This window comes from Acomys russatus, chromosome 19, assembly GCF_903995435.1.
Source record: "Acomys russatus chromosome 19, mAcoRus1.1, whole genome shotgun sequence".
In the NCBI taxonomy this organism is placed as follows: Eukaryota; Metazoa; Chordata; class Mammalia; order Rodentia; family Muridae; genus Acomys; species Acomys russatus.
The window spans coordinates 37,030,222-37,164,511 of record NC_067155.1 but is presented as its reverse complement, the minus strand read 5'-3'; the positions used below and the strand labels follow the sequence as shown (position 1 = coordinate 37,164,511).

The 134,290-nt window shown below is 52.9% G+C and overlaps 4 protein-coding genes across 8 annotated transcripts; 1 reads left to right on the top strand and 3 right to left on the bottom strand.

The window, feature by feature from the left end:
• Positions 1-14,390: 14,390 nt before the first annotated feature.
• Positions 14,391-39,050, bottom strand: Ints1 (integrator complex subunit 1). Its single transcript, XM_051161120.1, has 47 exons — positions 38,708-39,050; positions 37,801-38,091; positions 37,017-37,213; positions 36,795-36,932; positions 36,450-36,609; positions 36,233-36,338; positions 35,953-36,139; positions 35,658-35,803; positions 35,416-35,557; positions 34,251-34,427; positions 33,489-33,597; positions 33,075-33,195; positions 32,696-32,773; positions 31,953-32,110; positions 31,383-31,479; positions 29,979-30,070; positions 29,802-29,862; positions 28,575-28,772; positions 28,208-28,337; positions 27,784-27,963; positions 27,561-27,710; positions 26,345-26,524; positions 26,147-26,251; positions 25,833-26,000; positions 25,519-25,630; positions 24,442-24,603; positions 23,788-23,934; positions 23,240-23,338; positions 22,866-22,990; positions 22,080-22,334; positions 21,338-21,497; positions 21,011-21,151; positions 20,692-20,878; positions 20,489-20,612; positions 19,894-20,024; positions 19,263-19,350; positions 18,959-19,185; positions 18,710-18,833; positions 18,091-18,224; positions 17,804-17,996; positions 16,886-17,013; positions 16,579-16,691; positions 15,709-15,822; positions 15,210-15,280; positions 14,930-15,021; positions 14,660-14,769; positions 14,391-14,577 (listed from the first exon to the last, which is right to left on the bottom strand). Exons 1-47 carry the CDS (start codon positions 38,844-38,846, stop codon positions 14,462-14,464), a joined length of 6,663 nt encoding a protein of 2,220 aa, XP_051017077.1. The 5' UTR covers positions 38,847-39,050; the 3' UTR covers positions 14,391-14,461.
• Positions 39,051-55,568: 16,518 nt separating this feature from the next.
• Mafk (MAF bZIP transcription factor K) lies at positions 55,569-66,868 on the top strand. Of its 4 annotated transcripts, none has more exons than XM_051161150.1 (3): positions 55,569-55,738; positions 64,861-64,940; positions 65,799-66,868. In XM_051161150.1, exons 2-3 carry the CDS (start codon positions 64,905-64,907, stop codon positions 66,231-66,233), a joined length of 471 nt encoding a protein of 156 aa, XP_051017107.1. In that variant the 5' UTR covers positions 55,569-55,738; positions 64,861-64,904; the 3' UTR covers positions 66,234-66,868. The 4 variants fall into 4 exon arrangements, with proteins under 4 accessions (XP_051017107.1, XP_051017105.1, XP_051017106.1 ...); XM_051161148.1 differs by lacking the exon at positions 55,569-55,738 and adding an exon at positions 59,619-59,844; XM_051161149.1 differs by lacking the exon at positions 55,569-55,738 and adding an exon at positions 63,025-63,046.
• Positions 66,869-71,694: 4,826 nt separating this feature from the next.
• Positions 71,695-80,772, bottom strand: Tmem184a (transmembrane protein 184A). Its single transcript, XM_051161166.1, has 9 exons — positions 80,482-80,772; positions 79,401-79,628; positions 74,832-74,997; positions 74,430-74,520; positions 74,247-74,322; positions 74,068-74,159; positions 73,348-73,517; positions 72,513-72,707; positions 71,695-72,036 (listed from the first exon to the last, which is right to left on the bottom strand). Exons 1-9 carry the CDS (start codon positions 80,551-80,553, stop codon positions 71,777-71,779), a joined length of 1,350 nt encoding a protein of 449 aa, XP_051017123.1. The 5' UTR covers positions 80,554-80,772; the 3' UTR covers positions 71,695-71,776.
• A 10,704-nt stretch (positions 80,773-91,476) lies between these two features.
• On the bottom strand, positions 91,477-94,389 carry Psmg3 (proteasome assembly chaperone 3). 2 transcript variants are annotated; one of them, XM_051161153.1, is made up of 3 exons: positions 94,223-94,389; positions 93,619-93,855; positions 91,477-91,641 (listed from the first exon to the last, which is right to left on the bottom strand). In XM_051161153.1, the coding sequence occupies exons 2-3, from the start codon at positions 93,832-93,834 to the stop codon at positions 91,489-91,491; spliced, it is 369 nt and encodes a 122-aa protein (XP_051017110.1). In that variant the 5' UTR covers positions 93,835-93,855; positions 94,223-94,389; the 3' UTR covers positions 91,477-91,488. The 2 variants fall into 2 exon arrangements, with proteins under 2 accessions (XP_051017110.1, XP_051017111.1); XM_051161154.1 differs by having other exon boundaries at positions 94,195-94,374.
• Positions 94,390-134,290: the final 39,901 nt, after the last annotated feature.

The following is a 134,290-nucleotide window of genomic DNA, read 5'->3' as shown; positions in this document are numbered from 1 at the left end:
TGTTCCTGCAACCCCGCCCCAATTTGGTTAGGCCACACCCACGTCCCACAAAAGACACGCCCATACAAGACCACGCCCCCTCTTTCCTCCGACTGGGAGAATAGAGGCCCGATACTTTGGGCGGCGACTCCCGCCTTGGCCAACAGCCATGACTCCCAGCAGAGGCGTCGGGGGTTTTCTTTTTTTTGTTTTCCTGGAGAGGGGGACGTCTGTAGCTCAGACTGGCCTCTAACTTATTATATAATCAAAGATGACCTTGCGCTCTGGTTTCCCCTGCCTCCACCTCCAAGCCTGCTTGGATTATAGGCTTGTGCACCACACCACGCCTGGTTTACGTTGTGCTGGGGACGGAACCCAGGGCTTCCTACATGCCAGGCAAGCACACCACCAGCTGAGTGAGCTACATCCCCAGCCATAGTTTTCTTTCTTTTTCTTTTTAACCTCGAATTCTTTTTTATGTGTATGGGACTTTCCCTGCACGTGTATCTGTGCACCATTTGTGTGCCTGCTACCCCACTTGTGGGTGATGAAAATTAAACCTCAGGTCCTCTGGAAGAGCAGCAAGTGCTCTTAAACCACTGACCCATCTCTCCAGCCAAAACCCACGACAGTTTTCTTTTATTAAAAAAAAAAGAAAGAAAGAAAGAAAGAAAAAGAAGCTGGGTATAGTGGCACACGCCTTTAATCCCGGCAGATGCAGGAGGATCTCTGTGAGTTCGAAGCCAGCCTGGTCTACAAAGTGAGACTGGACAGCCAGGCTGTTACACAGAGAAACCTGTCTTTAAAAAGAGAGAGAGAAGCTGGGCGTGGTGGCACACGCCTTTAATCCCAGCACTCGGGAGGCAGAGGCAGGCGGATCGCTGTGAGTTCGAGGCCAGCCTGGTCTACAGAGCGAATCCAGGACAGCCAAGGCTACATAGAGAAACCCTGTCTCGAAGAGAGAGAGAGAGAGAGAGAGAGAGAGAGAGAGAGAGAGAAGCCGTGGTAGTGGTGGCACACACCTTTAGTCCTAGCACTTAGGAGGTAGATGCAGACAGATGAGTTCAAAGCCAGCCTGGTCTACAAAGTGAGTTCCAGGACAGCTAAGGATACCCAGAGAAACCCTGTCTCACAAATCGAATAAATAAACAAATAAATAGGCGGGGCGGGGGGGGCAGGGGGAGGAAAAGGATTCTATTAATCCTTGAAGCTGCCACAGCTGGTCTTGAACTAACTGTTGAACTGCCATCCCCTTGGTTCAGCCTCTGGACTTAACAAGTGGGAAGGCAGAGACTAGAAACCTCGAACAAGGAGAGTCCTTGTCCCAGGGTGTACACAGCTGTCTGATTTGAGGCTGGGGTTCAGCTTGGTGCACAGAGTGCTTTCCCACCATACACACATGCATACAACTGTGCATGGCAGCACATGCCTGGAACCCCAGCACTCAGCAGGGGAGAGGCAGAAGATCTAAACTGCAAGCTCATCCTTGGATACATACCAAGTTCAAGGCTGACGTGGGCCACCTGAGATCCTGACTCACACATTAATAAACTGTCTGGTTTCCCTCCATCCTCAGGGGTGCCAAGCCGACCAGAAGAACTCCTCTACATCCACAGAGGAGGAAACTGAGGCTGTGGGAGACTCTCTAAAGCTCTGGTGTGGAGAGACAGGAGAGTCTTAGCTTCCTGCCTCTGTGTGTGTGTGTGTGTGTTGCCTACATGTACGTATGTATGTGCAATAGTGTCAGATTTCAACATTACAGACAGTAGTAAGATGCCATGTGGTTGCTGGGAATTGAACCCAGGACCTCTGGAAGAGCAGTCAGTGCTCTTAACCTCTGAGCCATCTCTCTAGCCCCAGATTTCTGCTTTTTTGTTGGGGGTCTGTTTTCTTCTTCAAGCCTCTGTGGAAGCCAGGGGTGATTAAGAAAAGTATGTCTCCCAGGTCCTCAGTTAGAGCCAGGTGGCTGCCCTCTATGTTTTGGTTGTTGCTTTATTTGTTTCTGAGACAGGGTTTCTCTGTGTAGCCTTGGCTGCCCCGGACTCGCTATATAGACCAGGCTGGCCTCGAACTCACAGAGATCCACCTGCCTCTGCCTCCCAAGTGCTGAGATTAAAAGCGTGCGCTGGCACCACCACCACTACCTGGCTATGGTTCCCCTCATCAGGAATCTGTATGTCACCAGACAAGCAGCTATAATGCCAGCAGTGTGAGATGACACCCCCGAGCTGGGCCCCAGGGCTTGCCTAGGAAGGACCTTTAGGAAGGTAGGTGTTTTCCCAAAAGTGGCATCTGGCTTGGAGCCAGGTGGCTTCCTTATACCCTCCACAAGGAATGAAAACAGGTTTTCCATGCCCGAGCTGTGGGCTGGCCTCAAGGAGGCACCTGGGTGCAGGCAGCAGGTAGGGGCCTGTGAGTGGGCAGCAAGCGCTTTGTCTGAAAGAGAACCCAAGCCTGTGGCCCGGGGTTATAGGCCCAATCCTTCCCCAGTGGAAGCAGCTGTCCTGCCTGAGGGTTCTCATCAAAGGGACAAAGTGCAACATCACACCCAGTTCAATCAGAGCCTGCTCCCGGAACCAGGTTTTCCTGACCCTTGGGGCAGCAGTTACAAGAACCAGCAAAGCTGGTAAGTAAGGCAACTGCCAAGAAGTGGAGAGAAAGGGTGATCAGAAGGCAGAGAGGCCATGCCAGGGTCTGAGTTCTAAGATCATCTCCAGGGTCACCACGTGACCAGCCTCTGTACACTCCCTATCCCCAGCTCCGGCCACCACAGTAGCTTGAGGACAGCATTTGTGACAGTCTCATGGGGCCACCAATGGTGCCACCACCGGAACCTCACAGAACCTGCCTTTCCAGAGTCCCCCGAGCCAGAACACCCCCATCTCTCCACCACTGTCAGCCTTCCCATGTCTCCCCCCAAAATGGCACCAGTGCTTTAGTCCACCCTAGTTCACCTTGCAGAACCCCTTAAACGTCCCAGAAGCCTCTCCTGCCAACTTTCCTCTAAGTAAAGTCCAGGAAGCTTATCAGCCAGGAGAACCTGCCAGCCCTGCTTATCTCGCCTCTGCAAGCCACACCCTGCCGTGTTCCCTTTAGCCCTTGGTCCCCAGCTGACCACACAGAGCATTCTCCAAGAACCCACTGTGCAGCTCCCCGGGGCCACCGAAGTCATTGGCTGTTCCTTTCTGCTCCCCCCTGCCTCTTCAGCCCTCATTCTCCCACTATTGCTTGTGATTCTCCCCTCCTGCCTCCCCCAATCTAACTGGAAGCCTCCACCATCAGTGCAAATTCTGGCCCAGTCTGAAAATCCTTTCCCCACCCTGTCACCTCTGCCCTGGTGGTACCCAGCCCTAGAGTTCACCAAGATAGCGTTCATCAGTGATGGCCACCATCTTGGGTAACAGACTATTGACCTGCCCTGGGAGGCCAGGAAAATGGGTATCAAACCCACTTCCTTCCCAACCACCTTCAGCCTCAGTTTCTCCTACTGCAAAGGAAAGCATCGCTTTTCCCCACAAGGGAGCATGCACACAGTAGACTCTCAATGAATGCAGAGTCATGGGCTCACACTGGTCCCCTGGGTGGTAGTGGGGTATCTGGACCCTTTAGGATACTTGCTGATTCCAATCTGAGAAGGACAGAGAGGGACACAGAGAGGCAGAAACAGTGAGAGAGAGAAAGGCAGAGACACAGGAAAGAGAGTGATACAGAGACCAGAGAGACAGGGACAAAGTGCAGAGGGCTGATCAATTTCCGGGAAAAAGTTAAGAACTTCCACAGGACAGCGATTAAAGCTAAGAGCACTGGGTGTTCCTGCAGAGGACCCAGGTTATGTGTGCAACATCCACATGGTGGCTCACAGCTGCCTGTAACTCCAGTTTCAGGGGATTTGACTTTTTAAGTGTGTAAACTAACAGGAGCTAGACGGATGGCTCAGTGGTTAAGAGCACTTCCAGAACACTTGGGTTTGTTTCCCAGCACCCACGTGGTGGCTCACAATTATCTGTAACTCCAGGCCCAGAGGAGCCAATGTCCTCTTCCGGCATCAGTGTGCATTTGTTGTGTGACAAGATTTCATGGGTAGACATAACACATGTGCAGGGAGCCCACAACAGACCAAAGTATGGATACCACCAAAGTCCAATTTGGTAAACAGATGAGGTTTATTGGGGTTAGTTGCAGGATATGAGTGAGGAGTTACAGGAGCAGAAATGACTCAAAGATAGTCGCATCACCAAAGCACACTTTGGCGTGGGGCATGGGTCACCAACTCTGAGGACCTGCAGCACAGTGCACAACCAGCAGGCAGCCCAACGGGCTGAAGAGTGTCCTTTTCAAGTTGACTCAGTTGGCCAACACCTCTTCTAGACAGCTGGTCTAATCTGAGAATCATCTTTGCAGTTGAGCTTGTCTCAGGAAGATGGAGGTGGGAGGGGGGCAGGGGGGGGTGCCTGAGTGAATCTGATCAGTTTCAGGAACTTCTGGAAGCTGCTTAGAGTGCTTTCACCTTCTGTCTTAAGGAATTTCCTTGCAGGATGGGATGTTTCAGTCTTGGAAGAAACAACTACACAGCAACACTGTATGTACACATACATACATGTAGGAAAAACACACAAACACTTCCTTTAAAGGGATAGAAGTGTCCTCCAATGCCACTGCATCAATGTCCAAGGTGAGTGCCCCACATCCTCGGGGACTCTTGGACCCTGTGCTCATGTTACCATTTTTGCAGGATTTATATCTTGGTGGCCTTTTTCTAAGGATTGGGAGAATGGGCAGGCACACCTGTGAGTGAGTAGGCTGAGTCCGGAGAGCCTTGGGGAAGCAGTCAGAGATGAGTCATGGGAACATGTTTGGAGGTGCACATAGGATCAGCCACATGGCTGTCTCTGGAGATATGCAGTGTACAGCCTCTGTGTGTGTGTGTGTGTGTGCATGCGTGTGCATGTGCGTGTGTGCGTGTGCGTGTGTGTGTGCGCGTGCGTGCGCGCGTGCGTGCGCGTGTGCGTGTGTGTGCGCGTGTGTGCGCGTGTGTGTGTGTGTGTGTGCGTGTGTGTGTCATACCACTACATTGTAGGTGTCATTACACTCAGAAATTGGGAATCTCTGGAGGACCCCTCAGGGACTTCCTGCCTTGTCCTCTTGTCCCAGCACAAATCTATGGGCTCTGCTTGTCACCTGCGACCACCTTGGGCTCTGAGGCCTCCTCTCTAACCAGGCCCTTCTAAGTAGCTCACTCCCTTCACCCTCACAGATCTGCGGCTTCTCTCATCTCCACACAGTAGGTAAGCTCCCTCCCCTCCTTGCTCCCTCCATAGCAAGACAAAGAGCATTGGACCACACTGTCCCTGTCCCTGCTCCGTGTGCCCAGGGACCTGCTACCTGAGGTTACCGTCCCACCACTTCCACAGTCACTCAGGTGAGGCCATCCTGCTACAGAGGACAGGCTACAGCCAGATCCTGAGGCCATTGGTTGCACCCTGGAGTCCTTTCTATCCCAACCCTGGTTGCCTTCCCTCTCTCGCTCTTGGTGAAATTCACGACACGTCTTTTCGTTGGTTTTTGTATGTTTGAGTCAAGGTCTCGCTGGGTAGCCCATGCTAGTCTCAAACTCCTGGCTCAGCCTCCTCAGTACTAGAAAGACAGGTGTGCACCCACCAGCAGCTCTAGTTGGACACTTTGGTTTTGTTATTTTTGCTGCTGGGTTGTTGTTGTTGTTGGTTTTGACATTTTTGTTGTTGTTGTTTTGACATTTTGTTGTTGCTGTTTTGTTTTGTTTTTCCGAGACAGGGTTTCTCTGTGTAGCCTTGGTTGTCCTGGACTCACTTTGTAGACCAGGCTGGCCTCGAACTCACAGGGATCCACCTGCCTCTGCCTCCCAAATGCTGGGATTAAAGACATGCACCACCACGCCCAGCTTGACACTTATTTTTTACAGCTGGGCATAATGGCACACACCTTGGGAGGCAGAGGCAAGCAGATCTTGGTGAGTTTGAGGCCAGCCTGGCCGACAAAAGTGAGTCCAAGATAGCCAGGGTTGCACATAGAAACCCTGTCTCAAAAAACAAAACAAAACAAAAAAACAAAAAGAAAACAAATTACGTGTTTGTCCATGTGTGAGTTTGTGCACACAGATGCTAGGGGCAGTGCAGCCCCTGGAGCAGTGGTCACGAACCTTGGTTGTGAGCCGCCTGACTTGATGTTGGGGACCAAACTGCAGTCCTCCACAAGAGCAGGAAGTGCTCCTCTGTTTGTTTGTTTTGTTTTGTTTTTCAAGACAGGGTTCCTCTGTGTAGCCTTGGCTGCCCTGGACTCGCTTTGTAGACCAGGCTGGCCTCAAACTCACAGCAATCTGCCTGCCTCTGCCTCCTGAGTGCTTGGATCAAAGGATGTCCGCCACCACATCCGGCACTTAGGAAGTGCTCATAACTACCAAGCAGTCTTCTCTGGCTCCCTAAACTCACATTCTTGCTGATGAATCCCAGGCATCTGCCTCTGGCCTGAGCCCAACATCCCAGATGGCTCTAGGCCCCCCCAAGTTCAGTGTTGCTCAAACTCAAAGCCTAATTCTCTGGTCCAGAAACACCCATACATAGCTGAGGCCACCACTCTGGTCAGCTGCTTGAATGACAGACAGGCTGGCTCTTGGCCTCTTCTCCTCTTCACCTCTTTGAGTTTGGCCTTCAGCACTGGCCCTAATCTCCCTGCTGCATGCCCTCCCACCATGGCTCCCCTAGTCCTCACCTGGGTTTCTATGGAAACTGCAGAGTGAAGGAGGCTTTTTGTGCCTCTCTCTCTTGGGACACACCATCTCTGGTCCCATCCCTGTTCCCGGGAGTCCCCACCCACCTCACTCACATCAGAGCACTGGGGCTCTGTCCCAGTCCCTTCACCATCCCCACACCCCCTCTGCAGCTGAGCCTGGGATGCAGCCCCGCTTTCCTGCCTCAGGACCTTCAGGACCTTTGCCCTGGATGTCCGGCTTGATTTGGCCCCGCCTCCTGTTGGCTGTTTGTTCAAATAGTACCTTCTTTCTGAGAGCCCACCACCACCCCTGCTTAGCACTGAACCCCAAGTGCCCCTCACTGTTTTCCATCCAGTCTGTTGTAACAGCAGCCCCTTGTGGCCGGGGAAAGCTGTCTGTGGGTTCCCTGCTGTGTCGCCAACCGCCAGGCTAGTGACTGAATCCTCACCAAGAGAATGGGTGGGCTTTGGTGAAACCACCCCCTCTGCTTGGCTCCCTTAGGAAAAGTTAAGCCCTTGCTACTAGCACACGTCAATAACACAGTGGCACCATCCATGCATGTGTGTGTGTGAGCATGTGTGTATGAGATGTACTGTGGTGTAGGGTGTATGTGTGTGTGTGTGGTGTATGTGTGGTGTGGTGTGTTTGTATGTGTATGTATGTGTGTGTGGTGTGTGTGTATGTGTGTATAGTGTGTGGTATGCAAGTGTGTGTGTGTGTGTGTGTGTGTGTGTGTGTGTGTGTGTTATGTGTGTGAGTGGGTATGGAATGATTCCACAGGGCCAGATAGCAAAGGCTTCTGGGGACAAAGTGGCTGGGACTGCAGCCGGACCTGTGTCACAAGAGGCACACGAGCGGACGTGTAATCAGGACAAGGGTCCAGAATGCTGGAAGACGTCTCCAGGGAGAGGATATCAGCACTGAGCCCTGAAGGATGTGTGCATCAGCCTCACTTCAGGAGGAGGAAGAGCCAGAGAGCCAGACATGCAAAGGCCCTGGGGAGGGAAGCAGAGGGCCATTTGGGAGAGTGCTAGGGAGGACAGCAGGCCTGCCCTGGCTATCCAGCCATCCTCACACCCCATTTTTTTTTCCCACTCTGGCTGAAGAAAACAAGGTTCCAAGACCAACCCTGCCTCATTCTCAGTGTGAGAAAGGGTTTGGAGATCTGGTCAGTCTAGCCGGTGCCTTGTTTTGAGTGGCCTCCCTGGCCTGAGGCAGAACTTCCAGGTCAGCCCTCAGTTTCCCTGCTTCCTGCTTCCACCTGTGTTACATGGGTTTGTTGTTGATTTTTGTTTTTTGTTTTTGTTTTGTTTATGTTTTTGTTTTTGAAGACAAGGTTTCTCTGGGTAACCTTGGCTGTCCTGGACTCGCTCTGTAGACCAGGCTGGCCTCGAACTCACAGCGATCCACCTGCCTCTGCCTCCCAAGTGCTGAGATTAAAGGCTTGCGCCACCACACCCAGCATGTTACATTTTTACATTCTCTTAAGGGAGCAGAGGCAGAGCTGGGGACCCAAGAGGGACAGAGAAGGAAGTATCTTTCACGTGACTTCAAAAGCAAGCAGGAAGGTTGGAGAGAAGACTCCACTGCGGAGTGCCTGTTACTCTCACAGAGGACCCACGTTTGGTGGCTTACAACCACCTGGGACTCCCACTCCAGAGTGTCTGGCGCCCTCTTCTGGCCTCTGAGGGTAACCTCACATGGTGGGGCCTGTAGACCTAAAACAGGCAGCTGTGCCCCTAAAATGGTAGTGGTTGGCACGGCGCTCGTGGGGGCAGGGCTGGGGGTGGGGTTACACCAGGATGGTAGAAACTGAGCAGCTCCGAGGGAAACAGACCCGCAAGGCTCAGAGCTGGCTCCTGCAGGAAACTGTCCCAACCCTTAACACCAGGATGCTGCCCAGAGGCTCCCAATGTGACTCTGCTGAATCTGTGTCACAAGAGGCACACCAACTAGCACGTGCGTGCGTTCTCAGGATGAGGGTCCGGAATGCTGGAAGACTTCCTCAGGGAGAGGATATGGGGAGGGAGGTATCACACTTGATCTCATGCAGAGTGTCCACAGGGCATCTTCTTTCCCAACCCCCAAGGCCACTGTCCCTATGGCTGCAGGATGGAGAGGAGAACAGGCTGTGTGAATCCTGTTTGAAGTCCCACTAGCTAATTAATTAGGTCCTATGGAAGAGTGCTGGCCACTGTAGGTCCATTAATAGCTTTGAGTGGCCTTATGGACATTCCTTGTCACTTTTTTTTTTTTTTTTTGCCTCCGGGAGATAGGAGACAACTGGCCACAGCCTAAGCTTTGGCCATGGGCTGCTTCCAACAGCCAAATTTTACATTTCATTATAAATGGCTTTGCCGGGCATGCCGTAACTTTTACATTTCCATTCACTTTATTATTAATGGTTTTCCTGAACTGTTGCAGGCCAGCGTCGTACACGATGCGTTATAAATATTTGATCCCGCATCTAGAGTCAGCCCATTTATCATTTATAACGGGTTACAAAAACATTATAAAACATTTACCGCACATTTATAGATCATTCTCAGCTACCACAACGATGCGCTATAAATACATTATTAATCCTCTTCATACCATTGATATGGAACCCCTTGTAATTGGGCCCGGCCCTCCACACTCCCAGCAAACAGTACTTCGGTGCTGAGGGCACCGTGGATGGAGGGAACCGGCCCGTGCTGTTGGCTGTGTGGCCCAATCATTTCATATTCCCTCTCTGGTCACACAGCACCAGGAGCTGGTGTCCAACACACGGGCTCCCCGCAGCTCAAAAATGAGCCCGAGGGCCCAGCCGGGGGGAGAGCAAAGCCAACCTGGCCAACAACCACCAAGGTCACCCACCCTCCTAGGTGACTCTTCAGCTCCCAGAGGGGCACACACCAGGAGTCTTCGCAAAAGCCCTCCAGTCTCATGCTGGACCGCCACCAGGGATGAAAAGACCAGAGACCCAAACACTGTTTCCCCAGAACCTCCCAGGATTTGTGGCCCATGTGGGAGCTGAGTGCAGAGCTGCTGATGACAGCTAGAGGCCCCTCTACTGAGGGTTTGGTGCCTTGAGCCAGCCCCACTCTCTGGGGTGGCCATGACTCTGGGTGAGCAGGGCTGAGTCTTGCTGAACGACATCTTTCTATATCAAGAAAGGTGTGTTTCCTAGCTGATCTTCTCCCCTGGGGCCTGGTCTCCCTCCCTGGAACTACAGGAATCAGAATGCTCTGGGTGCAAATGCCCAACAGGGTCAGCGAGAGGCCTATGTTCCCAGCAGAAAATCAATGCATCGGAGAACTTGCCTGGAAAAAAAACTCCTCTTCGCTGGGCAGGCATGGTGGCGCACACCTTTATTCCCAGCACTCGGGAGGCAGAGGCAGGCGGATCTTTGTGAGTTTGAAGCCAGCCTGGTCTATGCAGCAAGTCCAGGACAGCCAAGGCTACATAGAGAAACTGTCTCGAAAAACCAAAAGCCAAAAAACAAAACCAAAAAGCTCGTCTTTGTCCCTTAAGGTCCCTTCCACAGGCTGCTTCCTCGGGCTTTCTGGGAAGCCGCTGAGCCGGTGAGCCTAAGCAGACCCAGAGCTGAGAACTTGATCTTTCCTGTCTATGGCTGGGTCTACAGGGCTGTACAGGGCTGAAAAGAGCTGGGACTTCTCCCTGAGCCTGCCTGTCCTCCTACGCATCTAGCAGATCCTCACGCAGGACAGAAGAGGCCGCAGCTCTGGGAGTCCTCCAGGCATGGCCTCACTTTTAGATACTTGGCATGACTGTAGCCTACCTGGTCAGGCTAACTGGGATAGAGTCTGTGGCTGCCCTCAGGAAGAAATGGGGAGGGGCACGAGTCCCCAGACCCTCCCCAACCTTGAGCTCCCATGGGCCTCCATGCCTCGGTCTAGGGTGCTTATGGGGTGACCCTGAGGGTGAGACTGTAACTCTCTCCCCACGGGAAGGTCACAGCCGTCCAGAGCTGAAAGTGAAACCTGAAGGCTTTTTCTTTTGTGAATAAGGAGGAAGCAGGTGTGTTTATCACCATGACAACACCACACCCCCAAGTCTAGGCACCAGCCAGCAGCCACAGGGAAGCAGATGGGCTTGGAACACTGGCCTCTAACCACCTCCCCTTCCTCCTTAGAATGATAGAGGCTGGGGGGGGGGGCAAGCTTGGGGTCTCCTGGGGGGACCTACTGCTGCTCCAATGCAGGGCACTGACCCAATTCTCCACCCCAGAATAGACCTGTCCTGTAGTCCATCAAGTGCCCTCAAAACACTGGAATTTTGATGGTGGGGAGGAGGCAAAGCCAGGAGCTGGGGCACTGGCCCTGGTGTCTTCTGCATCCGTGTGCACCTGTCCTCGGCTGGCCTGGTTGCCGTCTCATACTATACAGACCCTAATCCCACCAAACATCCCCTCATGGCCAGGGGCTCTGCAGCCACCCCACCACAGACCAGTCCCAGCAAGTCTGTCCTTCCATCTCAGCCAGGTCACACTGTGGCCCCCTTTGAACTGGGGAACACACTGGGCTTTCTGTCCTCCAGGAACTGTGGTCGTCATCAGCCTGGTGCACACAGAGCCAGGTTGGGCCCTGGCCTCAGCAGCCTGGCTACCTGGGACATGGCATCCTTATACACTGGGCATGTCGAGCAGAGCACCCTTCACCTGGCCCCACTCCTCCCCCACTGTGTCATGGATACAGCTGCTCTGCTCAATCCTGTGGCCTTGTGGGAAAGCCTGAGCTTTGTGTCCTTCACAATGGGGGGGGGGAACTGAGGCCAGAGAGGGGCCTAGAGATGACCTTAGCTGAGCATCGGCAGTCCCTCTGGGCTCAGGTTCAAGGCCGCGATGGACTGTTGGACCCCTTCCAGAAGCCAGGTTTACATCCCATCCCCAAGCTGGGTCTCGTTCCCCCTCCTTGGGTTGGGGCTTGCGTAAGCCATCCAGTCGGACACTGGCCATCTCCCAGCCCTGTGCTGAGCAAGGGAGAGCATGGAACCCGAGGCTGCCTGCAAAGGAAGCTGCACTGGAGTGTGCAACACAGACACCTTCCTGGAGGAAAAGTTTGGAGTTTGGAGACACAGCTGAGCGCAGAAGCAATGAACTGGAAACTGGAAAGATTCTGCGAAGGTGGGCCCTTCTAGTACACCCTAGGCATTCTGGGTACCTCTCTTTGGTTTCTAGCCCCAGGTTCAGCCCAGTGGAGACTACAGCGTAGCTTGCTGCGGATTCCAGACTGACATCAAACTAAACTTTCAGGCTTCTCTCCTGAGGCCAAACAAGCCTGGAGACACACCAGCCCCTCTACCCTACCCCCGGCCCCCTGTGGCCTTGGTGACACTGCACACCCACATCCAGGACCTGGAGTTGCCCACGACCCTGTCTGTCTTGTGAGTCGAGTCGCAGCCCTGGGTGGGGACAAACCCCTGCCCTCGGCACAAGCTACCAGGCTGGGAGCCCTGCTGCCTCTAGTTTCTGTCTCCCTACACTAGGAGCACCCTGCACTTGCCCCCTAGCTCTTATGTATGACGGATGGTAGAAGCGAGGATGGGCACCCAGCTATTGGATGCAGCAGAAAACGCTTCCCAGGCACCTATTTCCGGTGAGCTGAACCCACATAGGCCCTTGATGTCCCCGAGACCTGGGTCCCTGCTGCACTAAGAGTGTGCTGTGCAGCCAGGTGGTGGTGGCACACATCTTTAACCCCAGCACTTGGGAAGCAGAGGCAGCCAGATCTCTGAGTTTGAGGCCAGTCCGGATTACAGAACTACAAGTTCCAAGACAGCCAGGGGCTACATGGAGAAACCCTTGTCTCCAGGTGGGAGGATGGGGAAGAGTGCGGCGTGTGTGTTAGGAGCCCAAGCCACAACCCATGACTCAGAAGACCAGGCTGTCAAGCCCAAGGCCTTGGCGGGGTAGGCACATGGGAAGTGCCCAGGATTCCTGCACCTGTCCCCGGTGCCAGCCACTTGCTATTCAGTGGGCATCGCCCTATACACTGTGGCATGCAGAGTGGCAGATGCCAGCACTGGTATGATGACGCAGCCACAAGATCCAGTCTCAACTCTGCCATCATAGAGTTCTCATTATTTTCCCAAGCTTTTGGGGCATAAGGTGTCGCTTGGCCTGCCGGGTCACTTAGGTCTGAGGGGAGGTGACAGTGACCCAAGCCTGGGTTCAAGGATAGTGGGCAAGGAGATCGGATGCAAGTGGTGCCCTGTGCTCCTTCCTGGATGCCCCTAGGCAGGGGAGGAGGTATGCTGTACAGTGGCCCACACTGGGGGGCCAGTGGCCTCCATGCTGTGTGGTTTGGGCAACCTTCCAGACTCTGGTGCTGGGTGGGACTGAAGAACAGTCACCTTGCCCCTGTGGTTCTATTCAAGGGTCCCCCAGGGCAGAGCACAGGTGCCACAGATGGGCCTGGGGCTTCTCAAGAGATGTGTGTACGGGACTCAATTTGAGGGGAGATGGCCCTGGAACAGAAGCCAGAAGGCTGGGGAGCAGTGAAGTGAGTGTTGGGGTTGGAAGCAAGACACACAGGACCCTCCGTGTCTAGGTGTCCCCAGCCACTCAGGAGGGCCATCACTGCCACCCTACCCATCTGCACTGAGACCAACTCCTACACATGGGCCTGCTGCTTTGAAGGAGTGTATGGAGGCCTGGTGAGGACCTGGCTAGCTGAAGTTGGCTCTTGCCCCTCATTCTTTACCTGGTCCAAATCACCCCAAGAACCCTCCCGAGGACAAGGCCAGCCTTGGCCCACTGGGATCCCCAGTCATCAGGTCCACATTGCTGCAGAAGACTCAAGGAAGGGAGGCAAGCACAGCAACAGCAGCCAGAGAGTGCATTTTGGAAAGGCATGTGGGGCAGGCAGACCTAGCTCAGCAGCTGGGACAGGACTGGGGTGGTGGGTCTGGGACTGTGTAGTACAGGTCATCGCCGGAGACAATCAATATGATGGGGGGGGGGGGGGTGCTTACGTGGGGTTGGAGCTGGTTTTCAAGGTAACAGTGCCCCCTGGTGGCTATGAACAGAACAGCCAACACCTGGGATAATCCTGTTGGGACAGTCTAGGGAGGAAGACTGCTGCAGGCAGAGGAAAAGTCCCTGGCCACCCTGATAGTGGCCCCGATCCTACTCTGGATGGCAGGAGCCCATTAGTGACAAATGCCCACCACATAACACTTTGCACCAGCTGCCATCTCCCCTTGGGCACCATGCTGTCCACATGGTGGCTTGGAAACTGGTGGTTCACTTCTGGGTTCACTAGGGCTGTTTCTGCCTGTACCCCGGGACTCTTCCGTCCTGAGAATACTGCCTGCCTGATCGTGGGGTACAGAGGCCAGGGCCAAGCAGGCCAGAGCACTGGAGCCAGCCAGCCAGTGTGACACCATCAGGGATGCCTCAGGTTCTGCTTCCCAATCATCTGCTCAACCCCTTGGAAGTCTTTGCACCAAGAACAGGAAGTCAGGCCACACTGGCCAGGGACAACACAGGACACCAGGCAGCAAACAGGAACTCGAAATTTCATTTAAAGTGGCTTTGCTGGCAGAACAGCCTTTCCTCCTCATCTCTCTGGTGACTCAAAAGGATGCTGAGGATTGAGAGAACTTCCAGCCCCAGTCGAGGGCTGGAGGACGCTGTTCTCAGCCCCCTGCCCAGCTTCAAGGGGCTCAGGGACGAGACGACCACAGAGTAGGCTTGCTAGTGTGGCTTGGGATTCCGGTGACCTCAGTGGTTCACATCACAGCCTCCATGTGCAAGATCTTCAGGGCCTCCGAGATCTGGGCACTGGTGTCCATCTGGCCGTACATGCCCACCAGGAAGGCTCGGTGCAGCAGCACAGGCGCGTGCTCTATGGAAGAGTTGGGGTCAGACAGCTCTGGGCCAGCGGTGCCTCCCGGGGTCAGTGGGTGGGTGCTGGGTGGATAGCTCACCTTGGCAGAGCAGAGTGTACTCTGGCAGGTTCCTGAGGGCTGTCTGTACTACCTCAAAGTCCCGGCTGCCCAGGCAGTACATGAAGGTGGGCAGGAAGTCAGCAGCAATGCTGTTAAGAGACGTGTGCTCAAGTGGGTACCGCCCTATGGCCTAGGTGGTCAGGCCAGGCCAGGCCCCAGGCTCCCCAGTATGCATTGGCCTCCCATTGCCTGGCTCAGCTAGCTGGGGGGGTGGGGGTTGGCAGTGTCCTGGGTTGGGGCTTTACTTACCTCGGGTTGTGCTGGATGGAGCGCAGCGCTAGGCTGAAGGCCAGGTTGCGGCAAGACTCCTCCGCCGAGCTCATCAGCCGCTGCAAGTTGGTCTGGTCAGGTGGGAGAGGAGTACAACCAGGTAACCATGGAGACTCAGCCTAATGGGCAACTGCAGAACCAGTTCCCAAGGTGCCACAGGGCAGCGGGACAGCCTGCTTCAGTTTGGGGCAGTGTGGCACACACAGCAGGATGAGTGCCACCCTCTAGATCCCAACCTCCTCCCCCCAGCCTCACTCACCGAGAAGAAACCCAGGACCTCAGGTCTCCGCCGTGACATCTCATCTATGTCGCTCAGAGTCTCGAGCACATCTGAGGGCAAAGGGCCAAGTTGCGGAGTCTAGGAGGACCTAGGGGGACCTCCTTCCTACCCCAAGCAACCCAGAGACATGAAGGGACCAGGCATCCTGGTCCTCCAGAGCCTCCCCAAGATGCACCGGACACTGTGTGCCAGGCTCACTGGTTATCCTGTCACTGTGTCCTCCTCACCATTTGGCCTCACACTGGTCTCCTGGGAGGACTGGACCAGTGGCTCACCCTGGGAAATGGACACTTGGAGCAAACCCTTCTACTTAAGCCCTAGTCCTTCTTTGAAGACTGACAGTCATACCAGCCAATCCTGTTGGGTCTTCCTTAAGCACCACAATGGTTTTTTTGGGGGGAGGGGTGCAGTCTGTTGTGCTATCCAAGCAAACAGCCCAGTGCAACCAGGGTGGTTGAGGAGCAGCTGGCTCACTCACCCTCAACAGCCTGGCCCCGGGAGAGCCTCTTCACGTGTGGAGCCACATCAGCTACAGTCAGCGGGGTGCAGAGGGAGACACTGACCAGGGGTAGAGAGCCGGCTGAACGGTCATCTGTGAACAGTTAGTCAGGATCAGGTGATGGCTGGACACCACGGGCCCAGCCAGACCTGCAGTTTCCATGGAAAAACTATGCCCATCCCAGAGGCACACTGGCTACTACCCAGAATGCAACACAGTGCTTGGTACGTGTGGTGATCACGAGGTAGCAGAGGTGTCATGTGGAGGGTGACGTTCAGGATGCTGGGCTGCCCTGGGAGGCATGGCACATGTTTTCCTTACACCACTTACAGCCAGCCTAGGAGAGCATTCCCCTGCCTCTGTCCTCAAGGTGCCACTCTACATGACAGACTGGTGTCTGTACACAGTGTGTCCTCTATGGTGTACCTTCTATGTGCATTCAGACAGCCCAAGGCCACAGTCAGCCTGGCCAAGATGGGCAGCAGAGGCTAGCTGTAACCAGCTAGGAGCCTCCAGTCATCCTTGGCTCAATGGGTCATCACCCATCGGCCAGTGACTATGCCAGCAAAGGACAGAGCCCTGCCTGTGGAGCACGTGCCACCATCAGGTATACAAGCTGCAAGACCTTCACCTAAGGACCAGCCTGCCTGGGAGCACACATCAAACATCCAGAAGGGTAATGCCTGGCAGGGAAGCAGAAGCCGACAGTCCCACGGGTCGGTTTCGTTCACTCAGCTTGGACGTGGCACCACCCATGCACATGGGTGAGACGGGTGAAGTGTCAGGGCTGGGCTAGACCCAGCAGGACCCCACCCTGCACTCCACCGGAGAGCTACCTGTCCCCTTTACCTTCGCCTTCCTCATCCAGGCCTTGGTCAGTTCTCCCATCCCGGCTGGGCAGGCTGAGCCCTGCCAGTAAAGACTTCAGCATCACCAGGTCACTGTTGTCAAAGGACAGGTCACTGTGGAGAGAGCACGGGTCCGCTATAGAGGAGGGCAGGCGAGGAAAAGGAAGGGCCTGGGGTGAGGTCAGTGGACAGGGAAGAGGCCGGGAGGACGGGCGAGATACAAAGGGGCCGTGGGCTGCGGTTCAGACCGGACCATTCCCTGTGTGCACCGTCCCTCCTGGCCAGGCTCGGCAGCTGCGGGGACTCACTGCAGGGGTTCTGCGTTCTTCTGTAGGAAGGCCACGGCGGCGGCTGCGCTGCAAGCCACGTACTTGTGGACGAACTGCACGAACTTGCTGATGAAGGGGGCCAGGTGGCGGGAGGACTTTCGGTAGTTCTGTAGAGAAGGCAGAGCCACCAGGGGCTTATTCAGACACCCTATAGGACACGTGATCCCTCCATGATGGCCACGGGCCCAGAGCCAAGCTGATCAGGGCCTGGCGCTTTGGTTTTCATTGCATGAGTGTTTTGTCGGAATGTCTGTCTGTATGTCTGTGCACTGTATGAGCATCTGGTGTTGAGTTCAGAAGAGGGTGTCAGGTCCCCTGGAATTGGAGTTTCAAATGCTTGTGAGCCACTATGTGGGGGTGGGGGAAGCAAACCAGGGTCCCTTGCAAAAGCAGCCAGTGCTCTCTAATCTCTAAGCTCTCCTTCCAGCCCCCGGGCCTTCCTTCCTTTCTTCTTTTGAGATGGCCTGACCTATATTGCCTCCCAATATTACAGACAAGGCTAGTCAAGAACTTGCAATCCTCCTGCCTCAGCTACCCAAGTGCTAGGATTGTAAGTGTGTGCCGTTACAACACCTGGCTGGCTTGGCTTTTGCCTTTGTTATATCACAGCAAAAATGTCGGCATCCGACACCAACAAATAGCACCCAGTGGGGCTTGGCACCAGGTCTAGAATGTGGGGTTCCTCAGGCAGGGGATGCTGGGGCTTAGGAGCCTCAGTAGTAGAGAGCTGGTCTCTCTCCAGATAGTGGAGGCAGAAGCTACTGGAAGGGTGGCCTGGCTTTGGCTCTGGCTCCAGGCTCTCCTGTGGGAGCAGACGGTAGTCAAGCAATGACAGAAGGGGGCATGGGAGGATGTATGGGCTGAGGAATGTGGGGGGACAACCTGCCAGGCACCCACCAGGAGCAGGCCAATAAAGGATCGCAGACAGTCCCACAGCGCCCCCTGGTGTTCGCTCTGGAAGACGCGCGGCTGCAGTAGCTCCAAGATGCCCAGCACATGCAGGAAGAAGGCCAGGTGGTTCTGCTGCCGGAACTCCTGGAAGTTCAGGTGTGTGCGGCCGTGCAGGAGGGCTGCGATCATGGGTAGGTGCCTGGGGGGGTGGACAACAGAAGGATGCCCCTGGTCACATCTTCCCACGGGGCACCCTGACCCCACAGTGTACCCGCTGCTGTGACAGCAAGCACCTCAGCAGCAGGATGGGGTGGGCCACAGCCAGCTTCCGACAGGCCATGTTGGCATCAGCCACTCTGCTCTCGGAAGACCGGGAGTCGCTGGTGTCTGCCAGGAGCGTGATGAAGCGATGGATGAGGCCATCCAGCTGCGGGGAGGGGAGACATGAGGGAGAGCACCTGCCTATATACCATCCCAATCAGGGCCCTGGACACCACACAGCAGCAGTGTGCTCAGCATGGTCGTTCTCGAGATCACACTGCAGGCACGAGCTCATATGGCCAAGCTGATCCACACTGCTGAGGCTCAGTGGAGCTGACCACAATGGGTAGAGGCAGGAAGGCTCGGGAATACTCTGGGATATTCCCTTCTTAATGGAGGCCATAGCCCCAGTGCCCACATGTTATGTAACACATGTGCCAACTCCTGTCTGCCCACTACCTGAGCACACAGTGGCGGGGAGTGACAGTGGAAAGCATCCCTATGCACCCAGGCTGTATCCAGGGGAACAGCCTACCACAGCAAGCCTCAAGGTTCCAAGCGAGGTGAGGTTGGGATGATGGCACAGCCTGCCCTCCCTCCCTCTGCTCAGGGTCTGTGGGTGACAGGGCTACTGCAGGTTGTGTCCCTCACCTTGCAGATACTGCTGGTGGTGGCACCTTCACTTTGTAGCAGGACCTCGGGCACTGGTACCCGGACCTCTGGCCGCTGTAAGTATAGCTGCAACAGCAGGTCTCGGCAGCGCTGGCCTAGCACGCTGGAGAGGGCAGAGGGACTGGGTCACTGGGGTGATGTGGCCAGGGGAGGGCCGTGTGCTGAAGGAGCCGCTCCCAAGTGAGAGCCATCACCTACAGCAAAGGGACATGGTGGGGACTTAGGTACCTGTCCCCCCACTGCTGGATGCAGCTGGTCAAGTGCTCTGTCACTTTCCCAATGCTCTCATCACTGCTACGGCAGCAGCTAAGCAGCAGGGGCAGTCGGGTCTGGATGAGGGTGCGTGCGGCGCTATCCCCATCCTGGCTTCTGGTCTCTGCCTCGGACAGGATCAGTTCCACCAGGCTGAGCAGCTCAGGGCCGTGAACACGAAGCACCAGCTCCTCCCGCCGCTTCTGCAACGGGGAGGCTGAAGGTCAGCCCCAGGAAGTGAGGCCACCACCCACGGGACTGGGCCAACCTCGGGACCTACCTGTGGAGTGCGCTGGTCCCGGCCCTGCCAGATCCGGGGAACATGGATGCAGGCCCAGAGGAAGTCGAGGGAGGCTGAGGGGTCGAGCCTGGGGGGAAGCAAGCAGTCCTCTGAACACTGGAGCCAGGGCCAAAGTCTTAGAAAAGAGGTCTCTCTGTAGAGGGCTACCACTGTCCTTCCGAGGAGTCCAGCCCACTGGCTGGACTGGACTAACTCAGGGGTCTCCCTGACCCACACACTCCCAGGTCCTAGGTTTGTGCGCTGGGCACCTCAGGGTTTCCATGATACTGTGGGCCTGTCACAGCCAAGGGACCACCAGGCTGGATGGGCAGCTTCTCACAGCCCCTCTGCCTCCTGTACCATGGCATCGACAGAAGCCAAATTCTCCACAGATGAAAATGGACCAGGAGGATGAGAGGGGCTAGATTGTCTACCCCTTGGTGAGGGGCCAGGCGCCAAAAGTAGGACACTGCAGTTGAGGGCACGCAGGTGTCCCAAGGCACTAAAGCATATAGGAACACCCTCAGGAGGTGCTTGCTGCCCTGAAGCAAGGTATGGGGACACAATTCATAGCTCACAGAGAGCTGTATCTAGGCCCAGAGTCTCCCATGGGGGTTCGGGTTGGCCTCACCTCTGCTCCCGGCTCTTGGCCAGAAGGACACGGATGCAGCGGTGCAGTGTGGACCAGCTGGCCTGGTGTGTGAGGAGGGCCAGTAGGTAGGGGCGGAAAGACAGCACCTGGGCACTTACATGGCCTTTGCCCTGGAGAGGAAAAAGGCCGAGAGGGTCTCAAGTGGGTCAGGGGACACTCTGTTCTGATGGGTCATGTCAGCTCACCATGTGCTGGTGGTGCCATCTAGGTAATAGCAGCAAAGAGCCCGGCCTGGCACCATCTCATCTCTTCCAGGCAGGGCAGGGCCCCAGGGCTGCCCACTTTCTCTGTCTTCCCCTGGGCCAGTGCTGGGTTTAAATGACACTGTACACCAATACGCTCCCACCTTCTTACTCTCTTCACACCTCTGGGGAGATTTAGGTTCCTCAGACTTTAGGGTCTGGTGGGCCTGGCTAACCCTCACCCCCTTTCCAGCCCCAGTCCCAGAGGTGGCTGCCAATGTTGACCCAAAGAGACATACAATACCACCTGGGACAGGAAGCCCAGGTCTTGCTAACCCCGCCCCCTGGAGGCTAAGAGACACACGGAGGGTACCAGGCCATGTCCCCGTCACCTTTCTTCGTGAGAAGAGCAGCTTCCGCTGAAGATCAGGGCAACTACAGACCACTTCGGGGTCCAGTGTCTCCAGCCAGTCCACAAGCAGCCCAGATGCTGGTCCCAGGCGCGTGGCCTCCTTGCTGCAGGGCGGAAGGGTCAGAGTAGAGCCTGGCTGCAGAGCCACGCCCCCTCTCACCCACTGGCCACACCCTTAGTTACCTGGCACCCTCCGCATCCTGCTTGCTGGGGCCCGGGGGCTCCTCCTTGTCCTGCAGCAGCAAGGAGCTCACCACCACAATGGGCCCAGAGGCTGGGCTCAGGCAGGAGGCCTCTGCAGTGGCTGAGAAAAGCGCCATCAGCAGTTCTTCCAAGTGGGGGGAGCGCACCTCGATGAGGCCCCGGAGGACTGTGGGAGAGGAGGCTGGCTGAGCAGAGTAGGCCAACAACCTGGAGCTCCCCAAAGCAGACACACACAAACATCCTGCCCCCATCCTCAAGAGGCTCCACAGGGGCAGGCACAATGGAGAGGGGACAGTACCTTTGCTGATGAGCTCTGGCTCCACGGTGCACTTCTCCCCGGACCTCAGGGTGGCAATGATGGCCCGTACGGTGGAGTTGGCCACCTCCAGGTCACGGTGGAAGCTTAGGGCCTCAGCCAGGTGCAGGAGCCCACTGCGCACTGCGGGCAGTGGGACGAACCATGTGACCAACATCATGGCTCTGGTTTGCATGCACACACAAAGCCTGTCTTCTCTGGCCAGGATACCTTGTCTTCAGGAGGCCCACATGGTTCTCTGAATGCTTGTCCGCCCCCTCCCTCCAACACCAGCAGTCCCCGCCCACCTGCTGCCCCCAGCATGCTCACCATCGCTGATCCTGCGTCTTGCTGAGTAGCGGGTAGCAAATAGCTTGAGTTGGGCCTGCAAGGGCCCATCCTCCACAGCAGGGCTGTCCAGCCACTGCAGAATCTGCATGAGCACTTTAAGGAAGAGCGAGGAGAAGCCAGTGTCCTGAGGGACAGCACGCTGTGGGGACAGCCAGCCATATGTGAGCATGCTGGCACAGGACTCTAACAGCCCTGCCTGGGGGACAGTCTGCAACCCAGTACTGGAGGCTGAGAGCCAGGGACGGGACCCAACAGCATTCCACTCGCCACTCAAAAGCATGTCTCTTAAATGCCAGGATGACTGTGAAGGGCTTTAAAGACCAGCCCTTTGGGGATGTACCTTCACCAACAACTCATATAGCGGAGAAGAAACACAGGTGCACACACACATACACAGCACACAGATGCACTCAAGTGCACATGCAGTCAGGGCAGATGCAGACCACACAGCCTGCAGACAGAGACAACAAAGGTCTCACTGGTTCACCCTCTACTATGGGGTCCCTGGCCCCACCCTTACCCCAAGGTAGTTGGCATTTTGCACTTAAGGACAGGGAGTCTAGGCCTGCTAAGGGAAGCCTCAGGCATGCTGAGGACAGCATCAGGCCTGAGGGTGAGTTGGGGAAAGACCCAAGGCTTTCTGTACTAGGCGGAGCCATGCATTCTGGGCCACCAGTCTCCCCCTGCCCTTTCCCTCCTGCCAGGGCGCGTGCCAGGGTACCTGGTATTGGTAGAGCTGGCGCATCAGTGGGCAGGAAAGGAAGTGGCTGTGGTGCATAGCCAGAGCTAGGGTACCACCGTGCGGGGAGCTCAGCAGAGTGGCCATGGCCTGCAGCAGGCGAACTGTGATGCCTGGCACCTCAGGGTTCCCCTGGCGGACGCGAGCCAATTCTTGGCCCAGGGCTTGCTGCAGTGCCAGGGCCAGGGGGCGTGGGCTGGAGCTCTGCCACCGTGGATCAGGGGTCAGTGGGAAGATCTGGAAATCAGAAGGCGTGAGAAGTGCAGAAGGCCCGTATCCCTGTGGCTCCCGTGTGTACCCTTCCTCGGGTCCATCTGTTTGGGGCTCAAGTAACGGACTTGAGACCTGTGCTGGAAGAGTGGCAAGGGACCCTAATACCCCAGGAGTTGCTGTCAAGGACAGAGGTACCTAGAGCCCACAGGGACTGGCTGGGAACATAGAACCAGACTTCATACTGAGAGCACGGGGAGCGAGCACAAGATAAGAATGTAGAGGTGGGGGCTGGAGAGATGGCTCAGTGGTTAAGAGCGCCGTCTGCTCCTCCAGAGGTCCTGAGTTCAATTCCCAGCAACCACATGGTGGCTCACAACCATGCATAATGTGATCTGACGCCCTCTTTGGCAGATAAAGCACTTATATACAAATAAAGTTAACAACAACAACAAAAAAGAACATAGAGGTGGCTAGACACACATGCCACGTGTGACAGGGGCAACACACATGTGCAGGGGTGCTGTTGTGGGGCCCCTTACATGGTAGCCCTTGTACCTGTAGGAAGATGCCAGCTAAGTCATCCTCAGGGCTGAGCACCGGGATCTGTGTCCCCGCCCGAGTCCTGCCCTGGCCTGCGGGGGGCTCAGGGCTGCTTTCTGGCTTAGGGACCTCTGTGCTGTCTGCAGAGAAAACAGGAAGCAAGTGACCTCAAAACTTTCTGACCAGCTCCTGGCTCTGTTCTCCCAGCGACTGTGACCAGAAAGCAGAGCTGGACCTTGGGCCCACAAGGAGGGTAGACTCAAAACAGGAGCCCTACTGTCTATAGGCTGGACCAGCCAAGGAACAGCACAGAGGTCTAAAACAGTACAGGCTGGACAGTAACACGAGGGCAGTGAAGGCGGGGAGGGGGAGGGGGAGAGGGCTTGTACCTCGTCGGGGTGGCAGGGAAGCTGTGAGTAGCGAGTGGAACGTCTGGCCTCCAGAAGCGCCTCTCTCGTGCTGGACCTCAACCAGGTGAGCCATGTAATCTGCAAAACAGCAGCCAGCCAGGGAACCACTGGGGGTGGGTGAAGCCAGCCTGTTTTCTCACAGAACACAGGGCTGGGGGCTGGTACACCATGCCCAGCAAGCTCTTCTAAGGCTGCAGGAGCTAGCTGGGCAGCGGTGGCACACGCCCTTAGCTCCAGCACTTGGGAGGCAGAGGCAGGCAGATCTCTGAGTTTGAGGCCGACCTGGCCTACAGAGTGAGTTCCAGCACAGCCAGGGCTACACAGGGAAACCCTGTCTCAACAAAACAAAGACTGCAGGAACTGAGCTACGGAATTCTCAGCAGAGGACCCAGGGTCCCCTCTGGCCTCAAAGTCAGTCACGATGGGGGCAGTACAGAGTCAGAGATCCGGGGGCCTGTCACAGGGATAGGTGTCCACCCCTCAGGGCCTGGGTGGGCCACAGGGGGGCTGCTAGCCTCGTGGCTTACTCTTGTCCATGATGTTTTGCTCCAGGGTCTGGGGATCCTGGGCCACCGCCTGGTCCAGGTACAGCAGCAGCTTGCTCATGCTGGACACGGGGATACCGAAGGACTGCACAAAGAGCAGCAGCTGCTGGGGCTCCAGATCCTGCAGGGCTGCAGGCAAGAGATGCTCAGATGACCACGGGGGCCGGTCCAGGTCTGTCCTCATCCCTAGCCAGCCTTAGCCTGCTGTCAGATGCACCACCACAGGGCCTGGCTCTGCCAACCTCTACTACACGCTGTGCCCCTGTGGCTAGTTGGAAGCAATGATGTCATCAATGCCCCTATGGCCCACTGGAGTTATGTCCTTCACTGGGCTTCCCAAGTCCACCCGGTCACTCATTAAACTTTCCTTTCCTGGCCGGAGCCAGACTGAAAGACCCTGCTGGGACCATCCTCTGCTTAGTGCAGCTTGCCTATGGTCCACATGCCCTCCAAAAACTAACCCACAGGCCCTGACACTATCTCTTGTGCCTCTGAAGGCCGGGTCTTTTATAGCCATTTCTTCCTCAGGCCTGGTTTCTGGGCCCTCAGAGTTCCTGGAAGGAGGAATGGAAGACGGTTCGGGGTCCTCAGAAGGCAGAGGTGTGAGGCCAGGCCCCTCCCCCAGCCCCGCCATACCAGCATCCACTAGCCGGGGAACCTCAGAGCGGATCATGCGCAGCTTCAGCCAGTCGGGCAGCAGCAGGGCTTCCTCAGAGGTGTCCACCAGGAAGGCCGTAGGCAGCGGCTTCTTCTCCGGGAACCAGATGTCCAGCAACTCATGGAACTCGCTGTCACCGGCTTTAGGGAGGACACGGGGGACAGCTCTGTCATTTGAGGAGCCAGGAAGAAGGATCACAGGCTACCAGGGGCTGTACTTCTCGCAGTGGGGAAACTGAGGTTTTAGGGGAAGAGAGAAGGCTCAAATGATGCTGCAGATGAGGACTAATGGGGCAGAGGGCACATTACTCATGTCACCCTGTTTGCTGTATGGTGGCCCATGGCATCCTGGGTTTGGGGGTGAAACATGGCTTCTTGCCCAAGGCTACCATGTGCAGACTTATGTGAGCGCGAGGACCTCAGCACAAGCTGCCTGCTGTCATAGCGCCTTCAGCTTTCAGCTCCATAGAGCCCAGGGGACCCAACAAGATGAGACAACATGACGTCAGCCTTCCCCTGACCTGTTCCCTCAGGGCAACACAGTGGACAAACACCACCCTGTAGATGACCACCTTTCCCTCAGGATGGTAGCGGAGCCCACCTACACGCCTCATAGCCAGGACATCCTGTACTCTCCCATCCCCTACCCCCTACCCTCCCATCCCCCCCACTTTTGGTTTTTCAAGACAAGGCTTCTCTGTGCAGTCTTGGCTGTCCTGGACCTGCTTTGTAGACCAGGCTAGCTTCAAACTCAGAGCAATCCATCTGCCTCTGCCTCCCTGAGTGCTGGGATTAAAGGCCTGTGCCACCATGCCCGGGGTAACTAGGCTCTGGACTTGGCCACTGAGTCCCCAGGTCAACCTACCGGACTATGGGGATGATGGGAGTTCAGCTGTGCACAAGGCACTGAGAGAGTGAGTAGGGAGGGCACACTTACACGACACTCGGCAGCTGTGGTGTGGTGAGCAAAAGCACACCCATGCTACGCCAGAGGGTTCTTCTCAGGCCATCCTGACTGGAAGCTGAGTTGAGAAAAGCGCAGGACAGGTTGCTTACCATGAGGAGGGCCCAGCGTCAGCAGGATGACCATGGCGTGGACCACAAGGATGTGCATGGTGGCCGTCTCCCCACTGGTCCAGCGCAAGAACACTTGGTCCTGAGATTCTGACTGTGAGAAATGGCAGTGAATCGGCACCAGGTGGGATGGACATGGTGCGCCAGTGTCCCCGCCCTGTGTCCTGATGTGGCATCACCCACTACGGAGCTTCTACCCTAGCTAAGGACCGCCTCAGTCCACTTCAGACCTTCCTCACTCCCCAGCTCTGAATGGTCTGTCCACTGGCTGGGTTGCTGACCCACTCGGCCCTCACCCAGCTGTAGACTTCTTCGCCCTCCTTGCTCTTGCGCATGCGCCGCACATAGCGGGAAAACACGGACAGCAGGGCAGTGAGGACGGCGTCCGAGGCAGTGCGGCAGGAGGGCTTGGAGAACAGGTGCGCCATGATGGTGGAGCGCTCCACGACCAGCCGGGCCACATCCTGAGTGGGGACAAGGCCTATCAGAGACTCCAAGAGTTCTGGTCAAGTGTGGCCCAACCCCCCTGCCCCCCGAGACTCCCTGTTCACCAGCCCAACAGCCAGCCATCTGGTGACACAGCCATCTGGCCCCGCTAGATTTCCCTCACCAGGGCCAGGTCGCTGTGTGGTCCCTGCTCCTCAACTGGTGTGTGCTGGGACAGGTAGATCAAGTAGGCGCTGATGGTCTGGGGGTCAGTCTCCATGTGAATGGCCTAGGGAAGGCAGGCAGATGTCTGAGGCAGATCCTGGGGTAGTGTGCAACAACCGCTTCCTCCCAGGATTGGCCTGGCCCATTCCACACACACCTGTTGTAGAGCCAAGGCGGTGGTGGTCCTCACGCTGTCAAACAGGGGCAGCCTGGGCAGGTCCCGCAGCAGCCACTGATAGCCCTGCAGTGCGTCTGCCTCCCCCACATCCTCCTCCATAGGGGGATCTTTCTCCTCCTTGTCACGAAGGCCACCCTCTGACAACACCAGTGACAAGCCCTGCAGGTACACACATATATGGAGCTAAGCCTACCTGCCCTGGTATGCGGTGGGCCCAACTTCCTCTCAAAAGCAAGCCTGTCCCCTTGACCACCCCCAACCCACACAGAACACATCAGCTCCTGGGTGAGGAAATTCTCTGGCTCTTGGCTGTCACTATAACTGACAGGAGACAAGTAACATGAACTGAGTTCTTTAAACTCCTTGCTTGTTTTGAAGATGGGTCTTCCTCTGTAGACCAAGCTGGTCTCAAACTCACTCTGGAGTTGACTGGCCTGGAAACACCTGCCTCAGCACCTTGAATGCTAGAAGTACTAAGCTGCCCACCACACCTGGCTTAAACTATTTCCTCAAAGCTTTGTTGTTTGGTACTAGGGACAGAATGGAGAGCCTGAGCCACAGCCCAGTGTTCTACGCACCCTTTCTAGGTATGGTAAGCGTAGTCTGTCCAACCACTTCTCATAGTGTTGTCACTGCCCAGGGAAGGCACCACAAGAGACAAAGGGCTCCAGTCCTTGGAGACTGGACTAGCGGCATTCACCCCTCTGTCCTTGCAAATTAAAAAAAAAAAAAAGTCTGGGAGAGCTAAGTGACTATCCAACACATACACAGAAGGCCTGGCTGTGGCTCAGCGGTAGAACACCTGCCTAGAATCCCCCAGTGAGGGGCTGAGGTGTGGCTCAGTGGTAGAGCACCTGCCTAGAATCCTCCAGTGAGAGAATGGAGTGTGGCTCAGTGGTAGAGCACCTGCCTAGAATCCCCCAGTGAGAGGCTGGGGTGTGGCTCAGTGGTAGAGCACCTGCCTAGAATCCCCCAGTGAGAGGCTGGGGTGTGGCTCAGTGGTAGAGCACCTGCCTAGAATCCCCCAGTGAGGGACTAGAGGCAAAGCTTAATGGTAAGAGCACTTAACTAGGAAGTGTGAGGTTCTGTTAATCTTCCAGGAAACACACACACACACACCCTCCTCCAGCTACAGCAAGTCTTGACACACACACACACTCCCTCCCTCCTCCAGCCACAGCCTTGCCACACTTACCTTCATGGCCAACACCCGGGAGGCCACCTGTGAGGAGCCCAAACGCCGGAGGAAGTAGTCCAGCACTTCGCACGTGGTCTGCTCATCTGCTTTGGGGCCCAGCAGCAGATCCTGCAGGCGGCCCAGCAGCTGCCGCTGCTTCTGCTGCCTCTGTGGACCAAGAAGAACTGTCAGGGCCACTGCGGGGGTAGACCTGGCAGGGAGGACAGAGGGCATCTCATACCTGTCGCTTCTTGGCCTTCTGCTCCCGGCTTTCGCCCTCATCCTCCTCCTCCCCCGAGGCAGTGGCGTCAGCAGCGTCGTGCAGCAGGAATTCGCACAGGCATTGCACAGGCAGCACATCCAGCGAGCCTTCGCTGGACTGCACCAGATCTGCGAGCCATGGCATGGACTGTGAAGAGGCCTGTGAGGGCAGCAAGGGAGACTGAGCGTGTCCACAGAGGCCCCACACTATGCCCCAAATCCTCTGGGCTGCACATGCTCAAGTGTAGCCTCTGTGGAGCAAGTGGCCACCTGCAACAGTCAGTGCACATCTGAACCCATGGTGTCTATGCACCATTGGTGTGCAAGGACACAGTGCTCGCTCTGCATCCTCTGGAACTTTCCTGGCCTGTGGCCCCCTCCACCATGCCCAGGGCATGACGCACCTGGCGCTGGATGATGTGCAAGAGGAAGTCCGGGTTACGGCTGCGGCATAACAGGTGCCCAAGGCGCAAGGACTGGTTGAGGGCCTTCACCTGGTCCAGGATGTGAGGGGGTGGCCTCCGGGGAGGGCCTCTGTGTGTCATAGGGGACAAGAGAGTCAGGAGGCCACTCATGTAACCCTAAATACAAGTACCAGAAAGCTACACTGTCCCAGCCCTACTGCCAAGGGGCGGACAGCTCAGCTAACCCCAGCACGTTAAGGCCAAATCCCGGAGATCCACACCATGCTGGGGCAGAGTGGACAACTCCAAGTCAGCTCTGTCTGCTCCTCATCTCCCTCCCACCAGCTGGGGCAGGGAGGTGACATACTGAGGGTCCAGGCTGGTGAGCTGGGACAGGAGGAGACTGCTGCTTTCGGTGATGGTCTGTTTGGTGGAGGCAGCAGCCAGGTGACCCTCGAAGGCCAAGATCTCCTGCTTCTCCCGCTGGGAGATCTGGAGCTCGCGGTTAATCATCTCGGTCCGTGTCTCCTCATCCGTCAGCGTGCACGGTGGGTAGGAGTAGTTACTGGAGACCAAAACAGGCAGACCCTGGTACCCACCCCTGCAGACAGGTGCCTAGCAGGGTCAGGTTTAGGGCCAGGCACACAAGGCTGCTGTTGCAGGAGGGGCACAGCCTGAGCACTGGGCCAGCAATAATGCTATCCAGTTAAGGCCTGGTGGCTGCAGGCTCCAGGAACCCAGTGCAGCCACCTCACAGATGACAGCTACCTTCAGCACGGAAACTAGCTAGTTATCAGCCTTCCTGCGTCCAGGACACCAGCTCTGCCACACTGTGCAACACCACATCACCCCTCACGGGACCTTTGTTCGTTATGACAGCTCCACAGAGACACAGTTTTCTGTGAGGCATGAACATTCCCCTTTATTTAACATGCTCAAACACTTGTCACCTTCCACAAGGTCCCATGTCCCATTGTCTCCCAGGCATAAACCATACACCCAGTATTCTATGCCACAGCCACGCATCTGTTCCCCAATGCCATGGCTGTACACAAAACCAGTTGCCAATGTCACAGTCTCACACCTGGTCCTCAATATCATGGTCACACACAAGCCTGACCCCTACAATGTCATGTCCTTAGGCTGTAACCTAAGGCCACTGCTCTCTGCGTTGTGCCAGCCTGGCCAGCTGGACCTGTTGGAGCAGTGTTACTCACTCTAATCCACACGGGCTTCAGTGCGAGAACCAAGAGGCTCTGTCAGCTGTGGTAACCATTGAGCAGGTCACCATGGCTGTGGACCTCCTGCGTACACCGCGGGCCAGGCCCACATCCATGCTGCCCCCACTGCCTGCCTGGTTTGTCCTCTGCTGAGTCTAGTCAGTGTACGAGCTGCCCAACATGTGCACACAGGCCCTATTACCCTGCCCGTGGGACCCCATGGTGACGGCTAGAACCAAACTGCCCAGCCCCAGGGAAGGAGCTGAGACCAGTTGAGTGACAACTTTAGCTCTGGAAACTGCTCACAGGGAGGCGGCACAGACAGTGCTCCTCTGTGCAGCCCCTCCCTGGGCTGAAGGATGCGCATCACTTACTTGGTCATCACCATCTCCATGAGCATCTTCAGGGTGGGATACTCCTCCCACGCAGCCAGACCTAGGGAAGGAAAACAGGAAGTTGCCTGCAGCATTCTCACCGGCCTCCCTCGTGCCGTAGCTGGTGCCCCACTAGCCTCTGGCCTGAGACCTGTCTCCATGGCCAGGACAGCTCACCGATGTTCTCTGGGTTGAAGGCGGCGACAACCAGCAGTAGGGGCCAGGCCTTCCAGTAGAGGGTGGAGATGGCAAGGTTTGGGGGCTGATACCTGGAAGGCAGAGGCAGCGACAGTGTGAGCTCAGTGCCCTGAGCTCAGGCCAGGTCAGTTCTAGTTCCTAGAACCCAAGTAAAAAAGCCAGACGTGGTTGTACATGCTTGGAATCCTAGTGCTAAGGTGTGGAGATAGAAGGGGCCCTGGGGCCCACTGGCCAGCCAAACTGATGGACTCCAAGTAGAAAAGGAAGAGACCTTGGCTCAAAAAACAGGTGACCAAGATGGCTCAGTTGGTGCCATCAAGACTGAGGGCTTGGGCTGGAGAGAGGGCTTAGAGGTTAAGAGCACTGTCTGCTCTTCCAGAGGTCCTGAGTTCAATTCCCAGCAACCACATGGTGACTCACAACCATCTATAATGTGATCTGATGCCCTCTTCTGGTGTGCAGGTATACATGCAGGCAGAACACTGTATACACAATTTAAAAAAACAAACAAAAAAACAACGGGCCGTGGCGGGGCACGCCTATAATCTCAGCACTTGGGAGGCAGACGGATCGCTGTGATTTCAAGGCCAGCCTGGTCTACACAGTGAGTCCAAGACAGCCAAGGCTACACAGAGAAACCCTGTCTCAAAAAACAAAAACAAAAACAAACAAACAAAAAACAAAAACAACAAAACAAAAACAAAAACTGAGGACCTGAGTTAGATCCCCAGGACTCAAATGGTGGAAGGAAAGAACCGCGATTCCCACAAATTGTCCTCTGATTTCCATAAACAGTCTGTGGCACACGTACTTACGCTTGTGCATGTATAGCACATGCACACACACACACAAGCATACATGTATGCACATACACCCGCATGGACACACAAGCAAACACCCACCTACTAAGTAAAACAAAACAAAAATTTTAAGTAAAAAAAAAAAAAGAAGAAGGTTGGGAAGATCGCTCAGTGGCAGTGTTTACCTAGTACACACACAAAACCCTGGGTTCAACTGCTAGCACTGGGGAAAAAAGAATAATTTAAAGAAGCCAGGCATGGAGGTGCATGCTACCATTAGTCCCAGCATTCATGAAGCTGAGGCAGGTGGATTGGATTTTGAGGAGTAGAGCTACACAGCAGGGGGGGCCAACTGAAAGAAGAGATAAGCAAAAGGAAAGAGAAGCCCCCCAAAGTCAGAGACACACCCCAAAAATAAGCTACTGGAGAAGGAAGCGCGCGCGTGCGCACACACACACACACACACACACACACACACACACACACAGGAACGGTGGGAAGCAGCTGTGGGGCTGAGTGCCGGCTCTGCCTCGGCCTTGCCGATGGGCAGGCCGACCTGCCGGAAGCCGGGCTGCAGCCTTACCCCGGCGGCAGCTGGATATTCTCAGGGTGGTGGTAGGTGCACAGATTCAGAACCGCGTCAATCAGCTGGATCCGCTCCACCTTCAGAACTTCCACGTCTGCAACCCAAAGGCACCTGGGTTCCAGTCTGGCCCAGCCCCCTCCGTGGGCAGCAAAGGGTAAGTGGGAAGAGACCCAGACTGCTTCCAGTGGGGTGGGGTGGGGTGGGGTGGGGTGGGGTAGGGTGGGGTGTGTGTGTGTTCGTACCAATGATAGGCTAAACCAGGGACAGGCAAGGCACTGGCCTTGTAGGTGGCAGGACCCCTGAGAGCATCCCACCCTGGGCTGTGAGAAACCAGAACTGGAAGCACCGTGCTTAGGATCAGTCTACCTGCCCCAAAAGGAGAGGACAGATAAGTCCCTGTTGGGATCCACCTTGTGGGAACATGAGTGAACTGCAGAGCCTTAAAGGGCACAGGGGGAACCCTAGGTCCTCAATGTGGGTCCCCAAGCCGCCTCCCCAGAGAACAGTCACAGATGCACAGAGGGTGTGAGAGGACTGGCGGCACCTCCCGCTTTGCTGGGACGTTACCATCAGCCTGCACAGCCGCAGCTCGCTTTACAAGGTGGTCGGCCAGTTCCATGGCATCCGCGGGGCCAAGAGGCAGCTCTCGGGACAGTCCGATGACCAGGATCCGCATCAGGGTGTCCTCTAGGATGGGGACCTCTGAACAGAGGCGTAGGAAGAAACTGCGAGTGATGTTGGAAGACAAGGGTGGTGAGGGGCCACTGGCGTCTCCTGTGGCCAGTGGCCGGACTCCAATCCACCTTTCCACGGGTATAATCTTTAGTCCGGTGGCCCACGCAGGGAATGTACACTAGCTCCTGGCCTTTAATAGGTAGGGAGAGAGTGGGAGGCCACTGCCTCCTTTACCCCACGGTCACTCAGGAGTGGATGGACAGGCTGCACACAACCCCTGGCAAGCAGCTGGAAAATGTAGCAGCCAAGGTAGGCAGAGAGCTTGGGGTACAACAGGACAGCAGTGTCTACTAGCTAGACTAGATAGCAGGATTTGGGGGCAGGGCGGGGTGGGGTGTCCCAGAACATGGAGGTGACCAGTGGGTTGGAAGGGATGGCAGGTCAGCCAAGAAAGAGCAGAGTGGGTGTGGGGAAGAGTCACCCCGGCGATGTGGCCAGGGCACAGGGTAGAGGCAGGTGCCACTGCAGGTGAAGACCAGCGCAGGGATTGCAGGGTAGGCCCACCTGCCCACCATCTGCTAAACAGGTGGCCAGACGCTTCACCCTCTGGCTGCCCCGCCCACCCTGGCACTCACTTGCGGTCGCTCTCGGGTGGCCAGTTGTCCCACTTATAGTAGGTCTCAGGCTGCTCGGTGAAGAGCACCTTGTGGAGGCTGCAGGGATGGAGCAAGTCTCAGTCAGGAAGTGGCTGTGCAGGGAAGTCTCCACCCCAACAGTGCCATCCACAGGGACAACTCAGGCAAAAGCTGGCCATTGGAAAAGTGCTTGGTGCTCCTGAGCCACCTGCCCGCAGGGGCCAGTAGTGATCCAGGGGTGGGGAGCTCTTACGCTCAGGACCGGTGTGTTGTCTTGACCAGTGTGGGGGCTCTAAGGGTGTGTAGCCAGTGCCTGCATCAGAAGGAACAGCCTTCCAACCAGGTGGTACCATGAGGCCGAAGGTGGCCCCATTCTTACCAATGCACATAGTCCTTGGGGGCAAGTTTGCTGATGGAGGGGACGACGCTGTGAAGCCACCACACCGCGTCCCGCTGGATGGCCGCAATCTGGTTCTGGAATGTGCGGAGCACCTCGAGGTCTAGAGGGGTGAGCAGGCTCATGGGTACCCTGCAGCCATGGACTCAAGCAGGCCAAGCCACTACGGAGACCACCCCAGCTCCCTGTTAGGGACCTCCCACCTGACTTTGGGCCTCAAAAACTAACACGATGCCTGCAGCGAGCAGGCTTCCAAGCACAGATGGTCCTCTCAGCCAGACGGCATGCCCCTCCGCCTCCTCCAGGCGTGCCAAGGAATACCCCACCCCGACCCCTGGTTCTTACATCGTCGTCTGAGGAGACCACTCCCCACGCCCCAGCCCAGCAGGGACTTACTTCTCTTCTCTCCTTTGTCCCAGGCGACTCCAGCCTCTTTCACCTGGGCTGTAATGCCCAACATCATAGACACGGCCAGCACATCCGTGATGTGAACCACAAACCGCTCCTACAGCCATAGAGAGTGTCGAGGCTGATGTGACCAAGGGGCCCTTCCAAGGATCCCAAGTGGCATAGGAACATGTGTGCAGGGACACAAAGCAACTTGGAGAGAAAGCCGGCACGTGCCCAAATCTAGAGACCACCATGTGGTCCAGGAGGCAGCCAGGCTGAACCAGGTCCTGGTCAGGTTCCTGGGAGGGGACTAACCAACAGAGATAGACAAAACCCTCCCCCCAGCAGACTGCCACCATGGTGGATCACCATCCTGCCCGCCCCAGCCCCGCCCAGGGCCTTGGAGCTCACCCAGCTTCTCCGCTTCATTCTGCTTGGCAACACCCCCTCCCACCTCTTGCTCTGCACCCCTAGTCAATCAGACCTCTTACTCAGGTGCCCTGTCCATCCTCCCAGTCGCTCCACAGCCCCGCCAGCTGCAATGTTCACATCCATGCTAGGGTCACCAGCTCCCCAGCCTGGTCTGCATCACCCCATCCTTAGGATGGATGGAACAACACTGCTGAGTCGACTTTACACTTGGATGCGGGGACCCCTGAGCCCATGTCTGCACATGAGCCTGTCACGTGGCCATCGCTTTAACAAGGTAAACCTGTCAGGGCCAGGAAACGGCAAAGCGGGAGGTGGCGAGCAGGGGTCCCAAGGCACCTTAAATTCCATTTCCAGGTACTGTGGCTCCTTGCGCTCCTGCATGAGGCCCAGGCAGAAAGCTTGGAAGTTGATCTCATGCTTTGTCTGCTTGATGATTTCACGCAGCAGGGCCCTTGAGGCTCGGAGGTAGTCATCCTTATTGGTGAGCAGATCCTGGAACACCATGGCTAGGAACTGAGGCGGAGAGAAGCCGCAGGGACCTGGGGTCAATGGTCAGCCAGGTACACGCCTTTGCCGCACACCCCATCCACCTGCCAGGACCTAGGCGGGACCTGCAGAAAGCCTTCCCCAGGAGAACAACACTCCCTGCCCCTGCCAGACAACTAAGCAGCTAACGTGGTGGTAGGACTGTGCCAGGTCCCGCAGCAGCACATCTTGGGATGCCTGTCCTGAGAGGAGGGGCTGGCCTCCCCTTCGTGGATGTCAGTTCTTTTTGTTTGTTTTTGTTTTTCAAGACAGGGTTTCTCTGTGTAGCCTTGGCTATCCTGGAACTCTCTTTGTAGACCAGGCTGGCCTCAAACTCACAGAGATTCACCTGCTTCTGCCTCCTGAGTGCTGGGATTAAAGGCGTGCGCCACCATGCCTGGCTGGATGTGAACCCTTAAGAGGGGATCCATGCTACATTTCACTCTTCTGACAGTTGGCCAGAGGAGAGCTGGTCCTCCGGGATGGGGATGCAGACAATGATGCTCAGATACCTCAACCCCACCCACCTGGGCTCGGAGAACACTAAACACCAAAGATGCCCTCCCAGGTCCACAACTGCCCGATTAATTCTCTTAAAACACTGAGCTGAGAAGGCAACCATCAGGCGTGGCCAGAAGCTAGCACAGAGCCTAACAGGGTGCTTCTTGGATCTGGAGAGGTGCCAGGCCTGGGACCCACAAGCCAGGACTCTAAGGCCAGGGCCAGAAGAACGTGGAGATGCTTGCTTGGTTTAGAAAAACCCCTAACCAAGGAGGCTGCACCATGCTGGAGCTGGGACAGTAGAGGGGCTCACTCACCACCCTGCTCCACAGTGTTACCTCACAAGGACATTTTAGAAACTGGGAACTAACCGGTCTTCCCACCCTGAGCCAGGACTTTCTCCCTGGGCATCTCCACAAAGCCCCAGCCTCATCTCGACACAAGCCCCAGCTGGTCCCTCGCTAAGTGTCCCCACCTTGGGCGCCAGCTCGGAGCTGTGCTGCAGCACAGTGTACAGGATCTGCATGTTGTTGGGGTTGCGAGCGTTGGACAGCTCGTTGAAGATCACAAACTTGATGGTGGTACCCAGGTTGTCCTTGTGTGCGTTCAGCAGCTCCCTGGATGCATGGGTCAGGCAGGTGACGGAGGGAGGATGGAAGGGGGTGGGGACGCTGGCCTGTCTCCCAACCCCGATGCCCCAGCTGGCCACATACGTACCTGACGCAGAGCATATAGTGGTTAAGGAGCACCTTGGGCTTAAGGCGGATCTTGATCAGGTGAGAGATGGCATCCATGTCTTCCGGTCCGTGCGAGTTGCAGTTCATACACACAGACATCAGCAGGTCCTGGGCTGGCCTGGTCAACTGCAAGAGAGAGGCCAGGGAGAGACCACTGAGCACTGTGACCAAGACTGCCCAGGGGGCCCCCCCAGGGAGAGTTCCACCCCTCACCCTCACCTGCCCCACCCCTCCCACTCCCCCTCATGAACTCTGGCTTCACCAACACAGCGCACCTTGGGGTTCTGCAGCCACATCTCTAGCCGCTGCACAGCCAGCAGCCGCACCTCCTTGTAGCCGCAGGTGGCTGTGAGCAGCCGCAGGAGGTTCCTGGACACGTTGTCGATGGGCTGGCGCCGGTTCAGCTGGTCGCGAAGCATATCCAGGACATACTCTTCCACGCTCTCTGTGAGTTCATCGTACCTAGGCCAGAGGGGGGGAAGGAGGCCAGGAAGGATGCCAGCTCCGGGTGCCCTGTCTCTGGACTCCTGGGACTGGGGCTATCCGCCCACCTACCTTGGCATGAGCTGCCCCTCCTGCTCGGGACTCAGCTTCTCCTCGGCTATTAGCAGCTCCGTCTGACTGTCCTCCTCTTCCGTGAGCGAGGGGTGGGGGCTGCTGCCTGCAGGAACCACGGGAGCCAAAGGTATGTGCCTTGTCCCCCGAGGATATGGGGGTGGGGGGTAGGAGCGGTGCTCTTAGCCCCAACCCAACACCTTTGGCATCTCTTTACCTGCACCCAGGTCCCCTCCGCTGCGCGCCCCCTCCCCCTGCAGCAGTACGCTTTTTGGTGGCATCTTGGTGTTGAAGGCTGTCTGGATGTTATCCACGAAGGTGCGGCAGTGAGGGCTGTCCACCCAGATGCGCTCACCCAGTGAATCCTCAATGTATACCTGCAGTGAGTCATGTGTGGACCCTGCCGGATGCTGGCCAGGTACCCAGAGTGGGCAGCATCCAAGAGGCCCTCGTCAGTACCCATGGAGGAGGGATGGCACATTGGAGCCTCCATTTGCCCCTCTGTCCCGCACCCTCCCTTCCACAGAGCTCTACCCCCTGAGGCCCCGGAGAGCTGACCCACCTTCACGAAAATCTCAGGCCAGTTCTCATCTTCCTCGTATGCGGCCATGAGCAGATTGCAGGCCAGTACAGACACCAGGCTGTTCCCTTTGGCCTTGAAGTTGACAGAGGCATCCCTGCGCAAGAGGCTGCACAGGGCCTGAAAGGCAGGTGAAGTGATAGTTGTCACAAGATGCCCCACGCCAGACGGGCGACAGCGGAAGGGTCCGGGCGGGGGTCTCACCTCGATGACACCCTCCGTGGCGAAGATGTTGGGTTTGATCTTGGCCAGGTACATGAGGCTGAGGTAGAGCGTGCTGTCCGGCTTGGCCCGCGTCACCTTCAGCTGCTTCACGGCGCCGCACAGCACTCCCTCTATCCTGTCGTCATTGCCCTCCAGCTCGGCGGCTTCGATCTCGTCCAGCAGCACTGTGGGCAGAACTGAGCCCGTGGGAGATTCACGTTAGGGCAGGCGCCAGAGCAGAGGGGTCACATCCAGAGCCACAAGGAGCAGCGGCCAACTAGAGGCAACATGGGATGGGTCTCACCAGCACCTGGAGGCTCTGAGCTCCCATCCCAGAATCCTTTTGCCACCCCCCCCCAACTTTTGTGCTTTATTTACAACCGAGCCTGCAAAAATGCCCCCCCAAAATGCTCCCCGTCCTTAAGGGAGAAACAGTGTGTTAAAGGGTCTCTTCCCACTTGAGGACCAGGCTAGGACCACTCGGGTGGCAGCACCGTTGGTACACCTCCCCGCAACAGGGGCTCAGGACAGTACTGTCACAAAAGGGCCAGGCCGCAGACATGCCAGAGAAGTGAATGAAATTATGAGCTCAGAACAGTGCGGGGACACGGAAGGCGCATCTGTGCGCAAGGTCAGGGAGCAAGCCCACGGGGAGATACCCATTACTGCAGAAAGACCCTGCTGTGCTAACGGAAGGAACCAGCCTGGAAGCGGCCCCGATGGGCACTGGGGATGATGGACAAGATGAGGGAAGTTCTCTGGAAAAGTCAGCAGTCTGACTTACCTTCAATAGGCACCACGGATGGTTCTTTAATGGAGGGAGAGATGGCTCTTTTTTCTGCAACTGCGGCCTCAGCCAGACGACCCAGGGCGCTCAGTGGGGGTGTGGAGGACAGCTTGGGGCGCTTAGTGAGGCCGGTCAGGGCGGAGGCCCCAGACAAAGAAGCTGGAGCATCTCTCTTGCGCTCTGGAGGTAGCCCAGAAGGGGCTGGCTTCAGCAGGGTAGACGTTGTCTTTGATTCATTGGCCTGACCCTTGGACCCTAGAGCAATAAAGTCCCCAGGAGGAGGATGCCCTGCAGAAGAAAAGGACACCCACATCTGTGATACCCACCCTCTGAGAGGATAAACAAGACTCCCCCCTCCCCTGCCTCCCCCAGAGGATGAAAGTAGAGCCTGAGGTTATCCAACAAGACCCCCGGCAGAGGCAGTGATGGCTGATGGTGACCCAGGGCTGACTAGAAACTAAACCAATCTCTAACTCACAAGGACTTCTACTTAATTCTCAGTGAGTTTCTTCAAAAGGAGTCGAATCCTCAGTTTACAAATGAAGAGACACCGATGTTAGGTAAAAGTGCCCACGACTCCAGCTTAGATCCACCGGCCTCAGGGTCTTTGATTCTGGTCCCAGATGTTTTAGCAAGGCTTGATGGCTTTGTCTTTTCAGGAGCCGCCCCCACCGCACCCCCTCACCCCACACCCCAGGGTAGCTTAGTATGCAGAAACTCTGGATTGGGTGATTACGTCCTGAAGCGCTGCTGTTGGATGTTTCACGACTATGCCTTTCAGTACTCCCAAGTTAACTATGTCCCGCAGGAGCCCCTTCAGCGGCCGTACCCTGCAGGACCCGCACACCCCCCCAGCCCCCTTCACTGACTGTGTCCCGGGAGAGCCACGCGCGCTGGGACACACCTGAGGGCTTGGCGGCCGCACTGGGCCTCCGTACGGTGGTAGGCTTGGCTCGATTCATCCTACCCCCGGCTCTGGCGCCCCTGGTCGAAGCGCCGTCACCTGGGAGGAGGCGGCGGGATTCACTCGCTCGCTCAGTCATTCATCCCTCGCGCCGTGGCCACTGGGCTGAGTGCCCAGGGCCGCCCTCTGGGGTCAGAGAACAGGGCCAAGTGCAGCGCACACGAGGCCGGTCGCGGAGACGGACGTCACCGCAACGAGCAGAGCTCACTAGGGTGCGAGGACCTCTCACCTCAGGTGCATCACCCAGCAGCCCTGCAGCACGGACGCCCCCGGAAATGGAAACTAATCTGCGATCGCTGCCAGAGCTGAGTTTCCCACATAACCGGAAGTAAAACAAACCCTACCGCGAGGAAGAGAAAAGAGAGGCCCGGAGAGCGTGCGCAGTGTTTGCAACGCCCTCTGGCGGCAGGAGGCTGGATGGACAGTTCCCGCGCCGGTCTCAAAGTTTCTCTTGTTCTCTTTTTATTTTTGGAAATGAAGCTGATCCTAGCTCAAGAAGTCAGAATCCTACCTCCCCAGTGATCCATCAGTGACGTGTGTTATGTGTTTAAGAATAGCCGTACACTGACCACTCGAACACCAGACTCAGATTGATGAAAGTTTATTGAACGCTGAACAAAAACTAACCACTCAGGGACATAATCTGGGTTCAGTAGTGAGGCTATGATTCCTGTCCGTTTCTAAGGCAGTTTTTTTTTTTTTTTTTTTACAAGAAAAACCATAACCAGGTAACCTGGTTGGAAGCAAGGGAGAGGGCAGCATTACATCATTTTGATTAGCTAAACACAATGTATCCAGGTAGCAGGTTAAGGACTTTTCAGTTTCCCATGGTTCCGGGAGAAAGGAACATAGCAGGGCGTTGTGGTTTTGTTTAAGTAGAGGATAAATTATTAATTCAAGCAGAATGTTCAACAAGTATTGAATTGTAAGTAAAAGGCTACTCAAGCTCCCAGGCAGGTAGAGGCTGAGAACCAGAACTTAATCCTACTTTATGATCAAAATGGAGACTGGGAGGCAAGATGATTTCTGATATCAAAAGCAACAACAGGTGTTCACAGAGGAGCCACCTTTATGCTAGCAACTAAAGTGAGTATCAAAGGAAGGGCTCTAGAGTTTAAGCAGATTAAGAAGGTTACAACAACATGCTCTGAAGTCAGGGATGCTAATGTGTAGAGGAATTTTAATTATATGGCCACTCTGGCAAGATTTCTTTTTTTCTTTTTTTTTTTTTTAATTTTTTATTTATTATTATGAATACAATGCTCTGTGTGTACACCCGCAAGTCAGAAGAGGGCATCAGATCACATTACAATGGTTGTGAGCCACCATGTGGTTGCTGGGAATTGAACTCAGGACCTCAGGAAGAACAGTCAGTGCTCTTAACCTCTGAGCCATCTCTCCAGCCCTCTGGCAAGATTTCAAATCCAAAGACTTTCTAGGTCTGTGTGATCCAGCTGGAATACAGGCAGCACCTTTTTTCCCAGGAGACAGAGGCAAGCAGATATCTGAGTTCAAGGACAGCCTGGTATAGAATAAGTTTCAGGTAAAGAAAAGCTTAGGTTGGGCTGGAGAGATGGCTCAGAGGTTAAGAACACTGCCTGTTCTTCCAAAGGTCCTGAGTTCAATTCCCAACAACCACATGGTGACTCACCACCATCTATACTGAGATCTGGTGCCCTCTTCTGGTGTGCAGGTGTACACGCAGGCAAAACACTGTATACTTAATAAATACATAAGTCTTTAAAGAAAAAAAAGAAAGAAAGAAAAGAAAAGCTTAGGTCTAGGTGTGGTGGCATATGCCTTTAAGCCCAGCCCTCAGGAAACAGGCATGCAGATCTCTGTGTTCTAGTCAATTCTGTCCAGGAGTTCAGTCGAGTCAGTGAGTTGAGAGGCAGTGCAGCAGAGTTGCGTTTATGGCAGTTCAGTTCGGGGAATTCAGAGGCAGCTTTTACTGGGAGAGTTTTACAGAGAGAGGTTGAAGAGTTAGTCACTGTGAAGTTAGTCACAAGTGAAGACAGAATGAGCCAGAGAATGAGAAGGGGCCAGAAGGAGCTAGAACAGATTGCTAGAATCAGTTTGAGGCCAAGCAGAGCAATTCAGTCAGAAGCTGAGTGAAGCCAGATGGAATCAGTCAGCTTGGAGAGGCATTTGAGCCAGAACAGCGGAGTTGAACCAGCCAGACTTTAGAAAGAGCCAGGTGGTGGTGGCACACTCCTTTAATCTTAGCACTTGGGAGGCAGAGGCAGGTGGATCTCTGTGAGTTTGAGGCCAGTCTGGTCTACAAAGTGGGTCCAGGACAGCCAGGGCTACACAGAGAAACCCTGTCTCAAAAAACAAACAAAGACAAAAACAAACAAAAAACAGTCCAGAAAGAACTAGAAAGGGTGAGCTGACTCAACAGTAAGTCTCAGAGGCTGAAAACATTCTAGGCCTTGATAAATTGTACAGAAGCTAGAAGCTTCCAGGATTAAGCCTAGGTTAGTAAGCCTCCAAGATGACAATTATATCAGGTGATAAAAGCTGCCTTTACCCTGAAGGCCTCCTGCAACGGCTTTTGGGTTTGACCTGATTTGGGCACCTCCATCTGCATAGAAACCAGAGGCCAAAGTCTCCCTCAGGATAGATCCTGTCTGTCTTCTACCTCCATGGAAGTCCCATGATCTTTTTTCTTCTTCCTAGTGATGAGTACTTGGGCAGGCTGCCCAACTGCTGGGACAAGGACAAAATTCCAGAGCTTTCTTTAGGATCAACATGGAACAGAGACCATGTGTCTGTGAGTGTGAGTGTATGTACATGTATGTATACATATATGTGTGTGTGTGCATGTCTGAGAGAACGTATGTATACACACATATAGATAGGTACATAGATATTCTGAGGAAGTAGGGTTAGGACTGGAAGCCCAAGACCAGGCCCACTCACTAGATTGTCCCCATGGTAACCAGCCTCCCTGGTACCAGAAAGCCCAGAGTTGTAATAGTAAACATCTGTGGGCCGAGTGAAGGATGTGTGTGAACGTCCTGGCACAGAGGGAGCTCCAGAAAGAGACCTGGTCTTCAGCATCAAAAACACACCTTCTGATGCCTGCCAACGCCCACAGTTTGGGGTCTTTCTTATTGTAACCCCAATACCATTCAAAGGTCAAGGCCAGCAAGGTAGTGAAAGAGCTTGCACAGCAAGCCTAGTGACCCGAGGCTAATCCCCAGACACACATGGAAACAGAAGGAGAGATCCGAGTCCACAAAGCTGTTCTCTGACCTACACGTGTGCTGTGGCATGCATGCCCATGCAGTCACACCATGCACACGCATACACACAATAACAATAAATAAAATTTAGACTGGAAAAAAAAAAGATGAGCCAGTGTGGTGGTGCACACCTTTAACTCCAGTACTCAGGGAGGCAGAGGCAGGTGGATCTCTGTGAGTTCGAGGCCAGCCTGGTCTAGAGAATTCGAGGACAGCTGGAGCCACATAGAGAGACTCTGATTCAAAACAAAAACAAACAAGTGATGAAAGGTCTGTTTACTCCCCTGAATTCTAACCTAGTGACAATGAGGCCCAGCTCAGCCTGAGCTCTGCTGAGGACCTTAAGAAAGGTTGGACAGAGAAGCCTCCAGAGCCTAGGTGGGGGAAACAACCCCCAAAAGACCTGCAGCTGCTGTGGTCTAACTGCCCCAGTGGCAGGAAGCAGGTGTCCCCATCTGCCAGCCTGAGCCTCACACTGCTGGGTCTGGTGGTAGACAGTGTCCCATGGGCTCTGTGGCTCCCTGCATGGGTCTGCTGCCCCCAGATCAGTCAGTTCAGCCTGCATCACTTACAGGGTCTCTCTCTCTCTCTCTCTCTCTCTCTCTCTCTCTCTCTCTCTCTCTCTCTCTGTGTGTGTGTGTGTGTTATGTTACCAGCTTCAGGCCGTGCAAAGCCATCCTCTCCCTGTCCCCTCCCTGCCCCCATCCCCATAGAACTCCTCACCACGGGCAGATCCATATGGAATACCAAGATGGGCCCCGTCAGATGTCCTCATAGCAGGGTCAGTGTAATGATTAAAAACGAGATGCCAGGCAACAGATGTGATGTGGAGAAGTTTGTTTGTAGAAGCATGGGAGAGCAGGAAAGAGGGAGGGGCACCCCAAGCGGAGAAAGGGACCAAGAGAGAGAGAGAGGAGCAGAGAGAGAGAGAGAGAGAGAGAGAGAGAGAGAGAGAGAGGTATTTGCCCTTTTTATCCTGGGCCGTTGGCCTGTCTAGTGACAGGCAGGTAGTGATGTCATAGGTTGCTAGGCAGACTGCGGGCAGTACGCTAAGAGCCAGAGCACCCAGGAAGCTCTGGTAGGTAAAGAGCAGATGTCTGTCTGCCCTAGCATCTGTTTGCAGACATGAGACGTGGAGACACCCAAGGAAGAGGAAGGAAACCAGGAAGTTCAGACTTACAAGACATTTTGTTTGGTTGGTTGTGGGTTTTTTGTTTGTTGTGGGGTTTTTTTTGTGTGTGTGTGTTTTTAAATTTATTTATTTATTATTATGCATACAGTGCTCTGTCTGCATGTACACCTGCAGGCCAGAAGAGGGCATCAGATCACACTATAGATGGTTGTGAGCCACCATGTGGTTGCTGGGAATTGAACTCAGGACCTCTGGAAGAGCAGTCAGTGCTTTTAACCACTGAGCCATCTCTCCAGCCTCCTTGTTTTTTGTTTTTGTTTGTTTGTTTGTTTTGAGACAGGGTTTCTCTTTGTAGCCATGGCTGTTCTGGAACTTCCTCTGCAGACCAGGCTGGCCTTGCATTCACAGAGATCCTCCTGTCTCTGCCTCCCATGTGCTAGGATTAAAGGATGCTGAATGACGACATTTTAAAGAGACTTGTAGCTCTCCTTCGGACTGTCAGACTATTAAAGCAATAGGCTCCAAGAAGTTGGAGCCTCCCCAGGAATATCAGAAGAAGAAAAAAATCTGGCACCCTGGTGCCAGCTAGAGTGGGCTCTCGTCTCCCAAGAAGTAGATGTCACACACGTCTGACAGTTTATCTGGCCACCTGGCAGAGGAAACTAGAGATGAGACAATGGTGAGTCTGTGATGGGCGGGGACTGTGCTGCCATCAGGACTGCTTAGCTACACACCTCTCAGGCCTCGGTTTACAGCTACACCTCAGGGCTCAGGAGATGGGCCAACCAGTAAAATACCTACAGGGCAAGCATGGGGACCTGAGCTCAGATCCCCCAGCAACCTGGGTAAAAGCTAGCACGAGAGCTGGGAACGCGGAGCACGTCTTTAATCCTAGCACTCGGGAGCACCGGCTGCTCTAATAGAAGACCAGGGGTTCGATTCCCAGCAACCACAGGGTGGCTCACAACCATATGTAAATCCAGTTCCAGGGGGTCTGACATCATCTTCTGACTTCTGCAGGCAGCGGACATACATGTGCCCATATATACATCCAGGCAAAAACTCATACAAGGAACATAAAATAAATAAATCTTAGGAAAATAAAATTGTATTCTGTTCGCCACACACATGTTGCAGCACATACATGCCTATACACAACCATACATACATAATAAATAAATTGAAACTAGATAAACAAATAAATAGAAAAACGTAGACAGGCTGGAGAGCTGGCTTGGTGGTTAAGAACACTAGCTTCTCTTCTAGAGGACCCGGGTTTGATTCTCAGCACCCTCATGGCCGCTCACAACTGTCTGTGACTCCACTTCCAGGGGGTCTAACACCCTGTTTTAGCTCCAAACAGGTGCCAGGCATGGATGTGTTACATAGACATACATGCAGGCAAAACACCCATACACATTTAAAAAAAAAAAAAGAGAGAGAGAGAAGTAGGTCTGGAGAGATAAATTAATGGTTAATTTGCATACGCTGCTCTTTCAGAGGAACAGGGTTCAATCCCCAGAGCCTACATTAGGTGGCTCTCGGTTGCCTGTAATTCCAGCGCCAGAGGCATCCAACACTGTGGGCCTTAGTTAGCCTTTGCACTCATGTGTACATGCCCACACAGATGGAAATGTGTGTGTGTGTGTGTGTGTGTGTGTGTGTGTGTGTGTAAAATAATTCTTGTTTCTTCAAGACAGTTTCTCTGTGTATCCTTGGCTGTCCTGGAACTCACGATGTACACCAGGCTGGCCTCGAACTCAGAGATCCTCCTGCCTCTGCTTCCTGAGTGCTGAGATTAAAGGTGTGCACCACCACCACTATCTGGCTAAAAAAAGCAAAAACAAATTTTAAAGGTAGATGAGCCAGGTCTGGTGGCACATATCTTTAATCCTAGCACTCTGGAGGAAGAGTCAGGAGGATCTCTGAGTTCAAGGCCAGCCTGGTCTACGTAGAAGTTCTGGGACAGCCAAGATCAAGTAGAGAGAGCCTGTCTTGGAAAAAAAAAAAAAAGAAGAAAAGAAAAGAGTGAGCAGCTGGATGCTGCTTTCTGTCCACCCCCACCTTGCACAGACACATGCACCCACACCTACTTGTGCCTGTACTTTTATCCACTGAGTCATTTCTCTAGATCCTATATATTTGTTTTTGGGATAGGATCTCAAACTTAGAGTTCTTCTCCCTCAGCTTCCAAGGACTGGTGTGACACAAGTGCGCCACCACAACTAGTTTAAAACAATCATTTTATGACTACTATTTCCACGCACCCCATGTGATGGGTTTTCAACTTGACTACATCTGGAATTAACTGAAACCTCAGTGGCAGTGGCTTGGGAACACTAGTGAGGGATTTTCTTTTTTCATTCAAAATGGGAAGAGTCAGTTTTAATCCAGATCTTTGTTTGTTTGTTTGGTTGTTGGTTGGTTTTGTTTTGTTTTTTGAGACAAGGTTTCTCTGTGTAGCCCTGGATCTCCTGGAACTAGCTCTGTAGACCAGCCAGGCCTGGAACTCAGAGATCCGCCTGCTTCTGCCTCCTGAGTGCTGGGATTAAAGGAGTGCGTCACCAACGCTGGGCTTAATCCATTTCTTCTGCAGTGGGATGATCCACCTTTAATCTGGGCCACGGGTTCTACTGGCAGTCTACATAAAGGACTGTTGTTCTTACTCTGTCTGGCAAGTTTACTCCTTCAGTAGCATTAGAGCCAACTTCTCCAGGCGTACACTAAAGACCACCTGAGACAGCCAGCCTTGTGGACTGAACCACTACTAGGTCCTTGGACCTTCCGTTGGTAGACAGCCATTGTTGGACTAACTGGACCACAGCCTGTAAGCCACTATAATAAATCCCTTTATATCTATCATTTTAGAAATATATATATACATATATATTATACACACATAATTTATATATACTTATATTTTATACATATAATATTTATATATAACTTATATAAATATAAGGAGTAATTCTTTCCATCTTGTTACTCCCAAGAACTCTTGACTAATACAGTTAGGTATCCAGTTACTTGCAGAAGGTGACATCTGGGGCCAGGATGGCAATTGGAATAACCTGGAGGCTGCCTGGAGCTTCCTCTCCTCTAGTGTCTCCACGTGGCCATGCCCAATGCCACTAACCTTCCCAGGAGGAGGCCTGGCTCTTGAGGGGCTCATGCCAGGTAGCGACAAGGCACAGGATGTCCAGTGTTGAAGTGGAGCTCACCAGTTACTGGATGTGTAGTATTACACAAGTTTCGCCTCTGGCCTCAGTTTCCTTGCCTGTCAAATGGATACTCAGGGGTGCTGCTGCGAGGTCCGGGGAGAAGCTTCATAGTGGTAAGGCCTGGAATAGAGCCCTGGATGCCCTGGATGCCCTGGACAAGCTGTTCCTTCCCCAACCTCTCCACCCACTAAATTTAGAATCAGTTTCTCCATCTAGGAAGCCCCCTGCTGATTGCGTATCGAGCTATAAGCCAGCAACAAGTCTGTGTCTGCCGGGAGAACAGCTTGGTGCCCATCTGTAGTCCAGGATATCCTCTGTGGAAGAATGTTCCTAACTGAGGGCTCAAGGTAGGCTAATTAAATTCCCTATTGTAAAGCTGCAGCAGCAACAGCAGCTTCAGGACGTCCACAAGGCAGGCTGGGTCATGTACCCTGTAATCTCAGCACTGAGTGGGGTAAGGAAGGAAGATCTTGAGTTCTGGGCAAGCCTGGGCTACATACAAAGCAGGACCCTGTCTCAAAAATCCAAGTGTAAAGTGTTTGTTATGGTCTCAAGGGTCACATTTTTTTCAAAGTATTTGTTAAATGATGAATATGTTGCTAGTTTTCAATGATTTTAAAAGTAGAGGAGGCTAAGCCGGGCATGGTGGCGCACGCCTTTAATCCCAGCACTTGGGAGGCAGAGGCCAGCGGATTGCTATGCGTTTGAGGCCAGTCTGGTCTACAAAGCAAGTCTAGGACAGCCAGGGCTACACAGAGAAACCCTGTCTCGAAAAACCAAAAATAAATAAATAAATGTAGAAAAGGCTGGGATGTGGCTCAGTGGTAGAGCACCTGCCTAGAATTCTCCAGTGAGGGGCTGGGGTTGTGGCTCAGTGGTAGAAACACCTGCCTAGAATCCCCCAGTGAGGGGCTGGGGGTATGGTTCAGTGGTAGAACACTTGTCTAGAATCCTCCAGTGAGGGGGAAAGAGAGAGAGAGAGAGAGACAGAGACAGAGACAGAGACAGACAGACAGAGAGACAGAGAGAGAGAGAAAGAGAGAGAGGAGGTACCTGGGTATGAAAATCATCCGCTTACAGGGTCCTCAAATTACCCCTAGATGAAATCTACTACATGTTGGCATAATGTTCTTATGAACTCTGTACAGTTTACCCTTGTACATTCAAATGATGATTTCTCTACCCCACTGTCTAGGTTTCAATCTAGACATTGCATAGTGGTGTTTATTCTAAGTATCGCCTGTCCCAAGTTTGAGTAAACATGTCACCATTTGTTCTCTGTGTTGCCAATAAAAGCCAACTAGCCAATGCTGAGCAATAACAGAGACTAGGGTGGGACATCCTGGTCTAGTGAGGGGATGAGAAAGAGAGGGGAAAAAAAGGAAGGACCCATGTAAGAGCACTGTAAACATCAGGAGAAATGAACCAGACCTAGGAGAGGAGTAAAAAGCAAGTATAATGTGGGAAATCCAAATAGGAGGAAGCTACACTATCTTGGAGGTTTAGGATGGAGTAATTATTGCTCAGTACTGTGATCTAGGCTAGTTAAATATATCCTAGTCTCTCTGTGTGGTTATTTGGGTATAAAGCTGGTTAAGGAGTAACTGATGATTATACTAAAATAATAATTCAAGGGCTGGAGAGATGGCTCAGAGGTTAAGAGCACTGACTGTTCTTCCAGAGGTCCTGAGTTCAATTCCCAGCAACCACATGGTGGCTCACTGCCATCTACAATGTGATCTGACACCTTCTTCTGGCAGAGCACTGTATACATAAATAAATCTTTTAAAAAAGAATATATTGTATAATTCAATATTAAATATTAACAATCATCCAACAACAACACTAGAAATCTCTAGATCTTTGACCCTTTGTCGTGTGATCAGCATTGGTGGCTTTCTGCGTCACCTAGGTAATGGGAGTGTCCCTCACTGACAGGTACCCACTTTGGGGTTGCTGCTGAGATACCCAAGTGTAGGGATGGGGTCTCACAGTTGTGACCACCTTTGGCCCACTTCCTTTGTGACTCACGAGGTTTGGGCCACAGGTCCTTGTAGTAATGAATTTGGGCACTTTAGCTTCAGCCACTGGGGAGCTGGTGGTCCAGAATAAGTGACTTTACCACTAAGATACTGAGACAGGGCTGGCACTGGGAAGCGCTTGCCTAGCACGCATGAAGCCCTAGGATCCATGTCCAGCAACCCATAAGCCCAACATGATGGCTCACACCCGTAGTTCCAGCACTGGGAGGTAGAGGCAGGAGGATCAGAAGTTCAAGGTCATCCCTGGCTATGCAGAAATTCCAGGCCAGGCCTACAACAGATCAAAGTAAGGATGGCACCAAAGCCCAACTTGGCAAGCAAATTAGTTTTTAGTGGGTTTACTAATGGAAATGTGGGGGAAGGATTATTTCTATGGAGCAGGGATGACCCCAAAGTGTTTGCATCACTGAAAAGTCCACCCCAACACGGGAGGACACTCAGAGAAGGTGCAACCCTGGGGCTATCTCCAAGGAGCACAGGCAGGGGACAGCCTGAGAATCTGTCCTCTCTGTAGGTCAATTGGTCAGGTTACCTCCCCGAGAGTTACCTATTTCTTTTATAAAAAGCCGGGGATGGTGGCTGGAGAGATGGCTCAGAGGTTAAGAGCACTGTCTGTTCTTACGGGGGGTGGGCGTGGGGGGGGGTCCAGAGTTCAATTCCCAGCAACCACATGGTGGCTCAGACCATTTATAATGAGATCTGGTGCCCTCTTCTGGCCTGCAGCATACGTGTAGGCAGAATACTGTACACATAATAAATAAATAAATCACATGCAGGCAGAGCACTGTATACATAATAATAAATAAATAATTTTTTTTTTAAATCTTAAAAAAAAAAAAAAGCCAGGCATGGGTCTTCGAGAGTCATCAAAATTTCACTTTTCCAGATGCTATGATTTTTTTTGTTTGTTTTTTTGTCTTTTGACAAAGGGTCTCTCTGTGTAGCCTTGGTTAGCCTAGACTCACTTTGTAGACCAGGCTGGCCTCGAACTCACAGTGATCTGCCTGCCTCTGCCTCCCGAGTGCTGGGATTAAAGGCATGCACCATCACGCCCGGCTGCAGTGGTCTTTTGTTCACCTCCATGAGTCTCTTGGAGGAGATTCTCTCATTCCAAGGAAGCTGCCGTACACTAGGTGCAGTGGCGGCTCCCTCTCAGGAGGCAGAGGCAGGAGGATTACCTGGAGTTCTGGGCCAGGCTGGGCTACAGAGGGGACATGAAACATAAAACATGAAAACAAATCAAGGGCTGGCAAGATGACTCAGAGGGTAAAGGCCCTTGCACCAAACCTGATGAAGTGACTTCTTCAGTCCTCAAGACCAACATGGTAGAAAGAGAGAACTGATTCCTGAAACTTGTCCTCCGACTTCCACACATGTGCAGTGACACACACACACACACAAATACACATGCACACATGCATACACGCATACACACACAGACATAAACACACCACACCATAGACAGATATATATGCATGTACACATACCACAACACATATGTACACATGTGCAGTGACACACACACACACACACACACACACAAATACACATGCACACATGCATACACGCATACACACACAGACATAAACACACCACACACCATAGACAGATATATATGCACGCCCACATACCACAACACATATGTACACATGTGCAGTGACACACACACACACACACACACACACACACACAAATACACATGCACACATGCACACATGCATACACGCATACACACACAGACATAAACACACCACACCATAGACAGATATATATGCACGCCCACATACCACAACACATATGTACACATGTGCAGTGACACACACATGCACATATACACATACATACACGTACACACAATGCGTCACACACAAGAAACTATTAAAACAAACAAACAAGCCCCCCCCCCCCCCGCTGCTGCCGCCCTCCCCCCCCCCCCCCCGCAAACCCAAACGGGAAAAAGCCAACCTAAATCTTCACTTGGGATGTCTTAGTGACTGGTGGTCATGGCTTTTGAGCAGGGATTGTCCTGAAAGTCTTGGAGCTCCCATCTCCATTCTGTGATCAGCAACAGGGAAATAGGACCATGGCCTGATGTGCAGAGAGAGGACACTGCGGCTGTAAGCACGGTGACAGGTGATGTGTGTGTGTGTGTGTGTGTGTGTGTGTGTGTGTGTGTGTGTGTGTGTGTGTGTCCATGAGTGCTGACACAGACACATGTGCATGTGTGTGGAAGCCAGAAGTCAAACTTAGGTACCATTCCTTAGGGGCCATCCACAGGCCTCTCACTGAGGCTCACTGGTCACTGGTTCAGGTAGGCTGACTAGTAAGCCCCAGGAATTCTCCGGTCTCTGTCTTCGGGATTGCTGCACCTGGCTTCTCCTGTGAGTGCTGGGGACCGGAACTCAGGTCTTTGTGTTGGTGCGGCACAGACCTGACCCACGGAGGCATCCGTCTCTGCAGCTCCTCCTTAGGAATTTCGCTAGAGTTGCTGCTTTCAACTTGATTCTTTGACAAACGCAGCTGTAGGTCGTTTTGTTTTTTCTGAGACGGGGTCTTATGTGGCCCAGGCTGGCCACAAACTCACTAGGTAGACAAAGATGACCTTTTGTTTCTGATCCCCCTGCCTCTGCCGGCCGAGTGCTGGGGTTACAGGTGTGCGCTCTCACGCCTGGTTTGTGTGATGCTGGTGATGGAAGCCAGGGTTTCCTGTAAACTGGGCACTTCACCAACTGAACCACATCCCTACTCTGGAAGCCCCTGTTATCTACTCACCGCTTAAATCGATGTCATTGTCATCCTAAAGTGGAGGACATGGGCACAGAGATGATGACTATGTGCCCAAGGGAACAAAGCTGGACAAAGACCGAGGAGTTTTTGAGAAACTAAACTTTGCACCATCCCCTTCAGGCCTGCTATGCCCCCTTTTCTCTCTCTTTTTTTTTTTTTTTTTTTTTTGAGACAGGGTTTCTCTGCATAGCCCTGGCTATCCTGGACTCTCTTTGTAGACCAGGCTGGCCTCAAACTCACAGCGATCCCCCTGCCTCTGCCTCCCGAGTGCTGGGATTAAAGGAGTGCGTCACCATCGCCCGGCTCCCTTTTCTTTTCTATCCATCCCTAAGACCGCCCCCCCTTCCAGGAGCTATGGCCCATTCACTTGCATTACCTCAGAGCCATTACGGATACCTGTAGTTCAACCCCCAGCTCTCATGGAGAGGCACGGTTGGGGCCCTCACGACCCCTACTGTCCTTGGGAGGGAGCTGGACCCAGCAAAACATCCCTGAGGGCATTAGCTGTGGTTGGACAAGTGTGCGGTCTTTCTTTATCCCCATCATGAGGTGGGAGGCACTTCTGACTAAACACAACATCTGTCATTCAAAAGGGAAGCAGCCGTGGCACCGGCATAAACTTCCACCTGCCATGCCATCCATCTCACAGGCCTGGGAGGCCGGCACTGACCCATCAGCTCTCGGAGGGCCATGCTCCAATATTAAGGGGACACCATAGAACATCACGGAGTCTCGACTCTCCAAGGATCTAGTCTCTGTTTTCAGGGGTCTGAGTTCCCGAGGAAAGGGTGTTTAGGGGGAACTGATGGGCGCTAGCCCTCTCCCATCTGTAGCCTTATTGCTTAATGATCTATGTTGCTAGGCTCGGTTTGCCTCCATTTGTCCAGCTTTGCCAGGGCCATCTGACTTCTTCTTCAGGCCTCCCATCTCCTGCTCTCTGGAGAAAGGAGGGTGGGAGGGCGCTTAATCCCCTCAGGATGCCCAGCTTCCCTGTGAAGGAGGATTGCCCTCCCCCAAGGACCACCTAGGACAGCAGGGATGAGGGGCAAGTCTTGCTCTAGCCCCAGGCACTGGCAGTTATGTGACCCCTCCCAGGGCAGCAAGGGACAGATTATCAGGGTGGAGCCAACATCATCTCTGCTATAAAAGCCATTATAAAAGGCAGTGTGTGTCTGGGCAAGCCAAGCCACTGCCACAGGTCTCCACAGCCACTCAGCAACTGAACCCACACAAACTGGGTTGGGTGGGGTACCTGTCCATAATCCCAGCACTCAGGAGGTGGAGACCTGGAGTCTCAAGTTCCAAGGTTTTTTGTTTGTTTTGTTTTGTTTGTTTGTTTTTTGAGACAGGGTTTCTCTGTGTAGCCTTGACTGTCCTGGACTCACTTTTGTAGAACAGGCTGGTCTTGAACTCACAGTGATCCGCTTGCCTCTGCCTCCCAAGTGCTGGGATTAAAGGCATGCGCCACTGCTGCCTGGCAAGTTCCAAGGTCTTGACACATATAGTTCAGCTTGTTAAACTCACCACCCTCCTGCCTCAGCATCCCAGGTCCAGCTATGACTCTCTCTCTCTCTCTCTCTCTGTGTGTGTGTGTGTGTGTGTGTATGCTTGTGTGCACACACATTCTCACACACATCTCTTTGAGGCCAGAGGGAAAGCTCATCTGTAGTTTCTTTCTTTCTTTTTTTTTTTTTTTTGGTTTTTCGAGACAGGGTTTCTCTGTGTAGCCTTGGCCATCCTGGACTCACTTTGTAGACCAGGCTGGCCTCGAACTCACAGCAATCCGCCTGCCTCTGCCTCCCGAGTGCTGGGATTAAAGGCGTGTGCCACCACGCCCGGCTTCATCTGTAGTTTCTTTGGTGCTACCCACTTTAAAGCCTCTTACTGTGACCCTATGCCAGGGCAGAGAGATGTGCACCACCCCGGTTTTTTTTTTTTCTTTCAATTTTTTTCTGTGTACAGTATTTTGCCTTCATATATGTTTGTGTACCATGTGTGCCCAATGCCCTCAGAGGCCAGAAAAGGATGTAGGATACCCTAGACCTGGAGTTACAGATAGTTAGCATACTGCCCCCAGTCTGCCTAGCAACCTATGATGTCATTACCTTACTGCCACTGGGTGTGCCAGCCCCCCAGGATATAAAAAGGGCAAACCCACCTCATCTCTCTCTCTCTCTCTCCTCTCTCTCTCTCGTTTCTCTGTGTAGCCGTGGCTGTCCTGGACTCGCTTTGTAGACCAGGCTGGCCTCGAACTCACAGAGATTTGCCTGTTTGTGCCTCCCGAGTGCTGGGATTAAAGGCATGCGCCACCATGTCTGGTGACCTCTTTCTCTCTTCCTCTGTCTCTTTCTCTGTCCCCCTGGGGCACACTCCTTTCCTTCCTTTTCCATGCTTATACAATAAAACATACCACGTATACTGTGTGGCTCACATTTCAAATTTAACAGTTAACAGCTGTCAGGTGAGTCCTGGGAACCGAACGCAAGTCCTTTACAAAAACAGCAACTGCTCTTAGCCATGGAGTCATCTTTCCAACACTCCACCGTTTTACCTGGGTTCTGGGGTCAAACCCAAGTTCGTGTGCTTGCCCTGCTCCTATTTTCCTGGATTTTTATTTTTGAAGCCGGGTGGGGTGGGGTGAGGGCGGCGGGGGGGGGGGGGGGGGGTGTCTCTATGTGTTGCCCTGACTGTCCTGGAGCTCACTGTGTAGACCAGGTTAACCCTGAACTCACAGAGATTCACTTCTGCCTTTGCATTCTCAATGCTGGGGTTAAAGATACAAGCCAGCACTCTTGGCCTTTCTGGATCTCTTGCTTGAAGGAACTAAGGAAGAATAAAAGCCCAACAAAAACTTAAAAGAATAGACTCATGGAGTCAGGAAAAAAAAAAATCACACAAAAGCTACCTGACCCCTGCGAGAGAGTTCCTCAGAGAGGACCAACTGGGACAGGTCCAGCTGTGCATGTGGAAGCATCCTTCAGATCTTGGGGAATAGCTCTGAAAACATCCTGGTGATGGGCGTTGTTGTCACCTCTGTTGTTTATTGGCGGAGGTCATAGCTGACACAGGCAGTCCTGGATGGCTCCCCCTGGTGGCCAGCGTCAGAAGACCATTTAGGAGCAAGAACAGACAGTAGGTCATAGTGCCTGCAGCATACTGGGCTACAGCGTGGAACTGACCACACAGAAAGCCACGGGATTCCGGGTACTTGGGCCTGTTGTTCCCCAACATATTTCCAGAGTGCCTCATAGATTCACTCCAGAAAGTCCTGAGAAGGCCCAGTGTGTGGCCACTGTTACTAGGGCTGGGGTGTGCCTCCTGCTCATCCGGTTCTCAGCCCTGGGCATGACTTAGGTCTGAAAGAAGGATGTTAAGCTGCCTTCTGAGTATTGTCTCCCATCCAAGGGTCCCAGGGCCATCATCTTCCAGCTCTCCCTTTCCTCTGGAGCAGGAAAAGGAAGATGGCTCCCGTCTAAGGATGGCTCAGTGGGTAAAGGTTCCTGCTCCCAGGCCCGATGACCTGAGTTAGATAGATCTCCGGAATCCATATGGTGAAAAGAACCGACTCCCTAAAGTTGCCCTCTGACTTTCACACATGCGTGGTAGCATGATCATGCCAACACACGCACACACACACACACACACGTAAGTATAAATTAAAAGCATTATAAGCGTTCCAGGCCAGTCTGAACTCACAGTGAGACGGATAGATCAAAAGGTGAGGGTGGGGGTCAAAAGAGGACGCTAGGGCACCCAGCAGACAATGCGGTGTAACTGACCCACTTCCAGGCGCCCAGCTCACTTCGCCACCTTGACGTGGATTTGGTGTTACGTCCAGGGCATATGGTCAACAGCCAGCTGGCCTCCACTCCCTCTGCCAAGGCCCCGGGAGGCTCCAGCAGCTGCGGTCTCAGGACTACAGTGGTTAGCACAGATGACAGTCGGTGGCATAGAGACATAATATCCAAGCCAAAAGTTCTGGCAGACGTGAGGAGCAGACACCCCTGGGTGTGCATCACACTCGCCTGCCATCCCTCACCTTGGGAAAGTAGCATTGACCCTATACTGGGTGTGTTGGAGATGGACAGGGCCACGGGCGTCGGGGGGCGGGGGCTGGGGGGTTCAGCATCGAGACAATTGCACGTGGAAAGATCTAGGTGGAGCCAGTGACTGGGGCAGCGAGGGGCGTGGCCACCAGGGTTGTGGCGCCGACGGGCGTCCAGAGAAGGCGTGGTTGTAGCTAGCGAAGAGGCGTGAGTAACAGGGGCGTGATCAGATAAGGGGCGTGGTCATCGCGGGGGCGGGGCGGTGACGCGCCTCGACGCGCGATCCCGGAAGCGGTGTCAGTACTGGGGAGCCGGTGGCGGGTGGCGGGCGGCGGGCGGCGGGCGGCGAGGACTTGTTGTTCTTCGCCGAGTCGGAGCGTGGAGTCCGGAGCGCGCAGGCGGAGGCGGCGACTGCGGGAAGCGTGAGAGCAGAAGCGCGCGTGGAGAGTGCGAGTCCACGAGGAGCCGCCGCGCCCGGCCTCGCGCGCGACCCGGGTGAGTTGAGGGGCTTCGGATACTGGATGGGGAACTCCGAGTTCGCGCACCTGCGGGAGGCGCACCCCGAAGGCCGCGGGCCCAGCCTGGGCCTCGAGCACGTGCCACGCGGGACCTGGCTCAGGGCCCAAGCGGGGCCAGCCACGTGCGGGAGAGGCACCCGGGAGCCGTGCGCACCTGGCCACTTCCGTCGGCCTAGGACCCCCCCCCCAATCTCCCAGCCGCGACCCCGCAAGGGCCTAGGTAACTGGTGTCACTTTTTAATCAGCTGACCGGCAGCGGTGCCGGATGTGGAAGCTGTGGGTGGGGACCGAGGCAGGTGACCGTCCTGGCCAGCCTATTGCTTCCGCCACTTTCTTCAGGTGTGGTCGGGGTCCAAGGTCTCTTCCAACTCCGAAGTGTGAGGTTCCCTTGTAGGGTGAGCGCATAGGTCTGTTAAGAGTGTGAGGCGCGAAATCTAGCAAATTACAGGTGGAGAAAGCCTCCTAGGTCCTAGGTGCCTGATTTAAGTAAGGTCCCTTTGGGAGAGAGAGACTCCTCTTCTGGCATCCTTACACCCGGAGATGGCAGTCATTCCAGCCTCCAGAACTTGCCCTGTTCACATGCAGTCGGTATTTGGGAGGCCAGGCAGCTTGGTGCTCTTGTTTCTTTTGTGAAGTTACGCAGTGCCTTGCTTTTCACACAGCCCTTACAGCTAACACAGATGCGCTTTATCAATTCAGGACCAATTGTCAGACAGGCAGTCAGCCTTCTCTTGTCCCCAAAACCTATTGAATGGCACAGCTGGTTGTTAGTTCAGCCTTTCCCTTTCTGTGGAATCATCAAAATCAGCTTTGGGACCCCCACCCTACCCCCCACTCCCCGGGTTTGGCCCTGCTGAGGTCTTACTGTGACCATGTTTCCTAAAGGTAGGTGGTGGCATGCACATGGGTACTGTGATGCCTCAAACTGGTATTTTCAAGTCTGGTGGTGTAGCACCAAGGAGCTTCTTTAAAAGGTGTTGATCTAAAGCTGTTATGTTATGGTAGTGCGTGCCCGTAATCCCAGCACTCTGAGGTCTTGAGTTCGAGGTCATCCGGGACCACATAGCTAGTTCAAGACCAACCTCAGTTACATAGCGAGACACAGTCACAAAAACCCACACCAAAACAAAAAAAGTATGAATCTAAGCGTGTGGACAGAGTCAGGAAAGCTGTGGATAAGGTAGGACACACCTATAGCCCGTCGTCAGCACCCACTGATGACGACAGAAGCCTTCCTCTCTACTTAGATAAATCAACAGGAGAAATGTTGAGTTTGACCTTGGTAAAGGAAATGAATCTAATGTTTTAACTTAAAAAACTAAATTCCTTGTGACTCCAAAATAAAACATTTATTAGAGGGGAAAAAACAAAACAAAACAAAAAACACACCAGACTTGGCTGGAGTGCGCTCCTGTCTTGTTCTTGAGCTGAGCTGGGCTTGCAAGGCCGAGTTCCAAGTTCAGGGTTGTGTACTTTCCAGGTAGTTGTTAAAAATGGGAGTTGGACAGAGGGTCCTGGGAAGCCGTGCTCCTCAGAGAGTTGGCTCTTTCTGTGCCCCAGCCCTTTCTCTAGCACCCTGAAGGCTTCTGGTGAGTCTTTTCCGGTCATTCTGTCCCTGGGACCCTCAGTTTTGAGTCCCGGGCTCTGCCGGCCCAGGATTTGTTTACCGTCTCCGGCAACTCTTTTTTTCTAGCAGTCTAGACCAAGAAGTTGTGTCTGCTTCTGCCCTGGCTGTTCCGAGTCTAAAGGTTTTTTGGAGCCAGTTCTCTGGATCCCGGGTCTAGTCCACACGGGAAATGGAAATCAGGCCAGCTGGGAGGATTCTCTGTGTGGCTGATCTCTGGAGCTATAAACAGTGACTCATTCTCCCGCCCCACCCTCCCTGTCCCCCGTTCCTCCGGGAAGATGCCTGGTCACTCCGTATTTACTTTTGCTTTTTATAAGTCACACATGTGTTATGTTTCCTCTTTCCTTGCAGTTGCAGGGAACTGAAAGTGTTATCTGGAAATCCATAGAATTTCACAGAGGTAGACCTGAACCCCAGGGATTGTGCACCACACTACCTGGTGGGGGTGGGGGTGCCAGGGATACTACAGCCTATGTTGCTTGATGGCTTGGCCTGAGGTCAGAGGTCAAGGTTAGAGGCTAGGTGTGTCTTTCCCCCCACTCCCCACCCATGTCTGATGACACACCTGCCAGCTCTTCCTAGAGGCCATCTAGTATGGCTTCCATTCCTGTCTGAGTCCCTGCCTCAGTCTGTAAAGCAGACCCTTTTTAGTGTCTTCATACCCTGAGGGAGCTGGTGTTTGAAACACAAGTTCTCTGCCTGACAGGAGCTTGTTGTGCAGCGAAGCTGCTGAAAGAAAATTCTAGAGCCAGGTCTAGGCCCAGGGAAAATGCCGGCTCCCCGAAGAGAGCAGTTAGGAGGGATTTGTGGAGGAAGTGGAAGTCGAGGGTGGGGTAGAGACCCCTCCCCCCACATCCACCACAGCCAGGAGCACTCATCAGCCAGAGAAGGAAGCTCAGAAGGGAACCCCAAGATCTGTGCTAGCTGTAGCTCTAAATTTGAGACACCAAGATCAGAGTTGGCTATCTGTTACACCAAGGCTACAGCCCAGAGAGAAGCTAGACCATGCTTGAGACTGGGTAGGTCAAGAGCTGGTTCTGTAATTCCAGCACTTGGGAGGTTGAGGCAGGAGAAGGTCAGTTCTAAGCTAGCCTGGGCTATGTGAGACCCCGTTTTAAACAAACTAGCAGGTCTGGAGAGATAACTCAATGATGCGCTTGCTTGAGCCCACACAAACAGGTTAGATGTTATCCCACTGTTGGTGAGGTAGAGGCACGAGGATCATTGAGGCCTTCTGGTCAGCTAGCCTAACCTTTGTGGTTGGTTCCAGGCCACTGAGGGACCCTGTTTCAAACAAGTAAAGTATGACCAGTGAGATGGCTCAGGTGATAAAGGTGCTTGCCATCAAGCCTGAGGACCCAAGTTCAAATCCCCAAAACCTTTATCTTGGAAGGGGAAAACTGACTCCCACAAATTATCCTCTGACCTTCTCATCCACTTTGGCAAGTGTGCACCTGCACTCTCACACCTTTCTCTCCCTCTTTCCCTCTCTCCTTCTTTCTCTTTTTCTCCTTACAGAAACTAGGCTGGCCTCAAACTCCTAGAGATCAACCTGTCTCTGGGACCCAAATGCTGATATTAATGTTGTGCGTCACTATCTCCAGCAAATACATGTAATTTTTAAAAGTTAAAAGGGGTTGGAGGGGGGCGAGGAGAAGGGCTGGAGAGATGGCTCAGATGTTAAGAGCACTGGCTGTTCTTCCAAAGGTCCTGAGTTCAATTCCCAGCAACCACATGGTGGCTCACCACTATCTATAATGAGATCTGATGCCTTCTTCTGGCGTGCAGGTGTACATGCAGGCAGAGCACTGTATACATAAAAAAAGAAAAAGAAAAAAAGCTAGATGGGAGGTGGTGCCGCACTCCTTTAATCCCAGCACTGGGGAGGCAGAGGCAGGCAGATCTCTGAGTTTGAGTCCAGCCTGGTCTAGAGAGTGAGTTCCAGGACAGCCAGGGCTACACAAAGAAACCCTGTTTCAAAAACAAACAAACAAACAACCCACAAAACAACAACCAAACCCCCAAAACACAAGGTAAACAACCTGAGAAAAGACAAACACACACACACACACACACACACATCCAGGCGTAGCTGTTTCCAGGGGACATCCCCAGTGAGACTTGAAGGTTAAAAGGTGGCTGAACCCCTAGGACCACCTGGTGGCAGAGAGGACCACTAAGCCCAGCAGGCGGGGTGGGGGGTTGGGGATGGGGGAGAGGTCTGAGTTAGAGGCAGAAGGAGGGCAGCCACATGCAGCCTCGAAGCTGCTTGAATCACCTCTGCGTGGAACTGGGATGACGCAGCTTCCCGAGATTGCAAACGCAAGGTGACCAGACGTCCTCTAGGCCAGGCAGACAGTTGTGGCTTATGGGAGGGCAGCCAGCCAGCCAGAGCTGGGCGGAGGTGCCCAGCGCTGTGAGAGGACAGCGTGGTGAAATCTTAGTGGTCCACAGAGGTAGGAGCTCATTTGACCAACTGTGGTGTGGTTCTTCAGCATGTGCCCACTGGGTGCTGGGGGCGTGTCAGCCCCATGGATCCTCGGGGTCCTGGAAAGGGTACTTGGCTCCGTGGACTTGTGAGAGGCTCTCAAGCAGAGGTCACCTCATCGTTAGTGGCTTTAGGCTCTGTGGCTCACAGCCGTCAGCGTGCCACTTGCTCTCTGGGAGCTTGAACCTGTTGCCTTGGACAGAATGGGTTTCTCATCATCCTCATCACCCACCCTGCTCCCTTTCCCCATTTTGGGGGACCAGGAACCTGAAGAGCACACATCCTTGTCAGCTGGATTGAGGGGTGCAGGAGCCGCAGCTGCCATCACCCTGTGGGACAGGGGTGTCATTCCGAAGCCTCAGGTTGTTGTCACAGTTGCCCCAGAGAATGAGATGGGTGGTCCGGGTTACATGTTCCCTCAGGGAGCATGGAGACTTGGAGACTGTGGGACCTTCCCTTTTGACCCGTCAAAGGCCTGGCAGCAAGGTCCCCAGGGTTCCCTGTCGACTTCTCCTTTGGCCCTGGACATGGTCCTTCTTGCTATGTGCTGGGATGCCAGGAAGGGGTGCAGGGAGGCAGGCCTGAGGCTGTAAATGTCCCCAGTAGTGCACTCAGGGTAGCAGGGGGCTGAAGGACAGCTACTGGAGTGTGAAAGTAAGATGGGAGATGCTATGCCTGGCTTGCTTTCTCTCTGAGAAGGACAGTCTACTAGTGCCCAGACTACCTGCTATCCCTGCGTAGCAGGCTCTGTAGTGTGCCTCCTCGCTCTTTATGCCTCTTCTACCCCAGTCCATCCTCAAATAGAAGGGCTGGCCGCCCTGTCCCCTGCTGGCTGTGTTTATCAAAGGACCTGGGCCAGGTCTTCCTGGGTAGATGTGCCCAGCTTGGATTGGTGACTTCTGAACTGCCACCCAGGACCCCTGCCTTGACTCGCACTTTTAAATCTCTTGGTGGCTTTTCAAGTTGTAAAAGGCAACAGGAAATCTGCTTGTTGGTTGAATGACGGGAAGGGGTAAAAGCAGCTTTTCTGGTGGGTTCCTGTGGCTCAGCAAGGAGGCCCCAGGCTCCCCTGAGAGTTCACGGCTTACAGCAGCCATTAAGAGTAGTTGACTTGCTGTGCGGTGGTGGCGCAGGCCTTTAATCCCAGTACTCGGGAGGCAGAGGCAGACGGATCTCTCTGTGAGTTTGAGGCCGGCCTGGTCTACAAAGTGAGTGCAGGACAGCCAAGGCTACGTAGAGAAACCCTGTCTCGAAAAAAGCAAAAAGCAAACAAAAAAGAGTGGTTGATTTGCTGGGCGATGGTGGCCCATGCCTTTAATCCCAGCACCCGGGAGGCAGAGGCAGGTGGATCTCTGAGTTCCAGGCCAGCCTGGTCTACAGAGTGAGTTCTAGGACAGCCAGGGACACACAGAAGAAGCCTTGTTTGGAGGAAGGAAAAAAGAGTAGTTGATTTGTTTTTGTTTAGAGACAGGTTATCTAGTAGCCCAGTCAGACCACAGATGACCTTGAACTCCTGATCGATCATCCTGCCTCTACCTCCCCAGTGCGGTGATGACAGGCGTGGCTGCTTTAACAACAACAACAATAACTGCCATAATAACAATAGTTATATTTTATATTAATATAAGATAATATTAATATATCATTATTCTTGTTGTTCAGACAGGATTTCCCCATGTAGCCCAGGCTGCCTTTGACCTTGCAGCGAGTCTCTTGCCCTAGTCCCAAGCTCAATGAACCACGCGGTTCAGTGTTCTGAGATCACATTTGCCTTAACAGAAATCTGTCACAAATTCAGGGCTCTGGTGCTGGGGCAAGCCTCGGTACCAGAAATTTAGATTGTTCTAAGTCCTAGGGTTTAGTCTGCCCCTAGCACCACAGGAGACCCCCAAACAACACAGTCCCCCCTTCACAGTCCTTGCTTTTTCTTTTAATGGTTCTGTGGGTGGATGCATACAGTAGGTGCATACTCTGCTCTTGAACTACATTCCTGCTTTTTACTTTGAGGCAGTGTTGTTCTGGCTGACCTTGAATGCACTCTGTAACTCAGGCCAGCCTTGAACTTGTGATCCTTCAGGCCCAACTTGACCTTTGATGGGTAGGTTGGGACTGTACCCATGTGCTTGGTGTATTTGGGGCAGAGATGCTATCCTAGCCACACACTGAGTTGCTGAAAATCTCTGTCCCTGGATCGTCCCCCATGATTAACACCGGGCAGAAGGGCACACCTCTGACCCAGGGTCAACGTGGGCTTCACCTTTCACCTGGACAGACTTGTACAATGTTGGCCGTGCAGGATGGGTCTGAGTTATCCTGACAGACTGGAGGTCCAGGTGGCCCTGCTGAGCATGGTCCCAGGAGCAGGCGCCTAGCTGGGGCAAGGTAGGCGTAGGTAAACACATTTAGCTCAGTATGTGTGTACCCAGGACTCCTGAGTTGGGGCTTCTCAGCCAATATCACCTGCCATCTCTGGGGCCTTTCTCCTATCCTCTTTTTCTGAGGAAGTGACCCTGAACATTGAGAAGGGTTGGCATCTGTCCATGGCTCCTCAGCCTCACATGGTGTCATCTTTAAGCCAGCTGAGAACTGAACTCAGACCCCAGCAGGAGCCCATGAAATGGGTATTCATGGAAAGAGCCGGGAAGGGACCCTTCCTGCTGGCTAAGTGGCCTCCATCCGGGGTCATGGGATCACCTGGGGGCGAGCCCCTGCCCCTGTGCACATCCTGGCCACCTGGGTGTCGCAGCACCACCATCACGGGAGTGGAAAGAGTCCTGCCCCAAGCTGGGCCCTGGCCCGCATATCTCTCTCCGCACGCCATGGGATCTAAGTTGAGTCCCCTTTCTTCCCCGGCACCTTCCTTTTCCGCTGGCAGTGGCCCCTGGGGCCGTGAGCATGCGGGTGGGAGGGGTGTCCTTGTGTGGGAATGTGAGCCGGCTCTGTAAACAGCCTGTGACTCACCACATAGCTATGTCACTGACGCTGGGGTTGCAAGTTGGAAGAGATGCCCAGCCCCTCCTCCCTCCCTAGCAGGGAAAACTTTCTCAGGGCCCCCGAGGCTCCTAGGCGCCTGACTCCCGAGAGTTCAGTTCGCAATGGAGCTACAGGAGCCTGCGGACTTCTCTTGTGGCATTGTAACCCAGCTAGGGCTGGAGGTGATGTGTGGATGCGTACGTACATTGACCAGATCCCCATGTGATCTCTTATCACCATTAGATCACCCCCACCGCCTCTAGTCCAGCTCAGGGACTGTGTCAGACCCATGGTGCTTTACCCGAGCCTCCTGGCCCTGCCCCTGCCCTGCTCTACCTACTGCCATTGCCCCTGAGAGTGACCAGTGATGTCACCAGGGTGCCGGGTGTCTACTGCCAGAATCAATGCCTTGTGTCTCGCTGATGGCTTCCTGGCAGTAAGGGTGGTGGGCAATGGAGACAGGACCCCCTCCCCCCTGCATCAGAGGTAGAGAGATGGTCCCTGAAGGTCTCATATCTGTGAGGGGAGGGGACAGTGGAGGTTACCCACTGTCTTGTTCGTGCCAGTCCTCCATACCTTCCTTTGTATGATTCCCCTGATGTCCCTTGTTCTGTGCCCATCTTTGCTTTGAAATAGAAGAGGTGGGGTTATGTCCCACCAAAAGCCGTCCCTGTCCCTCTTGCCCCTTCCCCAGTTGTCAGGGAATGAATGGGTTTTTGTTTACTGCCTGAACACCTCGTGTTGTCTTTCCATACAGGCTTGACCCACAAGTCCCGAATGCTTTTGGGCTTCTCTGTTGCCATGGCGACTGTGGGGGGTTGGCTACATCCCAAGGTCGCCATGGCAACTATCAGAGGGGAATCATGCTTGGGATGCTTTGGCTGGCTTTTTCATGAATGATGAGGGTGTGTGACACAATGCAGACTGGAGAATGAGAAGGGCGGGCAAGGGGGCCGGCGGGCTGGCCACGGGGACAAGTCCTGCCAGACAGCCCGGTAGCTCTGCCAGGTGGCTGTAGGTCTCTGGCTGGATCCTGTGAGCCTGTTTATCCACCCGTAGCCCCCACCCCACCCATAGGGGCCTTGGCTTCACTGTGAGGGGCTGGGGTGGCCTGGGAGGACTGGTGATGTCACAGCTGCAGTGTCCTTCACAGCGGTAGGTGTCCCATGGGTGGCAGGAGGGCGGGGCTGGGGAGGAGTGGCAGGTGTTCTGTACCCCCTCTGTCTTTGAGGGGTGAATGAGGTTTCGGGAAAGGGCCTTCCTTCTCCCTGGTGACTCAGGCTGAGACTGGAACACAGGAGCTCTTGCTTGTCCCAAGGCTGTCCCAAGGCTGTTCCAAGGCCCTCCTTCAGAGCTGGGTATTGCTGCTTATAGAGCTGACTCTGTGGCTGGCAGGTCCCTCTGGTCTTGAGGATGCATGCAGCACCTGGTATCCCACGGCTGCTAATGTCTTGTCTGTGGTAAGGGGGCCATCTAGAGCAGGAAGCAACGTTGCTCATGATGGGCAGTTTACTCCACGGGGCTGATGGCTTCAGTGTGAGCTGGATCAGGGACAGGATGGCAGCCCCCAGTGACCTAGGGGGTCCTATCTGAGGCTGATGCTGGATCACGGGGAGTGGTTGGGTCTCACTTGCCCTGCTAGGCAGAGGCAGGCTGGCCAGGGTACCTGCTCCAGATCGCTTAGGGCGGTGATTCTCAACCTGTGGGTTGCGACTCCCTGGGGAGGGGGTCAAACGACCCTTTCATTGGGCCGGGCAGGGGGGGTGTCACCTAAGACCATCAGAAAACATATTACGACTCATTATAGTAGCAAAATTACAGTTATAAAGTAGCAATGAAAATAATTTTGTGGTTGGGGTCACCACAACACGAGGAGCTATATTAAAGAGTCATAGCATTAGGAAGGTTGTGAAGCCCTGGCTTAAGGACAGGCCTACCCAGTTCCCAGTACTCGGAGGCAATGCCCTTAGGTCGCTAGGTCCTAACCCAGGCTGTTCCTGTGTCTTTCCAGCTACGATTTCCTGGTGGTTCCGTCCTGGTGACAGGGCCCGGGTTATGACGACTAATCCCAAGCCGAACAAAGCATTGAAGGTAAGGCGGGCTGAGCCAGCATGGGCTGTGACCGGCACTGTCCTGGCATGGCACAGGGACAACTGCCCTGGCAAACCCCTCTTTCACAGCACTGCCATAGAAAATGAGGTCAGCTTTGTCCTCAGGAATTGGAGAAGGAGAGGTGGGACAGTGACCCAGAAGAGCCGGGCCTGATACCCAGGGAGGTAGCTTACAGGTAGAGGGCGGCAGGGCAGGTGTGGAACAGATGCTAGCTACCCAGGGCTGTATCCACAGGCACTTCCTCTGCCCAGAATTGTCCCCCCATGCCAGGTGGGCTGAGTGGCATCCTTTCTACCAGCCTTCCCTACCTGCTGGGTCTTCTTACCCTCTATCCCCGGAGGTGCTTCTTAGTCAGCTTCCTTGCCTCAGAGGCTCCTGAGTGCTGTGTGCTGGGCCCCTCGTGTGAGCCCTGACCAGCCAAATTCATGTTTTTGTCCCAGCAGGTGGGTGTCAGGGAAGGGCAGGCCACCGTGTCATCCTGTCCTTCACTTAGAAGCGCTTGGCCAGAGCATCTGAAGGGCAGGATCCCAGTACCACAGGTCGCTAGAAGGCTTTAGAAGTCGACAAAGACCTTATTTCTCCGGGGGAATGGCTGTCTGGGTTCTCCCTGTTCAAAGAGGGGTCATAGCAACAGCAGTGAGGCTGTTTGTGGGTACCCTGCCATGAGCGTAATCCTGCATCCCACGCTGTCACCATGGCGCAGAATAGGAATACAGGGCAGGTGAGAGGCACTTCTGGGCCCTTGTTGTACCAGACCCCAGCCTTTGGTGACTGTGTGCCAGTCCCATGAGCCCCCGTGTGCCCCCTGTGCTGACCACTGCTCATGTGGTTCCTCAGGTCAAGAAGGAGGCGGGCGAGAACGCCCCTGTGCTTAGCGATGATGAGCTGGTGTCCATGTCCGTGCGGGAGCTGAACCAGCACCTGCGGGGGCTCACCAAGGAGGAGGTGACTCGGCTGAAGCAGCGGCGGCGGACACTCAAGAACCGGGGCTACGCGGCCAGCTGCCGCATCAAGCGCGTGACCCAGAAGGAGGAGCTGGAGCGCCAGCGTGTAGAGTTACAGCAGGAAGTAGAGAAGCTGGCCCGCGAGAACAGCAGCATGCGCCTGGAGCTGGATGCCCTGCGCTCCAAGTACGAGGCTCTGCAGACCTTCGCGCGCACCGTGGCCCGGGGGCCTGTCACACCCACCAAGGTGGCCACCACCAGTGTCATCACCATCGTCAAATCTGCTGAGCTCTCCTCCACCTCTGTGCCTTTCTCAGCTGCCTCCTAGGGTCTGCTGGGGCCGGGCGGGGCGCGGGCAGTGGCACAGCCCTCACGCCTATCCTGGGCTCCCTGGCACAGATTCCTCATGCCCACCTGCCTACTGTGGACCCTGCGGGGCTGAGGGCAGGGACAGCAGGGGACAGGCAGATACAGGATAAAAGGGAGGCTCTCGTGAGCCAGTGCCACAGGCAATGCCCACTCACATCGCTCCTTCCCCTGGGTTGTGTTTTTAGGAGCTGACAGGAACCACGTGGGCCAGGATGAACAACTCCAGGCCCCTGTGGTAGGGTGTGAGGACTCATCTTCCACCTTTCTGGTGCCTGCCTGTCAGCGCCTTCAATGCCGTCCCTTCTACGGGCCTCCAGCTGGGGTGGAAACCATACTGACCCTCTCCGGGTTCTGGCCTTCTTGTCTTTGTCAGAATGTGCTAGAGCCACACCCATGTCCTGGGAAACAGTTCACCTGCAGGGGCTAGTGCATGTGTTCCTGTGTCCACAGACTACAGACTGCCATCACAGCCTGTGAAGACAGGAAGCCACTGGCCAGGCGGCCACACAGGAGAGCCTGTCCAGTATGTGTGCTGAGGGTGGCGTGGAGGTCGTGGTATGTCCCTGGAAGGGGGGTGGGAGGTCTGTTAGGTAAAGAGGCTGCCCACTGTGGTCCAGGGGCCCCCTGTCCACAGAGCCAGCAAACAGCTGGGCTCGGGCTCTCTGGGGCTTGGCAGAGGGGAGCAGGGAAGCCTAAGAGACGTTGAGGGATAGGGACGTGGCCGTTAAGATGTACCTTGGTGCCGGGGGTGAAGTGGGGGGGGGGCGAGGTGGAGAAGGATGAGGTGGAGTCCTGGCAACCCAGGCCCAGGGGATGTGGAAGAGGCTGGAGGAAGGGACAAAGGGTGCATCTAGAGGGCCTTGTGGACACATCCCTGTGGGCAGGTCAGCTGGGGCCCAGGACGGACTGTAGGCACAGATGCTCTGCAACTTTGGTGCCCAGTTGTTACCTGCCTATTCTTCCTTCATAGAGCTCTGGGCCACTGGCCATCTGTGCTTTCTAATGAAGGGACTGATTGTGTCATCCGGGCCCTGAGAAGTATGGTAGGCAGGGAGTGGGACAGGCTGAGCCACAGCTAGTCACACAGTAAGCGCTGTCGGAACCATAGCCTTGGTAGGTAATCCATATTGGATATCAATAAGGACCATGGGATATTTAAAGAGAGAAAAGATAGATATATATAATTATATACACATTTTATCGTACAGATTTTTCATAACAATTTTCTTTTCCAGTTTGATACTGTAGATCTTTATTAATGCAGAGTGGGTTGGACAATGGGGCGGGGAACGGAGGCCCAGGGTGCCAACAGCTTACCCCGGCCTTTCTGTGGTGGCGCTAGGCATGCTGGGTCACTGGTAAAGCCAGGTATCACGCTAGGTGAGTGGTTACAGAGTGGGCTACAGTGGTAGGCAGGTGATCACTGTGTGGATGGCTGTCCAGTCCTGGCCTATGGTGGTCTCCTGGGCCAAAGCTCGGTACTCTTGGCCTCCAGGATAGGCAGGGCTCTCAATGCTACCTGGAGCACCTGTGCAGGGCACCTGCCTGGAGGGGGCTGGGAAGGGTGTGAGTGTGCCCCGTGGCTTTGTGTCACTGAAGTTTTCGTTGTCACAATTTAATATATGGATGTTTTTATTTAAGATAAAAGTGAGCTTTCTGTCTTGTTCCTCCGACTTCTCAAAGCAAGCTTTACTTTTTCAAAAGGCAACAGGGACATGCGCTGACCGCGCAGAGGCCTGGTGTCCTCAGCCACCTGCCACTTGGCAGTTTCATTTCAATATTTATTTTCCTAAGCTTTCTCCCCCACGTCATAAATTATTGAGACGAGATCACAGACTGTTGGCTCCCTGCCTGCGCCCCGCCTCATGGCCACCACCTAATTTATTGCTGTACATGTCGCAGTGACTGCTTTTGTATCTTTGCAATAAAGAATTTCCTGTTTGAGATGCTTCCGGTGTATGGATGGTGATGTTGTTGGGAAGCCGGCATCCTGCCCCGCAGCCTGGGCTGGCCCTCCCCTGATGAGGCCTAGCTTTCTACTAGGCACACCTGGGCCCTCCCCTGGCTGTGTCGGGTCAGAATCCCAGCCTGGTCTCCTGAGATGCAGGATCTACCACAAAGTGACACCTTCCGGCTGTACTCCTGGCTCACCCACAGATACATCCTTGAGTGTCCAGGTTATGCTGGCCAGAGGCCTCTGATGGCCAGTGCAACTTCTGCCTTATAGTTGGGAGCCTCAGGGACATGACCCATCCCTTCCTTGTAGGGTGGGCCATATCACCTGCTTGCTCCCCACCCCCGCCCCTGAGCAATGTTGGGAGGAATGTAGGATGAACACGCAGGACACTGCAGGAGAGGCAGGATCTAAGTGGGGCACAGAGCAATACTCAGTGAAGCTAACAATGTTCTAAGAAGTCTGACTACAGCTGGGGATAGCTCAGGTGGTTTGGTAAAGTACTTGCTTTGCAAGCCCAGGGACCTGGGTTCAATCCCTAGAAACCACACAAGAGCCAGGTGCGTATTTCTAATTCCAGTGTTAGAGAGGCAGAGAAAAGTAGATCTCTGGGGCTCATGGGCCAGTCATCCCATTCTACTTGATGAGTTTCAAGACAGAAACCATCTCTTGCCAGGCTAGATTTCTCTACATCAGACCCCGGAATCTCCTGGCCCCAGTCTATAGCCTACCTCTCTCGTCCCTAATTGGCAACCAGCCTCTGGACAGACAGGCTATAAAAAGAAGCCCTGTCCACTCAGTTGCATAGCCACACGAGGTCCACTCCATGGCCCTCAGCACAGTGTAGACCACTTCAGGTTTTACTTGGGCCACCCCACACATGGTGACCCGAGGTTAGGACAAGTTCAAAATGGCAGAGGCCATTCAGGGTGGCTTATACCTGGTAAGTCCCAGTAGTTAGGAGGATGAGGTGTGTGTCTAGATCATTCCAAGTTTGTGGTCAGCCTTGGCTACATAGTTCCAGGCCAGCCTAAGCTACAAAGTTAAGACTCTCAAGGAGTGGGGGCTAGTGTGGTAACTCAGTTGAAGTGCCTACCATGTAAACTCGAAGACCTGAGTTCAGGTTCCCCAACACTGACATAAAGAACTGTGGCGCCGGGCGTAGTGGCGCACGCCTTTAATCCCAGCACTCGGGAGGCAGAGGCAGGCGGATCGCTGTGAGTTCGAGGCCAGCCTGGTCTACAAAGTGAGTCCAGGATGGCCAAGGCTACACAGAGAAATCCTGTCTCAAGAAACAAAGGCCAGGAGTGGTGACGGCACACCTTTAATCCCAGCACTCAGGAGGCAGAAGCAGGTGGATCGATGTGAGTTTGAGGCCAGCCTGGTCAACAAAGCGAGTCCAGAACAGCCAAGGCTACACAGAGAAACCCTGTCTCAAAAAAAAAAAAAAAAAAAAAGTGGAAAATAAGGAAGGCACCCAGCACTGACCGCTGGCCTCCTTATGAATGTGCACACACAAGCATGCACACCTGCGCATGAGATGGCAGCAGGTTGTGCCAGGACAAACCCCGGGTACTGCCTGGCAAGCAGCCCCCTCCTCGGGTCCAACGGGCTGGGCTTGCAATAGGTCCTTTCAGCGGTGATGAGACCAGAGTCATACACCCCTCCTCCCTGGTAATTTAACCACTCTCTATCGTTTTTTCAAGCAGCCTGGCCTGGCCAGATCCTTCTGCGTCAGTCTGTAGCCACCAGAGCCCTGGGTGCCACGTTATTCCTGGCCCGGCTTTGCTTTGTGTCGAAGCAAGTCTGAATGCAGGTGGGGGGGGGGGGGAGGGGAGGGAAGCAATGCACAGTGACCCCTACTGGCTCAGTAACCTTGGACAACTTGTTTAATTTCTTCTTCTGCACACCTTCCCCGGTGTCAGGGTACGGAGATCTCTGGTGCATGTGTGGGTGTTACGTGATGTCAGTTTTGCCTTACCTATAAAGTGCAGACCCCGGATACTGTCCAGAGCCCAGGAGCGTACTTTGTATCTGGGCTCATGGGACAAGCTAGCTTGTCCGAAGGCATGTGGCCTCTCCAAGGGCACAGAGCAGCCCCCTGCTGGCCAAGCCCTAAGCCTTCTCCCATATTTGAAGGCCAATACAGAGCCTGGCACAGCCTCTGGAGTGTAAGGGTCCCGCCTGGGCCTGCTGACTGTGTGGGCTTCAGGGCCACCCTGTGTGTCTGCCAGTCCCAGAAGGCAGATAAGTAAATGTGGGTGGCTTTTTACAGCCAGGTGCAGGGAGGGATAGAGTTTATCTTATCAGCCCAGAAGGGGCAGGGAGAAGCCAATGGCCTTGACTCCTCTTGTCTCTGGGCCCAGAGAATAAGAAAGCAGGGAAGTGTATTACCCCACCCCCACCCCCCTCACACAGCACGTCTGATACTTTGAGCTATGGGAACTGACAACAGGGCAAGTGTTGGCAAGTGATGCTGTTTCTGGGTGGTGCCCAGTGGGCATTTCTGTCTGGTTGCCTGCCTAGCCAGCTGGGCACTGGGTCCCTCCCTCTGCTGCCTTTGTCCCCCCCCGTTTCCAAGACCAGTCTAGCTGGGGACACTGAGCCTATCACAGATCCCCTTGGCACTGGACTTGGTACACAGAAAGAGAAACGAGAGAAGGTGGGCTCCCAAACCTGGGTCCTCCCCCCCCCACCCCATTCAGGGCATGCTAGGCTGTGCCACAGGCCTCATCTACCACCTTAGGGTGGGGCCAACCTGAGGTTCAAAAGGAGGTGCCTTGCCCCAGCTCCCGTCATGGCACAGAGCTGGCCATCTGGTGGCAAAGTCCACACTCTTTGCCCTGTACTGCTCTGAGCCACATCACGATGTGTGTCTTGGCTGTTGCTGACACCAAAGCCTCACTCCAAAGGCCCCAGTGAAATAGCATTTAGTGACCCATCACTCAGAAGACAAGCCTGGGCAAGAACAGAAAACACAACAAACTCTAGAAAATGCAAGGTGTTTATCTATAAATAAGCAGCTAACAGCTGGCGTGCTGGTGCACTGGCAACCCTACTGTGCTAAGTAGGCTAGGCTGTCCCTGGGAGGGCCTCACCAAGTGTCTGTGCTAGAATGCGGGGCAAAGGGCCTTCTTCACGCGCCCAAGAGAGCCACAGCCAGGTCCAGGCTATGTGGCTCCCCAGCCCTGGGTAACTGGATTCAATTCTCCCTGGCCATCCCTCTCTGTAGCTGCTCAGCCTGGGACTTAACCATCTGTCTCTTCTGCCCATGGAAGGGATGGCCAACTCTAAGCTCCACCTGCAGGCTGTGACTAAGACATCCATCCCACTGGGTCCTTGAGTTTGTCCAATTCACCGGGGTGGCTGCACTCTGGGGGCTCTACACGGAATAGAAGAGGCCCCATGAGCCCCACAGCGAGGCTCTCAGAAGAGGCGGGGCCTCTGTCAAGAGATGCTGGAGATGCTGGTAGGTGGGGGACCCCTGTTAGCACCCCAGAAACCCAGGCAAGCTGGATCCCCAGCTAGGCTCCACACACCCCACGCCACTACAGGTCCTCTGAGGGAATCAGCATACGTTTCTCTATGTTGCGGCTCCTCTTACCCACTCCTGAGCCACTGGCTGGGCCAGGGTGGGTGCTGGGTGATGGGTGCCCACCCTGGCCAGGCCCAGGAGCTTCGTGTGTAGATTGCTGTGTGTACTGCTGGTAGGTTGGCGAGAAGTTATGGATGGCATCCTGGACAATGTCTTGAGGGCTGATGGTCTCCTTTAAGCCACTGGATATGCTTTGCATAGGCGCTGGTGGGGCTGGAGGGTACAGCGTGTGGGCCTGAGGCACAGGTTTCCCTGGTCCACAGCACCCTACTTCATCTACCCAGTCCCTTAGCCCTGTCTCTCGCAGGCCACCTTGGGCTGTCTTCGATCTGGGGATCCTGCATATCCAGGCCCTGCCATCGGCTAGCAGACGACCTCAGACACCCAAGATCTGGGTCAGCTCCCCCATCTCAGCATTGGTCTTAGGGCCTGTCCTTGAAGGGCCCAGAGAAAGCTCTCCACCTTGAGCAGGTGGGAACCAATATGGTATTACACACACTAGGGTAGCTAGCCCAGCCCCTCTCGACACCTTCCCCAAGCACCAAGGAGACCTAAGAGAGTGGCTGCCTCCACCCACATCTTTCAGAGCTTACAATCCCCCCTTGTCTGCCTGGCTCAGATACCCATGGGGACGTCCCCCTGATCATCATGGCTGAGCTGTGGCAGGTGCCCTTCGGGGCCCAGCTCACCTGGTGAGTCCTTCTTTTCTGAATACACTTGGCTGGGGAAGGCATAGCGCAGTGCAAACGAGGCAAATAGCATCTCAATACAGATGAGGAAGTTCTGGTAGCCAGCGGCCAGGGTGCCGGCCCCCACCCTGGTGCCATCCACGGCCTGGACCTCGGGGATGACCCCACACCTCTCCAAGATGGCCAGCAGCATTCCTAGGGATAGTGACAACCACTCAGGCCCCACCTTTGGATGAGAGTTGAGCTCTGCCACAGTTCCTACTGAGACCCAGGGCATGCAGGGGAAAAGGCTGGCCTGATCCCAGAGCATCTTTGATCCTGACCACATTGGTGGATGGGGGAACCACAAAGTCAGGGCTCCCAGGTGCTCTCCCTGACATATCCAACTTGAGCCTGAGGACCCCTTTTCGTATGGTGCTGGCCATCATCCACAGTGGGGCACTGAATTTTTGTTTTTTGGAGACAGGGTTTCTGTGTAGCTTTGGCTGTCCTGGACTCACTTTGTAGACCAGGCTGGCCTCAAACTCACATCGATCCACCTGCCTCTGCCTCCTGAGTGCTGGGATTAAAGGCATGTGCTACCATGCCCAGCGGAACTGAGTTCTTACGGCCTGCTGGTGGCTGGGCAGGGCCCAGGGCTCAGGAAACTGAGGCATAGCCCCCATCCCCTGACAGACCTCACCGTGCCCCCACACACCCACCCACACTCCAGGCTCTACCAGCTCTAAGCTAAGCAGCGTAGTCACTGACTTTTGGTGAGGTTAGGGAAGATTTGAACCCAGGTTCCAAGGGTGCCACTCTTGGCCCCACGCCCTCGCCCAGCCAGCTCACACACCCTGCCAGAAGGAGAGGAAGATGATGGCTTTGATGGTGAGGAACTTGAGCACTGGCTCGAAGGGTCTCAGGAGGTCCCGGGTAGCAAAGTAGAAAAGGAACAGAGCGTAGAGAGCCAGGCTAACCGAGGCGTTGTACACGAGGGTCACATACAGGTACCCGCTGTGGATGCTGAGCCAGAAGAAGTGTTGGTTAGAGTGGTCCCTGCCTTTCGTACACATTCTCTTTAGTCTGTCCACTTTCTGGCCGGGCACCGCAACCACAGGACAGCTCTACCTATGCCCTCCCTCCCTCCAGGGCCTCAGTATCAAAGGGAGCAATGGTTGGGGGCCTGGAGTCCCCCCTGAGGAGTAGGGCATGCCTCAGGTCCCTCTCCTGTCTTGGGCACTCCCACAAACTTAGCAATGTCTTTTTTTTCTTTTCTTTTCTTTTTTTTTTTTTTTGAGTCTTTCCTCATGTAGCCCAGGCTGGCCTCAAACTTGTTACATAGACTAGGATAACCTCCAACTTTTAATGTTCCTACATCTACCTCCCAAGTGTTGGGATGACAGGTATGCATCACCACACCTGGTTTATATGAAGTTGAGGGTGGAACCCAGAGACTTATATATGCTAGATAAATGTTCCACTAACTGAGCTACAGCCAGGGATGGGGATGGGCTACTTGAGGAAGGACACGTGGGGAGCCCTGCCTCCCATGGCCCCCAGTAAGGCCCCTTACTTGAAATCCCCATCATGGTATTTGTCAAAAGCCTGGAGGATGATGGTGATCAACGCCATGACAGGTTTCACGATGCAGAACTGTAGGGTGGCCTAGGAGGGGGGGCGGGAAGTGAGTGAGGCTGAGGTGGGGTGGGGCAAGGGCATCGGGGTGGGGGTGGGGTGGGTAGGCCCCCTCACCTGTTTGCAGAAGCGTAGGAAGGTGATGGAGTAGGACATGCCACGGAGGCAGCAGGTCCCATAGAAGCAGCTGGACCTGGGTGTAAGGAGGAAGTCATTAAAGGGCTACCAGGAAGACAATTGAGCGTTCTCAGTGCGGCCTGGTGGGGTCCCGGCCAGAGCGGAGCCTGGGGGTGGGTTTACCTGATAGGTTTGCCTCGGATCTCAGCCATGATGGCGCTCTCGCCCCCCAGATATTGGAAGCACAAGGTTAGGAAACTGTAGATGACAAATGCTGCAGGGGGGTGGGGGTGGGGGGGACAAAGGAGTGACAGTGAGGGTCAGTCATGGAACCCCTCTGCATACAGGCTCCATGAGATACACTCAGCATACCCGGAGAGGGGGAGGAGGGGGAGAGGGGGTGTTACTCAGACTATGAACCCCAAGCCTTGAGGTTGCACACAGTACAACCCCTGAAACAGGGGATGAGACAGGGGAATGGGGCACCTTGCGGAAGACAGGGGAAGTGTGTGCAGGGTGTGTGTATGTAGCTGAGGTTCCCCCCCCCCCGCCCCAGCTCCCCTCCCCCACCCTGCTCAGCATCACCTTCGTAGCAGTCTCGCACAGAGTCGAAGTAGACGTAGTAAGGATGGCCCCCGAGGAGGAGGAGGCTGAGCCATGAGTCGAAGGCGTAGATGGGTACAATGAAGAGGAGGCGGATGACGAAGCGCTGCTCTCGCGGGACGGTGTAGGAACGTAGGTGGGAGTAGATCTGTGGCAGAAGTGTTCTTAGTGGCACCTCTGTCCCCCACTGTCCACCACATGGGTGCCAAGCAAATGTAAGAGGCCCTACAGCCAGAGGGAGCTCCAGGCTGCCGTCTCTCTCCCGCACTGCCTAATGTTCTTTCGAGCACAAGAGGAGGACGAGTACAGAGGTGATGTAGTGTACAGTGTTAGGGGAAGGGTCAGACCTGCTTATGACAAGAACATCGTGGGTGGGTGTAAGGCCAACTTAGCATCCCCGTCTCCAACTAGGAAGTGGGACTGGGGATGTGGCTCCATTGGTAAAATGCTTGCTTTGCAAGCCTATGGAGCTGAGTTCAAATCCCCATCCCTCATGGACAAAACTTGGTGTAATTGCTGGGCAGCGGCGCACACCTTTAATCCTGGCACTCAGGAGGCAGAGGCAGGCGGATCGCTGTGAGTTCAAGGCCAGCCTGGTCTACAAAGTGAGGCCAGGCCAGCCACGGATACACAGAGAAATCTTGTCTTGAAACAAACAAATATATATACATACACACACATATATATTAAGTATGTATTCTTTCTTTTCTTTTGAGACAAGAGTAGCCTGTCTCACTATGTAGCCCTGGCAGACCTGGAACCATGTAGACCAGGCTAGTCTTGAATTAATTGAGATCTGCTGGCCTCTGCTTCTCTAGTACTGGGATTAAAGGTGTGAGCCACCACAGCCAGCCTTTATTGTTTAATTTAACCCGAAGTTTTTCACAGGCTAAGTAAGTGGTTTCTCATCTTTGGCTGCTTACAATGTTATCTGTGGGCCAGGGGGTGTGGCTTACTGGGAGAGCATTTGCCTAGAATGTGTAAAGCCCCAAGCAGATCTCTGTGAGTTCGAGGCCAACTGAGCCTACAAAGCAAGTCAAGGACGGCTAAGGCTACACAGAAGAAACCTTGTCTTGAAAAACCAAAATAAATAAATAAATAAAAAGTTATGCGCTGGAGAGAGGGCTCAGAGGTTAAGAGCACACGGTCTGCTCTTCCAGAGGTCCTGAGTTCAATTTCCAGCAACCACATGGTGGCTCACAACCGTCTATGATGTCATCTGATGCCCTCTTCTGGCTGCAAGTGTACATGCAAGCAGAGCACTGTATTCATAATAATAAATAAATCTTTTAAAAACTGTTCTGCATTGATGGCTGCATCTGTGTGAGTATATCCCATACGAGTGTGGGTGCCTGCCTATAGAGGCCAAAAGAGGGCAGCAGTTCCCCTGCAGCTGGTTCCCTGCAGCTCTGAGCAACCCAAACGTGGATGCTGGGTCCTCTGCAAGTGCTCTTAACTGCTGAGCCAACTCTCCAGGCCCTCCTGGGGGGTTTGTAGGCCTATTCTCTACCGCTAGGCCACATCTAGTCTTCTTTTTTTTTTTACTCTTGGGAGGATGGACAGAGGTCCTCCTCCAATGTCATCCCTCAGGCACCACCCTCATAGTTTCCTGAGACAAGCTCTCTCACGGAACCTGGAGCCATTGGTCTGGCTAAACTTATAGTGTTTCAGGGGTCTGATTGGCCACCCCTCCTTGGAATTACAGATGTGTCCCACTGAGCCTAGATTTTTTTTTTTTTTTTCGAGACAGGGTTTCTCTGTGTAGCCCTGGATGTCTTAGGCTCACTTTGTTGATCAGGCTGGCCTTGAACTCACAGAGATCTGCCTGCCTCCCAAGTGCTGGGATTAAAGGTATGTGCCACCACGCCTGGCTTGGATTTTTTTTTTTTTTTTTTGGTGGGTGCGTGGCAGGCATTCTACTAGCTGAGCCATGCCCTGTTTTAATACATACATAGAAGGCTGAGACCAGCCAACCTCATGTCCTCACTTGTTTCTGTGACATGGTATAAAATCTTTAAAAATAAGTGGGGGGGGGGGGGCGGAAGATGGCTGTTGTTGCTTTAGAGATAGGGACTCACAATGTAGCCCAGAGGTTCTCAACCTGAGGGTCGTGACCCTTTGGGGTCTCATATCAGAAATCCTGCCTGCCAGGGATCTACATTATGATTCATAACAGTAGCAAAATGACAGTTATGAAGCAGCAACAAAATAATTTTATGGCTGGGGGGCACCACAACATGAGGAACTGTGTTAAAGGGTCACAGAGTTAGGGAGGTTGAGGACCACTGATGTAGGCCAAGCTGGCCTTGAATGTATGATCCTTGCTGCAAGCCTAGAATTCATTCCTTCAGTGTCTTAAAGCCTGTGGGGCCATCTTGAAGAACATTCTGGAAGTTGGGATATTCAGTCATTGACTGCTAAGTGTCAGAGCGGGGTAAGGAGGCCTGAGAGGTCCCCTGTAGCACAGGTAGGCTCTCAACATGGAGACTGCGGGAGGCCTTGTGCTCTTTGACCCCTCCTAGTAATCTGTCCCTGGAGTACATCTATCCAGAAATAAAGAGGAAAGAAATTGAGCACAGAGAGGCTCATCATGGTGAAATACAAGAACAAATGCCGGGGCTACGCTCACCATGGGAAGCCAGACTGGTTACACCATAGAGCCTGTGTGTAAAGGAACACTATATAGTCAGTAAAAATGATGCTTAGACGCACAGCTCTGTGGGAAGTCCTCCGATAGGATGAGGTACCTGAGATCAGAGTAGGAAACCAAGCAGGATGTCAAGTGTCACATGATCACGACAAAAAATGGAAGGAAAGGTTTGAGGGTGTGGTGAGTGCCTACCTAGCATGCAGAAAGGCCCTGAGCTTCGTCCCCAGCCCCTTATAAACAGGGTGGAGTGGTGCGCACCTGTAATCTCAGCACTTGGGAAATGGAAGCAGGAAGATCAGGAGTTCAAGGTTATCCTCTGCTACAAAGGGAGTTTGAGGCCATCCTGGGCTATAAGATGCTGTCACAACAACAACAATAACAACAAACAAACCAAAGCCAATCCAGGATGGGGATTGTACTGTTCACTTTAAAGCTGTCTGAATTTTCTGTATTTTTCTATAAGAAACACAACAGGAACGGGCCCCACCCTCACCTCAGTTCTAGCTCCTATTTCCCAGCCCTTCTACTATCTTCGGTTTTTGAGAGGGCGGGTCCCACTAGCTTGTTCAGGCTGGCCTTGAACACGCTACGAACCCCAGGGAGGCCTTCACTTGTGACCCTCTTGGGTCAACCTGTGTCCCTATGCCCGCTCCGTACAATATTTAAGAGGATGTAGCTGGCCTCTGGGTGCCTCCTCCCCATGCCTGGCCACTGTAGGGAAGGCTCTATGGGGAGGTGCCCTGTGGGGCATTGGGGTCATGCTGTTAGAGGGAGCTCTGTGTGTGTGTGTGTGTGTGTGTATGCAGGGGCCGCATGGGGTGGTAAGAAGGCTGCTGGCGTCAGAGACCAGCTCCTTATCAGTCCCTTCCTCCCTCTCCCTCACCAGCTGGACACAATGTAACCAGGCAGCGGGAGACCTTTCCCCGGCTGGTGACCTTGCCAAGCTGCTGCGCTCTCTTGCCTCAGTTTCTCCATTTGTAAATGGAGGTATCGATCTCCTCTCTGTTTAGTCCCTGCCACTCCCAGAGGTCTTCCTGCTAACCCTAACAGCGAGGGCTAGTCTCCTGCCACCACTTGGCTGAAACCTTCCTGGCCAGCCCTGAGGCACAGATCTGTTGCCTGGTTACTTAGGCACACCTGGACAAGTACCAGCCAGGAGGGGTCTGTCATAGGCAGAGATGTTTGCTCTTCCTGCCTCACCCCCCCATCTTCCCCCCTGCCCCTACCTACTGGCTCAGGCCCTCCCATGGTGCCAAGTGGTTGTTCCAGAAGGCCTGGGGCTCTCAAGGACTCCAGTTCCTTGGCTCCCTAGCTCCACCTCCCCAACTACCCTCAGATTCCAGCTCCCCAGCTTCCATTCCCAGTTTAGCCTCTCTCTGCCTGCCCAACCCCCACCCCAGCTCCTTACTCCCACTCCTTCTCCTATTTTCCAGCCCACCCTCCCCAAACTCCTGGCTGTGTGGCTTGAGGTTCTCTGTAGAGCGAAGTCCAGGCCCTGATCATTCCTGGAGGGAAAAGGCCCTTTCTCCTCGTGCTGTGTGAGCCTGGGGAAGCCCCGGGTCATTTCCGAGCCTCGGTGTTCTTGTCTGTGACTGGGAACAATCACCAAACTCCGGGAGCAGAGTGAGAGGCCTCAGACATGACTGGGGGTATCCACCCAGCAATCTGCTATCTGCCTGGCAGATCTCTCACCTTAAGCTTGCCCCCGCCTCCCGCCACCCCACCATGTTAACCACGAAGAATGGCCATAGAAGGACATCACGCCTGGGGTCCTACCATGCCAAAGTGTCTGGTACTGGGGGTTGTTCCTGGAGGTCCCATGAGCCCAGCATCTGTGTCATGTCCCATAGAGACTGTGAGGTTTATGGGGGTGTGTGTGGCGGTGTAGAGGGGGTGTTTACCTGGTGGCAGGTTAGCAGCAGAGCAGTCCATACAAATACGCCTGACACGCCTCGGGCCAATGCGCTGGTGAGGAAGAGCTGGGGGGCCCCCTGCGAGCCGTTGTCCATGCGGTCCATCTGTGGCCCGGCTGCCACTGTGGGCATTGCCGGCGGGGGGCTGGGCGGAAGCCAGGTCGCTGACACCAGGGGGGCTCCAGCTGTTTTCAGAAACCCTGAGGCATTCCTCATCTGCAGAAGCCAGGAGAGGAGTGAGGACCCAGTGCAGGCTCCCGTGGGAGTGGAAGGGGCAGGAGGTGGGGCAAGAGGTGGGCACGGCCATGTGGGTGTCACCCAGGGACCAGTTCGGCCCACTGCAGCTTCTTGCCAGCCTGGCCATCACCCTTACAGCCTTACCCATCATCCACAGGATTCCTGGGGGCTCATCATGGCCACCTGTCCCACCCACTCTTGTGGCTCTGGGCAGCTTTGGGCTCACACTTGGGGAACAGAGGCCTGGCTGCTTTCCCACCTGAGGGTCTGATCCTGGGATAATGTCCCGGGAAGGCTCCTTTGTAGCCTGGGCTCTCAAGACAGCTCCTTCAGAGGAGTCAAAGACGGCTTCTAGCCAGGTGGTGATGGTTCACTACCCCCCCCTCCAACTTTCCCGCCCCAAATCCCAGCACTCCAGAGGCTGAGGCAGGTAGGCTGTGAATCTGTGAGTATAAGGGCCAGCCTGGGCTACCAAGTTACTCTGTTTCAAAAAAGAAAAAAAAAAAATCTTCAAAAAAATTCAAAACCCAAAACAAACAAAACCACCAAAGCTTGTTTTTGCCATGGGCTGGGAATCCACCTGCGTGGGGCATCTGGTAGGGAAGACCAGTAAAGACACCTTCCTGCAGAGGAAGATGTAGCACGCTCTCCATAAGGCCCCCACCCCCTTGCCAGGCCACCCTCACCCAACCCCTGCCTGCCTCTGACCCTGACGGATTACTCCTTAAGTGTCACACAAGCGCCAGCAGCAAGCAGATCATGTGGCTGCCCGAAGGCAGCGACATTGGACCTCCTTCCTACCCTCAGTTGTCCGTCAGGGGCGGGAGCCTACCTCTGTGAGACGGAAGCTCTTTGGCTCAGGCCTGGGAGGCCTAGCCTCCTCTGGGGAACCCTGGCTGGTCATTCATGGAGGCCACGTGGCCCCCCCAGTGGAGGGCAAGCTTTGAGTTAGGGCAATGGAAAGGCACACAAGGGCCTCACCTGGCTTCAGGCTGAGGGAGGGGCGAAGGGAGGAGAAGCTGAAACTTGTCCCCGCCCCTGTCGACACTCTATCCCTCTGGGGCTGTTTGCTCAGCAGCAGCTGGCTTCCAGGAACTGCCTGGCTGGCAGGTGCCTTTCACCTGCTGGCACCAGGTGGTCAGGTAGTTGAGCAGGCAGGGATGGGGGTGGGGGGGAAACTGCGTGAGCTACATCAGCTCAAAGGAGAAGGCCATGGGTATTCATCAGACATAGGCCTCGTTTCTGGATGGCGAGAAAATTCTAGAACAGAGCCTTTTTAACCTTCTTCCTGCTGCAACTCTTTAATACGGCTTCTCAAGTTGTGGTCACCCACAACCATAACAATTATTTTCGTTGTTACTTTGTAACTGTAATTTTGCTACTGTTATGAATCGAAATCTAAATATCTGTGTTTTCTGATGGTCTTAGGGGACCCTGGTAAAAAGGCTGTTAGACCCCAAAGGAGGTTGGGACACCCAGGTTGAGAACTGGGGCTCTAGAATTAGACAAAGTGGTGGTTATATTTTGTGGGTGTCCCTACCGCTTTAAAAGCATGCAACTTAAAACTGGGCAGGACTGAGGCTGTGCCTCAGTTGATGGAGCGCTTGCCTAGCATGCATGAAGCCCTGGGTCCCGTTCTCTGCACTGCATAAACCACGCCTGCTGTCCCAGCACTTGGGAGGTGGAGGTAGGAGAATTACAAGTTCAAGGCCATCCTTGCTGCTTTAGGCCAAATTGGACTGTAGGAGAGCCTGTCTCACTGAATGAATGGAAAAAAATGAGTTAAAAAAAGGAGGAGAGGGTTAAATTTAACCAAACCGCACGGCACAGGCCTCTTATTCCAGGCACTTGGGAATCTGAGACAAGATTGATAATTTAAGACCAGCCTAGGATACAGAACAAGTTGAAAACCAACTCGGAAAACTTAGTGTGTGACCCTACCTAAAAATAAAATGTAAAATGTGTTCTGGGAATATAGCTCTGCATTAGACTGCCTGCCTAGAATCCCCCAGTGAGGGGCTGGGGTGTGGCTCAGTGGTAGAACACCTGCCTAGAATCCCCCAGTGAGGGGCTGGGGTGTGGCTCAGTGGTAGAGCACCTGCCTAGAATCCCCCAGTGAGGGGCTGGGGTGTGGCTCAGTGGTAAAGCACCTGCCTAGAATCCCCCAGTGAGGGCCTGGGGTGTGGCTCAGTGGTAGAGCACCTGCCTAGAATCCCCCAGTGAGGGGCTGGGGTGTGGCTCAGTGGTAGAGCACCTGCCTAGAATCCCCCAGTGAGGGGCTGGGGTGTGGCTCAGTGGTAAAGCACCTGCCTAGAATCCCCCAGTGAGGGCCTGGGGTGTGGCTCAGTGGTAGAGCACCTGCCTAGAATCCCCCAGTGAGGGGCTGGGGTGTGGCTCAGTGGTAGAGCACCTGCCTAGAATCCCCCAGTGAGGGGCTGGGGTGTGGCTCAGTGATAGAGTGCTTACTTAGCATTCAAGCCTGGAGTTTCATCTCTAGCACTTCACAAAGGTTCTGGAAGGAGCTAGTGCATGACACTTGTACAGAAGAGGCTTACTTGCCCTGGTTTCTGGAGTAGTGGGGGCTCTGGCCATATCTCAGGCCTGCTCCGGGTCCGTATGGGCCTATTACTGTGGGTACTGTTATAACATACCCTCCCTCTTCTGGTCCTTTGTGCCATCTGACTCTACTGATGACTTAGTAGACAAGGCTTCTTTCCTTTTGGAGTCAGGATGTGGACACTGGGGGCTTGTCTTGTGTAGGACACTCCAGAAGTAAACAAGAGTCCGGGAACGAGATCTGCCAAGCCTGTGCTCCCCTATTGCTCTATCCATGCTTTCTCACCGTGGATTCCCAAAGGCCGCACATGCCATGTTCCTGACACTCAGGCCCTGGAGCATGGCTGCTGCACCTAGGCCAGCTCGCCTCTCAGAGACACTGCTGTCCCTGCATGGGGCCTTCTGTCAGTTCAAGGACCAACACTCCTTCATCCCACCACTGTAAACTTTCTCATCTGAGATCTGTTTGTGTGCGCTTATCTGTCCTCAGTGGGAGTTTCCGGAACCTGGGGCTGTGCCTGGCCGGGTTGTGGATGGCCTTGGGCTAAGGGTCTCCACTTGGCTGGAGTTGCTACTCCAAAGGGAGTTGCCGCTGTGCCGAAGGTGCACCCTCCTCCGAGCTCCATCGAGACACTGTTCCATGGGGGGGGGGGGGGGGAGACAGACTGTCATCCTTGGTAACGATGCTGAAGGCCAGAACCAGCTCCACCCGTGGCTTTCTGGCTTTGTAGGAACTGGAATTCACCTTGTGTTACCCACTTCTGCTACAAAAAGGGAAACTGAGGCCTCTGGCCTTTGACCGCTTTGTTTCCAGAACCCAGCACAAGAGACAAACCCCAAGGTCTCTGTTTAGGCCAAGTGGAGGGACAGACTAAGCAGACCACAGGAAGTACTATGTATGTCTTGACATCAGGACTTCCCTGGCTGCCATCAAAAGGTTAGGCTTCTAGGAAGAGGCTACTGGGCACGAGGCCTGGTGGGCAGGGAGGCCTGCTTACTGGGACTAGGGTCAGTAGCATCACCAGAGCTGTCCTTGACCCTCGGGAAGCCCCTTCAGTCACGGCCTCTGCCCTGGGAGTGGGCGCCAGGCCCGGTGGTACGCCTCTTGTCCTCACGGCTGTCCTGCCTCTGGTGTGTTCATGCTTAGCATCATTTCAGGAAGGCCTTGGGGAGTCCATCTCTGTCTATCCCAGGCCTTGAAGGCACTTTAAAAACCCAGGAAGTGTTGTCAGGCCCCCCTGTCATCTCTACCCAACTTCATGTAGTCATTTCCAGAAGTGGCCTCAGCCCCTCAGCCCTTTATTCTGCCTGTGATCATGGACCCCTTTTGTCTCTCTAAGGCCCAGTTTCCCCACATGTAAAGTAGGTTTAGTCGGGAACTGGGCTGCCCAACTGGCTTCTCTTTCTCTTAGTACAGGCTTCTTTCTTGTCCTCTCCAGCCAGGCAGGGCAATGTGGGGACATTTTTATCAGGCCTGGTAAACACTCTGGAATTCTGGGTGTGTCTGAGTCTCATTGTTCCCACCTGCAAGATATACAGTCTGACCCATCTTCTCCGCAAGGCACAGAAACCCACCCATTCCTGGGTATCCAGATTGCCCCCTGCTGGACACTTGTGGCAACTGCAGCATCTTCCCAGAGGGATCCCAGGCACGCTTGTGAGGGTATTATTCAAAGTAAGAAGGTTTAGGGTGTCCAGCTCTGTAATTTTTTTTTTTTTTTTTTTGAGACAGGGTTTCTCTGTGTCTCTCTGGCTGTCCTAGAACTCACTCCATAGACCAGGCTGGCCTTGAACTCAGAGTTCTGCCTGCCTCAGCCTTCCAAGTGCTGGGATTAAAGGGGTACACCATCACTGCTGGACCCTGTAACAGCTTTAATGAAAATGATGGCACCCTTCTGCATGGTAGAGCCCTCCCATTTCTGGCTCACACCTAGAACAGGTGAAGTGGGGATGGAGATGAGCCTCTGCTAGGTGCACAGTGTGCATTTGGCATACACATCCCCATCATGGCTAGGGCTTGGGACCATCTTTGCTACCTGGCTCTGGGACCAGGGAAGGGCTTGCCAGATGAGGAGAGGGAGCCCATAGTCTCCACATAGGACCACATCCCGGGAGCTGAAGAACGAGGGGAGGAGCTGTGGTGTACTGAGCACAGCTACCACCGCAGAGCTGGGAGAAGTGTGGGGTCCCACGGGGAAGCAGCAAGAGAGAAGCTAGTCTCTCGTCTCTGCTTTTTCACACCTTACTGAGTAAGGCCTTGCCAGAGGCCAGTCTCATAGGCCACACTCACAGAGGGCTGGACTCTGGCCACACCCATATCAGGATGGACCTGCTAGCCTGGATGGGGCAGAAGGACCTCTGACCACTGTTCACTGTGACCATGACACCAGAGTCCTGGTCAATCTGGAATGCTCTGTCCCACGGCCTCCATTTCTGATGAATGCTGAGGCTCCCACACTTGGCTTAAGGCTGGCCTATGATGAGTCTCTAGGCAGCTACCTAGTGTCTCTCCAGAGTAGGGGTCAGGCTTTGTTTGCTCTGGGGCTTTAAGGCCACTCCTTAAGTAACCTCCTACTTGTAGCAGCAGTTGGCTGAGCTGACAAGTCCAGGTCTGGCTCTGCAGAGTGGACAGCACAACCTTGGCATCCAGTCGCCTCAGACTGGCCTCCACATCCTCTGGATCCTCTGCTAGTGTCTACTAGGACCACAGTGAGGTTTGTTTCCACTAGGGCTCTGGCCATGATCCAAGTAGCTACCACACCTGAGGTGTGGCAGGGTGGAGATGAAGCCAAGAGTTCCCTGTGGGTCAAGGTGCTCAGATAGGGCTGAGAGGCCATGGGTGTCTCTCTTTGTGCCTTTCTTTCTAGGTTCCAGAAAGCCTGGGCGATGAGTCCAGATTGGCGGCCTTCTGTTGAGGAATCGTACAGTCATCCCTTCTCTCTGCCTGTGACTCCTTCCGGTAGACATGACTGAGAGTCTAGAATATATACGTAGTGCTCCTGGTGGCAAGATGGGGTCCCTCCCTTGGCGAGGCACAACCCTGAGAAAAGGATGCAGGGCCAGAAAAATCAACAGGACCAAGCCTTGCCTTAGTTCCCCCAGGCTCTCTGAATCTCTGGTTATGGGTCTACAGAGCATCTAGACACTTGGTAGGGGACCTGAGTTGCTAATATTAAGTGGCTACAGGCCCTCTTACCAGGCCAGGGAAGGCCTGAGACTCAGCGCCCAGCCAGCTCAGCTGCCCTAGTGTTCAATGAAGTACAGGTGGATCCCTGGCTTCCACCCATGGGTCTGTCCAGTGGGCCTAGACCCCATGGCAGGCTACCCTGGCAGTGTGTGGATATTCCTCCTTGCTTTTCCTGCCAGCTGTGCCCACTCTCCGCTCCTGTGCCCACCTCCCTCTCCAGATTTCAGTCTTCAGAGAATCTGTTAGGGCCTGTCCGTGCTTGACTTTGGCCCAGAGCCAGATGCTGGGCTTGGGTATAGACTTGGGGGCCTTTCACTTAAGAGATGGGCAAAGCTTTGCCCTTGAACCTGAGACCCTTTATGGTAAGTAGAGAGTCTGGATACAGGTGGAGAAGGCCGGAAGGAAGGGCATACTGATCTGATTCTTGGCAGCACGTATCTCCCCACCCAGTTGGTGTCATGGGGCCCCAGTTTGGACACCAGTCTATTCCTGAGCCAGCCCCACATGCATACACCCTCACACCCACACAGCTCACCTCCCCGGTGGCTCTGGGCAGCTGGAAGGGCCCACTGGGCTGTTGGCGTTGCTTTGGTTTCTCAGTACACACTCTCCAGTTTCTGGGCCGGGGGAGGTCCGCCTCAATGTGGTCTCCAGCCCTCTGCTGTCCTCCTCAGCATCTGGGGCAGCCCAGGCCCCTTGGACACTATTGCTGCTTCCCAAGCATGGCTTCTCCGGAGGCCCAGGAACTCCTCCCAGTCCTGCCTGGCCTGCCCTGCCTGCCCAACAGCCTTGTCAGAACACACCCATCAGGCCACACCCTCTGTCATCCTGGATCCTGGGATCGGCCTTTCTTTCCCTGTCCTGGTCAATGGTGCCCAGACACCTAGACTATAGAGCTAATGAGGCCAAGACAGGCTTGTGACCATGAGCCTGGTGGGGAGCTGGTCTCCAGATCCAACCTGGGTTCTCAGGGAGAGTCATGATGCCAGTGACATGTGTGGACTGAGGGACAGGGATGATTCTAGGTTTTCCCCTCTATCCCCAGGGCTCATTCTCCTGTCATCTCTGAAGCAACTGAAAGAGGTAGAGGGCATACTCACACTAATCAAGGTCACTGACATCTGTCACAGGATGCTGGCAACAGGAGACCCAGGCTAAGTAAGTGCGGACCATGGTTGTCCAGGGCAGTGGGTGGGAGCTGAGCCGTGGTGGCGCATGCCTTTAATCCTAGAACTTGGGAGGCAGAGGCAGATGGATCTCTATGAGTTCGAGGTCAGCCTGGAATACAGAGTGCGTTCCAGGACAGCTGTCAGAGCTGTTACACAGAGAAACCCTGTCTCAAAAAACCAAAAAGAAAAAAGAAAAAGAAAAAGAAAGTGGGTGGGTCAGGGTACTATCAGTGTAATGGAACCAGCAAGATGGCTCAGCAGATAAAAGAGCACTTGCATCAAGCCTGATGACTTGAGTCATCTACCCACATGGAAGAAGGAAAGAAGTTACTTCCTAACTGTCCTCCATATGTATGCATGGGAACTACATGCCCACATATGTAAATATTTTTTAAAAACAGTAATAAAAAAATCTTATGCTGGCCGGGCATGGTGGTACATGCCTTTAACCCCAGCACTCAGGAGGCAGAGGCAGGTGGATCCCTGTGAGTTCAAGGCCAGCCTTGTCTACAAAGTGAGTCTAAGATAGCCAAGGCTACACAGAGAAACCCTGTCTCGAAAAGCCAAAAAGAAAAAAACCAAAATAAAACAAAAACAAACAAACCACCGCCCCCGCAAAAAACAAACAAACAAACAAACAAAAAACCCCAAACCCTTGTATGTCCCACATTTGATACAGCCTTGGAGAATTGCATCTGGGTCCTATTTCTGAGATATGCCCAATGCCAGAGCATTGGTGGTCCTGCCCTGCCCCCAGCTCCCTGCTCCTTCCAATCGTCCTTTAGCCGCATGCTTTCCCCTGTGTTCAGCCTTCTGGGCCCACCGTGATGGAGGCAGTCTGTCCTTGCCTTCCAGGCCATTTCATCTCTGTGGTGAGGGTGGGTGCAATGCAGCATATGCAGCCTTATGCACTGTGTCCACTTGGCAGTGGGTTCTGGGGCCTGGTTTTCTTCAACCTGTCTGACTTGGAATTTTATCTAAAGATTTCTCTCACTTGAGCAGGGCCCTAGGGTCTTGCATCTTATGATCCTCGTAGGGACTATTTAGTGCATTATTTAGTGCAGCCGAGCCAAGCACTCTTGACCATCCTACAGACAAGCCCTGACATGTGATGGCACACTGTAAGCTGTGGTGGTAATTGCCCTGCAGTCACCCTGTGCAGCACATAGGCCCCTGACACCACTCCCCATTGGCCCCTGCTCCAGCTGCTAATTCAGGACTTGCCTTTTATTTTCATTTTTTTTTCTTCTAGTATGCGGGATGTGTGCATTTGAGGCAGCTGTTTCGTATGTCTGGCTTTTCATGGGTTCTGGAGATCTGAACTCCAGGCTTCATGCTTGGTAAGACCTTCATCCTAGCTCTGGGACTCTTGGTTTCCCAGTTCTCAATCTTCTTTTGGCTCAAGACAGGTTTTCTCTGTGTAGCCCTGGCTGTCCTGGAACTCACTCTGTAGACCAGGCTGGTCTCGAACTCACAGAGATCTGCCTGCCTCTGCCTCCCGAATGCTGGGATTAAAGGTGTGCAGCACCCTGCTGGGCTCCCAGTCTTAAGCTAGGCCAGTTGACTGGTCTAGACCAGTGCTTACCAGCACACTGGTGTGCAACTCATTTGGCTATAGGGGAGCAGGGTGGGGCTTGGTCAGGTGCCTGGAAAGGCATCTGGAGGGACCCCTGAGGACAGCTACCTTTTCCTGACCTCTACAGTGCCAAGTCCCTGGCTGAGCACTGTCCTAGCCACTGGGGCGGTCTGCTGGGAGGTGGCATGCGCTGTGATGTGTGACAGGTAGACAGGGTCCCAATTGCATGCATTAGGTGAGCTAGGAGTTGCCTATAGCTCTCCCCTGGGTGTGTGCTGCGTACAGCCCCTCTATCCACAGGACTCCTTTCCACCCAGAAATTGCTGGCACGGTGGATCTCTTCAGGGTGACACAGGCCTCTCCTGAGTTATGGTGGTATCAGAGGAAGCCCTGGCTGGGTGCTGTCTCTGGTAGAGCCTTGGCTGATTTACACAGATCTGGGCAAGGGATACTGGCTTAGACGATTAAGGCATCTGAGATTGGTCTGTGTTTTATGGCTAGCAGACAGCTGTAAATACTGCCCATCTTAAAGGGGGAGCAGGTTCAATTACAGGTCAGTTTCAGTGCCCCTTCCTAGGCAGCAGGCAGGCAGCTACTAGCACTGTGAACGAGGTGAGTAAAGCTGCCTTTATGTCCCCCATAAGGCTGTCACTTATGTAGATACACTCTGACCCTCCTACAGATCAAGTGTCCCCGTCACTTGCCTTTCGGGGGTGGTGGTGGTGGGGCCAAGGAGATAGCTGGAAAGAAAACTGTTTGAACCAGAACTAGAAGCCTGGAGGCAAACCCAGCATCCCTGAGCCTTACTGACTGATGGAGCTGGTGCCAATGAATGAGCTGTCACAGGGCCTGGTGGCGGGGAGCAACTGGGCAGGTGCCCAGATGTTCCATTTGGGCCCAAATCTCAGCTCTTCCGCGCGGGTGCAGCTGCTGCATGCATGCCTCTCTGGGGCACAGGTGTCAGGAACAGGTTGTTGAAAGGGAGGTAATGGGTCACCAGGTGAGCTATGGAAGTTGGCTTTGTTTGTCTGCTTAGGGACCAAGGGAGAAAACCAAAGCCACAAACCTGAACTTGGACCCGGCCTTGAGCCCCACCCAAGGTCCTCTCTATCTGCTAAGGCAGGGAAGCCGGGCTTGCAAGTTGCAAGATTACTCATCTGTATAATCACAGGCTGATACCGGAGACCTTTGTACAGCGCCACCCACAGGGCTCCCCTGAGCATGCTGTGCCCTAGCTGGATCTGCTGGCTGTGTGTGCACCCACACTGGCCCTTCGTCTTTGGGGCCTGTGAGATCGCGGATGGGTCAATACTCTCCAGAGGCTGGTGGCAACTGCCAGGCTCCAACACAGGCCTCACCCAGGGACATAAAGGAGAGGAGAACCAGGGCCAGGGGAAGGATGGACAAAGTGAAAAGCTGTGTGGGAGCGCTGCCTGCTGGGAATGGGGGGTGGTAGCGAGCTGCAGCAGGAACAGGGCTGCCAGAGGTTCTGGGACACTACTGTTCTAGGCAGTGACTTTTCTTTCAGAAGGCTGAAAGGACTCCCTACTCTGACCCCAGCTGAGATGGCTTCGGCCTACAGCCCTCCCCATCTGTCCCTGTAGGGACCAGAAACTTCCCAAGAGTAGAACAGGGTCCAAGACAGCAGCCACCCGACCTGCACAAGGATCAAGACTTGAGAGCCGGGCATGGTGGCGCATGTAATCCCAGCACTCGGGAGGAAGAGGCAGGTGGATCACTTTGAGTTCAAGGCCAGCCTGGTCTACACAGTGAGTCCAGGATAGCCAAGGCTAACACAGAGAAACCCTGTCTCGAAAAACCAAAAACCAAACCAACCAAACAAGAACAAACAAACAAACAAACAAACAAAACAAACAAACAAAAAAAGACTTGAGGCTAGCCAGTCCCAACCCATTCTAAGTGAAAAGTGGCCACTCAAGTTCACTGGACCTAGGGGACACTTCTGAATCTTTCATTCAGAGACCAAGTCAGCAAGTCTGTCCTCATTTCCTGAGCCTCTGGGAAGACACTGGTTCCCACTCCACTCTGAGGATCTACCAGCTTCCCTGTGGCCTCTTCTCCACTGGAGACCATCAGTGTCAGAGTGGACTCTCTACTGGCTCAGCCACGATCAGGGACCACCCCATCCATCCAGGGTCTCAGGGTGCCACCCTTCCGAGGAATGGGCAGTGATGGGCCAACTTTGGGCACAAATCAGAACCCTGCTCTCTTGAGCTCAAGTTCGCCCTTTGCTCTCTGCCTGCCACCCCATGGGTTTCCCATTCAGTCCATCCTTGGGGATCCCCTGAATGGCCACCTCTTGCAGGATATTTGATCCCAATGTGATCCCTGAGGCCGTGAACTGTAAAATCCTGTCTTTTGTTTGGTGTCATTGAGCCCTAGCACACACCTTTAATCCACGAGCTTTCTGAACACAGGATTTAATAACGTTAACCCTAGGTCAAGAGGCAGAGCAAGAAACCAGCTGACAGGGAGTAAAGAGCAGGACGGACTTTGAGTTGAGGGGTGTTTAAGACAGCGCGTAGAAGCAGAAGGGGTCTTTAGCTTTTAGCTCTTTGGCTCTTAGCTCTTGAGCTCCTCAGCTCCTTGGCCTTTGGCTTTGTGGCTTCTGCTTCCTGGGCCTTTTGGGCCTTTCCCATTGGGAAGGTCAGCTGGGGGCTTTCTCTGCCTCTAAGCTGGGTTTTTCACCACAGCATCTGGCTCCTGAGTCTTTATTGGTAAAACAGAACGATCTGGGAATGTCAGTTAAAACAACAGCCACCCTTGCTCTGCTTGCCACATGTTCAGTGTCTGCACGTCTGTCCCTCACTATATCCTGTAACTTGAGGCTCTGGCCCACAGCCCAGCATAGGAAGGACAGTACCCAGTGCTGGCTGAACACAGGTCTGGGATTTACCTCACACCCCAGCAACCACGTACTGGGCTACTGCGGAAGAGGAGGCTTTCATGCCCCCTCAGGTGCCCTGAAGTGAACCTACAACATACGACTACAGTGTCTTGGGATTACTGAGAAGGCCAGGCAAGTGTTTTAGATTTATTCTTAATAATAATAAAAAAAATAATAATAAAGTCTTCCCACAAGTGCTGCCGCACACCATGGGCTGCCAATCCCCCAAACTGGCTGCTGATTTCCACTCAGCAGATGCCCCTGCCTCAGCCCAGAACTGTTTCCAGTGGCCGAGGCAGAACACAGTAGCCTCACATACAGGGAGGGTCCCCTGAGACCTGAGTGTTGGTTCCAGCTTCGAGTGCTAAAACCAGAGAGCGAGTGGGGTTCGAAGACCCTGCTGGGTGCCCACCAGGTCCGAATGTCGCATTGCTGACTGACAGTCACCACACCTGACACACCCGGATCACCTCCTTCAAGGCCTTCAGCCCCTCCATGCTCTTGTCCTTCATAGCCATGGCCAGGAGAACGGCTCTGTTCCCAGCTTCTTGGGACACGAACGCCACCAGGTTCTTCGCAAAGACATGGATGAGAGGCTAGGGGGTGGGGGAGGACAGGGCCATGATTGCAAGAAACCTCACCTTTTTTCAATTTTAATTTTTTAAAAGACAAGCTGTCATTTTGTGTAGTATCTTGGAACTCATACAGACCAGGTTAACCTTGAACTCATGGCAATCCTCCTGCCTTAGCCTCCTGAGTGCTGGAATTTCCCGGCACATGCTATCACACACAGTTTTTGTTTTTAAGAGTATGTGCAGGGCCAGGCGCAGTGGTGCACGCCTGGAATCCCAGCACTTGGGAGGCAGAGGCAGGCAGATTGCTTTGAGTTTGAGGCCAGCCTGGTCTACAAAGAGAGTTCCAAGACAGCCAGAACTATTACATAGAGAAACTGTCTTGACAAAAGAAAAATGGGGGGGGGGGGGGAAGGTGTGCATGTTCAGGGTATGAGGTGCCTGAGGACAACCCCAGGAATCATCCTCAGAACACCAGTCCATCTACTTTGAGACAGGATCTCTCATTGACCCGGAATTCACCAATTAGAGTAGGCTGACCAGCAAGCCTTCTATCTCTGCCTTCTGGGGATGTACCCACCACACCTAGGTTTGTTTGTTTTGCTTGTGTGTGTGTGTGTGTAGGGTCTCTCTATGAAGCCCTGACTAGAACTTGGTATGTAGATGAAGCTGGCCTCAAACTGCCTGCCTCAGTCTCCTTAAAAAAAAAAAAAAAGATGTATTTATTTATTATTATGCATACAATTCTCTGCCTGCATGTACACCTGCAGGCCAGAAGAGGGCACCAGATCACATTATAGATGGTTGTGAGCCATGTGGTTGCTGGGAATTGAACTCAGGACCTCTGGAAGAACAGTCAGTGCTCTTAACCTCTGAGCCATCTCTCCAGCCCCTCAGCCTCCTTAATGCTGGGAGTAAAGGCACTCACAACCAAGCACCCTTTTTAGGTGAGTTCTGAGGATCAAACTGAGGTCATGCAGCAAGGACTTGATGAACTGAGCTATTTCCTCAGTCTCCATTGTTTAAATCAATCAATCTATCTATCTATCTATCTATCTATCTATCTATCTATCTACTTTGTTGAGGTAAGAGCTCACTTTGTAACCCTGGCTGATCTGGAACTTGCTACATAGACCAGGCCCGCCTTCGTCTTCCAAGCGCCAAGATTAATGGTGTGCATTGATACACATGGCGGTTTAGTCTCCACTACATTATATCCATTATGTGTATGAGAGTACAACAGTGGGTACACGGGACTGAACTCAGACCATCAGGCTTGCATGCCAAGTGCCTTTACCCCCTGAGCCACCTCAACACTCCCTGTCTTTTAAATAGAGGGCGTCTCATGTCGCCCAAGCTGGTCTTATGTAGCTGGGCATGGAACCGAATCCTTGACACCTTGCTCCCACCTCCCAAGTGCTGGGACCACACCAATGTGCCACCATACTCAGCGTTGTTGTTTTAAGTGGGGAGAGTAGGGTCTGTCCCTAACTGGCTTCCAACTCACTCTATAGCTTAGTCTGATCACAAACGTGTAGCAATCCTGCTGCTGCTGCTGCCTCAGAGTGAGAGGATTACAGGTGTGCAAACGCTGTGTTTTCCTCATGCTTTAAGTAAGCACCCCTCAGGACCCAGGCCAGTTTCCCACGTTTTTCCATGAATCGCCTCCAGGGGGGCTAAGATAACAGTGATTCAGGGTGCCAAGCGGACTGTGCACAGTAGACATAACAAACAGAAAGCCTTTGTCAACATATAGCCATCACGATGGGGTCAAACTGAGGTGATGGCTGTACCATAAAAAACCAACACCTCAGCTGAGTGCTGAGTAAAATGCTGACATGCTAGGAAAGCATCAGCAGGGGCACCCTGAGATCTGAAAGGTCCTGGAAAATGCTGACCGTGCTCTTGTCTCTGTGTGTGGTGGGGTGTTTACCAGACACCCCATATCCTATGGACAAAGGACACCAGGAAAAAAATAAAGTCTTCTCCCAACCCTTTTACCTCGTCCGGCCCGAGGAGTACTTTTGTGGTGAGTACTGGCTTGCTGATGTCATTGGCCACGTTGCTGGGCTCCAAGGAGACTACTGTACCCATCTTCCCAAACTGGGTCACCACAACCAGGATGTGGCTGCTGAAAGCCGTGCAGACCACCTGTGTGGGCACGCCGCACACCACTTCTGTCTTCTGTTTAGATACTACTAACGGTTTGTCTTCCATGGTCCCGGTCTTCAGTGAAGGCTTCCGTTTTAAAAGAAAAGGGGGGCGGGGAGGATGGAGCAGTCAAGAGTCACATACAACCTGGAGCTCCTAAGCAGCAATGTTAAGCGGGCCATTCAAAGCTGCGAGTGGTGGCACATGCCTGTCATTCCAGCACACGGGAGGTGACCTTGGAGGATCCCGAGTTAGAGGCCAGCCTGAGCTACACGGGGGAGACCCTATTATCCATACCACGCCCCATCATCTCAAAAGCAAGTGTGGCGCATGCTCATGCACGCTTCTGTTAGTTTTGTCCCGCCGAGCTGCCTGCGAAAACAGCCACTCGCCTAACCAGCCTAATTGTCTCCCATTTCTAGATACCAGGGATGAGGGAAACCACGGGGCTCACCGGGGGACCCCGACTGCGCAGGTCTGAAGATGGCTGGGTCACTACTGACTGCCGGAAACCTGCAACAATAAGCGCTCAGCAGCGTCAGAAAGAGATTATCAATGACCAACTCGTTAGCTCTGGCTTAGCCGAATCGCCGGCAAGAACTTCCGGTTCCGGTCCTCTGGGTTATAAGGTCCGTGGGTTGCTGCAGTCCCAGAGCCTTCGGTTCCGCGCTGCAAAGGAGACCTCGGGACTTCATGTTAAAGGGGCACTGTTCCTCTGGGAGCTTCAGGACTTCGTGGGCGGTGCTTGGACTCTAGTGTAGGGAGGGGGCTTTGTGTCCAAACCGTGGACTGGGATGGAAATAATAGTTAATGTTTATTTTTCACTTAGTGTGTACCTGGCTTTGGCTATGGCACACTTACCATAGTCTGGTTTTTTGTTTGTTTGTTTGTTTGTTTGTTTGTTTGCCTTTTGAGTCCGGGTATCTCGGTGTAGCTCTGGTTGTCCTCGAACTCATTATGTAGACCAGGCTGGTCTAGAACTTACAGTGAGCTGCCTGCCTCCGCCTCCTGAGCTCTGGGATTATTTTCTTCTTCTTTTGAGACAGGGTCTTAAGTACTCAAGTTGGTCATGGAAAAGCTTGAACTCCTCCTAATTCTCTTGCTTCCACCTTCTAAGTGCTGGGATGACAGGGATGCACCACCGCACATGGTTTGTGTGGTCCGGGGATAAAATCCAGGAGTTTGTGCAAGCTAAGCAAGCATTTACCTACTGAGCTAAATCCCAAATCCCTTTTAATCTCTTTTCTCCTCTCCTTCTTTCTTTTCTTTTTCTTTTTCTTTCTTTCTTTTTTTTTTTTTTTTGGTTTTTGGAGACAGGGTTTCTCTGTGTAGCCTTGACTATCCTGGATTCACTTTGTTGTCCAGGCTGGCCTCGAACTCACAGTGATCCACCTGCCTCTGCCTCCCAAGTGCTGGGATTAAAGGCATGCGCCACCACGCCCGGTGTCTCCTCTCCTTCTTTCATTTTCTTCCTTCCTGTCTTTCGGGTATTGAGGAACAGGTTTACTCATTTACATTTGGTATTGCTCATCTTGCAGAATACTTAAAAAATTAAAAAGTATTTATTTGTTTATTTATTATTTGTATGGGTGTTTTTGCCTGCCTGTATGTGTACCATGTACATGCAGTACCAGCAGAGGCCAGAAGAGGGCGATGGATTCCCTACAGCTGGAGTTACAGACAGCTGTGGACTGCCATGCAGGTAATGGGAACTGAAGCTGGTCCTCTGCAAAAGCAGCAAGTGCTCTTAATACTGAGCCATTACATTAAAACAAGTTTTTCCCCTTAAAAGTATAGATTGTGGAGTCGGGCGTGGTGGTGCACACCTTTAATCCCAGGACTGGGGAGGCAGAGGCAGGTGAATCACTGTGAGTTTGAGTCCAGCCTGGTCTGCAAAGCAAGTTCAGGGAAGCCAGGGATACACAGAGAAACCCTGTCATGAAAAAAAACTTAAAAAAAAAAAAGTATAGATTGCAAATTGAGCATATTTCCCTATTCCCTCTACCTGGCCTTTTTTCGCCTGTTGGTCCTCTGTTTTCCTAAACAAATCCATTTCTTTCATTTAATACAGACACACAGACCACCACCCCCACACACATAGAGACACACAGAGACACAGACAGACACACAGACACACACACACAGACACACAGACACAGACACACACACCTCATACAGACACACACACATTCACCACACACAGACACACACACACTCACCACATACAGACACACACATACACACACTCACCACATATAGACACACACATACACACCACACACACACACACACACACACATGGTTTAGTGTGACTGTGTAAAGTCTAGGAACCACAAGTGAGAGAAAGCATGCACTATCTGTCGTCCTGAGACTGACTTAATTTGCTTAACATGATTATCTCCTATTTTTGTCTATTTTCAAGAATGACCTGCTATTATTCTTTTGTGTGCAGGTTCCTGTGTGTACAGGTGCACATATGTGTGGAGGTCAGAGATCAGTTTGGGTACTGTTCCTTGGAGGCTGTCATCTTCTTTCTTTTGGTCTTTTCTTCCTTTTTCTCTTTTTTCTTCTTTTTCCTTTCCTTTTCTTTCTTTCTTTCTTTTTTGGAGGCAGAATCTCATGGATATAGCCTTGGCTGGCTTGGAACTCACTATGTAGACCAAGTTGGTCTCAAACTCAGAGATTCACTTACTTGGATTAAAGCTGTGTGCTGCCACCATGCCTGGCCACACCTTCTTTCTTTCTTCTTTTTTTGTTTTTGTTTTTTGAGACAAGGTTTCTCTGTGTAGCCTTGGCTGTCCTGGACTCACTTTGTAGACCAGGCTGGCCTTGAACTCATGGTGATCTGCCTGCCTCTGCCTCCCGGGTGCTGGGATTAAAGGTGTGTGCCACTACATCCGGCTACACCTTGTTTCTTGAGCCAGGGTCTGGAGCTCACTAGTTAGCACAGACTGGCTGCTAGCAAGCCTAGGGATCTGCCTATCTCTACCTCCCCAGTGCTGGGATTTCAGTCTGTACCAGATCTCCAGGCTTTTAAATATGACCTCTGGGGATGTGTGTGTGTGTGTGTGTGTGTGTGTGTTTGTGTGTGTGCGTGCGCGCGCGCTTGCAAGGCAAGAATTTACTGACTCAGCCATCTCCCCAGCCCCCGTCTCATCCTTCTTTATGGCTGACTCCTCACTATATATCTATTCTGCATTTTCCTTACCCATTCATTCGTTGTTGTATGCCTAGATCATTTCGTCTTTGCAGCTCCCTAGACAGAAACACTGTGAGCACCCTTTGAAAATCGGAAGCTCAGGGCTGGAGAGATGGCTCAGAGGTTGAGAGCACTGACTGCTCCTCCAGAGGTCCTGAGTTCAATTCCCAGCAACCACATGGTGGCTCACAACCATCTATAATGTGATCAGGTGCCCTCTTCTGGCCTGCAGGTGTACATGCAGGCAGAGCACTGTATACATGATAATAAATAAACAAATCAGAGAGAGAGAGAGAGAGAGAGAGAGAGAGAGAGAGAGAGAGAGAGAGAGAGAGAGAGGCTGGAGAGATGTCTCAGAGGTTAGGAGCACTGGCTGTTCTTCCAAACATCCTGAGTTCAATTCCCAGCAACCACATGGCGGCTCACAACCATCTGTAATGAGATCTGGTGCCCTCTTTGGCTGCAGTCACACATGCAGGCAAAATGCTGTATAAATAAATAAATAAATAAATAAATAAATAAATAAATAAATATTTTTTAAAAAGAAAATAGAAAGCTCAAATGCGTGAGTCTGATTCTATCCTCACCTTCCCTGTCGTTGGACTTGAGGCCTGGCCTGGTCTGGTCCCTGACACTTCCTGAGACCCAGGGGATGCTGGAGCCTGGGTTCCTGACCCTCACTGGATCCCAGTTGATGCCTGGAACCCCTGACTCTCATTGAGGCTCAGGAGAAAGCAGGAGGAAGCCCCTGTCCTGCAGGGGAGGACAGAAAGTTCTATTCTGATTCCCTGTTGGAGGTTTCACTGACGGGGAAAGTCTTGGGCAGATACTGGAAGAAACTGCAGCCATGAGCCCCTTTTCCAGAGGTGGCTAGCCCCGAAAACCCCACCTCAGAAGTCTTTCTGTGCACTCTGCTGACATCTCTGAAAAAAAGCCACACTTCTGCTTACACGCTAAAGTCCTTAGACAGCTCAGGCATTTTTTTTTTTCTCAGCAAATTTACTACCCACCCCCTCCCTTGAGTTAATGACTCCTTATCCAAGCTCCATCGAGTCGTATGAAGCTTGCTTCTCCAAACTGATTTCTCGGTGGTGTACAAGAAAGGGCGTGCATACAAAGCATGATGGGAAATAGACCCAGATGGGGAGGAAACTCGTTTCTGAGCATTCTTGCAGTTGGCATGTGAAGGGGGGAAGATTAGGGTCTCATTGCACTAATACTCAAGAGGCAAGGAGCGTATAGATTCCTCAGCAAAGTCTTTTTTGTCGGTTCTAAATTTAAACACCCAGTCCGCCCACACACCACAAAAGCAAATTGCTGGCGTGTTGCTTTGCCTGGAGAAATCTTCAAAGGCTTCTGATACACCTTGTTATGTGTTCTTTCTCTGAGGCAGAGAGGTCCTGGAACTCTGCCTCCCCAGCACATGGAAGCCCTGGAAATAGACTCATCACCTTCGCAAATGGGAGACTGGAAAACAAGATGGACGGCATCCTTATGACATCAGCAGATCCTGATCTATTGATAAAGAACAAATCTGAAGGAAAACAGAGGTTAGGAAAAAAAAAAAAAAAAAAAAGGTTGTGTCAGGATGAGCTGCTGCCATTTCAGGAAGGGAACTTCCCCATGGCTTAAATGGATGAGTGAGCAGGACTCGCACACTCAGGGCCCCAATGAGAAAACCACTTTCCGTGCAAGCGTGAAGACCTGAGTTCAAGTCCCCAGAACCCGTGCAGGAACCTGGTGAGGTGATATGTGTTTGTAAGGGAGAGATGGGTGGTGCTGACAGGAAAATCCCTGGCAGCTCGAGGGCTAGCTAGTGTGGCATATGGAGGAATCTCTTTACTGGATTGGCTGTTCTCCAGTGTGTGTTAGAGGGATTGTTGCACTGGAAAGAAAGACACCCCTCTTTTTTTTTTTTTTTTTTAAATTTCCAGACAGGGTCTCACTATGTAGCTCCGGTTGTCCTGGAACTCTATGTAGACCAGGCTAGCCTTGAACTCACAGAGTCCAAGCCTGTCTCTGCTTCCCAAGTGCTGGGCTTTGAAGCATGAGCCACTAGGCTGGGCTGAAAAGCAACTTAAGTAAACACATTTAAAATAGCTGCTGTTGGGACTGGAGAGTTGGATCTAGGGATTACAAGCACTTGTCCCTCCCGTTCTTGTGAGTTTGGGTCCCAGCACCTACATAGGGTGCCTCACAACCGCCTGTAGCTCCAGCTCCAGGGAATATGATGGCCACCGATGACATTCACACACACACAAACGCACATGTACACACACACACACACACACACACGTAGAGGTCACAGGACAACTTCAGGTGGCCTTCCTCCATACCCCTTCACCTTTGCTTTTGAGACAGGATCTATTGTTGGCCTGGAATTCACTGAGCAGGCTAGGGTAGCTGGCCTGGTGGCTTCTAGAGATCCCTGGAGGCCGCCATCTGCTTTCTGTCAGTGGTTCAACCTCTTTTAGACAGTTTGTACAAAGGGCTCCTACAGCCTGCTGAAGTTCTTCGTCCGGCTTTTCCCTGAGCACCACATCGTAGCGTAGCCCGTGTCTGCACTTCCTTCCTTCTCGGTGGATCCTTGCAGAGAGTAAACGACACTCCATTTGCCAGAAGGCTTCATTGGGAGGTGGGGCGGCTGACACTTCCGAGAGGCTTGCTAGAGTTTCCATTCCTTCTCAGGCCAGCCTGGTCTACAAAGTGAGTCCAGGACAGTCAAGATACAAGATAACACAGAGAAACCCTGTCTCGAAAAACCAAATAATAATAATAATAATAATAATAATGATAATAATAATAATAATGATAATAATAATAATAAAGAATAGAAGTATGGTGAGTCAGGCAGGTGGGTACGCCGGTATTCTCAGAACTCGAGAAGCCAAGACACAAGAAACATGAGTTCTAGATAGCCTGGGCTACTTAGTGAGACTTTGTGTCATGGTTATTCTTGCTTGTTAATCTGAGCGGATTTTGAATCATCAGCCAACAGGTAAGCCATTGTGCACACTTGTGAGGGACTTTCTCGATCCATTTGGCTGAAGTGGAAAGACCCATCCTACCTGTGGGTGGTACCTCCCATTGGCAGCGCAGATGGAAAGAGGCCTGAGAACAAAAGCTTTCGTTCTTTTGCCTGCCCGCCTTCATGGAGTGCTGGTAGGTGCATCTACTTTGTTGGCATCTTTCTGCCACTGCCTCCAGAACCCAGCTTGTTTAGCCTTCCAGCATGGACCAAAGACCGGCACCTCTGCAGGAATTTTCTGCCTTTAGCACTGACTGGGACTGCTGAGACATCCAGCCTGGGCATAAACTAGGTAGATAACAAGTTCTCATTCTCATCAGTGTGAGGCAACTATTGTTGGACTACCGAGACCATCTCATATAAGCCAATCTAATAAGTCTCCTTTTAACATAAAACGAACAGCTATTCTGTTACTGTAGAGAACCTTGACTTATTCATCCTGTTTCAAGAAAAAAAATAAACAATTCAAAAAGGACAAGTGCTGGAGCGTGGGAAATGTACTGTCTTTGTAGCTCCTGCCCCATGCTTGGTAAGCCTTAAATCAGCCCCAGAGATTCAGCCCCATTCTCTAGATGTGCTGGGATGATGGCTTAGAGGTGGGTAACAAAGAAGGAGCCAAGCCACGGAGAGTGGCTGCCTTTGGAGCCTTCTCCACATGGCCACTCCGCAGCCAAGGGCTGATGGATGGATGAGTGGATGGGTTGGTAGATGGATGGATGGATGGATGGATGGATGGATGAATAGATGGATGGATGGATGGATGAATAGATGGATGGTTGGATGGGTTGGTGGATGGATGTGTAGGTGGATGCTTGAGTGGGTGGATGGGTGAATGTGTGGATGGATGGATGAATAGGTGGATGGTTGGGTGGGTGAATTGATGGACGGATAAGTGGATGGGTTGGTGGATGGATGGATGGATGGGTAGATGGGTTGGTGGATGGATGGATGGATGGGTAGATGGGTTGGTGGATGGATGGATGGATGGGTAGATGGGTTGGTGGGCGAATAGATAGATGGACAGATGGTAGGTGTATGGGTGTCTTGTCCCCCTACTCCCATCCCAGGCTCTGCAGCTGACACTCAGCCTCACCAGTGTGCCCTTGTTTGTCTCCTGCTGTGTGACTCTGAGGGCTTCATTTAGCGTTCATTTACTTAATGTGCATAATGTGTGTGTCTGATATGTGTGAGTGCTGTGGTGGTCAGAGGACAACTTTCTGGACCTGGTCCCTGTTTTTCCACCTTGATTTTTGTTTGAGGAATGTGGTTGCCATAAAGTTTTGAGGGAAGAAAAGATTAAAAGCAACCTATTTAAAATGATGCATGTTTTATTATAAGAACAAAGCAAAAAAAAAAAAAAAAAAGAACAAAGCCCAGGGTTGTCTACATCAAATGCCAGGTACTCCCAAGGGAAAGTGTGAGCCCCACTAGAACCAGATACAGCTTATAAAGCTCTAGGTCAGTGGTTCTCAGCCTTCCTAATGCTGCAGCACTTTAATCTACTTCCTTATGTTGTGGTGACCGCCCCCCCCAAGCATAAAATTATTTCATTGCTACTTCATAACTGCAATTTTGCTATTGTTATGAATTGTAATGTAAATGTCTGTGTTTTCCTATCATCTTAGGTGACCTCTGTGAAGACTGACCCACAGGTTGAAAACTGCATCTCTAGTGAGAGGATCATCCAGAAACAGGCTAAGTCCCACACCCAAGGAACACTCACATATCAAGTCTGAGCCGGCTCGCAGAGGGTCAGAGGTCACCATATCTCTTTCTATGGAGATGAGTCACTAACCTGGAACCCATGATCCTCCTTCCCATGTCTTCCAAGTAATGAGATGACAGGCATCATCCACCACATCACCTGGCTCTGACTGCTGACCGTGTGTGTGTGTGTGTGTGTGTGTGTGTGTGTGTGTGTGTGTGTGTGTCATATGCCACTACCTACATGGCAGTCAGAGGAGAACCGGTACATCTTGAATTGATCCCCTTCCACCATCACATGGGTCCTGGGGATTGGACTCAGGTTGGCAGGCTTGCTGAGCCATCTCACCAGCCCTGGACTATTTTCACATACTATCACACAGTTAAAAGACAGCAAAGACTGTGATGATTGCACACCTGCAATCCCAGCATTTGGCAGGCAGAGGCACAGGGTCCAGGAAGTCAAGATTCCTCGGGCTTATAGAGAGGATTTGAGGCTGGATTGGGCATCATGTGACCCTATCTATATATAAAAATAAACTAGATGTGTCCAGAGGTGGTGGTGCAGGGCTTTAATCCCAGCACTAGGGAGACAGAGGTAGACAAATCTCTTATAGGCCAGCCTGGTCTACAGAGTGAGTTCCAGGCCAGCCAGGGCCACATAGAGCAAGTATGTATGTATGTATGTATGTATGTATGTATGTATGTATGTAGTTATGCACGCTTGTGTGTATGTATGCATGCATTGGTAGAAGTTATTCAAGCCTAGCAATGACAAAACCCTGGCTTTTATCCTGAGCACTGAATTAAAAAAAGGTAGTCCCAGCACTCAGGAAATAGAGGCAGGAGGATCAGGCATTCAATTCAGTTCAAGGCCAAAGAAAAGAAGCCCACAATGAGGGAAAACCCCACAAAGGGCATCCTTCATTGTTAGTCTGGATCCCACAGTGGCACAGATTTGAGAGTTAGCGTGTCACCTCGCTTGTGCCTTAAACAAGCCAAGCTCAAACACAACAGTCTTTTCCCCTCCTCCAGCAAGGCTCTCTGCCTTCAGTCCTCCAGATATTGGAAATTACCACCTTATGTCTGGAACTATTTGTTTAGCTCTCTAAGAAATGAAAGCTTGAGCCATTTACACTTGCTGGAAGCCTTTCCCCCCGATTTTTTTTTTTTTTTTTTCTCTGTGTAGCCTTGGCCATCCTGGACTCACTTTGTAGACCAGGCTGGCCTCGAACTCACAGCGACCCGCCAGCTTTGAACTCAGAGATGCACCTGCCTCTGCCTCCCGAGTGCTGGGAGGCTTTCCTCCCAAATATTTTAAGAAGGCATTTCCCCTAGAGAAGAAGCTGCTCTTGTCAGTCTAAATGCAAGCGTCTTGCTGTGTGTGCTCCTCTCTCCAGCTCCCCCCCAAGTCTCCCCTCCTCCCCCATCCCCCCACCCACCAGGAGGTGTGGATGGGCTAGGGCATGGCTCAGCAGTAGGATGCCTGCTTAGAATCTCCCAGAGTGGGGCTGAGGTGGGGCGTCATGACTCAAAGGCTTTGTATTTGCTTAGAATTAATGGCAATCCTAGTAGCAGAAGCCTTGGGCCATCTTTGCCATTGTTCATCTCAGGGAAAGGAAATAGAGGCTCCCAGAAGAGAATAGGATTATTCTAGGGCCGTGTGGTGGCGGCGGCCATCGCCTCAAATCCCAGCTCTAGAGAGGAAGAGGCAGGTGCATCTCTGAGTTCAAAGCTGGCCTTGTCTACAGAGTGGGTTCCAGGACAGCCAGGGCTACACAGAGAAACCCTATCTCAAAAACCAAACCAAAATATTTTAGGGCCTCAGAAAGCTACTTCCAGGGCAGACAGGGTGCTATATCTGTCATTTCTGTCTCTCTTTTTTCTTGCCCCAGGCCATAGCCTTGGAGTCGTTTTTGCTCACCCCCCTACTCCCACCATGATGAGGAGTGAATACAGACACTTGGCCACCTAGGTAAATGGTCTATTACTGGGGGAATCTAGGCAGGTCGTCTATTGTAGAGCCATGCCCCCCTATCCCACACGTGGGGGGGGGGCACTGCTAGGCAGGAACTGTACCACTGAGCTACACCTTCAGCCCTCTTTTTATGATTTTGAGACAGGATGAGTTGCCAGGCTGGCTCTGAACTCATTGTATAGCTCAAGTGTGCCTTGAGCTTGCAATCCTCCTGCCTCAGCTTCCTGGGGAGCTGGGATTCCGGGCCTGGGACCCCAAGCCCAACTGCAGCATTGTTTTTTTTTTTTTTTTCCTCCTTCAGGAGCAAATCGGTGTTGTAAAGTGGGATGGTATGGTGTGATCCTTCTAAATGCCCTAGCTGTGTCCCTGGGCTGGCTGGCGCAGAGGCTCATGGGACAGCAATGGAGGCTCAAGAAAGGACTTTCTGGTCCTGAAACTTTCAGGAAGGCCATTAAACAGAACCCCAGGGGTTAATGTGGAAGAAAGACTCACAACTGGGGCTTCGGCGTTTTGTATGTTTGGAAGGCTTTCCCACGTTGGAGTGTGTACAGCGATGCGAAGAGTCAGGAAGGCTTTCCCACATCCAAGCGTCGACAGCACTCCAAGTTAGAGTAAAGCCAAACACTCACCACGAGCCAGCTGCTGCTAAAACCTGCCCAAGCAGAACAAATGTGATGCTGAAGAGAAGCCAAGTGCTGACAAGGGTGCAGAGCACCCCGAACACCGACTGTCGCTGGCAGGCATGCAAACAAGTACGGATTTACTGGAAGGCAGTTGGATAACCAGTTTTGTTTTGTTTTCAGTGCTGGGAATAGAACTCAGAGCCTCACACGCGATGTGAGGAGAGCGCTCCACCACCGAGCTCCACCTTCGACACTGCTTTGACAGTTTGCTTTTTCAGTACTGGGGATTGAATTTAGAGTCTCACACCTGCACTTTTAGACAACCAAAATTGGTAAAAGTAAGCCTCTGCGGGATTATCTTGGATGCGTTAACTGAGGCAGGGAGACTTTTCCACTGTGGGTGGCACCATTCCCTGGCTGGGATCCTCGATTGTATAGGTGGAGAAAGGGAGCCGACCAATAACATGCCCTCACGGCTTTCTGATTTCTGACTGTGGATACAGTGTGATCGGCTGCTGCAAGATCCTTAACCTCCCAGCTGTGATGGACTGTGCATGCCAGAATAAACCCTTTCTCCTTTAAGTTGCTTCTGTCAGTATTTTCTCACAGCAACAGAAAAGTAAGATGCCAAAGTGCTTGCCTTGTGTTGTGAGGACCTGATATAGCTCTAGAAACCATGTGGGAAAGCCGGGCATGGAGGTATGTGTCTAGAACTCCAGGGCAAAGCAAGCAGAGACAGGAGGATCCCTGGGACTTACTGGCCAGCCAGCCGGCCTAAGTGAACTGGTGAGTATCAGGCCAGGGGAGGAGTCTCGTCTCAAAACCAAGGTGGGTAGCACTCAAAGGGATTGACCTCTGACCTCCACATGCCTTTGCACACACACGTGTGCCCCTGCACACAGATGAACATAGACACACAAGGAATTGCAAGCGAATCTCAAAGAAGGCATTTGCGCACCCACGTTCACAGCTGCATCAATTGAGTGAAACCTCTCACCTCGTGAGCCAGAAGGTAAGAGAGAGGCAGGAGGCACTGGGTTCCCCTAGTCTTCAAGAGCATGCCCTCCAGTGACTTGAAGATCTCCAAAATGTTCTATCACCCACAAATAGGACCATCCTGGAGACCTGGTTTTTGTTTTGTTTTGTTTTTGCTTTTCAAGACAGGGTTTCTCTGTGTTGCCTTGGCTGTCCTGGACTCACTTTGTAGACCAGGCTGGCCTCGAACTCATAGAGATCCACCTGCCTCTGCCTTCCGAGTGCTGAGATTAAAGGCGTGTGCCACCACGCCCAGCTTGAGGCCAGGTTTTAACTCAGAGTCCCTTGTGAACTGATTTTGGTAGTTGCTGTTGCTTGTTCATGCCTTAAGAGATCCCAGAGCCTCTGATGTCACCAGCTACTGGCATCCTGCCAGCATTTCTTTACCCTCAACACCTCAGTTCACACAGGCCTCTTTACTATGCCTGTGCCTGCACTGCCCTGCTGGAAGCATCCTTAGAAAGTGCTCAAGTCACTGACCCAGCCAGCTACCCACCCACCATCCATCCATCCATCCATCCAACCATCCACGTATCTAACAACCTATCCATATATCTATCCAACCCTCCATCCACCCACCCACACTCATCCACAAAGGCATGCATCCACCCATCGACATCAATACATCAATCTGTCCATCCACCTGCTCACCCGTGTACCCATTATCCATCCATCCACCCACCCATCCATCCACTCACCCACCTATCCATCCATGGATGCACCCATCCAACCTTCCATCTACCTACCCATCTACCCACCCACCCACCCACCCATCCACCCACCCATCCACCCATCCACCCACCCATCCACCCACCATTCACCCACCCATCCACCCATCAATCCACCCATCCACCCACCCACCCACCCATCCACACATCCACCCACCCATCCACCCATCCACCCACCCATCCATCCACTCACCCACCTATCCATCCATGGATGCACCCATCCAACCTTCCATCTACCTACCCATCTACCCACCCACCCATCCACCCATCAATCCACACATCCACCCGTCCACCCACCCATCCACCCATCAATCCACACATCCACCCGTCCACCCACCCATCCATTACTCATCCATCCACACATCTATCTACACATCCACCCACCCACCCACCCACCCACCCACACATCCACACATCCACCCATCCACCCAATCTACCATTTACTTGCCTATTATCCATCCTTCTACCTGACCGTTCACCCACTCATCCGTTCACTTATCCACCCAGAAGAGAGATGCTTGCTTGTCTCTTCAGTGAGAGACGCTGGTCCAAGGTCTCGCCTGTGCCACCATAGTGGCACAGTGCCTGTGCCTAAAGCCACCAGTCTCTATAGGCTTTAGACAGAGGCTGAGCCAGCAGCCACAGGGTCTGACAGTGTGGGGTGAAGACAGTAACAACCCACCTCCAGCCAGAGCAACAGGCAATAACTTAAAAAGGTGAAAAAAATGAAGAAACACACCCCTAGGAGAAGAGGCATCAAGAAGCAGAGGAGCCCTGGAGGTTTATGACTTCCTGCCTGGTGGATGAGGCTGGTGGGAACATCATACCGCCAAGATCATTTAGGGCTCCCAAGGAGCAGATATCAGGCTAGTTTTCATTTTCATGTTCTCACGCGTATGCCATGTGCTTGTTTGCCAGATGTGGTGCTGCAGCCCTGGGATCCCAGCACTTAGGAGGGGGGAGACAGGAGGATCTGGAGTTTAAGGTCATCCTTGGCTACATAGGAAGTTTGAGGCTAGCCTGAGCTACGTGAGACTGTGCCTCAAACTACAAAATCAATCAGATTCTGAAAGCTCAAATAGAAAGCACAAAACAGCCAGTTGTGGTGGTGCATGCCTTTAATCCCAATATTCGGAGGCAGAGGCAGGCAGATCCATGTGAGTTCAAGGCCAGCCTGGTCTACAAAGTGACAGCTAAGGCTACACAGAGAAACCCTGTCTCGAAAAACAAAAACAAACAAGCAAGCACAAAGCAAAACTAAGCAAAAATGTATTTAAAGCAGGAAGTATTTATTTTGGCTCATGTTTTCAAGGACATCGTCCCCTGTGGCACAGCATGGGCAGTAGCAGTTCTGTGGTGGTGGTAGCAACTGGACTCCACATCTAGGCTTGGTAGGATAGATACTGTTTCCATTTATTTCAGAGGCGGGATCTTACTATGTGGCACTGAATGGACTGAAACTCACTATGTAGACCAGGCTGGCCTTGAACTCACAGAGATCCATCTATCTCTGCTTCCCGAGTGCTGGGATCGGAGGCACACACCACCATGCAGGTATTAACTTATCTTAAATCAGAAAAATAGGGAAAGTAAGAAAAGGGTGTTGCATAGCCGGGCGTGGTGGCGCACGCCTATAATCCCAGCACTCGGGAGGCAGAGGCAGGTGGATCGCTGTGAGTTCGAGGCCAGCCTGGCCTACAAAGCGGGTCCAGGATAGCCAAGGCTACATAGAGAAACCCTGTCTCGAAAACCAAAAAAAAAAAAAAAAAAAAAAAAAAGAAAAGGGTGTTGCAGTCCTTACAGCCCGGGAGCCTGGGGATCCACCCATAAGAGCCTGGGAGAACCTAGGGAGGGAGCTAGGGTGGATCCGGGCAAGTACCCTGCTGAGTAAAGCGGCAGTATCACCGACCTGATAAAGAGCATGAATTAGGCGGGCGGTGGCAGAGCAGGCGATTACTCCTAGCACTCGGGAGGCAGAGGCAGGCGGATCACTGTGAGTTCGAGGCCAGCCTGGTCTACAAAGTGAGTCCGGGACAGCCAAGGATACAAAGAGCACGTATTACCAGACATCACCTCTAGGGGGCAGCAGAGTCCATAGAATACTGAAGCTCCCTAACTCAGGCCTGGCAAGTTGAGAACCTGCTGGGGGGGGGGGGGGCGAGGAGGGGGCGGGACGGGGGCAGGGAGAAGCTGTGAGTCCCACTCCTTCCTTCCTCTGGAGCATCAGGAACATGTTTGTCTTCTGGGAGGATGGGAGCCAGTTCTGCACCTCTGTCGATGTTCCTTCCTCCCTCTCTTTCTCCGTCGTTTCTGATGTCGCTAGGTCACCTGTGTCCCTCAAAGTTGTGGGCAGTTATATGTCCCAGACACCTCCTCTTCCTCTTCTTCTGACAGGGTCTTAATAGTAGGCTGGTCTCAAACTCACAGAGATCCAGTTGCCTCTGCCTCTGGAGTGCTGGGATTAAAAGCATCCACCATCATGCCTGGCTTTCTTTCTTCTCTTTCAACTATTTTTTTTAATGTGTATGTATTGTATGTGCTTGCACACGTGTGCAAATGTCCATGGAAGCCTGAAGAATGTATCAGATCCCCTGGAGGATTAGAAGCTTCCTGTAGTAAGTAGAACTTCCAGATGTTGCTGCTGGCAACTGAACTTTGGTCCTCTGGAAGTGTGCTCTTAACCAGTGAGTGGTCTCTCCCCAGCCCTTGGCTGGGAGACTTTTGAAGCCCCTCATGATCCTGCAATTTCTCTCCAGAGGAATTGAGGTGACAGGACAGGGCTGGGGCCCTCTGACGTGCTCAGCCCCTATCTGTACACCCCCAAAAGACAGGAAGGAAGATGTGCCTCTGGGGCTCACGAAACAAGGGACCTACTTCCCTGGGATTGCTTTTCTTCCTCCTAAAAGATGATTTATTTTACTATTTCTGTGATGGTGTGTGTGTGTGTGTGTGTGTCTGTGTAAATGTATGTCTTGTGGGTTCAGGTACCTGAGGAGACCAGAAGAGGGGTTCAGAGGCCCTGGAGTTAGAGTTACAGGCATTGTGAGCCACCCAACATGGGCACTGCAAACTGAAGTTGGGTCCCCTGAAAGAGCAGGAAGTACTCTTAGCCATGGCTGTCCTGGACTCGCTTTGTAGACCAGGCTGGCCTCGAACTCACAGCAATCTGTCTGCCTCTGCCTCCCCGAGTGCTGGGGTTAAAGGCGTGAGCCATAGTGCCTGGCTATGTGTCTTGCTTTTTGAGACAAGAACTCACTATGGAGGCAAAGCTGGGCTTAAGGTCAAACTGTCCATCCTTCTGCCTCAGCATCCTGAGCACTGACTGAATCACTGTTGGTGTTACCATCACGCCTACTGTCATTGTTGTTGGTTTGTTTTTGTTTGCTTTGGTGTGTGTGTGTGTATGTGTGTGTGTGTATGTATGTATGTGTATGTGTGTGTACGTACGTATGTGTGTGTGTAGGTATGTGTGTGTGTGTGTGTATGTATATGTGTGTGTGTGTGTATGTGTTTGGTGTTTTTCCAGACAGAGTTTTTCTGTGTTCTCTGTGTAGTTCTGTCTATCCTAGACTCACTTCGTAGACCAGGCTGGCCTTGAACTCACAGAGATTCACCTGCCTCTAACTCCCAGAGTAATGGGATTACAGGCGTGTGTCAATGTGCCTGGTGGTTTGTTTTTTTTGTTTTTGTTTTTTAACTAAAAAAAAAAAAAAAGGTATAATTTACACTAAGCAAAGGTACTCTTTTGGGGTACAGCTGTATGAATTTTGACACACGTTCAGCTTTAGGCTACAGCTGAGACCTGGGCCTACGTTGCCATCTCTCCCCAAATCAAATTCCGTGAGTCACTTCTGCGGTCAGCCAGTCCTGACTCCCATGACCCTGCTGTGTTTTCTTTATACGTGTGTGTGTGTGTGTGTGTGTGTGTGTGTGTGTGTTCTATTTTGTGTGTATGAGTGTTTTGCCTGCATGTATGTCTGTGCACCACATGTGTGCCTAGTGCCTGAGGAGGTTGAAGAGGGTGTTGGATCCCCACATTGTGAGCTGCCATGTGGGTGCTAGGGAACCAAGCCCAGGTCCTCTACAAGAGTAGCAAGTGCTCTTAACCACTGAGCCACCTCTCCAACACCCTCTTCTGTGTTCTCTAGTCCCATTTTCCAGAATATTACCTTAAACAAACAAACAAATGCAGGAATTAGTTAATAAACAGGGTTTCTTTTCTTAAAAGATTTATTTATTATGTATACAGTGCTCTGCCTGCATGTACACCTGAGGCCAGAAGAGGGCATCAGATCACATTATAAATGGTTGCAAGCCTCCATGTGGTTGCTAGGAATTGAACTCAGGACCTCTGGAAGAGCAGCCAGTGCTCTTAACCTCTGAGCCATCCCTCCAGCCCCCAAGACAGGGTTTCTTGTAGCCTAGCCTGACCTTAACTTTGCTGTGTAGCCAAGAGTGACCATGACCTCCTGATCTTCTTGCCTCCATGTCCCGAGTGCTGAAATTGCAGGCATGGGCCACTATTCTCAGTTTTTTTGTGGTGCTGGGAATGGAGCCCAGAGCCTCCTGCGTACAAGGCCAGCCCTGTGCTGACTGAGCTCCGCGCCCAGCCCTAGACTGCCGCCAGGTTAGCTGCTATAGTGGACACTGGCCATGAGCAAACACACAGTCTTTCAGTCACCATACCGTTTATTCAGGATCTCTGCATTCGAGTTTACTTCTCTCTGGCCCGGTGTGGTCAGGACAAGGCTGTGATCTGTCCTGCGTGCTCCCTGCCCTGTGGGCAGTCCTACTACCTGTCTGGATGCTGGTGGGCCTTGGGTTTGGTACCCTGCCATCTCCCTCCCAACCTCTGTGTCTGTGGTGGCCCTTGTGTTACATTCCATCCATCATCCTGCCCTAGGGCCTCCTCATGAAGCCTACTTTTTGGGAATTAATCGCTAAAATATTTCCGTTTTCCCCTTTCTTCCCCTTTTCTTCCCCCTCCCTCTTCCTTTATCTCTCTCTTTCTTTTTTACCTTTTATCTTTCTTTTTTACCTTTTATCTTGCCCCCCCTTGCCCCTCCCTCATCCCTCCCCCTGCCCCTCCCCCCACCCCTCCGCCCCACCCCTAGCCCCCCACCCCCACCCCGAGACTGCATTTCTCTGTGTAACAGCCTTGGCTCTCCTGGATTTACTTTGTAGTCCAGGCTGGCCTCGAACTCAGAGATTCATCTGCCTCTGCCTCCTGAGTGCTGGGATTAAAGGTGTGCGCCACCACTGCCCAGCTTCCTTTTTGTTTATTTACTTATTTTTTTGAGACAGAGTCTCACTGTGTAGCCCAGGTAGACCTTGCAATCTAGTTGTCTCAACCACTAGAGCAACAGCTGGGTGACAAACCCTTACCTTCAGGCCTGGTTTCCACGTTATATTCCTGTGTGTGTGTGTGTGTGTGTGTGTGTGTGTGTGTGTGTGTGTGTGTGTGTGCACGCGCGCGCGCGCCTGCGCGCTCGCTCCTGTGCCCGCGCGCTCGCTCCTGCTCTCACAGATGCATTTGTTGGTATGTGTGCACAGGAAGGCCAGAGGTCAGTCTTGATTTGTCAGTTCTCAGGATCTGTCCACCTCCTTTTTTGAGACGGGGCCTCACACTGGCCTCGCCTAATTGGTTAGGCTGGCTAGGTAGAAAGCCCCAGGGATCTGCCTGTCTCTGCCCTCCCAGGGCTGGGCTTATAGGTGTGTGCCTCCATGCTTGGCTTTTCACACAGGTCCTGGGATGAGGCTTGCGTCCTCATGTTTGTGTGCTATAACCATTTATGGGCTGAGCTATCTTCAGCCACTCTTTTTTTTGTTTAAAATAGGGTTTCTCTGTGTAGCCTTAGCTGTCCTGGAACTCAATCTGTACTATAGACCAGGCTGGCCTCAAACTCAGAGAGCCACCTGCCTCTGTCTCCCAAGTGTTGGAATTAAAGGCGTGCGCCACCATCGCCTAGCTCAGCCACTCGTTTTTATTACGACACGATCTCACAAATAGCCAAGGCAGGCTTCTAATGAGCAATTCTTCAGCTCCAGATTCCTGAGAGGAGCTGGGATGATAGATCTTTGCCACCACCACACTTAAATTTTTTATTTTGTTAACCTGTGTGTGTACATGCGTGCACACGTGCGCATGCCACAGTGCACATGCAGAGCTTACAAAAGTCAGTTTTCTTCTACCACGTGGGTCCTGAGGATTGAAATCAATTCTTCAATCTTGGCAGCAGGTGCCTTTACCTGATGAGCTATTTAAACTATCCTTTCTTTGTTCATTCATTCATTCATTTATTTTATTTTATTTTTTTGAGACAGGGCTCCTCTGTGTAGCTCTGGAACTTACTCTGTAGACCAGGCTGGCCTTGAACTCACGAGATCCACCTACCTCTGCCTCCTGAGTGCTGAGACTAAAGGTATGGACCCCAAAGCCCAGCTTCATTTTTTTTTAAGTGAAGATCTGGGTAGTGGTGGGGCACACCTTTAATCCCAGCACTCAGGACGGAGGCAGGCAAATCTCTGAGTTCAAGGCCAGTCTGGTTTACAAAGTGGGCAACCATGGCTACACAGAGAAACTTGAAAAATAAAACAAAAGTGATGTTCCATTGGGTAGGTCTTTAATTCTAGCCCAGGAGGCAAAGGCAAGTGGATCTCTCTGAGTTCAAGGCCAACCTGGTCTACACAGTGAGTTCCAGGTCAGCCAGCGCTACAGAGTATGACCCTGTCTCAAGAAAAAAAAAAGTGACATTTTTCATCTCTGTCCTCCGTGTGCTCCTGTAGCTGAGGTAAAATTTGGGACAATGTGGCTCTGGAGTCAGACCTTGCAGGACTCTCTGCTTGGGGTCTCCTGACCCTGGAGCTGGCACGCACAAAGGTGCAAAGGAGGTGGGGGGTAGGTCTGTAGGGACATCCCTGATGCCAGCATGTGCACATATATGCCTTGGACATTGAGAGTGTCTCCGAACCCTCTGCCACCTCCTCTCTCTCCCCCCTCTACTCTCTCGTCACTATACCAACAGTTGGTCTGGCTTCCCTTTGCAGACCCCCCAGGGACCATGGTTCCTAAGAGGCCCAAAGCCAAGGAGAAAGACGTGGGACTGGAAATTAAACTCATTAAACCCACCAAATCTTCCACTGAATGAGGCTAGGCCACGTTGGGCATTTTAATCTCATTGGGACTCGGGGTAATTTATTTAGCCCAGGCTGATCAGGCAGAGGTTAATTCAATTGGACTTGGAGGGGGGCTGTTTGGTGCCAGGATTTGCTAAGTGTCATAAAGGTGTATGAGGTCACTATTCTGCATGTGGGGGCGGGGGATGACGGCTGTCATGAAGGTGACGAGGTGCGGGAAGCTTTGTGGAGCTGCCGGGTGGGGGGGTGTGCAATTCTAGTTCCTTGTACCGTTTGTCTAATAGCCCGTGGGTCTGGCTGGGCCCAAAAGATTCTGCAAGGCATCGCGCCTGAAGGATACTTCCTGGCTTCTGTACTTGTATCTACATGTGGAGTGCCTGGCAGGCCCCTCCAACCCGGGTGTGGCTGGGCAAGCTCCCATGATTGTACCTGGGCACTGGGGTCTCCGAAAGGGGACTCACAGTCAACTGGCTACTAGGACTCAAGCAAGCAACTAGGATCACCTCGGGGCTGTTGCAAGTACAGAGTGAGGTAGTTGTCTATGCAAGATGGTGGGGTCCAGGCAATTTACCCAGGAGGGCACAGACCCTCAGCTGCCTGCATCCCTTCTTCTTCTTCTTCTTCTTCTTCTTCTTCTTCTTCTTCTTCTTCTTCTTCTTCTTCTTTCTTCTTCTTGCTTCTTCTTCTTCTTCTTTCTGCTTCTTCTTCTTCTTCTTCTTCTTCTTCTTCTTCTTCTTCTTCTCTTTCTCCTCCTCCTTCTCCTCCTCCTCCTCCTTCTTTTTGGTTTTTTGAGACAGGGTCTCTCTGTGTAGTCCTGGCTGTCCTGGACTCGCTTTGTAGACCAGGCTGGCCTCGAACTCACAGGGATCCACCTGCCTCTGCCTCCCGAGTGCTGGGATTAAAGGCGTGTACCACTACTGCCCGCCTCTGCATCCTTTCTTGAGCACTGCCGTGTCTTCCCATCCTGGGACGGGGTAGATGGGCAGTAGTGGCTGTGGTTGTGGCACTGTCCTCTGGCCACCTGCCCTGCTGGCACATAATCCAGGCTGTGACAGAACGATGGGTACAGGTCTGGTTTTGTATGGGTCAGAGTTGGGGTGCACATCACCCAGAAGGTCAGGTGAGTCAGGGCCCACGTGGAACATCTGGGTCACAGCTGTCTTAAGTCCTTTGCACTTATACCCACTCACAGGGCCTCCATCACACAGACACCAAGCATGCTGGTTTCCAGCATGGTCTGTGTGTGGCCTCGGCCGGCAGGAGCTGGCCTGGCTTTCTAGTGTCAGGAGACCTGTGCAAAGGCCCAGAACAACCCGAGGTTGCCCTCAAAGTGCAGCGCTGTGGGTGGAACCAGGAACCCTGGAATACTGGGCAGTGACTGCCACTGAGCCACTTCCCAGCTATATGGCTGCCAGGAGCATTCATCAGGTGCATATTTATTGCAGGTGCATATTTATTGCAGGATGGATGAGTGGGGACCAGGTTGCTGCTCTTTTTTGTTTTCCCAAGGGCTAGCTGCCTGGCAGTGAGTCCTTCTGGGGCTGCGGGTGGCACTTCCTCTCCTGCTAACCACATTTCCACATCCGTTCATGAAGCTTCCCACACCTGCCCTCCCTGTAGGCTCTCCGTATTTCCCTACCTCCTGCTTCCCCAATCTCCCCCCCCCCCCCCCACAGTCTGCCTTTTCCTTGCACTCAGCCAAAATCCAATTCCCCCAAGATTCTGCCTCATCAAATATCCTTGATCCTCATTACCGTAATTTTGCATTTGTAGGTTAGGCTGCACCTGGGGTTTCCGGAGCTCACTGCTACCTCTCTGGCACCCACAAAACTTCAACATCCAAAAGCCTCTCCCTCCGTGGCCTGCATGCCCTGAGATCTAGGAGGTGGAAGGGAGGAGAGAGAGAGAGAGGGTGTCTGGGTACGAGGTGGCTGGGAGGCCATGCCAGACCGCACTTGTGTCTAAGGGAGATGAGTGTTTCTAGGCTCCTTGACCACTCGGCAGAACTGTTCGCCATGGAGCCAGCTGTGGAGTAGAGGCCACACTGGCAGCTGCAGGGAAGGCAGTTACTCTCCCCCATCTGTATCCATCCCTCTAGCCTTTTGGAGCCTGGGGTTCCAAAGATCTGTAGGCTCAGATGAGAGGTCACTGCCCTGGAAATCAGAGTGGATCTCTGCTTGGGGGTGGCATCTGGGTATCCCTAGCAGGAGGAAGGAACCTTGGGAATGGATGGATCTCTAATTATTATTATTATTATTATTATTATTTGGTTTTTTGAGACAGGGCTTCTCTATGTTATCTTGGCCATCCTGGACTTGCTCTGTAGACCTCGAACTCATAGCAATCCACCTGCCTCTGCCTCCCAAGTGCTGGGATTAAAGGCGTGCGCCACCGCAGTCCGGAGAGCTGACAGATCTCGAGACTCACAGCTTCCAAGCTCTGAGAGCTAGAGGCAATATAGCTCCAGCCTCCAGAAGCAGAAGCTGATGAATGGCTCAAGGTAGAAGCTCCGAGTGACCTGGAGCTTGCCAGCTAGTGTTCCTCAGTGGAGCTGAGAGTGACAGCAGCAACAGTGCCAGCTAGCATTGTAGGTGGCCTTTGGCATCCAGCTTCCCATACTTAGAGGCCCGAGTGTGCCAGCTTCTCAGATCTATGGTGTCTAGACCCCGAGCCCTTATGCTCAGAAGCTTCCCAGCACTGGGCCATGTGCTTTCCTGTCTTTGGCTTTCCGTGGCCTTCTCTTCCTTCAGTCTCAGGTCTGCTTTCTCCTCGCTTCCAGTGTTACCAGTGGTTGGGGGCTGAGCCAAATGTTTCCAGGCCCTTGGCCTCTTAGCCAAAGAATTCCGAACAAGGATTCACACAGGTTTGTAGAAGCAGTAAAATATTTTTTTTGTCCAGAGTAAAGCGACAGCGCAGGCCGCAGAGAGGCGCACTGTCAATACTGACAAACCATGTGCGTGAGAGTGAGATTACTCAAAGGCCCCAGGGTGCAGCCCGTGTCTCTTTATGGGACCTACAGGAAGGAGGGGCCGGTTACTAAGGGGGCACAGCTGGGTAGTACTATGTTTTGATTGACAGATTAGATCGTGTCACCATTCTCTGCTTTGCATATCCTTTCCCACAATGCAGCTGGTTTTAATAATAGGCATGCCCAATTATGCATAGGCATAGGCATAAGATGGGAAATAGGCGATTCTCTCTAAAAGGTTACCAGAGGACGCCAGTTTTACTTTTGAGCGTGCATTCAAAACCAGTTCAAGCCAGATCAGCCTTCTTAGTTTTCATAAGCTGCAAAGTTGGGGAAACACTTGAGTAGAAACTGTCTAAATTTGGTGGTTGGCAGGGGCAGGAGTTTTACACTATGGTTGTGTGACGGGAGTATTGTGTAGTGCGCCACAGGTGTATGGGAGGGAGGGCCGTGCAAAGTGTTCCCAGGTTGCTAGGCTCATTGTTTTCAGAGAGATGTGTACACAGGATGTGCATGCGAAGGAACGGGACTGCCAAGGGCTTGATTAAAAGGGGTACCCCAAACCAAATGGGAGTCCCATGTTCTTTACGCTTGGTTGCCTCACCAATATCTCTTGTTGTCTCCATTTCTCTCCTGGCTTTTTTGTTTGTTTATTTTTTGTTTTTTGAGACAAGGTTTCTCTATGTAGCCTTGGCTATCCTGGACTCACTTTGTAGACCAGACTGGCCTCGACCTCACAGCCATCCATCTGCCTCTGCCTGCCAGAGTGCTGGGATTAAAGGTGTGTGTGCGCACACGACCATACCCGACCCTTGCCTGAGACTCTTTAGTCATTCATGCACTCCCTACAACCCAGGAGGGTTGTCACCTGCTGTTACTTTTCCTTATGTCTCCAGCTCACTTGCTCTACTGAGCAGTGCATGACTCGGAAGGCATTTGTTGCATCGAATGCTATACTCTAAGGCGGGCAGCTCAGGAGGGCTAACTGCAATAGTGAGCCAAACACCCTACATACATAGCTGGAGAAGGGGTTTAACAAGGATATTTGCACCAATCCAGGCACAGGCTTCATGCAAATGAAGGATTGTATCTACGCCAATCACAGCATAGTATGCTTCATGCAAATGAAATAAAAACATCTGCACCAATCACAGCACAGTGCTGCATACAATTGAATGCTTGTGTTTGCACCAACCGTGGGTCTTTCATTGAGCTTGCATGAGAGGCCCTTGAGGTGTGTACTGGGCAAAAGCCTAGTGCAAACCGTTTGAAACAGCTGTGGCCAGGGACAGCTCTTTCAGTAGCCAGGGTCGTGCATCAGCAGCAGGAAGCAGTTGAATGTGCTGTGCAGCTTCCTCAAGGTACCTGGTGCAATGTTCAAAGCACTGCAGCCTCCTGCTTGGCTGGTCGTCCTCAGCTCAAGACAGCTGAGCACCAGGGAAGGGTCTAGAAACTATCAGATTAAAGAGTCAAAATTGCCTGGACCCCCCAACGACTTGGCTTATTTAAAGGCAAAATAAACATTAAAATGAACACATGATGTAACAGCATTGAACACGATTCTGCTCTTAGTCAAATACCTTTGGGGGAGAGTTGAGTCATTTTCTCTCTCTCACCGGGACCACCGGAAGCTGTCAGGAGGAGGAATAGCCGGGGAGCCACAGGGAAGAAAAGCTGGATTGTTAGAAAACCCCTGAAGTCAGAAACAAGGTTGTTGATTTTCCCAGGCTCCCCAGCCTCCCTTCTAGAAGAAGGCTGCAGCCTCTGGCCAAGGATGCTATTCTGCCTGTTTGGCCTTGCCACGCTCCCTTTCCCACCTTCCTTCTCCTCTCCTACCCCTCTCTCCTTTCCTTTCTTCCTCCTCCCCCCTCCTCCCCATCCACCCACCTCCTTGCACTTGTGCCTCCCCTCCAACACCCCCCCCCCAGCCCCCGTCAGCCTTTGCCTGCTCAGCATAGGGAGGCAGCTGAACTGGGCTTAGAGGCACTGGGGTGAGTGCCTGGAATTCCCCTCACTTCTGTGGAGCCTCTGCGCAGTGGGAGAGCAAGAAGACGACAAACAGCAGCAGCCCACTTTCGCACATGTAGAGAGCCGCGAGCAGGCAAGGACCAGCGGGACCCATTTGGATGAGGGGCCCCGGAGGACCAGAGAGAAGGCGTTCTGGCTGGGAGGAGGGTAGAGGCTGGCTGGGAACACGATACAGGAAGACCAGGCCAGTGGGTGGGGTTCACAGCAAGTGTGCGTTCTACCTTGCCCCTCCTCAAGCTCTCCCTTGCCAGACAGGAACCTGTCAGCTGATCTGAGATGGTGGGGGGGGGGAGTGGCATCAGGGGACAGATGCTTAATGAGAAAGATGAGCCCCTTTCCAAGTCACTTCCTGCTTTTCTAAACAGTTAAAGCTTATTAGTCACCCAGGAGCTTGCTCCGGCTTCACGGACCCTTGGGGACTAGGTGTTATTTAACCCACCCTACAGACTCATTACTTCATTACTTCATTAGCAAAGTCACACGGTGGGGACCCAGGGGCCTCTCCTCTGTAAAAGGCCTTGCAAACATTGATCATCAAAAATTAATTAAACGCTTCCCTCCCTGGGTGTCTCATAGCTGCAAGGTCTCCCTTCCCAGCCAGCCAGAGGAAAAACAGTCCTGTCAATCTGCAGGCACCTCTTTCTAACCCCAGCTGAATCCGGGGTGCGGTGGGGATGGGGGTAGTTTATGACGTAGCATGGTGGACCTCCGACATAGGGCTGAATGGAGTGATGACCCCGGGTAGTGATGTGGAGTGCCGTCTCTCCACGGAGGCTGGATTTCCAGGCAGAAAGAGTAACAAGAGGGATTGAGGGGGGGTCACATGATGCCCGAGGAACCAGGGCCTAGTGTGTCCATCAGTCTCCTACAGACCTGAACCCTCAGTCTTTCTTTCAGCCTGGAACTGGGTTACAGTGAACCCTGGTGTGAGTGAGCGGTGTGTAGGACCGGAACACACCCAAGCCACCTTCTTGTCAAAGCCGTGGGTCTTTCTCTCCAGGGTGCCACCACTTTGCTCATGAACCCCATGTGTGTTTATTGCACACAAGCCCTGGGCTAAATACCAGTTTCCAAAGATGCTGTGCCCTCCTCGTTGCTAATAGGAAGGGCCACATGATATCAATAAATAAACCACGTAGATACCAAAGAGGACGCAGGGATTGAAAGTGCTGAGGTTTGCTTGGCGTGGTGGCACACGCCTTTAATTCCAGCACTCGGGAGGCAGAGGCAGGTGGATCACTGTGAGTTCGAGGCCAGCCTGGTCTACAAAGCGAGTCCAGGACAGCCAAGGCTGCAGAGAGAAACTGCCCAGCTTTTTAAAATGTAGGTTCCAGAGACTAAACTCAGGTCTTGGTGCTGGCATGGAATGTACTTTACTAACTGAGTCATTGCCCTCACTTGTCACCCTCCTCCTTTAACTTGCCACTGCAATTGATTGCATTTTATTTTGTTTTTCTTGTGTGTAGGGGTGTGTGTGTGTGTGTGTGTGTGTGTGTGTGTGTGTGTGTGTATGCAAGTGTGCATGTCTGTCTGTACCTGTGTGTGTATGGGTTCCCCTAAAGTCCAGAAGAGGGCACTGGATTCCTTGGAGTTAGACTTACAGATATATGTGAGCCACCCCACATGAGCGCAGGGGTCTGAACCCTCATCTTTTGACAGAGCAGTAAATGCTCATAACCACTGAGCTATCTCTTCAGGTCCCTCTTGCCCCAACCTTTCTTGCTCTTATTCTGTGGTCCAGGCTAGCCTTGAACTCTGAATCCTCCTGCCTCATCCTCCCAAGTTCCGGGTGACAGGCATAAGCCTCCTGGCTCTTCATGTGTCATGAGTCGGCTCATGGACCCGTAAGTTCAGTGTATATAGTCCTTACTGACTGTGCAATAACCCCAAGTAATGGTCCAGGCATGGCTCAAGAGCTTAGACTTGGGCACATCTTTCTGGACCACACCCCAACCTGCATACGCAGTCAATGCTTGATGCATGATGCCAAGACTTGCAGGGACAGACAGGCTCAGCAGGGCAGGGGCTGGCTGGGAAACTGACTTTTGTTTCACTTCCATGTCCACACTTTGGACTTGGCAGAGGCCGACCCACCTTATGGCTCTCTAGAGCAGTGGGTTCTCAACCTGTGGGTTGCGGTCCCCACACGGGTCACATATCAGAGAACCTGCACATCAGATATTTACATTACGATTTGTAAGAGTAGCAAAATTACAGGCATGAACTAGCAATGAAAACAATTCTATGGTTGCAGGTCACCACAACGTGAGGAACTGTAGTAAAAGGTCGCACAGCAATAGGAAGGTTGAGAACCGCTGCTCTAGGCTAACAGCCCAGGCTGCTGTTGTCAGGATCAGCTGCACAGAGACAAGCTGCCTGGTGACCAGGATGAGGTTGGGAACCAGAGCAACATCCTGGCAGCTCTGAACAGGATGGAAGCCCCAGGGAAGGGGCGGGGCTAGAGTCTATGCTTATGGGGGGAAATGTTGACCATGGATGTTTTTATGGATTGGGTATGGAGCTAAGAGAAGAAGAGGCTTGCTCCCAGCCTCCCATGGGGCCTCTAGAGGGGGGGATGTGGGGGCGGGTCACAGCTTCTCATACCTGTTGATATAGTTCAACAGAGGAACCAGGAACCAAGCAAGGACAGAAGAAGAATGACGAGAGGCGGGTGGGGCGAGGGTGGGAGTTCAGGAAGCCTGTGGGGAAAGTAGATCCCAGTGCACTATGGCAAGCCCTGCTCTTTGAGTGGATTCCAAAGGAGGCTGGTGGAGGAGCTGGGTGGAGGCACATGCATTGAGTACACAGTTGGATGAAAAGCGACAGGAAGACATGTTTACATTCAAGCCAGCATCACAATTCGGGAGGCTGAGGCAGGAGGATTGCGACTTCAAGGAAAGCTAGTGATATTCTGCCCCAAAACACAAAGTAAAAAGAACTGGAGAAGTAGTTCAGTGGTAGAGCACCTGTCTAAAATTCCCCAGTGAGGGGCAGGGGTATGGCTCAGTGGTAGAGCCCCTGCCTAGAACCCCCCAGTGATGGGCTGGGGTGTGGCTCAGTGGTAGAGTCCCTGCTTAGAACCCCCCCCCCCCAGTGAGGGGCTGGGGTGTGGCTCAGTGGTAGAGCACCTGCCTAGAACCCCCCAGTGAGGGGCTGGGGTGTGGCTCAGTGGTAGAGCACCTGCCTAGAACCCCCAGTGAGGGGCTGGGGTGTGGCTCAGTGGTAGAGCACCTGCCTAGAATTCCCCAGTGAGAGGCTGGGGTGTGGCTCAGTGGTAGAGCCCCTGCCTAGAATCCCCCAGTGAGGGGCTGGGGTGTGGCTCAGTGGTAGAGCACTTGCTTAGAACCTTCCACTGAGGGACTAGGGTGTAGCTCTCTCCACAACTTCTTATTTTATTTCTCCTCCCCAGTTCCCCTTGTCCTCAGTGTGCTTGCTCACTCTGTCTTTCCTCAGTGTCTGCTTCCCTCTACCTTTGTCTCTCCTCTCAATATTTTGTTATCTCTACCTCTCTTTCTTTGACTCTTTCAGATTCTGTCTCTGTGTGTGTCTGGCTGGCTGTCTTTCCACTGTGTCCCTCTGTCTCTATCTGCCTGTCTATCTCTCTCCACATCCATTTCTCTCCATGTAGCCGATACTGGCCTTATACTCGCACGGAGTTGAAGCTCTCTCCATTTCCACCAGGCTCTGCTCTCCTTTCTCTTAATGCACGGTTCAGGTTTTCGAAGGCTAGAAAACACCAAGCAAGCCCACAGCCTCCTGCAGGGACTAAGCTCCTTTTTTGACTCCCCCAGCGGGTGAGGAAGTGGGTCAGTCCAGCAGCTGTCGGATGACTGCAACATCAGGACCAGAGACTTTCCTCCACATAGCCTCTGATGGCAAAGGAGACAGAATCAGCAGGTGGCATCTACTCTGTGGACAGTGTCTAAGAGGCTGCAGGACACCCGGAAGCTCAGCGGAAGGATGTAGGGGACACTTCTGGACAGGAGAGCATCAGGTCAGCCCAGATTAGAGCATTCAGGAACATGTGGTGAGGGCAGAACCAGAAGTGAGGGCTGGAGAGAGGGCTCAGTGGGAACAAATGTTCCCTGTCAGGTTCCGAGGACCTGAGTGTGGTCTTCAACACCAATGTAAAATTGCTGGATGTGGGGGCTGGAGAGATGGCTCAGTGGTTAAGAGCACCGCCTGCTCTTCCAGAGGTCCTGAGTTTGACCACATGGTGGCTTGAAACCATATATAATGTGATTTGATGCCCTCTTCTGCACAATAAATAAATAAGTCTTCTTAAAAAAAATTGCTGCGTGTAATGGTACATGCTTGTAACCCCAGCGCTGGTGAGGTGGAGGCCCGAGAAGCCTAGAGATCACTGGCCATCAGGTCTAACTAACTTGTTGAGTTGCAGCTAGAGAGAGACCTGCAAGGTAGATAGCACATAAGAGACAAGATCTAGCTGGGCGTGGTGGCACACACCTTTAATCCCAGCACTCAGGAGGCAGAGGCTGGTGAGCTCTATGAGTTTGAGGCCAGACTGGTCTACATAGTGAGTTCCAGGACAGCTAGGGCTATGTAGAGAGACCCTGTCTCAAATAAACAAACAAACAACCAACAAACAAACAACACACATACACAAAAGAAACAAGATCAACATTGCTTTCTAGTTACTAAAGACATGCACAAACAAATATTCACACACACACACACACACACAGACAGAGAGAGAGAGAGACAGACAGACAGACAGACAGACAGACAGACAGAACCATAGGTTCTCCAACAAGGTGGCCACTTTCAACTTTTGTTTTTTGTTTATTTGTTTTGAGACAGCCTCTCTCTATGTAGTCCTGGCTGACCTAAAACTCGATAGGTAGACCAGGCTGCCCTTGAACTACCTCACAGAAATCCACCTGCCTCTGCCACTGTGAGCAGACATTTAAAGGACTATCAATGGAGAAGGGGGTTGTTCCACATGACCCTAGTTGGGACATCATGGGGTCAGTAAAATCAGACACTCTAATGCTTGTGAGACCCAGTCACAGGCACACATGACCAGGAATAGGCTGGTTGACCCTGGGGGTAAGGAGCCCTTTATCATTGAAGATATCCAAACAGTGTGAAGACCACAGTGTGGCAGTGATATTGAATAAAGTGACTATTGCTGGGCTCAGTGGCACATCCCTATAATTTCAGCACTTGAGAGGTAGAGGCAGGTGGATCTTTGTGAGTTCGAGACCAGCCTGGTTTACAAAGTGAGTCCAGGACAGCTGAGGCTACACAGAGAAACCCTGTCTCAAAAAATAAAATAAAATAAAATAAAAAGAAGAAGAATAAGGTTACCACTTGACCCTCACAATTCCTTGGATTCTTTTCTTCTGATGGTTGCTGACCTGGACAGAGGGTGGGGAGAAGCAAAGGAGGGAGGGAGGGAGGGAGGGAGGGAGGGAGGGAGGGAGGGAGGGAGACAGAAGAGATTCTTTCTGTACAGAAACAGCACTGTCTCTGTCATGTTGAGCCCTACAGTACCAGCTGTTGGGAAGCCTCCTTCGTGTCTTCACGGAGCCTTCTTGAACTTGGAGTGCAAATTAACTTCATGTGATCTGAAATATAAAAGGTCGCATCTCCCACAAATTAGAGTCTAGGAGATGCTTGCCAAGCTCGTGAGCGCCCGGGGTTCCATGGGGACACCAGCCAGGAAGAGCTGGCGTCCACTCTGCTGCCTCGTTTCCAAGGATGGCTCTGCACTGTCCTTTCTCAAGGCCACTTACTCTGGTCACCACACCCCCCAGGCTATGACCTTTCCCCACCCTCCCGGCATCTCTTCTCTCTGGCTACCCTCCTCCATGCACACACCCCCCCCAAACACCCTGACTTTTCAGAGACCTTCCTGTTGGAATCGAGCAGACTGCCACCAAGGGTCCCAGGAAGAGACCACACCACCTGACTTTTAAAATCCTTGTTTCGAGCTCCACAAGGTCGTCCCTGTTTCCTCAAGCTGTGCTGGAGGTTTGCACGCGGCACTTTAACCTGCAGTGCAACCCTTTGTTCAGAGTACTGTTCCGTGAGCACTTGCCCTTGGAGAGGCTGAGCGGGCTGCCTAGCCCATGAGCCTGCGGGCCCCTTGAACTCTGACCTCTGTGCATCACTGAGCTACAGACACCATGCAGGAAGTAACCCTCAAGGCCCTGAGTCAGCTTCATCTACCCTGCTCTCCTTCATCTAGCCCTGGGCCTTGGACACTTCCAGCTGGCTACAGATTTGCATCTTAGCCCCTGACACCTGACTTGAAGGCTCTAGGATTACCCTGATGCCATTCTTGCATCACTGTAGGTTAGGCTAAGCTGCAAGGACTTCTGAGCCTGATACACTGTAACATATATGCTCAAATAACAGCTTCCAAGGACCCCCAATGTCCAGTGCCAATAAGATGTCCTTCTGGGTTGTATTGTGTTTTGGTGGCCACTGGGCCTCAGAGATGTGGATAACACAGCTTCCTTGGCCTTGGGTGTGGAGCCACACACTGCGGTGTGCACAGGTGTGTTTACACCATGGTCATGTCCACTATCTATCTTTCTCCCTCCCACCAGTGGTTGGGGTCTATTGAGCCTGCCTTGGCTGGTCCGGCTGCTCCAAGGAAGTCTTGTAACTCAGCTACCAACTTTTCAAAGTCAGTGTCTCTCACAGCCATGGCTCCTGTGAAGAGAGAAACCAGGGTGTGTGTGGGGCTAGGTGCAGCTGTGCTTAGTGGAAAGTGATTTGGGGACCCATGATTAGGAAGTGGTAGGAGGCCCCGGGACATGGAGCTGATGAAAGGGAAGCCCAGGGGGCAGGACTGCTCCAGGTCACTCAGCACCTAAAAAGGGCTAACAACTTAACTTTATACCCACTAGAAGTCAGAGGCTAACTTTCCTTATATGGTCCTGGGGGTGGAACTGAAAGCCTTCCATATGCAGATGCTCTCCCACTGAGCCACACCCCAGGCCCTCACTGGGGGATTCTAGGCAGGAGCTCTACCCTTGAGGCAAGCACCCCAGCCCCTCACTGGGGGATTCTAGGCAGGGGCTCTACCACTGAGCCACACCCCAGCCCCTCACTGGGGAATTCTAGGCAGATGCTCTACCACTGAGCCACACCCCAGCCCCTCACTGGGGGATTCTAGGCAGGTGCCCTACCACTGAGCCACACCCCAGCCCCTCACTGGGGGATTCTAGGCAGGGGCTCTACCACTGAGCCACACCTCCAGCCCTTCACTGGGGGATTCTAGGCTGGAGAGAGGCCTTCTACCAGCCATCCCAGGCCCCATGGTGCCTGGTGGTGTCCTGGATGCTTATCCCTGAGACCTACTTCCCTTCCAACCACACTGATAAGGACAAGAGACCAGGAATATCCAATATCCTTGAGGCCCACTCAGACCCTGCCAGGTGATCCATGCTGTGGGGATGCCTCCAGCTTTCACATTAGTGTCTCATCTCCCACTTTCCTTGCCTGGGTGAATTGTTCCAGCAGAGCAGGCTGGGTATCGGTCTACTCGTGCCTTTGTGTGTCTTCTGTGATTGGTCCCTCTCCGATGGTGTTTCTTGGTGCCAGTGACCCCGGCTGGTGCAATGGGACCAAGCAGAGCCAGATGGAGCTGAGGTAGCCTTTTCTGTTTGTTATTTATATTTGAGTCAAGGTCTCACTCTACGACCCTGGTTAGCCTGGAACTTGCTATATAGCCTAGGATGGCCTCAGACTTAGGTCAGTCCCCGCTCCCTGGCATGACACGAGTGTGCCACCATTCCTACCTTTGAAAGACTTTGGTGCTCTGACCAAGAGTGTGTTCAGAGGCTGCTGTGCCAAGTGAGCAAGCAAATAGCCCTTTCTGCACCTGGGTTTCCTCTTCCTTGGGCTTCAGAATCCTGTACGATGCAGGTAGAATGTTTGCACACATCTGGTTTCCATTAAAGACGGCCATTCACCCCACTGCTGTAGGACAGGAAATCAGTTGAGGCTGAGGGTTATGAAGGTCTGAAGTCTCTTTGTGTGCCCCAGGCTCTCTGTGGTGCCCTGCCTTGGACATCATCTTTGGTCTATCATGAATTGATTTGTGTCCCTACAAATTCCTGTGTGGTAGCCCTGAGCCTGGACTCCCAGGCTCTGTAGACTTTAATCCCATCCGCTTGTTATGCTATTGGAAGAGAGCAGGCTGAGTTTAGTGGCACAGGCCCCTCAACCCAGCTACTTGGGAGACTGAGTCCAGAAGGTCACAAGTTCAAGGCCTGAATAGGCTTCAGTTTGAGTTCAATGCCAGCCTGGATAATCAACTGAGATCCTATCTCAAAATAACAACAACAAAGTGTGGGAGACGTAGCTCAGTGGCAGAGCACCTGCCTAGACTCCCCCAGTGAGGGGTTGGGGTGTGGCTCAGCGGTGAAGCACCCTGCTTAACATGGTTGAGGAAGAATCAAAATCATAAAACAAACAAACTAATGAACAAGAAACTCAACAAAAAACACCCCTATTTCTTCCCTAAATGGAGGAGTGACCCTGTAAAGGACACAGAGAAAAGCAGAGGAAAGAATGTGTATGTGCGTGCGTGCGTGCGTGCGTGCGTGCGTGCATGCGTGTGTGTGTGTGTGTAATAGTCCTGCCACAGTGTGTTCTTGCTCTCAGGGCCTCAGGACAGGAATGCTCAGGGTCTGTCTGAGTGTTCTGGATCTACAGCTCATTGTTATAGCTGTACAGCTCAGAGACCTGGCTGTGCCCACGAGTCTCTCGAGGTGCCACCCGCAGTGGGGACATTTGTAGCTTGGCTGGGGCCTTGTGGGGCTGAATCTTGTAACACCTTGGAGCAGCTGTTTAATGCTGATCCCTCCTAGGCAGAGAAAGCACCGAGGTGTCACCTGCCCAGAGCCAGACAGCCCCCCATCACAGCGACAGTAACCCCATAGACCCGTTCCTGAAGCACCGACTGTGGGGACGGGGGCCCCCCAGTACCTCCTTTCTCAGCTTAAATGTCTCCCACTGGCTTGTTGATCCACAAAAAGCTTCTAGTATTCTGCCTTAATAAGTACAGCATTGTGTGCTGGGTGGGCCTCAAGGTCCTGTGTCTCAGTAGGTTTTATTTCTCTCGTTATTTGTGTAATAGGCTGTTACTGCTGCATCTGACAGCGAGGAGAGAAAAATTGCACCTTTCTGGAGATGTTGTTAAAGAGAGAGAGGTGGGAAAAGACCGCTCGGTGGAGAAGTCAGTGCTCAGCTGAGGCCCCTGAGCCACAGACAGTGCCAGCGAGATCCCAGGGTCATTTTTCAGGGTCTTTTCCCGCATCCACCCAGCCACGGGACCTCCGGCTGTCAGCCAAAGCAGCGTTCACCTTCAAGATGGCTAACACTCAAATTTCTCTTTTCGCCTATCTGTCTCCTCTTCCCTCAGATCACCCGTTCATTCATTCATTCAGCCACTCATTAAGTCATTCATTCATGAAGAGCCTACTGGGGCCTCAGGACATTATGAATGAAAAGCATTTCCAGTCTCTCGGGGCAAACCTGTCAGGACTGTGCCCTGAAGGACACACACAGTTCTGTCTCCTTGCTTTTATTTTCAAAATAAACTCCTTTGAAAGCAGTTAAACAGCCAGTGCCTGAGCCAGCCATACTGCCTCTAGTCCATCCCCGAGAGCAATGAAAATACTCACGTACGCATGACCCTGGCGTGCTCAGTATTCACATGGCAAAGCTGGGGAGGCTCTCAGTGTTAGCTTTCCATTGCTGAGACGGAGGACCCAAGCGGGGAAAGGCTGTGTTTGGCTTATAGCTTTAGAGCTTTCAATCCGTGGTTGGCTGGCTCTCTCGCTTTTAGGCCTGTGGCAGGGCTCAAACGCTGGGTGAAGAGGGCAGAAGAGGAAAGATGGTCACATTATGGTGGCCGGGAAGCAGCCAGAGAAGCAGTATCTTCCTGGACCCCACTCCCACTGAGCTGGCCCTACATCTAGTGCCTTCTACCAGTTCCATCAAATTATGGATGTATCATGGAACCAGCTGGGGAGATGGTTCAGTTTTTAGTGCTTGACTTACAAGCAGGAGAACTTGAGTTTGACCCTCAGAACCGTGGAGAAGAGTCAGGCATGGCGAGTCGAGCCTATAATCCAAGCACTGGGGAGGAAGACATAGGTGGATCCCTGAAGCTTACTAGACACCTAGCCCATCCTCCTGACTGTCTCATGTTCCGGGCCCCTGACAGACCGTGTCCCAAAGGAAGAAAGATGGTACTTATAAGGATGACACCTAAGACTGTCTTCTGGCCTCGGCATGCATGAGCACACCTGCACATCTGCACACACCCAGACATTGTCCTAGGTAACATTAGCTGTCAACTCAGCATGACCTAGAATCACTTGGAAAGAAAGAAAAAAAAAAAGATTTTAATTGAGTGATTGTCTTTGTCAGGCTGCTCTGTGGACCATGTCTGTAAGGGAGGATCTTGACTGCCTTAAGTGGTGTAGGAGGGTCCAGCCCACTGTGGGCGGCGCTATTTCCTAGGCAGATGGCCTTGGAGTGTATAAGAAAGCTAGCTGAACACAAGCCAGTGAGCCAGAAGCCAGCCTTCCTCTTGAGTTTCTTTCTACTTGATCTCTTTCACTGACTTCCCTCAGTGCTAGAGACCTGAAAGTATAAGCTGAGGAAACCCTTCCCTCCCCAAGTCTTCCCCCCCCCTCAGATGGATATGCACGTACACATCTACGCATACAAATCATAGAAACATCGATGAGTTAAGCCATGGGTGAAGTCAGAGTCCTCTTGATCTAGCCATCTCCCCAGAGCTCACCTCTGACCATGCTACGCTGGGAATCCAGCCTGAAACGTGCGAGCATCTCGGGGGTGGGGTGGGGTGGGGCAGGGGAGACAATCATAGCTTAACTGTTTCCTGCAGGTGGAATGCAACTGTCCCATTTTGAACTCAAGCATCTGTGATGACCTGCGTGAACCCCTGGGGAAGTCTGGACTGGATGGAAAGGAGAAAGCGACCATGAGCACCAGCACCCACCTCTCCCTGCTTCCTGACTGTGGTTGCCATGTGACCAGCCACCTCACGCTCAGAAGATCCTCCCGAGGGCCCCTCTGCTTCCTGCGGTCAGCACAGAAGTAAATAACTGCCTGGGGTAGGAACTGACCAGTGATAATGCAACTGTCCCAGAGGCATCCACACTCCTGGAAGGAACCCTAATAAACTCATTGGTTCACCAAGCTGGATTTGGGTGGAACCCTTCCTTTCTTTGCTGACCTCTCTGTCTGGGTGAAGAAACATTTCTTTACACATACCTAAGAAAAGCCAGCCCACCTCCTATCTGAGTTAATGGAGCCGAGACACAAAAGGCCACATCTGCTATGGGTCCATCAACACGAAATGTCCAGAAATCCAGATGGGAAGTAGATTGATGATTGTCTGGGGCAGAGCTGGGAAGAAGCCATAGAGCGATGGTCAAGGGTGCAAGATCTCCCTATGGATTGATGGGAATGTTTTAGGGACTGGAGAGAGGGCTCAGTGGGTAAAGTGCTTGGCACACAAACATGAAGGCTGGAGTTGGTGTCTTCAGCATCCACGTGGAAATTTGGGCATGGTGGCGCATTCCTGTAATAACAGCACTGAACAGGCAGACACAGGGAAGTCCCCGAACTCTCTGGGCAAACAACCTAGCCTAATTTGTAAGGTCCAGGCCATTGAGAGACCCTGCCTCAAAAAAAAAAAAAAAATGGTAGAAAGAGATTGAGATGTGTATGCAAAGTTGACCTCTGGCTTCCACCTGCATGTGGACACACATGAACGTGTGCATGTGCCACACACACACCAAGTGTTCTAATATTAGCTAATGGTGACAGATGCTAGTGGCTGTGGCTATGTGAAATGGCATCAGACTAGATTGTTCCCTCCAACTGGACATGCAAATTAGGTCTTTTTTTCCCAAGACAGGGTTTCTCTGTGTAGACTTGGCTGTCCTGGACTTGCTTTATAGACCAGGCTGACCTTGAACTCACAGCGATCTGCCTGCCTCTGCCTCCCGAGTGCTGGGATTAAAGGCGTGCACCACCACGCCCAGCTGCAAATTAGGTCTTAACACGCATGTTCTGGTATATCAGTGCCAGTTGTTTAGAAGGCTGGTTGCTTTCTGTAAAATATTTTAAATATTTCCTGGCATATGTTGTTAAGTGTTCAATAAACGTTAGCTATTTTAAAAGAATAAATCCCCGACTAGTTGCTTGGGAGGCTAATGCTGGAGGATCGATTTCGGATTGATTCAGTCCAGGAGGTGGAACTGGCCTGGGACCATGGTGAGACCCTGACTCAAGTCATGCAAATGAAACAATATTAAAGCAGTCCTCCATCAGTCCTGGGCACCCTCTTTTCCCGGGAAGGCAGCTGACCCTGGAGGAAGGTACACAAGGCAGACGGTGAGATCCTGCTACCTGCAGGCTGCTGGGCCCTTCCCATCCCTGCATTCTCTCCGTGTCTATGCTCTGTGTAGGTATGTATGTTCACGTGTGTGAGTGCAGGTGCACATGTGAAGGGTGTCCTCACTGCCGTGTGTGTCAGGAGCTGTGACCTCCTCGGCAGGTTCCTGTCCCCACCTCCTAGCTCACCGTAGGAGTGCTGGAGTTACACAAGTGCACTACTGTGTCTGGCTTCACCTGGATTCTGGGGCTCCAAAAGCAGGAGTCAAGCTTGCGTGGCAAGCACAGTGCTCAGTGATCCATTCCCTGCCCCCCGCCCCCGGCTCCTTTCCTTTTATTTATTTGGCTTGCGGCAGAGACGCTTGTGTGTGGATTTACAGCCATGTGGGAGGGCCCAGCAATGGCCTCCTTTGTCTCTTTCCGTCCTCTCTGTCTTCCCTTCCTCTTCACCATCTTTCTTCATCTTCTTCCTCCTCCCTCTCTTCAACCTCACCCTCAAATGCCCAACAGCTAACATGCTCCAGTGACAATTCTCCTTTGCTGGTCTCAGAGTCCCAGCTCTCCTAACACCTATCTAAGCCAGAGGAGGCCATGTCAGCAGGCATACCTGCATGTGCACGTATGTGCACACACACACATGCAGGAGCACACACATGCATACATGCACACTAACATGCTGACTTGTGCACACACATATTTGGACACACTTGGACACATGTGCACAAACCCATATACAAACATGTCCACACACATATGTACACACGTGCTTCACAAAAATGCATACACAACAGGCATGCAAGCACACATGCACACAGATGCACACACCACACTCATGCAAACACACAGGCACACACACACATACACATGCTTGTACGCATGCACATGCACACACAGGGACACACATGTGCATGTACACATACATATATATGCACACATGCACACTCACAGCCCACTGATATGTGCACATATACACACATTTGGACACACTGGACACACACAAATGCATGCACACACATGCACAGACCACATGCATTCAAACACATACATATGCCTGCATGCACACATGTAAACACATATACACACATGCACACACATATTCAGGGTCACACATGTACACACACAGAGACATACTTGTTCACATGAGCATGTACACAAACAAACACATGCACATGCATGAATAAAACACAGATGCACACATACTTGCATGTACATGCACGGGCATACACATGTACACACATGTGCACACAGATGCATGCACGCGCATCCACGCGCGCGCACCCCCACCCCCACACACACCATGGCTTCCCAAGACTGGAGCTGGCCCAGCCCCACTCCCTGTTGGTACTGCCTTAGTGAGGTAAGGCACGTACTGCTTTGGTGGCACGTGGCAAATCCATCGAGAGAAATTTGTAGATGAAATTAAACTGACAGGAGGGCTGATAATATACGCGATGTTAAAGCCATCCAACATTGTCGGAGTAAATTAGAAGAATAAAATAAGGCTTATCCCCAGCAAAGCTAGAGCCGCTTTAATGGAAGAAAGGAGTCTGAGTAGAAACAGAAAAAGTTTGGAGCATCGTGATGAGGGAGGGCTGGAGGTAACGTAGATGTCAGCGTTAAGCATGGCAGTGAGACGCTCCAGAGCTGGCAGTGCCACAGCACGACAGGGGCTCTTCGCCTTGTTTGGCTCTTGGTGGTCATGGGGTAGCAGTTGGCTTCAGGTCCCAAGAGATGTGTGAGATGCAAACATGCAGGCTCAGCGTAGCAGGTGTACCAGCTTCATCTTCAGCATTTATTGAGTGCCTACTGAATACCCAGAGCCCTTTGTAATTTTTAATGGGGCTGGAGAGGTGTGTCTCCATGAAGCCTAGAGGTCAGGTTTGACTTTCCTTACAGGCTTAAAAAGCTCAGGTGTGGTGCTCCACACCTGAAAGGCGGCCACTGTGGAAACAAGTGGATCTTTGGGGCTCCCTGGGCGTCTAGTCTAGCCAAGTCTGTGAGCCTCAGGTGTCGTCAATGACAGCGCATTTCTCAAAATCAGGGTTGATCCTGAGAGATGACTCAGTGGGAAAAAGCACTTGCCGGACAATCCTAGTGCCCTGAGTTTGGTCCCCATACCCACGTACTTACGCCAGGAGAGAACCAATTCCACACAGCTGCCCTCTTACGTCACACATGTATACTGCGGCATATGCATGTGTCTCCACACATCTCCACCTCTTTTTGTTTGTTTGTTTTTTGGTTTATCAAGACAGGGTTTCTCTTGTAGTCCTGGCTGACCTGGCCTTGCTTTGTAGACCAGGCTGGCCTTGAACTCACAGTGATCCGCCTGCCTCTGCCTCTCGAGTGCTGGGATTACAGGCATGCGCCACCACGCCCGGCCTCCTGTCCACCTCTTTCTGAGAGAGATAAACACACACTAAGAAAAAAAAAAAAAAAGATATATGGGTCTTGAGGAGCAACACTGAGGTTGACCTCTGGCCTCCACGCCACACATGTACACCCTCACCTGCATACACATGAACATGGAAGCACACAATCACACATGAGGATGTGCACGCAAAGCTGTTGATGGGAACAGCTAGAAGCTGTGTCCTGGGTTCCAGACCATAACAAGGACTCATATAGGCTCCTGGATGAAGGCCTGGACTGGGCTGTCCCTGGGTTCTGGATGTCCTAGCCCCGTGGTTCTCAGCCTTCCTGAGGCTGCGACCCTTTAATACAGTTCCTCGTGCTGTGGTGACCCTCCTCCCCGCAACATACCACACACTTATTGTGTTGCTTCTCCACAACTGCAATTTTGCTATTGTTATGAATCGTAATATAAATATCCAATGTGCAGGGTATCTGATACGTGACCCCTGTGTAAAGTTCACTCGACCCTCCTACCCCCCTCACCAAAGGGGTCACGACCCACTGGTTGAGAACCACTGATCTAGCTGCCCAAGCGGGTGAATAGCAGGACCTTTGTCTTCCCACAGGGCTGGCCACACAAAGACTGCCTCCTGCCAGTGAGTCCTGTGTGGGGCTGGGAAAGTGAATGCTTTAATGGTGGAGGGAGGGAGAGAGAGAGGGAGGGAGGAAAAAAGGGGAAGGGAAGGGAAAGAGCAGGGAAGGAAAGGAGGGGAGGAAGGAAAAGAGGAGGGAAGTGGGAAGGAGGGAAGGAAGGAGTCTTTACCATCCAAAAAGAACGTGACCATCTTCCCAGGGCGGGGCATACAAGCCCAGGGGCTCCCATCCCCCACGCAGGAAAGAGTTACAGTGGATACAGCTGGCTGAGGAGAGAGAGGTGAGGTGGAGTGAGCAGCTGAGGCCAAGGCTCCAGGAGGGACAACGCGGGAGGATGGGTCTTCACAAAAGTGCAGAGGAGCATTAGTGACAGTCTGGTGTCAGGCAGGCCCCACAGCTCTCCCCACACTGGCATCTCCAGCGGCCCCATGCCAATTAAAGATGAGTCGAGCGCAGCATTTGTTAGCTTCTAAATCGTCAAGAAGCCAATTAGAGGCGCCTTAGATCCACTTGACCGCGTCTGCTGATTGCTAGCCTTGGGGGACTGCTGTTCAGGCGGGGTGGCCTGCTAAATTGGCCTGGGAAACCGGATCCAGGCATCACTCTGGCTTTGGGCTTCTCTGGTGTGGTCCTAGGTTTGAGAGACCTTCCTTCTGGAGGGGATGGGC

Bases quoted from the DNA above. Each gene is read 5' to 3' on its own strand.
- Ints1 (XM_051161120.1), bottom strand. From the start codon at position 38,846: ATGACTGAGCGAGCGAGTGAATCCCGCCGCCTCCTCCCAGGTGACGGC. The intron at 36,610-36,794 runs GTGGGTCAGCTC...GACTCACTGCAG, and splicing joins GGCCTGAGATTTTCGTGAAG to GTATACATTGAGGATTCACT. The intron at 15,281-15,708 runs GTGAGTGAGCCA...CTTTGCCCTCAG, and splicing joins CCGGGGCCAGGCTGTTGAGG to ATGTGCTCGAGACTCTGAGC.
- Mafk (XM_051161148.1), top strand. From the start codon at position 59,757: ATGGGAGGGCAGCCAGCCAGCCAGAGCTGGGCGGAGGTGCCCAGCGCT. The intron at 59,845-64,860 runs GTAGGAGCTCAT...GTGTCTTTCCAG, and splicing joins AATCTTAGTGGTCCACAGAG to CTACGATTTCCTGGTGGTTC. The intron at 64,941-65,798 runs GTAAGGCGGGCT...GTGGTTCCTCAG, and splicing joins AGCCGAACAAAGCATTGAAG to GTCAAGAAGGAGGCGGGCGA.
- Psmg3 (XM_051161153.1), bottom strand. From the start codon at position 93,834: ATGGAAGACAAACCGTTAGTAGTATCTAAACAGAAGACAGAAGTGGTG. The intron at 91,642-93,618 runs GTAAAAGGGTTG...CCCACCCCCTAG, and splicing joins TACTCCTCGGGCCGGACGAG to CCTCTCATCCATGTCTTTGC.
- Tmem184a (XM_051161166.1), bottom strand. From the start codon at position 80,553: ATGACCAGCCAGGGTTCCCCAGAGGAGGCTAGGCCTCCCAGGCCTGAG. The intron at 79,629-80,481 runs GTAGGCTCCCGC...TGGCTTCTGCAG, and splicing joins AGAGCTTCCGTCTCACAGAG to ATGAGGAATGCCTCAGGGTT. The intron at 72,037-72,512 runs GTGAGCTGGGCC...TGTACCCTCCAG, and splicing joins AGAAAAGAAGGACTCACCAG to CCCCACCAGCGCCTATGCAA.